Consider the following 115171-nt stretch of genomic DNA (forward strand, 5'->3'; position numbering starts at 1 on the left):
AGCTGTTCCTATTCGGCCATCTTGCTCCGCCCCTCAAAGTTACAAATTTTTAAATTTAAATTTAAATTTTTTTGAAATAGAGTTTTGCTCTGTCACCAAGGCTGGAGTGCAGTGACTCTATCATAGCTCACTGCAGCCTCCACTTCTCTGGCTTGAGTGATTCTTCCACTTCAGCCTCCTGAGTAGCTGGGACTACAGTTATGTGCCACTATGCCTGACTAATTTTTAAATTTTTTTGTAGAGATGGGGTCTCCTATGGTGCCCAGGCTCATCTGGAACTCCTGGGCTCAAGTGATCCTCCTGCTTTGGCCTTCCAAGGTTCTGGAATTACAGGCATGAGCCACTTTGCCCAGCCAAATTTACTAATCTTTTTAAAGAACCAGCTTTTGCCTTTGTTGATTAGCTCCATTGTGTTTCTGTTTTCAGTTATATTGATTTCTGCCGTTTATTATCTCTTTCTTTCTGTTTGCTTTGGGTTTATTTTGCTCTTTTTATTTCTGGGTGAAAAGTTAGATGATTTATTTGAAACCTTTCTTCTTTTATAATACACACATTTAATGCTGCAAATTTTTCTCTCATTACTACTGAAGGTGCACTCCTCAAATTTTGATATCTTTTTTTTTTCTTTTTTTTTTTTTTTTCCTTTTTGTGGAGAACAGGGTCTCGCTGTATTACCCAGGCAGGTCTCGAACTCCTGGGCTCAAGCTATCCTCCTGCCTCTGCCTCCCTGAGAGCTGGGATTACAGGCGTGAGCCCCCGCGCCCGGCCAAATTTTGATGTCTTGTGTTTTCATTTTTGTTCCGTTGAACATGTTTTCTCATTTTTCTTGAGACTTTCTTTTTGATATATGAATTATTTTGAAGAATGTTGTTTAACTTCTGTTTGGAGACTTTCCTGTTACTATTCTGTCATTGATTTTTGATCTAATTCCATTATAATCAGAGAATAGTTTTTTGTATTATCTCAATTTTAATTTTTTTTCAGGTTTGTTTTATAACTCGGATGTGGTCTATCTTGGTATGTGTTCAATGTGCACTAAAAAAATGTGTATTCTCCTGTTTTTGGTGAATTATTCCATAAATGTCAGTTAGATCCAGTTAATTGGTGATGTTCTGTTCTTCTATAGCAGTGGTTCTCAACTGAGAATGATTTTCCCCCACTTCCCCCAGGGGACATTTGTTAGTGTCTGGAGACCTTTTTGATAATCACAGCTTAGGAGGAGATGCTGCTGGCATCTGGTAGTTAGAAACAGAGATGCTGCTAAGCATCCTGCAATACACAGAACAGCCTTACCCCACAGCTCTCACCATAATTATCCAGTCCAAAATGGTAATATTCCTGAATTTTTTGTTTGCCCTATCAGTCAATTAAAGACAGAGAAGTATTGGAGATTCCAACTATAATTGCAGTTTTGTCTATTTCTCTTTTTAGTTTTGTCAGGTTTTGGTCCACGCATTTTGAAGCTTTGTTATTAGGTTCATATGCATTTAGGATTGTTACGTCTTCTTAGCGAACTGACCTTTTGTCATGTGTAATGTCCCTCTTTATCTCTCTCTTCTTTGCTGTGGATGGTTTGTTTGATATTAATATAGCTACTCCAGCTTTCTTTTGGTCAATGTTACATTGGTGTATCTTGTTTCATCCCTTTGCTGTTTTTTTTTTTTTGGTTGTCAAATGATCCTTCATTTAAATATTTTCCTTTGCAGTTGTTAACTAGCTGGACATTCCGCTATGCCATTGTCAATGTCATCTATGATGTCACGAGGGTGGTAGCCATCAATAGTGCAGTCCACCAGTTGGTGGACAGTCTCCAGGAGCTCTTGAAGGGTTCCAGAGAGTTCTCTAGCTAAATGTCAGTGCTGCATTGGGAAATGCTGACAATTGCAACAAAAATGATATTTCCACTCTGCTTACTTTTATTTATTCATTTTATTTTATTTTATTTTTTGCTGCTTTCTGTCTCAGAGTGATTCTTGGAGAACTTTGATGATAGTGCAGAGGCAGAATGTACCACCTCCATCTGAGCCTGCATGTTCTGAATGGTTCATTTCACTGGAATCCTTAGGGTCTTCCAGTAACTAGCTTTCTTGGCAATGTCATCACCAACATTTAGTTGGAGACAGATCCATGGAGTTGATCTCAGGGGTCAGGGCAGGCATGACACTGACTTCCCCACCAGTGTACCTCAGGTATACAACTTTGATCTTGGTGTGCTTGAACCTGAACGGCATGGAAGAGGCGGCTGGTGTTAGATGAAATCAGATGCTGCATGACAGAAGGAGGTTGCACTTTGTCTTCCTCTGAGCTGAAAGTCCAGAGTCCATACTTTTACTTTGAATCTACTTATATTTTTACATTTGAAGTGAATTTCTTGTTGACAGCATATATTTGGTTTGTGTTTTTTCTCCATTTTGACAAACTTTTTAATTAGTTTGTTTAGCCCACTTACATTTAATGTAATTACTGATATGTTCGAAGTCCACTATTCCATCATTTGTTTTGTTGTCCCCTAATTTTTTTTTGCTCCTCTCCTTTTCCTTTTCTGCCTTCTTTTGGAACTTTTTTTGTATCCCATTTGATCTATTGCATTTTGACTATATCTCTTTGTATATTTTTGGTTGCTCTAGAGATTACAATAGAAAAATTTAACTTTGCATAGTTTAGTTAGAATAAATACTTTTGCCACTTCAAGTAGAATGTAGAAACATTCCCACCATATTGGTCCCTTTAGCCTCAATTCTTTATATTGCAGTTGTCTTATATATTACTCTACATACATTGAATACCTCATCAGAAGATGTTATAACTACTTATTTTCAACTACAAACGTGTTTTTGTTTTCAACTACAAACATATTTTAAAGAACTCCAGGCCAGGCATAGGTGGCTCATGCCTATAATCCCAGTGCTTTGGGAGGCCAAGGCAGTGGGATCACTTGAGGCCAAGAGTTTGAAGTTGCAGTGATCTATAATAGGATTGTGCCACTGCACTCCAGTGGGGGTGACAGAGCGAGACCCTGTCTCTTAAAAAAAAGACCATTACATAGCAGAAAAATAGTCTATTATACTATGATAGTCTATTATATTAAGAACCTCTCACAGTAATGTAACTATAATTTATAAAAATCTATTGTATATTTCAAAATAGCTGGAAGAAGAAAAAATAGGACCTCGCCAACCAGGAGAAAATTTCCCATATCACTTCAGCCCTCTGTTTCTTCCTGCAGCTTCTCTCCTGGCCTCACATATCAGGAGACCTGAATTTCCCACTGCCTTGAGACAGGCTTGGGCCTTACTAAATTCAATACCGCTGGCTTCAAATTTTTTTTTTTTAAACTTTGCTTTTAATTAACATAATAATTGTACATATGTATGGAGGATGGTGTGATGTTTTGATACATGTATACATTCATTTTTTTTTTTTTTGAGATGGAGTCTTACTCTGTTACCCAGGCTAGAGTGCAGTGGCATGATCTCTGCTCCCTGCAGTCTCCACTTCCCAGGTCCAAGTGATTCTCCTGTCTCAGCCTCCCGAGTAGCTGGGATTACAGGCACCTGCCACCAAGTCTGGCTAATTTTTGTATTTTTAGTAGAGACGGGGTTTCACCATATTGACCAGGCTGGTCTTGAATTCCTGACCTCAGGTGATCTGCCTGCCTTGGCCCCCCCAAAGTGCTGGGATTACAGGTGTAAGCCACCATGCCTGGCTGATACATGTGTACATTCTGTGGTGACAAAATCAGGCTATTTCGCATGTCCATCTCATTTATTTACCATCTCTTTGTATGAGAACATTCAAAATTATTTTAGCTCTTTTAAAAATATACAATACAATATTGTTAACCATAGTTACCCTACTGTGCAGTGTAACAGCATAATTTATTCCTCCTGTCTAACTAACTTTGTACCCCTGGACCAATCTCTAACCCTTCTTGCCTGCTCCCTACTGTCTCCAGCCACTGGTAAGCACTATTCTACTCTTTACTACTATGTGATTAACTTTTTTTTTTTTTTAAGATTTCACATTAGTGAGATCATGCAGTATTTGTCCTTCTGTACCTGGCTTATTTCATTTTACAGAATGTCCAGGTTCATCCATGAACATAATTTATTTTTTTGTGGCTGCATAGTATTCCACTGTATGTGTGTGTGTGTGTGTGTGTGTGTGTGTGTGTATATATATATATATATATAGAGAGAGAGAGAGAGAGAGAGAGATCAGCTTTTTAAAAACCATTTATTTGTTGGATGCACACTTGGGTTGAATATTGAATATTGAATAATTGGCTATTGTGAATAGTGCTGTCATAAACATGAGAGTACAAATATCTCTTTGACATACTGGCTTCCTTTCCTTTAAATGAACATCCAGTAGTGGAATTGCTGTATCATATGGTAGTTCTATTTTTAATTTTTTTGAGGAACCTCCACACCGTTCTTCATAATGGCTGTACTAATTTACATTTGCACTAACAGTATATATTAGTTCCTCTTTCTCCACGTTCATGACAGCATTTGTTGTTTTTGTCTTTTAATGATAGCCATTGTAATTGGGGCGAGGTGATATCTCATTGTAGTTTTGATTTGCATTTCCCTGATGATTAGGGACATTGAGCACTTTTTCATATACATGTTAGCCATTTGTATGTCTTCTTTAGAGAAATGTCTGTTCAGGTATTTTGCCATTTTTTTTGTTGTTGTTGTTGAGACAGTCTCACTCTGTCACCCAGGCTGGAGTGCAGTGGCGTGTTCTCAGCTCATTGCAACCTCTGCCTCACAGGTTCAGGTGATTCTCCTGCCTCAGCCTCCTGAGTAGCTGGGATTACAGGCACCCGCCACCACGCCTGGCTAATTTTTGTATTTTTAGTAGAGACGAGGTTTCACCATGTTGGTCAGGCTGGTCTCAAACTCCTGACCTTGTGATCCACCCACCTCAGCCTTCCAAAGTGTTGGGATTACAGGCGTGAGCCACCGTGCCTGGCTGCCAATTTTTAAATCAGATTTTTTTTTTTTTGGCTGTTGGGTTGTTTGAGTTTCTTATATATTCTGGGTATTAACCACTGGTCAGATGCATAGTTTGCAGATATTTTCTTCCATTTTGTAGGTTGTCTCTTTAGTCTGTTAATTATTTCCTTTGCTCTGCAGAAGCTTGGCTTGGAATTATTAAAAGTGTGATTTCTACATATTAATCAATCACAAGACATGTCGAAGGGAATTTATTTTTCCTCTGGAGGCAGCAATAACAGGATTAACTACAAGCGTTCACAATTGACTCCATGTGGTTGTCCACATGTGCTGTCACAATGATTGCACCTGAAAAATCATCTAGGTCTTTGGAAAGAAGAGAGTGGAGGACTAACATTTATTGGGACACTCCCATTTCATATATATGCATACTTCTACTAATATAGCCCTGTGCAGCTCAGATGTGCTAGCCCTTGTTGTCTCAGAAAATCTCTCTCTCCCTCTCTCTCTCCCCCCACCTCTCTCCCTCTCCACACACGCCCCTCTCCACATGTTTCATTACTGAACAGTATGTATAATACATAAGTTTTCTCCTGACCTTTTAGCTAGTAGAGTGTGTGCTCAGCACATGAGCACTAACTAGGGTGACCTAACAATTTATCAGATAAACTAGAATACTTTTGAAAGCAAAAGGGGACCCTGTTACAAATGTCAAGACAGCTGGGCCTCATGAAGTGCATCATAAACAGCACTGCAGCTGGGAATGAACAACCATCAGTGGCTTGAACTGCAGCTTAGTGAAGACAGTGGCAACAGCCTTGACCTCAGAGGATTTGAAGAGAATCTATGTGCAATCCCCAGGAATGAAATAATTCAGCCATTCAGAACCTTGTCCCTAAGTAATAAAGGGTTTCTTTCAGCACAATCTCTTCTCATATTTACATTCACTCTGCAAGAGAGATATTATTATTCTTACACCAGAGATAAGGAAATGGAGGTTTAAAGAATGAATGCAAAATGTCCAAAATCCATACAACCAGAATTTGGTAGAGAAGACACTAGGACTTGGCCCTCTCTGATTCCAGACACCAACTTGGAAGCCATATAATGTCCTGGGCTGGATGCAGATTTTGGTGGCCACCGATCATCTTTCAAATTCCAGCTCTGGTTACCTTGGCTGACCTGTATGATCAGAGTACAATGTTGAATGTAGTAGCAAATGTGAATACAGTGCTTGCCATAGTCGCTGCTCTGTGCTAAATGCTTTCCCTATGCTATCCCATTTCATGCTTTGTACTAACCCCATCATGTATGTACTATTAAAAACCCCATTTTGCAAATGAGGGAAATAGTCTGAAAGAGGCTGGAAAAGTGCCCACTGCATGAAAGATACACAATAAACATATTTCCCTTCTGTCCTGACCACGGGGGTCAGAGCACAGTAGAGGTCTTGAACCATTCTGTGTTTTATGATATTGTTCTGGAAGGTCTTAGGAGGCGATCTCTTCCCTAATGAATGTGCCTGCTTTTCCAGTTTTTCCAAAGGCTCAAGGATTACTTACTATATAGTGCTTATTATTATTATTATTATTATTATTATTTTTGATTTGGCCAAAATCCCTCCCACTTTCTTGAAACCATTTTGCCCCATGCAGGGGTTGTGGTCATGCATAAGAAACAGCAGGTGGTGCCAGATGACAGATGGTGTGGGAGCGCGTTCCCCGGTAGGAGGGGGCGCGAGCGAGCAAGCAGGCAGGCAGCTGCCAGGAGCTCTTCCCTGCTCGCTCACGCCTGCTCTCAGAAGCTCCGATCCAGACGCACGCGAGGCGCTGTCCTTTCAGCACCACAAGCTCGGGCTGAGGAGGGAGGACTCCTGGCCGTCCTCCTCCTCTTCAAATTGGCTTGAATCTGCTCTGACCCCCCAAGAGTGCAGCACAGTAAGTAGGCATTTGTTTTTGCTATAACCACTCCCCAATATCTTCCAAAGCCTTTCACCCCCACAACAACCCTGTTTTGTCTAAACGTTCCATCAGCAGGATTGAGAGAAGAAATTCAGTTGTGTTGAGCTTCTGGAGGTGGGAGGGGAGCACCATTAGACTTCTAAGGGATCTGGAGATGAATAAATGTGATTTGTTTATTTGGTTGGCAATCCTGCAATATGGGAGCTGCTAACTTTCCGTGGAACCAAAAAAAATGGCCCTTCACTATTGAGGAAATGGAGGCATTCCATGGCTGAATAACAGGATCAGGTTCAAGCTAGCCTTTTTTTTTGTTTTTATTTTAGGAAATTGCACCTCATGTACAATCCACATATGATGTAACAGGGTACACACTGAGATATTGAATGTATTTATTGTGTTTTAGGGTATTACTGATTGAAAAACCAACATAATAGAATAGCAACCAGAGTGGTGAGGTGAAATTTATCATACTGCAGGGGGGATGGTATAATAGGACTTCATTTTGCACTAAGTATAATCTTTTTACTGGCATTGTGTGAACACTTTAGCTCTAAAAGTATATTTGTTTTACACTTATTTTTTGTGTGTGTAGGTTTAGGATTTTCCTTGAATTCCTTAAATTTGAGTGCTGTTGAACCCCATGGGAAGGTGGCATGTTTTGATGATTGAAGTTTTATTGGACAGTGAGAATCATGTCAGGAAATCTAGTGGAAGATCAATGACTGATCGCAGATTGAAAGGCCCTTGAGTGGAGCTTTTGAGGACAGTGCTGTTTTCTCTGTCGTCAGCCTCTCTTTCTGCCTCACCTCCTGCTGTAACCAGAATCCCACTGCTTGCCTTAGGTCTGGAAAGAAAGGCGTAAGGATGGTGAAGCTGAACAGTAACCCCAGCGAGAAGGGGACCAAGCCACCTTCAGTTGAGGATGGCTTCCAGACCGTTCCTCTCATCACTCCCTTGGAGGTTAATCACTTACAGCTGCCTGCTCCAGAAAAGGTAAAGCAGGTGCTCTTGCTCTCATTAGTCCCCAGGATCCCCCCATCTCAGGAAATAAAGCAGCAAAATAATCCACCCCCCAAACCCTTTCATCCCCTTATCTGCCAAATGTGCTCCCTTTCTTGTAAAATGTAGTTATTCCTTCCAGAGCCGAGACATCTCTCGTGTTATTTCAGATTTATGGTAAGTGTTTATTCATTTTTTGTTCATATCTGCATAAATGGGCAAGCAAATTGATCTTTCCTTGTTAAAGTTTTCTTACAGCTGGTGAATACTAATAAGCTTCTAGATGGTGACAGAAAATTCATCTTGATTATTTTGGGAAGGTCTTTCAAAAATTGACAGGTATAGATTTGAGGACAGAGGATTGGATTCACTCCAGCAAGCATTCAGTTTGCACCTGCTAAGACCCTGTCCCTATACTAGGAGTTGGTTATAAAAAGACAAAATTACAAAATCCTTTTCTAGTATGACAGTTTAATCTGCTTCATCCTGGTAAATGTTATACCTGAGCATTACAAAGATTGTGAGGGTGCACAGGTGGAAACAACTAAATTCTGTTGGGGTGGAGAGGGTTTGGGAATGGGGCTGAGAGGACAGGTTAGGCAAACTGCAGAGGAGAGCATTTGAATTAGGCTTGTAAAGGTGAGAAAAAATCTTCCTGGCAGACCATGGATTGGGCAAAGGAAGGCATTTTTAAGGCAAAGCATGGAGAGCTTTGGGAGAGCAGCATGACTGCAGGAGAGTGTCTTTTGGGGAGGCGTGGCTGGAAATGAGTGACTGGCTGATGGCACATCTCCTGACATGGGAGTAGTCCATGAAGAATGGAGGTGGGCATTCACACAAAGGTGGGGTGGGGGTTATGGACATGGAAGGGAGAAACAGTATCATTTAAGGTCCACCTGGGACAACCTGGGGTTTTATTATGTGAGCTTTTGTACACGGTAAGGGAGAGACTTGGAGGCCAACGATGGAGTTCCCTGACTGAAGAGCGAACAATGGATCATTCCATCTGTTTGATTCCCCATTGGCATCTGCAGGAGGGCATTGTGTGTCTTAACCAATTGGCTTCAACCAATCAACAGAAGAGGAGCCAAAGCTAGATAAAGGGGCTGCTGATTGGCCAGGGGTTGAATCGTTTGTTTTGAAAGTGCAGAGATTGTCAATAGGAGAACGTGCAAGGGTGGGGTGGCTGACAGAATTCTTAAGAGCCATCCTAAGGAACTGATAAAGCCTTTAAAGATAAATTCTGAACAGGTAACTAACACTAAAGAGATGAGAAGGGGCAGTATTAATAGAGTACCTGCTACATGTGTATCAGAGCTTCTTGGTTTTGAACTGCATATTAGAATCACCTGGGGAGATTTTGGAACTCCTGCTTTCTAGGCCACGCCTCAGAACAACTGTATCAGAGTCTCTGAGAGTGAGACCCAGGCATTAATATGAATGAAATCTCCCAGGTGGCTCCTGCATGCAGCCAAAGTTGAGGACCATTGTTTTAGATGCTCATTAACCCTGGGAGTCAGGGATTATTCAATCATATTTATAGATGAAAATTTGGTGAGTTATCTAAGCTCACAGAAGGAGTAAGTAGAAATGTTGGAGTTCGAACCCAGATATAAGTCGAAGTTAGTAGGAGAAGGGAGGGATATTCTCTTGGGGCTTTGTGAGGCCAACAGCTATAGCCTTGCAGATCTGCATGTCTCTAAGAGGTGTGCAAAGAAAAGGGATTGTGGTGAGGTCATCTCTCCCCTAGCCTTCTACATGCCTGCAGGTCATCTAGAGATTATCATGGTCTCTGTACACCGCCCCCCCACACACACACTTAGGCTCCCACCCACCTCCCAGGGCTTTATTCTTTCAATGAGAGAGGAGGCAGGTCTGATAACCACTGAGTATCCAGTCCAGGTGTACCAGAAACTGTCCCAAAACCTGAAAGATAATGCATTGTCTCTCATGGTGGGCCTGCAAGCATGCAAGGGGAAGTCAATTATCCTGAAAGATCCAGGGGACCCAGTTTGACACTCTGATTGTCACCACACAGTCTTTCACCAGGGCAGCCTCAGTTTCCTGTTTTGTGATATGGGGAGGATCACAGCTACCTCACAATGGTCAGAACAAAGTTAGATGTGGCCTCATATATAAAGTGCCTGGTAAAAAAACTATAAGAGTATAATGTCACTATTTTTCAGGTGCTTCCTAAATTCCTGATGCTAAGCTATATGCGTGCGCGTGCGCGCGCGTGCACAAACACACACACACACTTGCTCACTCATACATGCACGCAATTTTCTTTCTTCTTCTCAGGAGTTAATAAGCCCCAGTGAGGGAGTACCTACTTTGGTCTGAATTTTACAGAAACTCAGACACAGAGGGGTAAAGTAGCTCCCCACAGCAAACAGCTGGGAAAGCATCCTGGATGTAGAGCCCAGGCGATGCTGTTCCAGAACCTTCCACCTCAGCAGGATAAGAAGTGAGCTGGCCTGGGAGTCCCCATGTGTGGTCTGTGGCTCAAGCTCAGCCACTGACCCACAGTGCAGTCCATTCCCCTCTTTTAGGTCTGTCTTCTCTGAGTGGGGAATTGTATTATCAGTTTTCTGTGCTAATATTTAGATTTTAGAATCTTTACAAGAGTAATTACATTTTTTCCCCGATATGAGAACAGTAAATGTTAAAAGTAAATATTGCTGAAGAAGCCAAAGGTCCTCTAAATGCTTAGAATAGTGTCCAGATGACCAGCAAGGACTCTGAAGCCACCTCTTTAGGTGGGTTCAAATCCCACTCCAACTCTTACCAGCCTGCTTTGGCCAAGAACTTGGAGAGTAGTTTCTTAAGTTGCCTCAGCCTCAGTCTTCTAGTGCATAGAATAGGGATGCTAATTTTGGGACTCACCTCACAGGACTTTTGTAGAGGAGGCAGAATGAGCCCTGACACAGCTGTCATCCCTTTGGTTAGGCTCTGGTCAGATGGTGAGTATTTGAAGCTAAGATGGTTATCAGAAAGAAGGATAATTGACCCCAATGTCAGATCATGGCTTTTCTTTTTGAAAATGTAAAATACAGAGTGTGCTTGTAATACTGAAAGTCAGTATTCTAAGTGTCCTTTAGTAGTATGAAATCTGAATTTTGAGAGAACAGCGTCTGGAGGCTAGCTGGAGTCCTCTCGTGGAACATGTCTGAAGACTTGATCTGGGCTAAGGAGGGGACTATGCAGGGCATTCAGATTATTTCAGTTAATCTTCCCAGCAGCCTTGTAAGGTGGGTCTCAGTGTCCCCATTTCACTGATGAGGAAACTGAGGTTCAGGGCAATATAATGGCCTGCCTAAGCTTTACAGATGAAGAGTGGAAAGACTGGGATTGGAAGTGTACTTGATGTTCCAGCTTTTTTTCTGCATTGCACTGGCTTCAGTAAGAAGTCTCTCATTCTGGGAGAGTGCTTCCTCAAACTCTAGGCTCCCTCATCCGTGGCTGCACCTGCCTCTTAAGCCCTCCCCCTGGCAGGCTCCTGGACCTGGAAGGGACCTGGGCTGGTCCCCCAGACAGAACACCAGAGGCTCCAGTGCTCGCTCCCTGCCTGGTGCTGGAGAGCCTGATGTCTGCCTTGAGGAGGAGTGCCAGGCTCCTGAGTGGCCTCCTGCTTCTCTCTTTCATGGAACTCAGTCCTCCACATTGCCTCCAAGCCTTCCCAGGTCTGTAGCTGGGTCCCTCTCCCGTGGAAACCTTCCTCATCTCCTCACCCCACAAGATCTCCTCCTTGAATCCTGACCTTGCCACTCCAGCTCCTTCACCACCTGGCCTGCTGGCCTCCATTCTTTTCACTCCCATGTTGTGCCTCAAATGTCAGCGTGCCAGACCTACCTGGAGCAGCGGTGCTCCAGGGAGGTGGTTCTGTCTCCCTCGGGGACAGTTAGCAATGTCTGGAGACATTTTTCATTGTCATAACTAGAGGGAGGATTCTACTGGCATTTTATGGGTGGACACTGTGCTGCTAAATATCCTACAGTTTACAGGACACACCAGGCCTGCCCCTAGGAAGAATTATCCTGCCCCAAATGTCAACAGCGTCAAGACTGGGGAACCCTGCTCTAGACTCTCGCACACTCCCCAGGATGTTCCATGCCTTCTCCTTCATGAACATGCCATTCCTTTTGCCCAGAATGCCGTTATGGCTCCTTTGCTTGTGTGATGTCAGTATTCATCTTTCTAAACCCAATTCGGAAAGCAACTCTCCTGAATGCCTTCCTCGACCACCGATAAGTAGAGCTGTAGTTGTACTTATCACCCTGGGAGGTATTCATTTATTCATCATCCATCTATCTATCCATCCACCAATTCATCCATCCATCTCCCTATCTGTTCATCGTCCACCCATCCATCCATCCATCTCCCCATCCATTCATCATCCACCCATCCATCCATCCATCTCCCCATCCATTCATCATCCACCAATCCATCCATCCATCTCCCCATCTGTTCATCATCCACCCATCCAGCCAGCCAGCAAGTCTTATAGGGTCCCTCTTTGAGCCAGGCGCTGTGCTGGGCTATGGATACACAGCAATGAAAAGACAGCATTGGCCACTGCTTTCATGGAGCTTCCTGTCCAATGAAGAAGAGAGACTTCCAACAACCCATCATACAAATAAAAGCATATAGATGCAAATTGTAGGAAGGGCTATTAAAGAAAGAACAAGGTGTTGTAATGTAAGGAGAGATAAGACATATAGGGGACCTAGTTATAATGACAGGATGGTCAGGCAGCAGGCCTAACTGAGCCCTGAGGAGGGTGGAGGAACGATCAGGGGGCCACGTTGGCTGATGATGTCAAATGATGGGGAGAGACTTAAGAGATGAGGTGGAGTGGGCACCAGTTTATGTGGGCCCCGGTGTATTTTTTTTTTTTTCAAAAGCTATTTAAAGCAGGAGAGTCACAGGATCAGAGTTTGATTTTTGGAAGATTGCCCTCGTTGCTGTGAGCCACCCTGGGGACAAGGGACAAGGGACAGGCTCAGTCTCATGCCTGGTCTTTTGACCTCCTCTACCTCTTTCTGTTCAATCAGTCCTCCACACAGCACCAGATTAGTGTCCCCCAAACAGGGGTGACTGAGTTGTCTGAAGCACCCCCAATATGGGAGTAGAAGAAAGGAATGGGGGGTCTGAAACCAGCTAGAAGGCCACTGCTACATTCAGGGAGGAGAGGATAGTGGGGCAGTGGCAGTGGGGTGGGAAGGCTGGTGGTATTTAGACATGGTGCCAGGTTGGTTGGGAGGAGAATTTGCTTTCTCTGCTTCATTTGCCCACTAGACCTGAGGCCCCAGCTAGACCTGAGGCTGTGTCATCCTGGTAGCCTTCGGCCTGGCATGCAGTGGGCAATGGAAATTACTGGCTGATCCCCCTCTTGCCTAGCTTAAAACTGGACTCAGTTTCTCTACTTGGTAGCTGAAGAAGTAGACTCAAATCTAGGTGACTTTCTCTAGGCCGTGGGAGCAAGTTCCTGAGAAGCTGGAACATTAGTCTGCAGACATCAAATTTCAGGACATGCCTTTGGTGCTTTGCTGCCTTTGGTTCATCTAAGGAGCCACAATAACCTAGGTGTCCCCACAACCCCTGTGAGGTTGCTACCATGATCCCCATTATACAGGTGCAGAAACAGGCTGACAGGTGGAAGGCTGTCCTAGGGTGCACCAAAGGAAAACAGTGTAGCCAAGATCTGCATGCAGGTGTGCTGGGAAGGGTGGCAGGTCTGCAGAAAGCAAACCACAGACAGGCACAACCCACCTTGGCAGAGCCCCAGGTGAACCATAATCGGCAGGTCTGCTGCTGCGTTCTGGGCAAACACTTCTTTTCTTTCTATTGATTATTAAGTCTTTATGCATCTTGGAGGAGGTTGCTTACCTGCTGGTGGGAGGAGAGGAACACAGATATTTAGAAACTAATGACTAATGTATGGCATGTTTTAAATTTTTCATGGTAGGCCATATGCACTTTATAGTCCTAGAAACCTTGGTTCAAATCTCAGCTAAGCTATTTACTTATTACTGTGTAGCTTTAGGCACATTACTTAGCATCTCTGGGCTTTGAGTTTGTTCAGCCCTAAAACGGGTAATAATATCTACGTAAGAGGGTGCCAGTGAGGGAAGCAGTGTGACAGTTGTCTAATGGGCCCAGCTCAGTGCAAGGCATACTGAGGGAGCGCACAGATAGTTTCCTTTCTTTCACTGGGCATCTAGAATATGTCTCTTGAAGATGATAGCTTTAGAAGGAGACTGCAGAAGTGGAGCATGCTGAGAAGGATGGGGTTTCACAGATGGGTGTGGGGCGGTGTGGGGCCTGATGATGCTCTGCCGGGGAGGCCTGAAAGGGGACCTAAGGTCTGTGGGCCTTCTGGGCCTCTCCCTGGGCTTTCTGCAGGGTTTCTTTTTCTCCCCGAGACACAACATACGAGAAACGTAGCCTTTCCCCAGGGAAGAGCAGAAATGCACGTCCCTGCAGGCTCCAGGCCCTAGAGCCCCCTGGTTCTTCAGAGAATCTCAAGAGATGAATCTCAAATTGGGACAACATCTCTGACTAGGCAGATCCTGCAAATAGGTAATGACAATAAACATAACAAAAATGCCGTATAATTTAAAAACACAATTTTAAACAAAATATACTTTTTTTACCTACCGGATTGGCGCAAAAAAAAAAGGGATATTTCCTCATGTTGACAACACTGGGGCAAAGTTGTCCTCAATTCGCTCTTGTTGGTTATGTAATGTGATGCAGTGTTTTTCAGAGGGTATTTTGACATTGTCTGTAAAATGTAAACTGTGGATAGCATTGGACTGGTATACTTTTCACTGGTAGGAAGTTACCCTATGGGTATATATTTCAAGTATGCAAAGGCCACTATATATTGAAAAGAACTGGGAACAACTTGGACTGTTCCCTGAGAAGGGCCTGGTTAACTGAGCTCTGGCGCACGCATGTGGAAGCCTAAGCAGAGGTTTTGAGAATGAGGCTGATCTGCACGCGCCAGCGTGGAAGGATGTAACAGACACGCTGCTTCGTCCAAACAGCTTTAAAGAGAATGGTGTGGAGTGATCCCATTTGGGGAAACACACACAGTGTGAGCATGTTTTATTCTTGTAATTCGTAAGACAGTTTTGGAAGGACACACAGAAAACTGTTAAATGTTTGGGAAATGGGGATTGGAGTAGGTGCATTCCATTTGAAGAATTTGATTCTATACTTTTCATCTTTTTTTTTTTTTTAACCATAAGAATGCATCAAATTTTATTCATTGATTTTTAGAGACAAGGTCTCTCTCTGTCGTCCTGGAGCTGGAGTATAGTAGTGATGTGATCATACATAGCTCCCTGCAGTCTCGAACTCCTGGGCTCAAGCAATCCTCCTGCCTCAGTCCCCTAAGTAGCTGGGACTACAGGCACATGCTACCACACCCAGGCTGATTTTTAAATACTTTTTGTAGGTGGAGCCTTGTTGCCCAGGCTAATCTTAAACTCCTGGCCTCAACTGATCCTCCTGCCTTGGCCTCCCAAAGTGCTGGATTACAGATGGAAGCCACTGCACCTGGCCTTAGATTTTCTATGAAAAAAATTCACCTCCGTTTCACAGATGGCGAATGGTCTCAGGGAGTGGATGTAACTTGTTCACTTTCACACACAGGGAGATCACGGTGAAGCCAGTGCCTCTGTCTGTACAGGGAGGTGTCACAACAGCACAGTTTGAATTCAAATCCTACCTCCACCTACTTGCACTGTGACGCTGGGCAAGTTTATTCACCACTCTGACCCTCTGTTTCCTCATGACACTAATGTCTTCCTCTGAGGTTTGTTGTAAAGATAAAATGAGGAAAATACATAGCAAATGTTTATCATAGTGCCTAGCACATAATAGATGCTTAATGCAGTGGTGTAATTATTGTTGTTGTTCTTAACATTATCTGTTTAGTCCCAGAATCAGGTTCCCTGTTTCTGGAGGTCACAGGGCTACACCAGGCAGCAAGGAGAGGTGACATAGCCTGGGCCTCTGGACCGTGGAAGACCCAAGTGGCAGAGCTCTGGGCTCCACTGAAATTATTCCAGCCCAGGCAGCTTGCCTCTGTTCAGAGCAGAAGGAGCTGGAAGTCCCCCATAGAGGATCCCATGGAGAGTAGCTCGTCTCGCCCCATGCTATGCATTGCCATAGAAGTGGGGAGTTACAGACTTACTGAGGCAGATATTTCGTTTGAGACCAGCTTTTATACAGCCTCTGAGAAAGCAAAGGCCCAGCAAGAAAAACGAAGTTTATTCCATGGAAAGAGCTCTGGACCGAGAGTTGGCGTTCATACTAGAGACCTACTTCTGACCCAGTCTTACTGTGTGACCTGTGGCACATCCCTTTCCCACTCTGCGCCTCAGTCTCCCCATTTGTGAATTGATGGGGTTGGACAACACTGCCACTTAAGTCTTTTGAGCACTGACATTTTACCTTGTGTTTGGGGCCCAAAACCAACCTTCAAGGACCCAGGAGAAAACTCGAATCCAAAGAGGGAGTGTGGAGTGAGGAGCGATAGGTGCAAATGGGGGAAGCTCCCAACTAAGGCTGCAGGCCCCATCTGGGCAACTTCGCCTTCTCTCTTTAGAAATAGAAGTTATTTGTTCACTCATTCATTCCACAGTTTTTATAGCCTCCCTGTTATGTCCTGGTTCCCCAGGATCAGAGCTCAAGTGTTAGGTGGCACTTGGATCTGAGCTTGGGTTCAAGTCTGGGCTCTGCCTCCTAGTGGCCATGTGAGGTTATGAAGTCACTTCTGCTCTCTGGGACTCAGGCTTCTTATCTGTAAAATGGGAATGATTACCTTTACCTCATAGAATGAGAAGATTGGTTGAAATATAGGATGTAAAGTGTTTGGCACAGTGCCAGGCATGTAGTGGGCACCTTTACAAAAAACCTAAAACCATGATGAATACGAAAGAGTATGATATTCTTGAGTTTGAATCGAGCTCAACCCAAGGCCAGTCATTTGATCACAGGCAAGTGACTGAACTCTTGGAGCCTAAATTTCCTCATCTGAAAAATGGGAATAATAATAATGATTTTGAAGGAGAGAACTGAGGCCTGGAGAGAATGTTGTCAGGAGAATTATGAGAATTGAATGAGTCCACATCAGCAGGGCACCTGGCACGTGCTGGCTCATAGTGGGGACTCAGTGCCAGCCATTCATTGTCCTGGCTCTGAACCTGTCTCTTTGCTCCAGGGATGATGGGTATAGCTTAGATCTATTTTTGGACTGTGCAAGTCCAGCTCATAAAAATACAATCTTGCTCCTTGTCAGCACTTCTGCACTTTTATTTATTGTTCCTGCCAATCCTCGGACCTCTCCACGTGGGAACCTCTTCATTATTGATAATCCTGGGAAGTAGTATTTTAAATTTTTATGATCTATACTTTGCACCATCTGAACCACCATGCATTATCTGGCCTTGCCAGTGAAATGGGAATTATATCCAGACGAGGGGTCCTTTAGGGATGAATAATTTATCCCATTTTCACAATGCCAATTATGTTAAATTATGTTCTTCATATTAGCAGCTGACAGGACAATGGGGATCCAACATGTAAATATGGAAAGAATACAAAGTTATTGCTTTGCCCAAATCCACAATCGTATTTGAAAACCTGGAGTTTCATTTTTCCAAATATCTACAAAACCCCACTTTAAAGCATAAAAAGAGTAGGAGGAATTTTGCCTCTCCATTCTCCTCTTTTCTTCTCTCGTTTCTGCTGATAGACAAGGCACTCGGGGCTCTGTTTTGCTCCGTTTTCTTTTAACTGTGGGAAAAGGAAGAATGTCTAGAAGAGAGGCTTTCTTTGCAAATTTATTTTTCTCCTTTCTTGTTCTCTTTGCCTATGCAAGCTTATAACTCCAAGGTACAATTAATAACGATTGGCTAACATTTCTTATGCTTCCCCTTTCAGAGTACTAAAAAGATGTAACTGTGACTATATCGTTTATAGAAGGAAAATGTTTCTGGCTCTACTCCATAGGAACAAAACACCAAGCTTTATGAAAGTCCTGTAGCTGGCTGGTTGCAATGATGCAGTGACTTTGTAGGGTTGTATTTTCCCTGCTCTCTGCCGGTCCTTCACTGTGGCCAGAGGCCTCTCTTGTGCCTGAAATGCATACCTGCAAAGCCATTTTCTCATTTATAATCATTCCTCAGCTCTTCACTGCCCTCACATTAACCTTCAGGGTGCCTAGTATAGCATTCAGAGCCTCTATGTGCCTCTCTAGCTTCCTCCCTGTCACCTACTCACCTCAGCCATCCTGTTCCCTGGCCACTTAAAACTGCTTCTCTGTAGTTGCCTCAGGTGTTGGCCTCCTGGATGTCTTCTGAAGGTTTACTGGTATTGTCTCTCCCTCAATATAGAGGGACCTTTCCCCTGGGTCTGGAAACAAAGAAGCTGTCCAGGGCAAAGATCCAAAGAGAGATGACGATATCCTGTACTGGGGTAGAGGTCGTGCAACTGGATGAGGGAGTGGATTTAAGGGAAATTTTTGAGGAAGCTGGAGCTGGAATGGGTGGAATAATGGAATGAATTTTGAGACTAAAGAGGAGTCATGAGAGGTTTCTGTGTTGGTTTGGATAATGCTGCTGTTATCTTCTAAGTAGGGGATTACAGGGCATGAAGATGTTGAGAGTGAGGTGGCTGGGGCAGGAGGGTCAAGGGTGAATGTCCAGTAGGGTCATCTGAGTGTTGAGTGACATGTGAGTGGAAGTATAAATTTGGGAGTCATGAGGATAAACAGTGAACTTGATTAGCCAGGTGTGGTGGCACATGCCTCTAGTCCAAGCTACTCAGGAGACTGAGACAGGAGAATTGCTTGAACCCAAAATGTAGAGGTTGCAGTGAGCTGAGAGCATGCCACTGCACTCCAGCCTGGGCATCAGAGTGAGACTCTGTCTCAACAACAAAACAACAACAACAAAACCAACCAAACAAAAAACCAGTGAACTTGGAAGTGACGGGAGTAAGAACATGCAGAGGGGTCTTGTAGATGGAAAGAAGAGCGGTCATGAGCTGGCTTTGAGAAATCCCAACACTGAGAGGTCAACAGAAAGAGGAGGAGCCTGGAGTGGAGACTGAGAAGGTCTGATGGGTGAGCCAGCAAGAGAACCGAGAGAGAGGTTGCCATGGGACCAAGGGAGGAGAACCTTTCAAGGAGGAGAGAGAGAACAAGCTTGTCAAAAATGACTGAGAGTTTGAAGAAGATGAAGGCAGAGCACTGGCCGTTTGTTCCAGGCAAACAGGCCTTGACCTTTTGAAATGGAGATGGAGTTCCAAAGAGCTAACACTTCCTTGGGGTGAAGATAAAATATTGTGTAGCAGCCTGAGTTGCTTTTGGAGAAAATGTGGCTTAGCTAAAGAAAAGAGTAGATGACTGAGGACTCACATGGTGTCAGGCACCCGCCTGTCTCTTGGCCTGTATTTGAGTTTTGTGGTTTGAGGAGTGAGGACCTGAAACTAAAGGGACTGTTTTCATTAGAAAGTCACTCAGAGCCTAAGTAGAATTTCATAGGGATTCACGGCAAAGCAGGACATGGATTTGAAGAGAGGGTTATGGCCCCAACTCTGCCTAACTTCAGTACCCTCTAACCCTATGACTGGGCAAATGGTGAGTGGTATATTTTTATGATAAATATATGATACATATAAATTATTATACATATACTTGAAGTTGATGTAAATGACATCACACAGTATATAAAAACCTCTTGGTGTCTCATTTCTTTTGTTCAATGTAATGTCTATGAAATTCATCAATGCATATGTAATATAACTTTGAGATATTCCATTTTCTGAGTAAAACACAATTTATCCATTCTTCTGTTAGTGCACATTTGAGATGTTCCCAGTTTGGGGCTATCAGGAACAAAGCTGCTATGAATGTTCTTGTATATTTTGGTGGACCCATTGTGTTTTTGAGCTGACTTTTTGCTGACACTTAGGAAATCTATTGATTTTGGTTTACTTATTTAGTTTTGGCTACCTTACTAAATTCTAATCGCTTTTCAGTTCATTTTCTTGGGTTTTCCTGGAAGACATGTGTATCAGATAGAAAGCTTTCAGTTTCAAGTAACAGAAAACCCAGCCAAAATTGGATTAAGGCCCAAAGAGTAAGTATTTGCCCCATAACTGTGGATCCCAGAGTAGGTCTAACTTCAGTCATGGTGTAATCCCAGGGTAGGATGTCATCTGGACCCAGCTCCATTTCTCTGGGTTCCTCTTGGCTCTGCCCTTCTTTGTGTGCTGCCTTTGTTCTTCTCCTGGTTCCCATCAAGGTGGCAACAATTCCAGGACTCAAGACTTCACCACACCATCCAGACGAAGAGTCAGTCATGAAGACCTGCAAGGCTTCTTTCATCAAGACACTAGTCAATACTACCTCATAGCTCATTGGTCCACATTGGGTAACATGCCCATGTCTGAGTCAATCAAATTGTGTGATCAACAGGATGGTAGGCCCTGATGGGCTCAATTTCCCTAGGGACCATCACTGTTACTGAGGAAAGGATCAATCCCACTGAACCACATGGCTGCCACACAGTGAGGCAGGGGTGGATTCCTGAAAGTAATATCATAGAGCTTTTGGTTGAAGAAAGAGATGGATGCTAGAGAAGCAACCTCAAGCTATTTATTATTATGAGAATGAGAATGATATTGCCTGTAACAATTATTCATGGTCTTGTTCTGACAGTAATTTTTTTCAGTTCTGTCTCCTGCCTCAACATGTTGCTTAGAATATGGGGTCTTTTAAGTTTGCACAGAATGGAAATGGTTTTGAGCTTTTTCAAAAGCTCTGGGAAGGATGTTTATAAGAATAGAGAGGGAGAGAGAAAGACTAAGAAGCAAGTACTTCTTAATATTTTTAAAAAACTTTTACTGGTCTCGAGTTTGCATACAACATTTGATGTGAAGATGCTCAAGACCAGTTGGAGGACTGTGGATCTAGAAAGGAAGGGAGCAAGCCAAGAGATGATTGAGATAGACTTGGCAATGTGGGAAGGTGGACTAGTATTCTATCACTGTGTGACAAATTACCAAAAATTAAGTGGCTTAAAAACCACAAACTTATTATCTCACAGTTTTCATAGGTCAGAAGTCTAGCCATAGGCTAGCTGGATTCTCTGCACAGGGTCTCATGAGCCTGAAATCAAGGTGTTGGCAAGACTGCATTACCACTGACACTTGGGATCCTCTTTCAAGCTCATCGAGGCTGTCGGCAGATTTCAGTTCCTTGTGGTTGGAGGACTGAGGTCCTGGTTTTCTTGTTGGCTCCTGGTTGAGGGTTGCTCTCAGGTATTAGCTACATGGCTCTCTTTCAGCATGTCAGTTCAATTCTTCAAGGTCAGTGGAGAATCTGTTTCCAGTCTGTTATGCTGGAGTTTTACATAGCACAATGTAATCATGGGAGGGACTAGCCCATCATAACCACAGGTCCAGCCCACATTCTAAAGGGAGGAAATTATACAGCACATGAACACCATGGGGCAGGAATCTCTGGAGCCAAATTAGAATGCTGCCTACCACAAAAAGCAATTATTACCCCAAGGCTTGTGGCTCATGCTGACCAGGAAACACATGTATTATATATATGTTAATAGATGTGTTATATATGTATCACACACACATATGTGTATATACACACATACATAGGGAGATAAAATTAAAATTGTAAATCCAAGTTTGTGAATATTTCTAAAACTGTAGATTAAGAGAAATAATCAGACATCTAAATTTTCTTTACCACTTCATAACCTGACAGTTGATCTAGTGATGTACAAAATATTTCTAATAACTGAAATTTGTAGAATATCCTTTCAGTTCACAAAGCACCTGCATGTATGTTCTTTCATTTGGTCCATCCCAGGTTACTGTGAACTAGCCTAGGAGCTTTACCATTTGCTCTTTTGTTTCCATTAGCTTGCAGCTCTCACATTCGAATTGCAGTTCACATGCCAGCAAAGTGGGTCCTTGCAGATCTCATGCTATTTCACCCCTTGGTTTCTTTGACTCTGTGGTTCACTTTGCAGAGGCTGTCTTCCCTTGTCTTGTCCTCCCAGGAAACTTCTATTCCTCTTCCAAAACTCTTTTTTGTTTTTCTTTTTTTGAGGCAGAGTGTCGCTCTGTCTCCAGACTGTAGTGGCACGATCTCGGCTCACTGCAACCTCCGCCTCCCAGGTTCAAGTGATTCTCCTGCCTCAGCCTCCTGAGTAGCTGGGATTATAGGTGCGCGCCACCACGCCCAGCTCATTTTTTTTTTTTTATTTTTAGTAGAGATGGGGTTTCACTATGTTGGCCAGGATGGTCTCAATCTCTTGACCCTGTAATCCGCCCGCCTCAGCCGTCCAAAGTGCTGGGATTGCAGGCGTGAGCCACTGCGCCTGGCCCTCAAACTCTTTTTTTTTTAGTCAGGTCAGTTGGGGGCATTCTTGGATGGCCTTGTTCTTGAGAAGTCCTTGTGTTGCTCTTGATAGGCTAGGTAGCATGACCCTGCAGCCTGACAGGTGCAAGGCTCCACTCTACAGCTGCCTCAGACATCTATGGAAGAAAATGTATAGCACCCAGATGTTATTGGATTAATGTTCTGAATGTCTAACTTGTATCAACTCATTTATGCCTCCCAGCAATCCGACGAGGTGGACATGGTGATTTCCCCATTTTATAGTTAAGAAAATCAAGACACAGAAGGCTTCATCAACTCACCCAAGGTCACTAGCTAGTAAGTGCCGGAGCCAGGATTTGAACTCAGCCCACACTTGTACACTCTCCTACAATATTGACAATATCGGTATCTGCTTTCTAGTGTAGAATTAAGTAAGATAAGGCATGTCAAATGCTCACTGCCTGCTATATAGTAAATGCACAAAGTATGAGAATTATTTTTCTTATCTGTGTTACAAGAGCTTCTGTTTTCCTATTCTTTGGCCTAGGGGGTGGGAAGAAAACAAAAATAACAGAGTATCTTTCTGCCCCACCCCCTGTAAGCTCTCATCCATGTTTGGCTGCATTGCTTCCCTGTTTCAGGAAGCCAGGGGCTCTCTTCTTATTGTTTGGAGGAACAGACTGCAAAGAGGGTGGGATACAACAGCAGAATTTCTATCTGGAAATGGGTTCTAGAGGTAAGAGAGGGTGGGGTGCTAATGGGCTGGGGCCCAGGGCCTCCTTAACCAACGTAAGTCCAGCCATAGGTTAGCTGGGTTTAGGTACCACCTGGTAGATGTTTCATGTGTGGTAGTGCTGTCCCTATCCCTTCCTTTTTGAGCTGCATTGAGTCCATGGCATGCCTCACAGATGTTGAAGGACATTCTTCATAGAAGAATTCTTGCTCTAGTTAATACGCTTGACTGTTGTCTCCAGGGAAAGCTGGTGGGCGTTTTCAGTGAAAATTCTGTTAATTTAAGTCATACTGGGAAGTAGGAGTGATCATGGTTAGAAGATTACTTCATTTTAGCTGTATGACCCTGGACAAGTGACTTAGCATCTCTGAGCTTGAGTTTCCTTGTTAGGAGAATGGAAATAATAGAGATAGGTAGGTAAGGCATATGAAGTGCTTGATCTAGTTCCAGCACATAATAAATGGTTCAGAAACATTGCTCATTATCATCTCACTTAACTCTCAAAGCAACCTTACAAAATAGGGATATGATTAGAATTATTCTATTTCACAGGTGAGACCCTGAGGCTGAGACAGCTTCTGTGTTCCTCATGGCACTGCAACACTTGGCAATAGTTATTGATTATCTGTCAGGTTTCTTTTTCTTTCACTTTGCCTGCACAGTGGGATGGAGTTACATAAATGTCTTGTCAGGTTGACAGCATATCTTGATAGGATGTTAACCACCTCTGCAAAAATATTCAGACTTTAGAAAAATAAGATGATACAACAGATTCAACAGAACTTTATATTTTTCTTCTTACAAGTCCCCAGATCAAATTGGAATTAAGTGTGTGTGCAAAGGTTTGGAAACAGAATCTTCATCATAGCTTTCTATTTTATTTTATTTTATTTTATTTATTTTCATATATATTTGTTTAATTTTTGTGGGTACATAGTAGGTATATATATTTTCAGGGTACAGGAGATATTTTGATACAGGCATGCAATGTGAAGCACATCATGGAGATTGGGTGTTTATCCCCTCCATCCCCTCCATTTATCCTTTGAGTTACAAACAATCCCATAACTTGTTTATATAACCAAAACTGTGGAGGCAACCTAAATATATAACAATTAAAGTTTCATTAGATCAGTTGCAGTACACACATACAGTGAAATGTTATATTATACCAAAAGGCAAAATAAAATCATGTATTTGTTTACATTGGAAAATTGGAGAAAAATATAGCATTGTGTGATAAAAGCAGGTTATAAACTATAAAGTATGAATTCATCTCATAAAAATGTTTTCATAAATAGTAAATATATAACAATATGTACATATATAAGTCTATACAAATATCTAACAAGGTGTAATCAAAATTGTTACCTAGGGTTGTCTCTGTTAGAATGGGGAAGTATTATGAGTAATTTGAATTTTCTCTTATGTGTGTTTGAAGGGAGGTGTTCTTTATTTTTTTGATCTTTATGTCATGTATAATAAATTCTGGTTACTAAAAAAAAAAAAGGAAGGAAAATGTTTCAAGTCTCCATGCGTGCTAACACACTGATTGAATCTTTCAGGTGATTGTGAAGACAAGAACGGAATATCAGCCGGAACAGAAGAACAAAGGGAAGTTCCGGGTGCCGAAAATTGCTGAATTTACGGTCAGTTTCTTGATGGCATAATAGAAAGAGTAAAGGTGAGGCTGGCTCCAGCCAGCTCAGCACACCTCGTGCTTGGAGCAAGTACTGCTGTCGGTAGGGAAATGACGCAGGCTATTTCTGAAGGATTTCTTGAAGCCGTACAGTCTGGTCACTGAGTTTAATCAAATAACAAGAACTCTGCCTCTGAGGTCTGTCATATTCTTGTGTACTCTGGAATGTTCTGATAAATCTCATAATTGATAAATGCCTCTTTTATTCCTTCTCCTTTCTCCTGTTCCCTTCCTCCTGCTTTTTCGTCACAATCTCCAGGAAATGTGATAGAAATGCAGTAAGTAACTCACATTTTAGTCCTTGGTTGCAACAAATATGAGAAAAAAAAAATGGTGAGGAAAGAAAAGCTGGCTTCTTGGTGGTGAAACCCTAATGGTTGATTTCCTGTTTCTTGGTGGAGGGGTCGCGAGCAGCACTGGGGAATATGTTGCTAGCTGTGACGAATTGCGTGAAGGAGCCACAAAGCATTCTCTGTGAGGGTGAAAGAGGAACCCCAGGGAATGCCCTGAGGAAGTCACTTAGGAGCTGAGGTGGGTGGGGAAGCAGGTATGAAGCAGGTACAAGGTGCTGGCAGCTGAGGAAGGTGCAGCTTGTGCAAAGGCCCTGAGGCAGGAAGGAGGCTAACCTCAACCCTGAATAGAAACAGAAATAGAAACCCTGAATAGAAATAAGGACAGTGAGGCTGGGATCTAGGAGGGTGCGGGGAGCAGACACAGATGAGGCAGAAGTGGGCGGAGGACAGACAGTTCCAAGCATTGAAGGCTATATGAAGGCATTTAGGGTTTAATACTAAAAGCAACAGGAAGCCTTTGCAGGACTTCAGGAAGAGAAGGGACATGATTAAATTTGTGTTTTAGAAAAAGTATGCTGGCTTTTACATGGCTAATGGAGTGTAGTGGATGAAAGGGGATATGGGGGCACTATTAGGCTACTGCAGTCATTCAAGTGAAAAAACACAAAAAACAGTGGCAGATCAGATAAGGCTGGTGAGTGGGTGGAGAGATGCAGGCAGATCTGAAATATTTAGGAGGCAAACAATCAACCCTGGAGGCAGTAGAACAAGTGGTCCTGTGGCTGGACGATGCAGCAGCCTGGCTGGGCTTGAGCCTTGTTTCCACCTTGTCCTAGCTGTGTAGCCACAAGCAAGTCATCAAACCTCACTTATCAAATGGAGATAATAGTAGGGTTGCTATGAAGATGAAGTACAAAATACATGCAAAGAACTTGGATCTGTACAGAGTAAGTGCACAATTAATAGTAGCCTTTTTATGTCAGCTGTGACCGGGAGCTTTGAAAGTGAACATGACTCGTGGTTGGTTATCTGGGAATGGAAGTGTATGCGGGGAGAAACATGTGGGTTTGTCTGTCTTTGACTGTTTTTCTCCCCACTAAATGAATACTGAAGCAGCTGAGTATGTGGCCCAGGGGAGGAGTGTGGTCCCTCTGTGTGCATCCCCTGGAATGTGGAACTTCCCTAGATGCCACCCTCCTCTTGGAGAGCAGTGGCTGGTCTTACTTTTTTATTGTACTTTAAGTGTCTGCCACACAGCACAGGCCCAGGGAAAGTGGACCAAGACCCAGCTGCACACAAGTACTTGCAGGAATAAGCAGGTACCTACATGAATGAGCACAGAGCTTGCAGGAGAGGCCTGTGGTATCTTGGTGCCCCGGGCCACGGGGTCAAGTTGACCTGTTTTCCTGGCAAAAGATCACAAGAAATATTTCCAGGTGCACATGTAGGAATGTTTAATGCAGTACTATCTATAAAATTAAAGTATTGGAAACTAGACTTTCAACAACTTTCTTGTGATTTCATAAATGAGAACACATCCACATGATGAGCTACTTTACAGTTTCTTAAGAATTACCTTTTTTGTTTTCTCAGAGAGTGGTTTTCTCTAAATTATATGTTTATGAGATACTTTCATCTAATTTTTGCTTTTTTATGCTTTCCAAATTTTATGCAATGTGCACTTAATTATTTCAATAATCAGGCAAAAATGAGAATTGTTTTTTAAGTGTGTTTTTTTTAAAAAAAACCAGAGTGTTAAGAGTTTTTAATGAAATCCTTTATCCAGCAGTCATTTGAAATGATGGCTATGAAGTGCAATAATTTGGGCAAATACTTAAAGGGAGAATGTTGAGTGAGTAAAGCAGAGATTAAAATTGTATGCTTTCTAGGATTGGAGCTATGAAAAATTACAAATACAGAGGAACAACAACATGGAAATAAATGTATTAATATTAAAATGCTGTCTATGGCTATGTTATTAGCAGTGATGTAGGGCTATGGTTATTTTTTTGTCTTACTTGACAACTTTTGGTGATGTGGCTATTTTTTCATATCTCCGTGAGAGATTGATATAATCCCCTGTGGCTCTGAGAGGTGACACAACATGCTTACCCACCAGCAAGTGGCAGAGCCAGTGTGCAGAGCCAGGGTCTGGCGGCCTCTCTGCTCAGCCATGATGCCTGCAGTAGGTAACTGCTGGGTAGAACCGAAATGAGTCAGCTAAGAGAAAAAGGGGTGCTGGGTCGGGGACTAGGGCCTGTAGAAGTTCTCCACCCCCATGCAGTTTGACTTAATTAGTCCTGGGGGTCAGGAAAGAAGGGTTTTGTGGTTCAGGGGCAGCCCTCTGTCAGCCCTGACTGTCAGGCATGGGCAGAGGGAGACCTGCACTTGAAACAAAATGGGAGGAATGGAGCAGATTCTCTTGTGCTTATGTAAAGCTGCAAGCATTCATTAGCCTGGTTTTTTGCTTTCTTAAAGAGAGCTCCCTCTGAGCCCTGTGAAGGATGCACCTGCAGGTGCAGAGGTGGATGCAGGGAGGCTAGGGAGGAGGCGTGGAGGTAATTAAGAGTCTGAGGGTCTGAGCTGAGTCAGCAAGCTGGGGCTCAGGATCCAGGGAGGGGCTGTGATGGAGGTGGAATTTACAGCACTTGCTCCTGGTTGGAGGAAGGGCATTGAGGGACTCTTTGGGGTTTGGCTTGTCTACCGGCCACTGAGGTAGGGAGCTGGGGAGATGTTCTGAGTGTGAGGTGCCTGGAGTCCATGGGTGAGGAGGGGGAAAACAGGTGGTCTGACCACCCTTGGAACTAACAGGCTTGGAGCTCAGGATGGAGATTTCCACCAGAGAACCAGGGCTGGAGTCAGGGAATGTGCAATTAGAGAGCTTGGTGCTGTTACACAGTCACTGGGTCACCCTGCAGATATATTGCCCAGGGCTGAGGGAACCTTCGGAACAGCAAAGGTGCACCCCTTCTCATTCCAATCCCTTCATGGATCGGGGAGAGCTTGTGATTTGAATTTCAAAATTAACCTGGAGAAAGCAGTTCGTGGCAATTATACTGTGAGAGAGAAAAGAAGGGAGCAGGGTGGGGAGAGATGAATAGAGAAGATTCACTGAAAGAATTGCCTGGAATTTTTGTCATTTCTGAAACTAAGGAGGCCCTGCAGTCATTGTAAAGGGCCACAGACTTGAAATATTTTCATCAGGGTTATGTGAGAAAATGGGAACATGCAGACAGAAAAACCTTCCTTCTTTCTTAATCTGAGAGTGAGGGGTTCTCTAAAACTGATTTTGCTATGAAAGGTGCTGGTGCTGTGGAGGGTGTTTGTGTCATGGGATCCTGATGCTGTGGAAGGTGCTGGTGCCATGTTGGGGGTGCTGGTGTTATGGTGATCCTGGTGCTATGGAAGGTGCTGGTGCTGTGGAAGGTGCTGGTGCTATATAGGGTTCTGGTGTCATGGTGATCCTGGTGCTGTGGAAGGTGCTGGTGCTGTGGAAGGTGCTGGTGCTATATAGGGTTCTGGTGTCATGGTGATCCTGGTGCTGTGGAAGGTGCTGGTGCCATGTTGGGGGTGCTGGTGTTATGGTGATCCTGGTGCTGTGGAAGGTGCTGGTGCTATATAGGGTTCTGGTGTCATAGTGATCCTGGTGCTATGAAAGGTGCTGGTGCTATGGAGGGTGCTGGTGTTATGGTGATCCTGATGCTATGGAAGGTGCTGGTGCTGTGGAAGGTGCTGGTGTCATGGGAATCCTGGTGCTATGGAAGGTACTGGTGCTGTAGAAGGTGCTGGTGTCATGGGAATCCTGGTGCTATGGAAGATGCTGGTGCTGGTGTCATGGGGATCCTAGTGCTGTGGAAGGTGCTAGTACTATGGAGGATGCTGCTGTCTTGGTGATCCTGGTGCTATGGAGAGTGCTGGTGTCATGGTGATCCTGGAGCTGTGGAGAGTGCTGGTGTCATGGTGATCCTGGTGCTGTTTAAGGTGCTGGGGTCGTGGTGATTCTGGTGCTATGGAGGGTGCTGGTGCTGTGGAAGGTGTTGGTGCTATGGAGGTGATCCTGGTACTGTGGAGGATGCTGGTGTCATTGTGACCCTGGTACTGTGGAGGGTGCTGGTGTCATGGTGATCCTGGTGCTGTGAAGGGTGCTGGTGTCATGATGACTCTGGTGCTGCAGAGGGTGCTGGTGTCATGGTGACCCTGATGCTGTGGAGGGTGCTGTTGTCATGGTGACCCTGGTGCTGTGGAGGGTGCTGGTGTCATAGTGACCCTGGTGCTATGGAGGATGCTGGTGTCATGGTGACCCTGGTGCTGTGGAGGGTGCTGGTGTCATGGTGACCCTGGTGCTGTGGAGGGTGCTTGTGTAATGGTGATCCTGTTGTTATGGAGGGAGCTGGTGCCAAGGAGAGTGCTGGTGCTCTAAAAGTTTCTGGTGCTCTGAAGGTTGCTGGTGCTCTAAAGGTTACTGGTGCTCTGAAGGTTGCTGGTGCTATGGAAGGTGCTGGTGCTGAGGAGGGTACTGAGGCTATGGAAGGTGCTTATGTACCTAGCCATACTGCCAGGCCGGGTTGTTTCCAGGCTAGTCTGTGAGTTGGAGCTGAGTTTGGATTTGGAAGTCATTGGTGCTAAGTTGTGGAGAGGCACAGCTGTCCTCCAGGGGGACACCTGGGCTTGAGGCTAGGCTCACCTGGGCATCTTAGATCTTGGCTTTGCCGTGTCTTAGCTTCATGACCTTGGGAAAAATCTCTTCACTCCCAAGCTCCCAATTTTTCATTAATAAAACCAGACAATATTAATGAATAGTCTGTCTTTGGTGCACTCTAGGGGCTTAATAAATGACCATTTTCTTTCCTTCCTATTTATATCTTTTTTCTTCCTCTTGTATTTTTAGCTTCCTGTCTAATTAGCTGGATTTTGTTTGTTGGTTGGGCTCTGGGCCTCTCCTTGCAGGCTTTTCTCCCTGGGAATGTGACAGGGAGAACCTGGAGGAACATTTCAAGGGGTAGCCAGTTTGTTGTTCATTGAGTTCATCGTCAGGATTCATGGGTGGTCTCTGGCTTCCCACAGTGATTCCTGGAGGGAGGTGTTTGCTTGTTTGCTTGTCAGTAAGGGTAGGTTTTTTGTTTTTGAGACAGGGTCTTACTTTGTCACCAAGGCTGGAGTGCACTGGCATGATCATGGCTCATGGGAGCCTTGATCTCCCAGGCTCAAGTGATCCTCCCACCTTAGCCTCCTGAACAACTGCGACTACAGGCACATGCCGCCATGCTCGGCTAATTTAAAAAGGTTTGTCTTTTTTTTGGTAGAGATAGGATCTCACTTTGTTGCCCAGGCTGGTCTTGAACTCCTGGCCTCAAGGGATCCTCCTGCCTCGGCCTCCGAAAGTGCTGGGATTACAGGTGTGAGCCACCATGCCCAGTCTGTTCCTTTTTTTTGTGGGCTAATTTTTAGTACTTCAGTTATAAGATGAATAATAATAACCTTAAATATGCTTTTACATCTGCTTTTCAGCCTAACAACAATCTTGGGAAGTAGGTACTTTTATTATCCCCATTTTACAGATGAGGAAACTGATGCTCAGAGAAGTGGGTGATTTTCCCAAGGTTGCTTAGCCAGGAAATGTGAGAACAAAGCAAGAACCCTGCTCCGTGGCTCCATATCCCATTCTCTCTGCCACAACTTGATGTCACCCTGCCATTGTCCTGGCCAAGCTGTGGCTTTCCTGCCTTCTTTCCTTCCTTCTTGGTCTCCCTCCCTTTTCTTCTTTGTCGTTATTAATATTGGTTCTGATCTGGGCTCAATGCATGTTGCTGGGAGATACAAAGATGGATAAAATAAAACCCCTGCCCTGAAGGAGCTAACAAATGTGTGGATTAGACAAGAAACATTTTGTGCAGCTTCTCAGCTGTTCTCTTCCTGGAGTCAGCAACTCTGGGACCCCTTCCTGATCCTCTAGCTGGATTTGGGGCCTCCTCTGGGCTCTGTAGGGTCATGAGGCTTCCTTTCCCACTGTCCTCTGCCTGGCCTATCCCGCACCTGCAGCCCCCTCTAGCTTCTGATCCCTGGAGGTCAGGGAGGTGTCTGGTGCATCTCTGTGTTCCCAGTTCCCAGCACTGGCCTCTCATGGAGCAGGCTTTGGGTGTGTTGCATTGTGGGCCCTGTCTCTTGGGATGGTCTCAGGAGCGTCCCTGACCCCACACTCTGATCCAGCATTCAGAGAATCTGCCTCATTAGGCTCTGGCCAGGGCCAGCTCAGACTGGAGGGTGTGCAGTCACTTGGGAAGGATCCTGGGAATGCCTGAGGTCCAGACCTAGCGCACATCCAGTGGTCTTGCAGTGGGAGGGGCACCTTAGTCCAAAGGGGACCAGAGCTCATCTTTCTCTCATTAAAATGAGGTGGGGCCAAGAACTGGAAATGAGAGCGCCAGCCCTTTTTAAAGAACCAGTGGCTCATGCCCGTTATCCTAGCACTTCGGGAAGCCGAAGTGGGTGGATCACGAGGTCAGGAGATGGAGACCATCCTAGCCAATATGGTGAAACACCATCTCTACTAAAATACAAAAAATTAGCCTGGCATGGTGGTGCACACCTGTAGGTCCCAGCAGGTCCCAGCTACTTGGGAGGCTGAGGCAGGGGAACTGCTTGAACCCAGGAGGCAGAGGTTGCAGTGAGCCAAGATTGAGCCACTGCACTCCAGCCTGGCAACAGAGCAAGACTCAGTCACAACAAAAACAACAACAACAATAACAACAAAGAACCAGTATCAGTGGGCTATTATTAAAACAGACAGCAACAAGTAAAAGAAAAATAAAACCCCAGTTGAAGTTTCAGGCTGACATTAGAAGGTGTGGATTTTTTGCTGTTTCATCCATTCACCGATCCATTCCAATCTTTGGGCTCCTGCCTGTGACTAGCACTTTATGTGCACTACCCCACTGAATGGTCCCAGCACGCCAGGCTGGCAGGATTATTACCCCACGTGCACATGAGGAACACAGGCTTAGAGAGGTGGAGTGAGCTGTCTCAGATCCACACCCTGGAGGCTGTGCAGCTGGGCCACCTGCCCGGGTAGACAGGGTCAGGGAAGGTTGCTCAAAGGAGGCTGCAGCTAAGTGGAAGGGAATCCCCGGCTACACAGGAATGGCTCCCCAAGGATGCTGCTGAGCTCACTTACCTGCCAGTGGCTCCTTCTCCTTTCCTTTTATAATCTAGGGCCAAGAAATGGGGGCCTTGGCTCCCTGTCTCAATCCTCAACCCTGCTCACGTTCCCTCCAATACTAACAGGGGAAGAAGCAGGGAGAAACACAGAAACCAGCCTCCTCATTGTTGGCTGCCACATCTAGCAGCCATAGAGCCAGGCCCCTCTCCCTCTGGAAGTCTCTAGTGACTGTTCTTTCTTCTCTGTTCTCACTCCAACACTCTGGTTCAAACCATATCACCGCCTGTCCCAGTCCTCTCCCTGGTCCCTGGCCCCTTTCCTCAGCAGCCCCAGTCCTTTCTCCTCCCCTTCTAGAGCACATGCCCCACAGTGGCATTGCTGTGCCTCCATTGCTCACCTGCCTCTCCCATAGGCGCATCTACCTCCTGGAAGCACTGGCCCTTCCCTCAGGATCCTGTCCATTTGATGCCTCCCTGCCTTTGTCTGTGTCGTCCCTTCTAGCTGGATTGTCTTTCCTGCCCACCATGGGGCCATCTCACTATTCATCCCTCAACACCAAATGCATATGGCCTGGGCCTGTACAGTCTTGCTTGCACTGACATGCAAAGCCTGTCCTTTCTCCTTTGGGTTCCTGCACGTCCTATAGGACCCTCCATTCTAGTACCAGTTGAACAGAGTTGGCATCAGTGAGTTACCTACTATGTCTCCTGCTAATTGGACCAGGAGCTCTTTGAGGCAGGAATGGTGTCTTTTTTGTCTCTTTGCCCTAAGAAGCTAGCTGGCACCTGGCCAGGTGAAGCACTAAAAAATGCCCTTAATAAATGAATAAGACTGGGTGTGGTGGCTCACACCTGTAATCCTAGCACTTTGGGAGGCCAAGGTGGGAGAATTGCTTGAGCCCAGGAATTTGAGACCAGCCTGGGCAACATGGCAAAACCACATCTCTACAAAAAAGTGCAAAAAATTAACTGGATGTAGTGATGCATACCTGTGATCCCAGCTGCTCAGGAGGCTGAGGCAGGAGGATTATCTGAGCCTGGGAGGTTGAGGCTGCAGTGAGTCGAATTGTGCCACTGCACTCCAACCTGGGTAACAGAGTGAGACCGTTTCAAATGAATGAATGAATGAATGAGGAGGTGAATGAGCAAATGAAATAATCCTTATGGCTGACCAAGAAACTCCACATCGATCACATCAACAGCTCTGGTTGCCTCATTTCCAGTATCTTTATTTAAAATCAGGACCCTATCTTCTCTTCTGAACTCTTGCTGGCAACACATCCTCATAACTCTCTTTCTGATGCCACATTCCTAAGGAGGTGAGACATTTCTAGCTTCACCATTTGCTTCTACCAATTTTTCATCAAAACTCCAGGGCCTTCATTTCATGGGATTCTAATATTTGCTGACAGCAGCAAATGGAGATAAGCGATTTTACTTTATTATCTGTTGTCTTGGTTTTTATTGCTCCCTCTTTCTTTTTAATTTTGAGGAACATTTTTAGGCAAGTTATTAAAAACACTGCCTGCTGGGTTAGGAGCAGAGTCATTATTTGGCATGGAAAGAATTTGCACATGAGGACTTGGTGGAGAAAGGCTGCCAGAGTGTTTCGTGTTTATTATTTCACTTCTGGCCAGGGTTTTATTGAAAATCAGACTGAAGATGCTGGCCTACGTTTTTGTCCGGGTGCTTTCTCCTGGCTTTGTGAGTGTACTATTAGAGTGACCTTCAAAAATATATGCTGTTATTAATTGATAGTTGCAAAGCAATGGTGGCTTAATTTTTTAACAAAGCGTTCCTTTGGGAGAGAAAATACACATGGTGCTGCCTCAGGAGGAATGTGCGTAGGGTTTGATGAGAGACAGGGTGATTCAGTGACCACCCCATAGCAAAAGGATGGGCTTTTATTACCAGCTTTACATTCTCATTGATCCAAACAAACATCGGTAAGTAAATGCTGTAAGAAAGCAAGTCACTTGTTAACAAACATAGTGTAGGAGAAGACTTCTAGGGCATAGTGAGCACTCTTGTTTCCTATGGGACTCCTGCAGGGGTGGGCTGGAGTAACTCACACCCACTCCTGAGAGCTGATTCTCCCAAGTTTGCAAGCCACTTGTGAAGCTGTTGGAAGCTTGAAATCAATCATGGTGGGAGTATTTACATCACGGAAATCAGCAAAGGCTGCAGATCTCCTCCTTTCCCCCCAAGAGCTGGCTTCTCAGCGCACCACTGTGGAAAGGCAATATGGAAGAAATACACGGGTTAGGGGTTTGATCCCATGGGTTTGTGAACTACAACATGTCATTTCAGTTCTCTGAACCTGTGTTTCCCAATCTGCAAAATGGGCGGCTGATGGCTCCATCATAGACCTAGTGGGAGGCCTAAGGGAGGCAACGTAAGCTAACACAGTTGTTCCGCAGTGGCTCGATAAATGTGAGCTTCCTCTTGTAACTGCATGGTAGTTTCATTTCTGGAGAGGGGGGGTCTCTTGCTAGATGGATGCTGCTGCCTAGCTTGGGTTTCCAGTGGGAAGCTACGCCTGGTACCTGTGGGCCTCCATCCCAGGGGACGCTGCGCTAGCTCAGTTGCTCCTCTTGGCTTACCCTTTCCACTGTGCCAGCTCAGAGCTCTCCATCTCTGTCCCACCCCTTCACGAAATATGAGCAAAACCAGGTTAGTTCATCAGATGACTCTCCTGCTTGAGAAATCTGCAATGACTTCCTGCTTCCTGGGGGCTGCGGTGTAATGTCCTTAGCACGGCACTGCAGGCTCTTCCAAAGGTGGGCCTTGCTGCTGGTTCCTGTCCCTCTGCCACTGCCTTCCTGCACTCCCAGTGTTCTGGGGTCTCATAGCACTGCAAAACTGCCATGCCTTTTCACACTTCCAGCATTGCCCACGCAGTGTCCTCTGCCTCCATTGCTGTCCATGTTTTCTGCTTGAAGACCCTGCTTAGATTTCGTCTCCCCTGGAACTGGTCCTTGACTCCCCACTTTCACACCTGGAAGTCCTAGGGTCCCAGCATTACAACTTTTCCTTCTCTTCCTCCTCCTCACTGCTGAGATGGCACATCAGCTTTCCTAGAGTTCTGCTGCCTGGCTGGACTGCTGAAGGTGCCACTGAAGAGAGGGCTTCCTAAAGGTTTCTCAAATCCTTGGTTGGAGTAATAAAAGGAAGATACTCACACAAAGTAAAATAACATTTTAAAAATAATTGTTTGCAGTAATAAATAATAACAACTTTATTTTATTAAACTTCTATTATGTGCCGTGAGTCATTTCTCATTTTATCTTTATTGTAACTCATGAAATAGGCATATTTTTAATATACAGATGAGAAAGTTGGGAATCAGTATGCTTAGTTAAGCCACTCGGGGTCACACAGCCAATAAGGGGGCAGAGTCGGACTTTTCTGACCCAGAGGGGTATGTGCACTGACGTGTGGTTTTGTGTATGTGTGTGCATGCATACATGTGTATTCTTTTATCTATACCATCTTCCAAATTGGGAAACCCTGCACATTTGGGGAATTGGCTAAATTAAGCTAAACCGAAATGTGGTTGCAAGAATACTAAAATTTTGCTGCAGATCCCTGTTATCTGCTGAGTGTTAGGTTAATTTTGCGTTGGCTCTCTCGTCCTCTTTTTTCTCTTTCAATACACTGTTTGGCCGAGTCCTGAAATGCATTGAGCCAAAAGGGAAAGAGAGAAGCGACAATTTCCCAAGAAAGAGATGCCATTTTCCCCAGGGTCTGTCATGCCACCTGCTCCACACTCCCAGTCACAAGGCGGGAGGGTTCATCTCCTGGCTTCCTCACTCTCTGGGCCTCTGCTTCTGCAATGCATGATTCTATTAAATGTGATTCTTAAAACATTGATGACGTTTAAGCTCCTGGAACTGTCAGAAGAAGGCCATAATAAGATGACTGGATGTGCAGCTTTTCATGTTGCCACCAGGTTCTATAATTATAAGAAAACGAGTTGTTATAGCAACTGCCATGTAGGCCTCGCTTCCTCCTGGGGATGCTGAGCGCTCAGCTCTGTGATCCAAGTAACTGGGAGGGCATTTGGTTCTTTAAGGGGTTTCAACCCTCGCTTGGGTGATCATCGTTAATTCATTCTAATTCTCGACAACCTGGACCCAGTTTTACTTTGCAGTCTGACAGACCTTGTTTGATTGTTAGTTCTATAACACACTGGACTGTGTGTGACCTTGGGCAAGTCACCTTACCTCCATCAGCCTCAGTTTTTACTTCTGTAAAATGGGAGTGGCAGTGCCCACCACTTGAGAGAACCATTGTGATGATGGTGCTTGTGATGTGGCTAGAACAATGCCTGGCATGCAGTAGCTGCTAATCCAGATGGGACACATTCCTCTTAACTTCTTTGGGAGCAAATGAAAAATGAAAATGCTACAAGTAGAGAGGGTAGGTGTTCTCATAGTTTTTAAAAAAGTATTTTCGTCAATTTGGGTAGCACTTTTGGCTTGAAAACCAGGCTACTAAACAGAAATTCGAGGCTGAATCATATATAAGATATGAGACAGGGAAAAAAAGAGTGATGAAGAGAGAGAGAGAGAAAAAGCTAAATATGAATGAATATTTAGCTAATGAAACTGACTTGAATGAAAACTCCTCCAACTTTATTTTGTATTACATTTCTCTGAGGCTAAGAAAAAAAATTTCTAATTTCTGAAAGAATCTCCAAACTGAGTCAGGAAACCTGATTTCTGGTTTCAATTTTTGGGCCTCAGTTTTCCCATCTGTAAAATGGAGAAGTTGGGTGAGTTCATCCACAGGGGCCCTGGCACAGTGGTTCTCAGTCACAGGTAATTTTGTTTCTCAGGGGACACTTGGCAATACCTGGAGACAGTTTTGGTTGTCACAACTGGGGGTGGGGGTGCTATTGGCCTCTAGTGGGTAGAGACCAGGGACGCAGCTAAAAATCCTATGCTGCATAGGCCAACTCCTTACAACAAAGCAATGTCCAGCCACAAATACTGAGAAGCCTTGCTCTAGGATTTACCAGCATGTTCGCTGGACCTAAAACCAGAAATCACACCATAGTCACGCCACCAAGGATAAGTCAGATTTGTTTGGTATTTCAGTGTCTTATCCTAGCAATCTCCCGGAGATTGAAGCCTTAGAAAAATTAGAAGAGGTAAAGACAAAAAGACTTCTTAAGGTTGTAGGAAGCTTAATAAAAAATGAGATAGCCACAGGAAGTGCGGTACTGCACAACTGTAAACAGACCCAATATGATTGTTTCGTGCACAAAGCAAAATGTACTCAATGCAAGTTTAGGTCTATAAATAGCTTTATTTTTTTTTTGTACAGAGGAAGGTAAAAATAAATCTTGCAGATATTTCAACTGCCCTTCTCATTTCCAGCTCCTGTCTTCGGTTTTGACATGTCAAGCCATAATCAGAGCGTGTCTCTTCTAAAACTCACAGGCGATCACTTCCTTCCCCTGCTTCAAACCATTCTGGGGCTGCTCTTGGTCATTAGGGAAAAATATGAACTCCTGCGTCTGCTATACTTGGTCTCTTGAGCCCGTCTCTTGCTCATCTCTTCAATCTCTTCCCAACAAGCTAAATTACCTATGGAATTCTCAACACAGTGGACCCCGTTTCATCTTTATGCCTCCGGTTAGCTGTTCTTTCTACTCCGAATGCTCTTCTCTCCCCACAGTCTGGTGGCCACCTATTCATCTCATAAAACTGGCTGGAACATCACCTCCTTTCCTAGTAGCCCCACCTCTCTTCCCCATTTTCAGAAAGGACTGAGCATTTCCTTTGCTGGGACTTTACTTACTGGGCAGAATTGGTCATCTTTCCCTCCTTCATGTAGTTATTTCCTTACCTGCGCTTTTCTGGTCCTATGAAAGCCTGGGCTCTTGAGGACAGAAACTGCCCTGACTCAGTGTATAGCCCCTTATGCCTATACATTCTGGGGCCTCGAATACAGTAGGTGGTCAGTAACCTTTGTTTTAAAATAAGAATAACATACAAACGCACAACATTCCAACAGTACAGAAAAGCATTCACTGAGAAATTAAAGTCTCCCTTTCCTTCCTTCATAGTTCTCCCAAAAAATATCTGTTGTCTACATCTGTGCTGTCCAAATTGGAAGCCCCTAGCCCCGTGTAGCTACATACATTTAAATTGGTCAAAACAAAATACAATTTAAAGTTTAATTCTGTCACACTAGCCACATTTCAAGTACTTAGTAGCCACATGAGCCTAGTGACTACCATATTGGACAGCTCAAATTTAGAGAACATTTCCATCATTGCAGAAAGTTCTGTTAGTCCAGGAGCAGCTTCCTATGTTCCTATGATCTCATCCAGGACACTTCCTAAAGGTCTTATATGTACAGTGCACACACACACGCGCGCACACACACACACACACTTAAACAAACTTGACTTCCTCGTTCATCTGCTCAAATGTAACCATTTTCTACACATTCTCTTGTACCTTGCTTTTTTCTCTTAGTAATATATCTCAGAGTTCTTTCCACATCAGCACACTGAGATCCTTTTTATTCTTGTTAATGGCTGTAGACAGAGGATGTTTCATCATCTTTCTCAATTAGTTCACGATTGTTCTAGCTTCCAGCCTTCTGCTGCTGAAATCAAGCTGCAGTGAACTTCCTTCCAGTGAACTACACACACGCGCCTACAGTTTGAATGTTTGTGTTTTCCACCAAATTCCTGTGTTGAAATGCTAACCCCCAAGTTGATATTAGGTATTAGGCGGTGGGGCCTTTGGGAAGTGATTAGGTCACGGGGGTGGAGCTCTCATGAATGGGCTCAGTGCCCTTATAACAGGCCCCAGGAAGCTTGATCTACCCTTCCACCATGTGAGGACACAGATAGAAGGCACCATCTATGAAACAGAAAGTGGGCCCGTCCCAGATGCCAAATCTCCTGGTACCTTCCTCTTAGGTCTCTCAACTTTCAGAACTGTGAGAAAGAAACGTTTGTTGTTTTTAAACTATCCAGTCTATGATATTTTGTTATAGCAGCCCAAATGGACTAAGACACATACACACATGCGCACACACACCCCTTTCATATGTTCTGCAAGTGTACGTGGAGGGCATGAGAGTCTTCACTCTTAAAAACCTTGCCAGAGGGTATATACACCTTCCATTTTAATTAATAAATTTTGCCAAATTACCTTCCAAATATGTTCCACCAGTCTCTACTTCCCCACAGTACCTAAGCGTGAGCTGCTCCTCCCCATGTGCTGGCACCAGGTTTTAACCAACTCTAAGTCCTACCCATCTGATAGGTAGCAAATGGCCCCTCCTCTTGAAGTCTGCATGTCTCTCTCTCTCTCTTTTTTTTTTTTAAGATAGAGTCTCGCTCTGTTGCCCAGGCTGGAGTGCAGTGGTGCAATCTCAGCTCACTGCAATCTCCACCTCCTGGGCTCAAGCAATTCCTGCCTCAGCTTCCTGAGTAGCTGGGATTACAGACGCCAGCCACCGTGCCCAGCTAATTTTTGTATTTTTAGTAGAGACGGAGTTTCACCATGTTGGCCAGGCTGGTCTCGAACTCCTGAGCTTGTGATCAGCCCACCTCAACCTCCCAAAGTGCTGGGATTACAGGTGTGAGCCACCGTGCCCGGCTGTGCACATCTTTCATTATCAGTGAGCTTGAGCTTCTTTTTGGGTTCTTATTGCCTGTTTGATTATTGATTCTTTTCTGGAAAAATTTTTATCTGGCTGGATCATTTGTTCCTTTCTCCTAATTTGTGTTGCTATCTTCCAAAACCACAGACTTAGTTTTTCTCCCTTGTTTGGTATTTCCTCAGTCGTCCTTTGCCTTTTGGTTTTGTTTATGGTTTAACTGCTTTTTTCGTTCTACAATATTTCTAACTTTTGCTTTAACTCAGATTAATCAGGGACTCCAGAAGGCATGAGGGAAAATATTGATACATTTGACTCTAAAAATTAAGGCCATCTCCCACCCTAAATTTATGTTTTCTTCTGGTGCTTTTATGATTGTGTTTTATATGTTACAATTTTGATTCATCTGGAATTTGTCTGTGTGACGAGTGCGTTGGGAATCCAAGTTTATCTCTTTTTGAATGGTAGTTTGTCAGGTGTTCTAAGATCATTTATTAATCTTCTCCCTCTCTGACTTGACATACAGCCTTTTAAAAAAGATACTGCATTTCCATATGGGTTTCAGTCTGCTTCTGTTCTCTCTTCTTCTATTGATCGACACTCTTTTGTTATTGTATACCAAATTCTTCCAATTACAGTTTGTTATACATCTTTATAACTGTGTAAATTATTCTTTCATTCCTTTCACTCCTTAGAAACTCGTTACCCATTCTTGCATTTTGCTTTTGCAGGTAAATATATATATTTATATATGTTATATATATAACATTATATATAGCCCTATGTATAATTTAACCTTATATATAACTATATATATGTGGATATTTTACTACTGTTACCGTTTACTTGGATTACATAAATTTATGGATTTCAATTTGAGGAGATGCTACATCCTTAAAATAGTGAGATTTTCTTTCTTTCTCTTTCTTTCTCTCTCTTTCTTTCTTTCTGTCTTTCTTGTCTTTCTTGTCTTTCTTATCTTTCTATCTTTCTTTTTTCAGTCTTGTTCTGTCATCCAGGCTGGAATGCAGTCGTGTGATCTCGGCTCACTGCAACCTCTGCCTCCCAGGTTCAAGAGATTGTTGTGTCTCAGTCTCCTCAGTAGCTGGGATTACATGCACGCACCACCACACCTGGCTAATTTTTGTATTTTTTAGTAAAGATGGAGTTTTGCCATATTGACCAGGCTGGTTTTAAATTCCTGACCTGAGGTGATCTACCCACCTCGGCCTCCCAAAGTGCTAGGATTACAGACGTGAGCCACCACGCCTGGCCTAAAATATTGAGATTTCCTATCGAGAAACAAGATCGCATCTGTTGAAGACTTTCATCACTTTCAATTGAGCTTTAAGATCATTTTTGCAGTTCTTGTTAAATTTATTCCAAAGTATTTTACTTGTTTTTTTGTTGTTGTTGTTATTGATATTGTAAAAGAAATCTTTTCTTTCATTATTTTTTCTATTATTTATACTTAATAAAAATGATTTTGAATTTTGTATATTTATTTGCCACCAGTTACCAACTTCTCTTATTATTTCTAATAATTTGTTTAAAATTTTGATTCTTTGTATTTACAAAGAATATACAGTTGTTCCATCTGCCCGTAATTCTAATATTGCTTCTCTTTTTCTGATATTTAGTTTCTTATGTTATTTCCTCTTTGCAATTTCTGGACTCCTGATGTCATTTTCCTGTCTAATTGCAGTGGTCAGTACTTTCAGATTTGCTATTTCTAGTGTTTTAGCATTTACTTTTTGATGTTCCCCCCCGCTGCCCGCAAATGTCCTTTCTGCATTTATGGACATGGTGATATGGTTTGTCCTCTTTGACTCGGCATTATGGTAAATTATACTAATATATTTTTAGATATTAAGCCATTCTTACATGTCCTCATTTGGTCATGGTGTACCATGGAGTTCTGTTTGCTAATACATTACTGTATGTAAAACTTTTGCTTTATTAATATTGTGAGGTTGTGTTGAGTTTTACTTTTTGTGCTATCTTCATCAGGTCTTGTATTAATGTCATTCTGCCTCTGTAAAAAAAATGTACAAGCATTTTTTTAAAAAAAAATGTGTGGGCAGATCACGAGGTCAGGAGATCGAGACCCTTCTGGCTAACATGGTGAAACCCCGACTCTACTAAAAATAAAAAAAATTAGCCAGGTGTGGTGGTGGGCACCTGTAGTCCCAGCTACTTGGGAGGCCGAGGCAGGAGAATGCCATGAACCCAGAAGACAGAGCTTGCAGTGAGCCAAGATGGCGCCACTGCACTCCAGCCTGAGTGAGACTCTGACTCAAAAAAAAAGAGAATGTACATGCATTTTTTCTTTCTCCATGTCCTAGAAAATTGGACAGTAGAGAGATAATCTGTTTCTTTATATATATTTTTAAAAACAGAATTAACCCACAAAATCATCTTAGCATTTGGAAGGATGTGGGTAGTTTTCAGTAAATATGTGAAGAATTAATATACAAATAAATTTCATTTGTGCCCGGCCACCTGTCTGAAGCTTTGAAAGATTACATTTGGAAATGCACCCATTGCCATTCTCTCAATTATAACTCCCTTCAGCAATTTTTCTCAGAGTGGCCCCCGTCAGTCGATAAATGTTTACAGAGTAGCTTCCATGTCCCCAGCCTTGGGGTAGATGGTGTGGGTGATTCCTGGAAGTACAAGATGTGGCCTACAATTTAACGTTCCCAGGGTGCTGACGTACAGCTGAAGCTTCCATTTATGTGAATTTGATTCTAAAGCAAAATCATTTATCATTGAATATTAATGGAGCAATATTTGCAGATTACCCTTTAGGCTTACATTAGTCATCTTTGGATTTAGAGTTCAGTGGCTCACTCCAGGCTCTACACACTGAGCCAACACATTGTCTTCCCTTCCTACATCTGAGTCTGGCTTCCCTCTCTGCTGCCGGTCTGCAGAATAGAGCACATTGATTGCTCTGTGGGGTGTGGCTCTGCCACTGGCTTCCTGTGTGACTCACTTCTCTTCCGTGAGTTTGGGTCTTTTACCTGTGAGATGGAGACACTGATCTTATTTTGTCATACTTAGATAATATATGTAAAGCATCAAAACACAGTTGGCACCCAGAAAATCTGCGTTTACTTCCCTGTTTTGGTATCTCCCAAAATACCTAGCTGAGTACTGGGCTGTGAAGTACTATGGGGTATGGGACACTTGTTCAAGTCTAGATTATTTTAAGAACCCTTGACCAGTCTTCCTAATTCCAAAATCTACTCCTTCCAATCAATTTCCATCTAAGCTGCCAAAGTGATTTTAAAAGCTCCAATGGAACCATGTCCATGAATGCTGGATATTAAAGACCCACGAGCTCTCTAGTGCCCCCAGTAAACTCTTCAGTCTGAACATTGTGCTCCTTCCTCAGGCTGCCTCTGCTTACCATCCAAGACTTGTCTTTCACCGTCATGGGCCACCCCAACATCCACACCTTGGGGCAGGCTCCACCTGGATCCCCCTTTTACTCTCTCCTTCCAGGATGGCCCAGGAGCCCCACTCCCCCGTGCCATCTCCATCACATTACTTCTCACCTTGCCTTCTCTGAGTCTCTCCTGAGAGCAGACACCATGTATATGTCATCCCTGCATCCCCTGTGCCAGGCCCAGGGCTAGCGAAGGCCTAGGCATTCAGCTTGTGTCTATTGTCCAGTGAACAATTAGGCTTTGGCTTACATGGTAAAATATGAATGAGATTTTCTCCATTTTAGTTCTCTGGGGATCCCTGGGGGAAACTGTTCTTTATGACAGAAATGAGGCCAGGAAAATCAATTGCGTTTCTCGGCTGCAGGAGATGATGGAACAGCGTGACTTTCCTGAATATCCCAGGGCACAGCACTGTAACAGAGTGGCAAGAGGTGGACTGTGCTGGAGGCCTCTTTCATTCTTACGTGCATTTCAAGCTTCTCGCCATTCAGCTGCCCACTGCTCATGAAATTCAGGAGCTGGCGTGCTTGCAAAGCTTCCTTGCAAAGCTCCTTTCTTCGTTTTAGGTAATAATGAGCTGGTTGGGCAGCTGCTTGGTTGCCAATGACTTTGTAGTTAAACACCCACACTCCAAGATGCTGCCTTCAATAAGTGGAGGGAGAACAAAAGGCCACAAAAAAGACAGGAGAACGAACATTGATACAGCATCTTCTGGGTTCTAGGCAGAGTCTACTTCCTTGACCTGCATAACTGCCCTGTGATGGGGACATTATTGTAATCACTCCCTTTGTACAGAAGATAGAGAATGAGAGAGAAGTGACTTGTCCAAGGCCACTTGCATTAGATAAGGGCCATTTTTGCATCTTCTGAGCAATCAGTTTGTTTTTATCTTCTGGACTCTATGAGTATTATCACCGACCCATTTCCTATCGTTGGTCAGGTTTCTGGAAAACCTTGAGCTATATGTCTTGCCCGCCTGCTGCAAGTAGGGACACTGTTACCATACCTGCCTCCAACTTATGGCCATCCTTTTTCCTTCCATTTCCTCCATCACTATTTTCCTCATCTATAAAATGGGAATAACAATAATTGTACCTATCATAATATTGTTGTGGAGAAACCAAGCAAAGTGCTCAGGGTAGAATTGAGCACGGTGTGAGCGCTCAACATGGAGCCATTTCTGGAAAAAGACGGAAGTGTAATAAAGATAAGATAAGTGAAACAAGTTAGTTGGCATTTTTTACTTAGCATAGGTTTATCCAGCACCTACTGCAGCCAAGCCCTGGCCAGATGCAGGGGCTACCGAGATGAGTCCTCAGGGCCTCGGGCCTCAAGGAGCAAGTAGTTCAGTCAAAACCCAGGTCTGCCACAGGTAAATGTCAAACTGGCTTTCTCAGCTGGCTTGATGCGAGTTCCCTCCTTGGAAGAGCATTCCACACTCTCTGCATCTCCTGTCCTGCTTTATTTTCTGTGTCCAGGAAGGAACCCAGATCTGAAGCTCACCTCCAGCCATGTGGTTTATCCATAGCCTCTCAAGGAAGAGCTTTGCATAAAGGAAGACCCTCCCGGGCTGACGCCCCACCCTGGGTTGTAAGGCCCCACTCAGCCTGCCAGGGCTGCGGGGTCATGGTTGAATAATAAGCACACAAACAGGGGACTCAAATTGCAGCTGTGGCAGGCAGCTTGGCTGAGGGAAGATAATTTCATTAGGTTCTAGGCTCTTGCTCTAATGCTCTGTGGCGATGTCTCTGCGGCCTTGTCGGCTGGCTGTGCGTGCACTCCTGTGTCTACTGGATAATTTTCTTGTCTTTGTACAGTCAGAATGGTGGATAAGGCTGTGCATGTCCATCTTTATTGAAGCCAGGAAGAGTGGGTGAAAGGCAAGAGTCTGATTTCTGCCCTGATCAAACCATGGGAAAGTTAATTAAGGCTGTGACTCACCAGACCATCTTGATGAAATTAAGCAGCCCAGCCAGGCATCCGCCTATTTTAGTGGCAGGAAGTCAAATGGTTGGCTCTATTGGTGACTCCATAGGCGTGTATTTAAGTAATAATGACAGTAATATCCAGCATTTGTGGGAGCTTTACATCCAGCATCTTTGGAAGTCCACCCAATGGGATGCAGATAAGGAGACTGAGGCTCAGAGAGGTGGCATCGTGTACTGAAGGTAACACAGCCAGGAAATCATGGAGCAGAGATTAAATCCTAGTCTGATGGTAAAGCCTGTTCTCCTTCTCCCACCTCAGACTGGTTCCCTTTTAGGCGCCTGCATCCCAGGCTCTGAACAGCCAAAACTAAACTGCTATATCATCTGTATCCTGAACCCTTGCTAGCCCTTCATTTTCTTAATAACAAATTAAACTTTTCATCATGGCAGGAGTAAATAAGCTTCATGACTTCACTGCTCCAAACCCATTTGCCTGCACTTTGGGACAAATTTGTAGCTATAATCATTGCCTGTGGAAACAGCAAGGCTGTGCAACGACATCTTAATTTCCTGAGTTTCACTTCGTACAAAATGACCCTGGTGAGACTTGTGAGGGTTTTCTTGTTTGGATCATTTTTCCCAAGCGCTGGCGATTAACAAGTTCACGGATGAAAGCTCCACATCCCAGACCAGAGGAAGGCCTAGGTGTATTGAGCAAATGTCAGAAAGAAGAGGCTCGATCTGGTCTGGCTGTGTGAGGCTAGGAAGTCCTTTCACCTTGCCACAGTCAGATGGGGATTAATGACATCTTTGTCAAACCATTGTTGTTATTTTGGACTTAAACTAAAGCAATGCACACAAAGCCCAGCTCCTGGCTTGTAGGGATGCTCAATGAATATTAGTTCCTTCTCCTCTACATTCTCAAATCCCTCCATTGTGGTAGGCGGTGGCCTGTACTTATTTGGAGATTTTTTGTGGACGCATGTTTCAGACCCATTTAACCCCCTGCCCTGCCCTGTAAAGTAACTGGCCACAGGAGCCCATGGTGCCAGCTGGGAGCCAGCTCCCGGCTCAGCCCTGACAAGTCACACTCCTGGCCTCACCCTGGGCCTTGTTGAACAGATTGGGGTGATTGCTGGCTAACTGACCCTGGGCCAATCACTTTCTGGAAACTTATTTCCTCTAAAATAGGGATGAAAAGCCCAACCAGACAGCGTTGTTGAAAGGCTTAATGCAAGTAACAAAAGCACCATCCCCAATTTAAAAACTGGGAAATTCCATGTAATTTCATGATCTCTACCTTTCTTGAAAAATCAGGTCGGCCATGTTAGAATCTCATTCCCGTCCTTGGCAGTGATTGTCTGGAGCTGTGCAGCTGCTGTTCCCTGTCAATAAGGCAGTTTCCCTCTAGGTCCCGAGCATGCCACACCAGCCTCTTCACTCATTGGTGGTGTGTGCCTGCTCCCTGCTTGCACAGAGAAGGTTACCAGGCCAGGTTGGCTCCTTTCCTCTCAACAGGTCGGTGAGATCCAGGTAAACAGGTTTTCATCGATGACGCACTTGCTTTTGCTTTGTCGCCTTATAAAGGCACAACCTTGTGAGTTAAGGCCTCAGCTTCTCCATCCTGTAAGAGGTTCACTGTCAAAGGTCTTAATATCCTCTGGCCCATGTTGAATGATGGCTTGAACTTTTAAAATGAAAAACATTTCGGGAGCGCAGAGATTTATCTCCTACATCGGCAGGGCCCTCGGACCCTCGCTCTTCTTCCTAGCAATTACACCGCAGCACATTAATTTGGGAAATGAATTACTGCTTTGGAATATTCCAGTGTGAACTGTGCTTTTTCTCTTTCAAGGATTCCACAAGTATTTGTGAGTTTCTGGCTCTCCACCCAGGAATCACAGTTCTACACCCCTCCTTCTTCCCGTGGGGAGCTTTCCTCTCTGGGTTCTGAAAGAGACTCCTGAATTATTGCTCATATACAGTTGGAGGCCACAGATGTTTCATTTTCCTTTTACTTTCAAGAGGCAATTTACTTAGATTCATTGGGGCCCTGGAGAATGGGCTTCTTTAATGAGTTTTTGGGGGGCTTCCATGGGGAGCTGACCAAACATTATGATAATGTGATCTTTTTGGTTTGAGGATGGAGAGAAGCCGTGTATTCCACGCTTCAACAATCATACAGCCACTCCAGAGGCTGTGGAGTAAGTAGAAGGTACACATGGCCTTTGGGGTCACACCTGAATTCAAATCTTGGCTACTCCATTCATTAACTGAGTTTCCTTATAGGCAGGTGACTTAACTACTCTGGGTTTCATTTTCTTCATGTATAAAACAGGAAAAATGACAGGCTCTACCTTATAGAGTTGGTTTTAAAAATTACTAGTAAGAAATGAGGCTGAGCATGGTGGCTCATGCTTATAATCCCAGCACTTTGGGAGGCTGAGGTAGGAGGGTTACTTGAAGCCAAGAGCTTGAGAACAACCTGGGAAACATAGTGAGACTCCATCTCTACAAAAAATAATAAAAAAATTAGCTACTACAGGTACACGCCTGTAGTCCAAGCTACTTGGGAGGCTGAGGTGGGAGGATCGCTTGAGCCTGGGAGGTTGAGGCTGCAGTGAGCCGAGATCGCACCACTGCACTCCAGACTGGGTACCAGAAGGAAAACCTCCTTAAAAAAAAAAAAAAAAAAAAAATTGTTAATAAGAAATGAAGTTAAAATACCTACATCATGTTTAGTAAATTCTAATAAGCATCTTAAGCCTTCCCAGTGAAATCGTCTTGGATATGAGAGCACAGCCCACAGACAAAGCCAACTCCTTCTTTAGGGATCAGCCTCGATTGAGGGATTAGATAGAACAATGGGCAGTAAACAGACCTTCCACAGATGTTACCTCCCGAACCTGTCTTGCCATTTTAGGATTGTCATTTCTATCCAAGAGAGGATCTTTACAGGAATTGTTCCGATATATTGACTTAGATGCCATTTACCCAACACTCACTGTTTCAGACTGAATGAAGCCAGACAGGTGAGCTCCATGATCTTATTCCACCTTTCGGTGTTTTGGGGTATGAGAGAGTATTCTAATTTCCATTTTGTAAGTGAAGAAACTGAGGCTTAGAGATGTCACAAATCTTGCTCAAAGTCACACAGGTGGTAGTAGTGGGAGAAGCTGTAGGTAGAGAGTCCGTCTGCCCCCAGAAGCTACACTGGCTCCAGACCAGCTCTGGCCAGTAGCAAAGGCTGTTCAGTGTCATTCCAGTATTCCACAATACCCCAAGGAAACGATTTCTTTTCTTCTGATGAGGCCAAATAGACCAACAGAAACATCGTGGTCACCCTGGTTATCTCCTATTCTCAGATATGTGCATGAGTCTGATAAATCCAAAACAGGAGAATGAATTCATTCATATTGAATAAATGCAGTCTGTTTGGCATCAAAAAAACTCATTTGAAACATGGGAACTACGGGACAGGGAGAGGGAACAAGACTTTAGATCCTAAGGCGTGTTCCTTCTCCCAGATCCTTGGTCTCTGGGCACCTGCTCTATGCCAGGCGCTGGGCTTGGCATTTCTACACAAAGATTTCATTTCCTCCTTACATCGGTGCTTCAAGGTGGCCATTAGGATTCTCATTTCCAGACGAGACAGCTGAGCCCAGGAAATGTAATAAGAGACCCAGAAAGTAATGGGTGGGAATCTAAGCTTGGGTGTTTCTGGCTTCAGGCCAAAGCAGGTCAAGACCTGTTTTTGTCTTTATCAGGACAGAACAGATGGATACAAAGGTGAAGTCACAGTGAAACATACTTCCTGACCTGGGAACATGTGAGCTTCTAGGTATTATTTAAAGGTGAAATTGGCGAGCCCCTTGAAGGGGTCGAGTAGACGTGGGGTCAGTCATGACCCCCATCTGCAGACTGATACTGACAGGGATCAGGAAAGGGCTTTGGGTGCTGGAATCCCACCACTCTTGCCTTCTAAGGCTCACTGACGAGGAGGTCTATCTATAAGGAAAAGCCCCAAATGACAAAGAACTGTTGTATTCACCTGGCAAGCATCCCTAACCCCAAGGGGCAGCACCTCCGGTAAGCAAAGCTGGGGCTGAGGCTCAGGAAGGGGCCCTCAATGAATTTGCAGATTCCTGTCCTATTGTGCCCACCCTCACCCCAAAGAGAGGTCTCATCCTGCAGTGCAAGGAGGCAGTCCAAAGTGTACGCCACCACCAGAGGGAAACCCATGAGGTAGAAGATAGGAGAGAGTGTATTTTTTCCCCATGTTTAGTGTCAGGCTCATCGAAAGATAGCTGGGGTCAGGATGCCACAGGAAGGAGAGGAAGAGGGTCTTATTCTGCCTGCACAGAGGAGCCTGGCCCAAAAAAGATACCCCAGGCTTCTCTGTGCAGGAAGACTAAGACTCTTACCCTCATCCTGACCCATGAGGGAAGAAGGAAAGGAAGAGATTATGGGGATTTTGTTGTTAGCATGTTTGAGACAGTTCTTGCTTGATTTGTTGCCCAGGCTGGAGTAAACGACTCACTGTAGCCTTAAACTCCCTGGGCTCAAGTGATCCTCCCAGCTCAGCCTCCTGAGTAGCTGGGACTACAGGCGTGCACCACCACCCCCAGCTAATTTTTACTTTTTTCTTTTTTGTAGAAATGGGATTTTGCTATGTTGCCCAGGCTGGTCTTGAACTCCTGGTCCCGAGTAATACTCCTGCCTCGACCTCCCAAAGTGCTGGGATTATAGGCATGAACCACCACACCCAGCCAGGAAGAGATGTTAGTGGGGCCTGGGCTCTGGGAGGCAGGAAGAGAAAGGCTAAGGGCTGGAACCTGGTGCCTGCCTTTTAAGGCACACGTCCCTGGTAAAGCATAGCTAGTTGTGAGTTCAACTCTGAAAAGTAAGATACGGAATGCCTTCTCCTGCCTTCACATTGAGCACAGGGGCATCTCCCCAAGACCATCCCTATGTCCAATGATTCACCAGGAGAACGCACAGCGCTCAGCATATGGCTGTATGCATCTCTTACAGCAAAGGGATACACAGCAAAATAAGCAAAAGAAAAGAGAAAAAGAGCATGAGGCAGCATTGAGGGGAAACCAGGCACCTTCCAAGCATCCTCTCCCAGTGGAATCATGGAGTATGCACTTCACTCCCGCAGCAGTTTCAGAGGCGTGTGGGAAATGTCCGCCAGGGAAGCTGGTTAGAGACTGTCTCCAGGGTTTTCACGGGGGGCTGGTCACATAGGCACTCTTTGCTCAACACCCACCCAAGTTTCAGACTCCAGGTGTTCAACATAAGCCATGTTGTAAGTACAGGTTAGGCAGGCTGAGCCACTCCTATCAATTCTGGGAGTGGTGGGAACACTCTTAAAATCCAGCTTCCCAGACACCAGCCAAGGGGCCAGTCTTGCCTGCAGACCTTTCCAATCTGAGGCTGACTACGTGAACTAAAAACGCCCTCCAAGACTCCTCTTAGGTAGAGTGTGTCTGTGTGTCTGTGTGTATTTGTTTAGGGCAGCAGGGTGGGGAGGTAGAAGACAAGGTAGAGATTCCTTCCTCCTCATGGACAAAGTAGCAAATTAAACACAGGGGCAGAAATGCTATCTTCCCCAGCGTGGCTGACTGATGTCCAGAGGAGATACTGCTGGGTATGCTAGACTCTGGTATTAGCAGGCATTATTCTTATCCTTGCAAGAATTACAGGGAGACATGGAAGAGTTTATCTGGCAGGGAAGCCCCCACTGGCATGCCTAGCAGTGCCACACATTGAAATTTGGAGATGATTTTTAATTTTCCAAACCAACTTTGCTGATCTGATTCTTTCTTTTCTTCTTCCTTTCCCTTCTTCTTTTTTTTTTTCTTTTCATCAACTTTTCTGCCAAGAAAGGGGATTGAGGAATGGAAGTAGCTTAATGGAACTAGCTATTTGGGCTGCCGGGCTCATGTCTCCATGGAGATGGTAATGCAGGCTGTGTCTAGACAGAGGGTTGGCGGAGATGCAGCGAGACAGTTGTGCGCCTCTGACGGGAGCCGGGATCTCCACGGATGGCCCTCTGGGCTGAGGGGGAGGGTCTGGCTCTGCTCTGGGGCCTGTCTCTTGGAGTTGGCTGGAGCAAATAGATGTGAGTTCTTCCGAGTTCACCTGTGTGCCCTTTGTGCAGGCCCAGGCCAAGAGCTGGGTAGATGGCCACTGAGGCATAGGCCCTACTCTTGAGGAGCTCATGAACTGCTGGGGCAAGCTGACGTGTCACATGGCCGTGATGGCACATGTGATGTGTGACTGCAACCAGAGCTGATGGCCTTGGGAACCTGGGGGGACCTTGCTCATGGGGGAAGTCTGGGAAGGCTTCCTGGTGTGTGTGTGGAGCACCATCTAAGTGGGAGGCCATGGAAGGCTTGCTAGTAGCAGACAGCCTAGAACTTTCCAGAACTAGGACTGTTGTATGTATGTGTGTGTGTGTGTGTGTGTGTGTGTGTGTGTGTGTGTGTGTCTGGGGCAGGAACAACTGGTGAAGTGGGACCGGTAAGCAGGGGCCAGATGATAGAAATGGCACAGTGCCAAGGAAATAATACGTGTTTTGAATCCAGGCAAACCTGGCTTCTAGGTCTTGCTTCACTACTAATGGGCTGGATAATCCATTATTTAATCCACAATTTACCCAACATCTCCAATCAGTTTTGCCATCTGAAAACCAGGAATATCAACAGTCCTTTATGGAATCCTGGGTAGGATTTAGTGAGATGATACTTGTCAAGTGCTGAGTAGCTGACGATTTAAGGATGTGAGTTTTTTGCCTTCCTTTCTTCAGAAGCCAGACAAAGGATTTTGAACATTGTCTTACTCCAATGACAATCTCCAGGCTACTTGCATTCAAACCTCCTGTATTTGTGTGGAAAATGTTGATTTCTGGGTGTTATGGCAGAACAAGGAGATCAGAATCTATGTGTACTCAGTACTCTGCATCTTACCAGTCTCCTTAGATGGTTCTGATGCTTAGTCAAGTCATAGACCTGCTGTGCCAGGAGATGGGAAGTCAGGGGAGGGCTTTCAGCCCCAGCATGTAGTGTTCAGAAGAGCAGTTTAAGAAGATAGCTTTGGTGGCCTTCAGGGAGAATGGTTAGGGTCGGGGAGACAGGAAGGGTCAGAGAGGAAATGATCCATGTCAAAGGTACTTTTCTGCCCCGTTAATATCAATCATCCACAAAACCCTTGAAGGGTGAGGCCCTCGGGCCCTGGGGAAGCTCAAACACAGAGGGTATGGCCCTGCCCTTGAGGGGCTGTCAGTTGGTTGGGGAGGACAGATCACAGATGTAATACTGTGTAATACCCAGGCCACACAGGGTAATACCCAGTGGCTTCGTGCTGAGGAGATAGCCGAACCAAATTCATAAATGATGCATAATTATAAAAATAACAATGACAACAAGAAGCGTTAATTTGTTATGTGAGCATTTACGTGGCACTCTTTCCTTTGGCATTAGTCATCTTGATTATACCTCATGACAGTTTTTTGTGCATTAGCGTACATTGTATAAGTGGTAAGGTCAAGGCCTGTCTTGATTCTGAGGTGGCCCAGACTCGGCACGTGTGGATGCTGTATGTGATTATACAAAGTTGGAGGGGCCACAGTGTGTAAAATGGAGTGGAACAGAAGGAATCCAGATTTAAGCTGGGATCCATGTAGATGGGAACAGGAAGCAAGCCTGTAAAAACATATGAGGGACTGATGGCAGGATGACGATAGGTGTTTTTCCTTTTGGATTTTCAGTATTGTTCTTATAATAATGGTGCATTTATTAAAAATCTATTTTTAATAAAATGAACTGTAATGTCATTGTAGGTTTCTAGGCAGTCTACCATACGGTTGGCCAGCTGGGCTTCTGAGTGAGACAGGTCTGAGTTCTAATCCTCACCCTGCCCCTCACATATGTCAAGTCTCTCCGTCTATGTCTGATACAACATTGTACAGTGGGCGCATTGATAGCACCTGGAGTTGCAGGGCATGAAGTATTGTAATGCATGTGTGCATTCCGTGTATGCTAATTAACTAAAGACATTCCCGGGAAAGGCTGAGCATCTATTAGGATAGGCTAAGCCTATCCTGAGGGCTTTTATGCACGACCACACCCTGCCATCCAACAGCTATTGTGAGGCAGCCATCAGTGTCACCTACCTTTCAGAGAAGTAAGCTGAGGATTCCAAAGGGTAAGCAACTTTCCCAGGTTCATTGGTGAGCAGGTGGCGAGCTGGGCTTTCAGTCTAGACCTTCTGGCTTTGAAGGCTCTGCTTCATTCACTACTTGGTACTAGGGGAAGCTCTAGGAAAACCCAGGTGTCATCTGGGCAGAATTTACTGAGATTGCAACCCCTATGAACTTTCTGCTCAAGCCCCATTGTCAGCATCTTTGGGGCTCAGCCAGGAACAAGGTGCCAGGAGGCCTAATTCTGTCTCTGGAGGTTCCAGCTGCCACATACAGAAGGCAAATGTCTGTTTGGCAGCCCTGTTTTTATTTCCCCACAAAGTTTAATTTCCCTGATGTGAGTGGTTCTATTACTTTGAGGCTTCCAGGGTTTGCATTCTTCATAAAAAAGACTGGTTTATTGTGCACTGTGATGCCAAGATGTGGCAGTACCTGAGTGTTAATGAAGTTCATGTTTCCTGATATGGTGAGGGTCCTAGATCAGCATCCTGACTTGACAGTGGAAGGATTTTTGGTTTTCTCCACTGTCTTCCTAATTCCTGCGGTTTCTATCTGGGTGGTGACATACCTTACTAGAATAAGTTTACAGTATGCATTGCGCATGGTTTCTTGCTTCATTGCGCTGTTACAAGGAAATGTAGCCGCAGGACGGGAAAATATGTATCACAACATCAATTAAGGTATGGTTAGGGTTGAGGGCTTTAGAATGAGATACTCCAGAGGTCTAAGCAGACTATTCTCCTTCAGTAACCATGTGGCCTCAGACAAGTTACTAAACTTCCCTGTGCTTCAGTTTCTACAGCTGTAAAATGCAGGTAATAATTCAGCTTCCAGGGCTAAAATGAGGTTTAAAGGAGATCATACATAAAAATCACTTGCCAAATGCCTTGCTCATTATTGAATAGCCAATATGTGATTGATTGTTATTATCAGGTAAGCCCATAGGCTGAGCCAATAATGCCAGGCAATTTATAGGCACCATCTCATTTAATCTTCACAGCAATCCTATGGGGTGGGATTGATTTTTTTGGTCCCCATTTAACAGATGAAGAAAAGGGGGCTCAGAGAGATGAAGCATCTTACCCAAGGTCACACAGCTCATCAGAAGCAGAAGCAAGATTGACTCCTGTCACGATGTGGCCATAGTTACTGCAGAGAACTACCTAAATATTTTCCAGAATGCAGGGTCCAACTCTCCCAGCTGTCAGAGAGAAGCTTCTCATGTTTGAGGGGCACAGCAGGCAGACAAAGAGACCACTTCAGGATCAACTAAGAATTCTTCCAGTATCAGACAAACTATACTTCAGATGACCTTGAGAAAATTATGCAACCTCCCTTTGCCTTAGTCTCCTCATCTGAAAAATGAAGATACAATAGCAACTACCTCATAGGGCTGTCGTAAGGTTTACAAGAGCAAATCCATGTACAGTGCCAAGAACAGTGCCTGGCACAATTGGTGCCTAGTAAATGGAAGTGGGAAGTGTGTCCCAAGTGGGGCAGCAGACAGGTGAGGTTAATTACAGTGCCCTCGGAGAAGTGTCTTGAAGAGCTGTGATCAGACAGGGTAGGCTCAACATTGCCTGAGGACTTTTGGGGAAGACTTTGGGGAGGAGGAGATAGTTGAGCTGAGTCTAGGGTGAGCAGTGACTTGACAGGTTGGGGAGTGGGAACTGGCATTCTAGGCAGAGACCAGCAGCTGCAAGATCATGGGGGTGGGGAACACTGGGGTGCCTGGAGCTTGGAGGACCAGGGTTGGGGCTGAAAGGGGAGTGGAGGTTAAATCCGGAAGGGCCTTGTCTGCTCTGCCAAGGAGATGAACCCTCATCCTGTAGGTGTGGCAGCTCATTCATCAGGGAGGCAATGTGACCACGTTGGCTTGTTGGAGAGTCTAGGGTGGACCGGAATCCTAGAGGCTGGAGGCTGAGGAGCAGCACGGAGGCTGCTGCACCCAGGGGAGTGGTGATGGTGGTCTGGCCAGGGGGCGTATGATGAATACGGGAGGAGGGGGAGATAAATAAGCTATGTCAGAGGCAGAAGCTGGCAGAGCTGGTGTCTGACTGGGATGGCTCTGGGGGAGAGGTGGAGGCAGGGATTGCTGCAGAGTCAGGCCCCAGATGCGGTGGGCAGCGCTGCCTCCTGCCACAGCTGAGGCTGGTCATGAGTATGATGAAGTCAAGGTGCCCATGAGACACCTTGGTGCCTTTTCTGGACTTACGTCTTACCAACTGGGGAACCTTGGGCAAGTCGCTTCACCTCTCAGAGCCTCACTTTCTCCATCAGCAAAATGGGGATAATAATTCTACTTCATATGATTGTGATGATAGCATACACTGTGTTCCCAATAACTCTTAGCCTCTGTTATTATGATTACAACTCCTGCCACTGTGATTAGATGGAGGGAGGGTCGTGGGGCAGCGGTCACTGACTGTAGTCCTGGCACATCTTTGCCGGAGTCGCCAACTCCATGCTCTATTTTGAGTTCTTCCTCTCTTCTTTCTTGGATCTCACAAGCCTGAAGAGGAATCGTGGGTGCGTCTTCATGGGTGCCAACCCAAACCCTGATTCTCCTTAAGGTTAAGGTGCTTTTGTTGGGCACATGTGTCAGGTGGCGAGGTTGAGGAGAGGGAAGAGAACAGGAGACACACAGGTACTTCCGTGCACCACTCCATCTGCACACGGCATGGTTTGGGCCAGGTTGCATGACTGTCTGCTCGTGGATGTCTGGGGGGAGGCTGTGTGTGTGTGTATATGTGTATGTCTGTGTGTGTGTGTCCTTCTCAGTGTGTGTGTCTCTGTATGTGTATAACTGTGTGGTGTCTCTGTGTCTCTGTGTGTAACTGTGTGTGTGTCTCTGTGTTTGTCTCTGTGTGTGTGTGTCTGTGTGCGTGTTTCTCAGTATGTGTGTGTGTCTGTGTGTCTCTCTGTATGTAACTGTGTATCTCTTTGTGTGTGTTTGTCTCTGTGTGTGCGTATCTCTGTGTCTGTGTGTGTGTCTGTGTCTCTGTGTGTGTGTCTGTGTATCTGTGTGTGTACCTTTCTCTCTCTGTGTGTGTGTCTCTATGTGTCTCTCTGTGTGTGTCTGTGTGTGTATGTCTGTGTGTCTGTCTCTCTCTCTCTGTCTCTCTGGTCTTAACACTGCAGGTCAGGAAATGTGTCTGATCCGCACTTTGTATGAGTCACTGTGCTGGGCACAGAGAAAAGGGTGTGACTCTCTTGCTGTCCGAGGCCTTCCCAGTAGAAGGTGGCTGGGAGGCGTGAGGGGTGATGGGGATGCAGTGTGCTCCTGTGGAGGAGGAACTGAAGCAGGCCCCAGCTACAGAGCAGGGACGGATTGGGGTTCAGAGCTGGAGCTGAATGCTGAGATGTTCTCCTTGCTGAGGAAGGGCACATGGGGGCTCCAGGCCTGGCCCAAGGCCCAGAGAAGCAACTGCAGGAACTCTTAGGGTGCCAGGGCTGGAGGGGACAGTGTGAACCAGTGGGGAGAGGTACATGAGACTGGAGGGTGGCTGAGGGGGTGCAGGCTGAGCGGAGATGTTACCCCGACAGCACCAGGGCTGCCTCTCTGGGGAGCTTCTCTCTTGGGCAGGACAAGGGTGATATTGGCCTCCAAAGCCCTACAGGGTTGACCCCTGCCTTCCTTCCAGCCTCACCTCAGTGCTCTCTCCTCCTTGTCCCCTCTGTCACAGACAGACTGCTCCTTCCAGGCCCTCTGGAACCACGAGCTCCTCTTCGTTGTAGGATCTCTGGGCAGCCAGGAATGCTGCAGTGCTCTGGCCCGGGGTTGCCTGGAGCCCAGTCCCCTCTCGCTTCCAGGACCACCCCATCAAAGAGCAACCTTCGTGTGCTCTGTTCAGACCACATTCAGTGCTTGGTTTGTGGTTATTTCTTTGGTGATTTGCTCATTGAATGTCTGACTGTCCCGCCTGTGAACTGCTTGAGGCCATGATGGTGCACAGCATCCGGCTCACAGTAGGCCCTTTAATAGACTCGCACTGAGCGGACGGCAAGTGGCTGAGTGAGTAGATGAGGGTGGATGACGAGTGGCTGAGTGAGTGGTTGAGGGCGGACAACGAGTGGCTGAGTGAGTAGATGAGGGCGGATGATGAGTGGCTGAGTGAGTGGGTGAGGGGAGACGGGTGCAGAGAGAGTGTGATTCCGTGGTGAGGATTGTGCCTCTAATGAAACCCTCCAATCTAGTGCAGGAGAACTAGCGAGCTGTTTATTGTGAGGCTTAGGTTGTTACATTCAAGAGCTGAAACCAAGGGCTTTAGAACATCTCTGAGGATGGAGGTTATATAAACCGAGTCAATAAATATTGATGTGGAATCCGGCTTTCATGTTGAGGTGCTTTGTGGGGAAGTGGGAGTTCCTCTCCCCAGCCCTCTTAGGCTCGCCCGGCATGGCGGGAGCTTTGTTGCAGGGATCAGGCACGTGGGGCCCCTGAATTTCACAAATCCACCAGAAAGGGAGGCCGGGTTCAGTAGGATGCCTCGCAGAACTGAAACCTGCCTGTAGGAAATCTCGCCCTGGAACCAAATGAAGACTCTCCAGCTCCTGCCCCACCCCAACAACCACTGGCAACTCCGTCATCCAGAATCCAGAAAGCTCACCTGTGAAACTCTCCGGCCTGAGCCGACCCTTCCTCCTCTTGTCTCGCAGTGCTGCGCTCACCTCCTATGCCATCTTAGGCCATTGACTCCACCTCACTGCCCTGTCTGGCCTCAGCACCTGAGACACGCCCTACCACATCAGCCTTCCCACTGGCCTCCTTGCCTTCAGCCATCCCCCTGCAAACATGCCTTCTGTTGCCCCAGAGACATTACTCCAAAACATAATTCTGACCCTGTCACTTCCCTGCTTAGAACCGTCACTGGCTCCCTGTTGTCCTTAAGATCAAGTCCAAGTGTAATCTGTTCTTTGCCCCCTGCCCAGGCCCCCATGCTTCCCCATCACTCACACCCTTGGGCCAGTCATGCCAAGGCCTATGATGCTTCCAGAACAGCCCATGTGCTTTCCATGTTCTGTCCATGGCTGATGCCATTTCCTCTGCTCAGAGCCTTCTTCCCCCCCATCCTAATGTTCTTCCATGAAGTCACTTCTGATGTCACATCCCCCAGGAGGACATCCCTGATGCTCCCACCCCCAGGTTAGTTAGGTCCAGCAGCCCCCTGTGCTGATGGCCTGTCATGGTGTCGCCTCTGTGTTGCAAGTGTCTGCTCCCATCAGTCTATCTCTCCCTCCCCCTGTAGACTGTGAGGCCTCAAGGGAGAGCCTGTGCCTGATTCACCACAACGTGCTGTCTGACCTCACCAGACTCTTAGGGAATGATTGGCCTTCAGTTGCAGAAGTTACCAAAATTCAGGACAGGGAGGCAAACTCTCCTTCAGCTAAACCAGCCTCCATTCAGCCTAATTCTGGGGTCATGGAACATGTGGTGTGGGCTGGCGGAAGTTAGCCCTGCTTGGGCAGAATCCCGTGGGCTGAGCCGCACCCGTGGCAACCAGTCAGCGTTAGGCCCTTGACTCTGATAGTCATGGAGGACACTCGGCAAGTGTCAGCACACAGGACTGCTTGCATGTGGGGACCACCTGGGGGCCTCAAGAAATGCCGAGGCCTGGACTGCACCCCCAGAGATTCTGGTGTAATTGGTTTGAGGTGGGGCTGGAGCACCAGGATCATTTGAAACGTTTGAATCCCAGGGCATTCTAACATGTGCAGCTGCTTGAGAACCACTCACAGGTAGTCCTACTAGAGCAGTGCTGCTCTTCCTGGTTACACATGGTAATTACCTGGAGAGCCTTGTCCTGGACCCATGGAATCAGAACCCATGGGGGTGGTGACAACCTAGGCATCAGCATTTCTGAGCGCCTCAGCTGCTTCTAATTTGAAGCAGGGTTTGAAACCACTACCTCACAGGAACCTCCCTCCCTCCCTTTTCTTTTTCCAGAAGCATTTGCTGGAGGCCTGCTCTGTGCTAGTGCTCTCTGGCCCTGGTGGCGCTTTGGTGAATCAGCCCCTGCAGTTCCTATTTGGGATTTCTTAACTCAGGGGGCATTAGCAGTGGAGCAGCCCACCCTGTAAAGGGAACCTGTCCCACAGGCGGGCTTGCTGGGTCCTGCACCAGCTCCTAGCGCCCCTTTACTAACCCGCTGCTGACCAGGGGCCGCATCCAGCCCTGGCTGGGCATGTCCATACCCATGTTGGGAGGTCTTGCCCGGCTCCTGAGTCTCCCAAGAGGCCTGGGACTCTGCCTAGGCAAGATTGGGGGTTGCACATGGTCATTGGGATGGGAACCTTTCCAGCAGCTTCCTCAGACCCTGCATCATCAGGCTGGAGGCAATGGCAGGCTGGGGCTGAGGCTCTGAACTCCCTCCTGCGCACACACAAGCTCTGCAGCTGCACTGCAGTCCGTGAATGAGCCTGTGGCTATACGCAACTCTGTTGGCTGGGCCCAGGTGTGTTCTCTTTGAGGGGACAGGATGCCAACAGGATTTTAATGTCCCTTTAACAGAAAGGGTCACCACTTAGGAAATTGGCTCCCTGTCCCCAGGACAGAGCTGCAGGTGCCAGGCTGCTGCCTGAACTCTGGGCATTTATCTTAAAAAACTAAGAGAAAACTCATGTAACATAAACACAACGACTTTAAAGTGAGCAGTGCAGTGGCATTTAGTGTATTCATAATGTTGTGCAACCATCACCTCTGTCTAGTTTCAAAACGTTTTCATTACCCCAAAAGGAAACGCTATACCCCTTATCAGTCATTCCCCATCCCCCCAGACCCCCTAGCAGGCTCCAGTCTGCACCTGCTTCTGTGCATTTCCCCATTCTGGGTAGCTTGTCAGATGGAATCACATGACATGTGGCTGTTGGCATCTGGGTTCTTTGGCTCAGCGTCACGTTTGGAAGGGCCGTCTGCATCTGCAGCTGGTCCTTCATTCCCTTTCATGGCTGAATAACATTCCGTTGCATGGATAGACCACAATTTGTTTATTCATTCATCAGCGGATGGAAATTTGGGCTGTTTCTACCTTTTGGCTATTGGGAAATCTGGGCATTTAAAATTTTTTATATCTCTACTCCATGTAGACTTGATCATGTGTTCCTGGGTCCTCAGCATTTGTGAGTCCTGGTCTTGGCTGGCCCCCTTTCCTGTACTGTTCAAATAGGAGGTTCCTAGGGTGCGTATGTGTCTTCAGGGTATCTCTTGCTTTAAGTCCAACTTCTCTTGATTTCTCCATCTCGGCTCCACCTCTTGCCTGTGTGATAAGTGGACTGATCTCTGCACCATCTCACCCCATACTGTTATCACTGCAATCCAGGGCAGGAGGCTGATAAGCATGCAACGGGCTTCAACTGCTGGCTTGGGGTAATGGAGAGAATGGACAGCACATTGTGTCAACAGTAGCTTAAAAACAGTACTGTCCTAAAACTTCATACACACACTCATTAGGAATTGCTCATAGACAGTGTCTGCCCATGAGATGTGGACAGAATCCTCCCCACATCCATCTTCCTCTTTTCCTTTTCAAATTCCTCCTGTCCAGTATTTAAAACTGCCAACAAACAACTTCATATTTTTGGAGTAGTGTAGACTCCTGTCTCCTTCTTTCCTTATAAACATGCCCTGGGGTGGAAAAGAGATGGCATGGACACTCCCAAAGTTATTTTTATTCTTTTCCTGAATCAAAAAGAACATTTCCTCCATGAGAAGAATCCTGCCATATTTCTGGGCCAACTGACTGAAAGGGACACTGGCTTTAAAAAATAACACACACACAAATTCTGCTTGTAATATCAGATGCCGCAGTGTCATGGGGGCATCCCTGCCCCCTTGTACATAGGTGGTGGGATGGGGTCAGTGCAAGCCTAGAGATGCCTCTGACATTAACCAATGACTGATTTCAGATGAATCCTGATGGTGCCCCCACTTAGTTTGGTGTTGTATTGTTTTTTTAAAGGTTGCTTTCAGATAGTAGTTAGGAACTGGGTTTATGCTCTGAATGAGCTGGAGACCACTGCATGCTTTCGAGCAGAAAAGGGCCATGCTTTCTTTTATTTATTTATTTATTTATTTATTTAGATGGAGTCTCACTCTGTCACCCAGGCTGGAGTGCAGTGGCGCCATCTCAGCTCACTACAGCCTCCACCTTCCAGGTGCAAGCAATTCTCCTGCCTCAGCCTCCCGAGTAGCTGGGATTACAGGTGTGTGCTACCACGCCTGGCTAATTTTTGTATTTTTAGTAGAGACGGGGTTTCACCGTGTTGGGCAAGCTGGTCACGAACTCCTGACCTCAAGTGATCTTCCCACCTCGGCCTCCCAAAGTGCTGAGATTACAGGTGTGAGCCACTGCACCTGGCCCCTGCTTTGTTTTAGATTTTATAAGGCTCTCTCTGGTTGCTGTGTGCTGAATACACCCTAGAGGACAGGGAAGTCATCGCTAGTTAGAAGGCTGTTAGATGCTGCAGATGAGATGATGATCGCTTCCACTTGGTTGGACATGATGGAGGTGGTAAGAAGTGGTCAGGTTATGTGTGTCTTTGAAGGCAGAAATGATAGTTTCTTCTGGTAGATTGGATGTGGTGTGTGAGAAAAAGGGAGTCAAGGATGACTTCAGGATATTTGGCCTGAGTGTCTGCAAATGTGAAATTGACATATTCTGAGATGAAGAAGAATGCAGGCGGAGCAGGTTTGGGTTGGGAGGAGAGCAGGAATTTGGTTTGGGAATGTGTTGAAAGTGTGTTAGATGTCCAAGTAAAGGCGAAAGAAGCAGTTGATGTCCAAGGTTGGAATGCACCAGTGGTGGCGTGGGGTAGGGATGGAAAGCAGGAAGCACTGAAAGTGACGGCTTATTGATCAGCCCCCTTACATCCCACATAGTTATCAGAAAAAGTAAAATGAGGGGGAAATCGCATGTTAAATCAGAAAGGAGCGGTCGGGCGCAGTGGTTCATGCCTGTAATCCCAGTACTTTGGGAGGCCAAGTTTGGGAGGTGACTTTGGATCACCTGAGATCAGGAGTTCAAGACCAGCCTGGCCAGCATGGTGAAACCCTGTCTCTACTAAAAAATACAAAAATTAGCCAGGTGTGTTGGTGGATGCCTGTAATCCCAGTTACTTGGAAGCCTGAGGCAGGGAGAAGCGCTTGAACCCGGGAGGCAAAGGTTGCAGTGAGCTGAGATGGCGCCATCGCACTCCAGCTCTCCAGCCTGGGTGACAGAGTGAGACTCCATCTCACAACAACAAACAAACAAACAAAACAAAGCAAAACAAAACAAAACCAGAGCTTCAGAGATTATCCTGAAGAAGGCGTAAACAGGCCCAAAGAGCACAGGTGATTTGCCTAAGACTGCAAGTTAGTAACAAAGCCGAGACAGAACCAGTTCCTTGGACCTGTCCCCCTTTCTAGCACACCATGCTGCCTGCCAGTCCTGGACTCTGAAGGCTGCATGCACATACCGAAGGTGGGCAGACTGAGGCTGGATGACTCTCAATTTTGTGTTCCTCCAGGTCACCATCCTTGTCAGCCTGGCCCTAGCTTTCCTTGCGTGCATCGTGTTCCTGGTGGTTTACAAAGCCTTCACCTATGACCACAGCTGCCCAGAGGGATTCGTCTATAAGGTAAGAGGTGGTTGGGTAGCCCCAGGTTACTTTCAAGTTCAGTAAGAGAGTTAATCAATGTCTTCTCTTCACTGGTGTCCAAATTCTGGGTATGACAACCTCCTTACTGACTCTTTAAAATGGAATATGTGTTTGGCAAGGAGTTTCCAAGTTTTCCTGAGGGACTCAGTCTCCAATAGGCAGTAGAGTTCCTCCCCCAAGATGGTGCTCTCCAGGGTCAGGAGGTGGTCCAGCTTCTACGGCACATCAACAATGAGGGAAGCAGCTCGCTACCTCTTGACATGGACTCTTCCGTTTTGGAAAAGCTTGGCTTGGTGTGGGCCTTCGTGGCTCAATGGCTATTTGCTTACCCTTGCAGTGGCCCTCCAGAGGTGTGAAGGCAGGGCTGGTGCCTCTGAGGTTCTTTGAAGCTCTGTCTCCAAGTCTCCCCTTGACCCACACTCTGATTAAACTCCTCTGAGAGAACGGAACCTGCTGCATGACCTCCGGGAGTCTCCTTGCCCCTCTGAACCTCATTTTCTCCCCTGCAAAATGGGGGCTGATAATGCCTGTTCCCAGGATTTTTGGGAGGCCTTACGGAGAGAATTTAAGTAAAATCAGTTAACAAAGGGCCTATTAGATAATGCGCTCTCAACAAATGTTAGTTGCAATAAAGACAGAGTCTGTTTCAGAGTGAACACAGCTGATGCTATTAATATTTATAATTACCATTTGCTGAGTATCTCTAATACATCAGAACCTTTGCTGAATGTTTCCTTAAACATTATTTCAATTGGGCTGTACAACCATTCTGAGAAATATGGTTTCTTTGGCTCCCATTTCACACATGAGGAATTAAACGTAGAGAGTGTTTAGTTAAGAGGGTTTTCCAAGACATCACAATAATTCTGTTTTGATGTGGGGAGATCAAATAGGAAGTGTGCCAGCCTGCAAATGTGTATCCTTCGGTTCTGCACCGCCTGGATTACACTCCAATCTGACCGCCTCTAGCTGGTTGACTCACCTATCGCCTGGTTGCCTCTCTGGGCCATTGCTCACAGCCAATGACTATTTATTTCCTCCATTATATACTTACATCTCTTTTCTCTTATATCAAAAGTCTTGGCTCCTAACAGCGTTCATGTAATGATGTATTTGCCTTATCCTACAATATGTATAGCAATATATATAGTCACAAAATAGCACCAATATTACTACTAAGAGGTAATGAACCGGGAGACTACTGAACGATCTTGGAGGTTTCTCTGCAGCTCCATGTGTCCTTGGAATACACTCCCACCAAGGGTGTAATCTGACCTCCTAAACTTCCATGGAGGAGGTTCAGATCTGGCTTCCTAGACTACACTCCAAGGGGTCAGAAGCTGAGGTTCTGAGACCATCTTGACCAACATGGAGAAACCCCATCTCTACCAAAAAATACAAAATTAGCCAAGTGTGGTGGCACATGCCTGTAATCCCAGCTACTTGGGAGGCTGAGGTAGGAGAATTGCTTCAACCCGGGAGGTAGAGGTTGCAGTAAGCCAAGGTCATGCCATTGCACTCCAGCCTGGGGGACAGAGCAAGACTCTGTCTCAAAAAAAAAAAGAAGCTGAGGTTCGGGAAGACTCAAAACAATGGGAACAGTAGGGGACAGTTGAATAAACTGTGACACATCCACACGGCGAATGTCACTACAACTGGGAAAATAAGGAAGGAAGGCCTACATACATGGACAAAGAATGCTCCTTAAGATAGTAGGGATGAATGATGGAAGGAAGGTCCTGCCTGTGTGTAGGCAAAGGGGAGGTGAGCGCTACTTGCTTATTGTTTTGGAACGAAATTCAGGAAGGATAAATTTTAAAAATTAATAAAAATGGTTCATCCTGAGGAAGGGATGGACACAAGGCTTCTTCGGATCTATCTTCTTAAATATTTGTCCTTGAAATATGTAAATGTTTGACATATCTAAAAATAAATAAATGAGAAAAAGCAAGAGGTTCGTTGTTTAAAGAACCTAGCTCTATATCAAGTTAAGGACATAAACGTGCAAAGAAAAGAAATATTTCAACCGGTTGTAGATGACAGCATGTTCACCTCCCACCCTTGGTGGAGTGTATTCTAAGGACACATGGAGCTGCAGGGAAACCTCCAAGTTTGTCCAGTAGTCCGCAGGTTCATTACCTCTTAGTAGTAATATTAGTGCTGTTTTGTGACTGTTCTATATTTATTGTAGGATAATGCAAATACATCATTACATGAATGTTGTTAGGAACCAAGACTTTTTTTTCTTTTTCTTTTCTTGAGATGGAATTTCGCTTCGTCACCCAGGCTGGAGTGCAGTGGCACCATCTCAGCTCACTGCAACCTCTGCCTCCTGGGTTCAAGCGATTCTCCTGCCTCAGCCTCCTGAGTAGCTGGGATTATAGGCATGCACCACCATGCCCAGCTAATTTTTGTATTTTTAGTAGTGATGGGGTTTCACTCTGTTGGTCAGGCTGGTCTTGAACTCCTGACCTTGTGATCTGCCCACCTCGGCCTCCCAAAGTGCTGGAATTACAGGCGTGAGCCACCGCACCCGGCAAGACTTTTGATGTAAGAGAAAGAAGATGCAAGTGTGAAATGGAGGAAATAAATAGTCATTGGCCATGAACAACACCCCAGAGAGGCAACCAGAGGATAAGTGAATCAGCCAGCTAGAGGGAGTCTGTGGGGTTCCCTAGAGCGTCCACTAGAGCCGGACAGTCAGTGCGCAGAGAAGGCTGGCCTTGAATCAGTGTCAATATCAGGTTCGGGTCGTCTGGCTTCTTCTAAGTGGAGCTTTGGTGTTTGTGCTGGTGCTGGTGTTGGGAAGGCTGCTGCATGCCAGGCCCAGGTCGGGAGCTGTCACCTGCCCTCTGGCCCACAGCCCAGTGCAGCTGCGCCCCAATCAGGGTGGCTGTGTTGGTAGGCAGGCTGGAAGCAGTTTGCTGAATGACCCCTGACTCTGTCTCTTTCTTCCCCAGCACAAACGCTGTATCCCAGCCTCCCTGGATGCGTACTACTCCTCCCAGGACCCCAATTCCAGAAGCCGCTTCTACACAGTCATCAGCCACTACAGTGTGGCCAAGCAGAGCACTGCCCGGGCCATCGGGCCGTGGCTGTCGGCAGCCGCTGTCATCCATGAGCCCAAGCCGCCCAAGACCCAGGGCCACTAGAGGCCTGCCCCAGCCAGAATGGGGGGCGGGGTGGAGAGGAGGACCCCCATTGGCTAAGCCAAGCTCCAGTTACAAGACAACACTGTACTCCTGGGATATGGGGGCGGGGGCGGGGCAGGGCAGGGTGGGGGGAGGAGCGCACCGAAAACATGGTGTGTGCTGGAGTTGTCTGAACCGATATTTCTTTTCGTTCCTTGGTATTGTTGATTCGTCCCCGAGTCAGGCTCATGTACAAAGGCATGTTTCGTGTTGATTGTTCCCATGTAAGATATTTTTAAAGCCACTGCTTATTCTTTGTTAGGAAGATGTAACAGCAGAAAAGGAAAGAAACAAAGAACATGAACAAAAAGCATTAAACTGGCTCCATCGGAAGACGTTGAAGGGCAGTGAAGAGCACAGACTCTGTGGGCTTCTTAGATAAGAAAACGTGGCTTCAGTGGGGGGTTCGGGGGTGCAGAATATGTGAGTGACACAGACTGGGACTCTTCGGTTAGCCTGTGGTCTGCAGGGTAGGAACGCAGGAAATGAGGAATGGCCAAGCTGGAGAGAAGAACTGATTTTGGCATTACTAAGCCCAGAATGCACATAACCCATAGTGAAATGTACTGTCCTCTGGTGCATTTTGCAAGATGAGCACAAACTTTCTGGGCCTCCATACTAGGACCTGGGCAGACCCGCATGACCTGGGCTCTGAATGCTCACCCTGCGACGGTGGGTTCTGCATCAGCAAATGCTGAGAAGTGGGCAGATTTTCTTTGTCTTTTGCTTGCATTTTCTAGATCCACACCTGGATACTGCCCATGTTGATGAGACAGCAGCGAGGGGAGAGGGAGGGAAGGAAGGTGCGGCTGCAAGAAGGAAGGCACGGGACAGGCATGTGACACTAGGCCACCAGCCATAAGCACAGGCACCGACTTTTCAGTTCTTGTTTGTTGTTTCCCAAAGTGCTGCTAAAAATAGCAACAACAATAGGATTCCAACCAGGAGCCTCAGGTGACAGCCAGGAAGAGATCTGAAGATCCCGCCGCCACAATGCCAAATCCTTTCTAAAGGAAGCTGAAAAATGGGACTGTCTTTTGCCCACTTTGTTGTGTTAAAAGGGGACATTTGTCCAAACTCCCCAACTGAGTTCTAGAAGCTCCTGACAAGGAGCAGCATCCAGCCTTGACCAGGCCTCCCAGTTCCCTGGAATCAGGCATTCCCCTGCCTCTCCTAAACGTTTCAGGGAGGCCAGTTCTGCAGGGTCAGCTTCAGGACCCACAGGGCCAGAACCGGCTGGGAGAGTTGGTTATTTGAGATGTGGTACTGCTTCCTCACGAGTCTCCGACAGGTCACGTAAAGGGTGTTTTTTTGTGGCTTGCTGTGTTGCTGAAATCATCATATGCAACAGCTGGGTACTAAGACTAGCATAGCTCAAACTATCCTGCCAAACGCTCTCATCTGATTTTTCCTCCCTTCTCCCCCAACCTCCCATCACCCTGAGTCACCTGTAAATTCATTTGTCATCCAAAGCGGAATAACAAATTGTCCCTAGCAAAACCGCTGAACGCTTTATAATTTTGTGGTGTATTTTTGTCAGTAGGTAGCAGAGGCTGAAGTATTTTTTGGTGTAATTCTTGAAATTTTCTGACAGGAAACAAATAAAGATAGATGTGTCTGAGAGTCTTGACCTTCCTTTGCAATGTTCTTTTATCTGCCGCTCAGTGAGCCTGATGGGGAAGATGCGGGGCGTGGGGGTCCCAGAGGGCAGGGTGAGCCCTACAGTGTCCTATTGGGCTGGGGCTAGGATTGGACTGTAGGGCAATGTCCATCCTCAGGTCACTGGGGCCTAAGATGGTGTTGGGGTCCTAAGGAAGGACCGAGAGGTGTACCCAGCTGCTTATCTGCCAGCTCAATGTCCTTCATGCAGTGGATGCCTACTGGGCGGCTTCTAGGGCCAGGCTGTGCTGGGCATGGGGAATGGGAATACAGCAACGGATGGCACAGAATCACTGCCCTGAAGTCTGGCGATGGAGTCAGATATGAAAATAAAGGTGTGGTAATGCCCTTGACTTAATGCAACTGGTGGTTAGCCACAACTGAGGAGGAAGATGTTGAGGATCCCTTTTTAAATTGCTCATTTTGGGCTTAGCATGACCTTGGCAGGTAGGGGACATTGACCCCATTAGACAGATGAAGACATGGAGGCTCAGAGGGGAAAAAGAGACTGTATTAGGGCTGTAGCAGAGCAGTGGGGGTCCAAACCCAGGCTTGCGGGACTCCTTTGCATCCCCACACTACTTCTGTCCCATGTTAGACCCTGAGCAACACTGTCTAGTGCTTTTCCAGAAAGTCAAGTTGCAGCTCTAAGAGTGAATGAGCTGATTCTCAGCCGGAACTCGGTATCAGTGGTGACTGTGAAGAAAAGCCAACCCCGAAATGCCCTGTGCTCCATGCCGAGTACTAAATGCCTTATGTGTCTTCGTTCCTACAACCCTCCTACCAGTTCTGTGAAGTAGGTGCTCCCACCTTCAACACCACTGCCATCCGCTTCGTCATCATCATCCCCGTTTGGGGACGAAGAACTGGAGGAACTGAGCTGCGAAGCAGCTTGCTCGAGGTCACGTAGTCAGCAGCAGAGCTGTGATTGAAGCCCACACCTTTTTGGTGCCAGAGTCTTAAGCACTGTGCCATGCTGCAGTGACCATGCATCTTTGCATCTTGCTTTATAGGTTATAGTTTGTGCTCACACATCTCCTCTAACGTGGATGGCAGGCCATCTGAAGAGACCAGGATTGACTTTGGGCAGAGTTGGAAGCTGAGGCTCCAAGCGGGTTGCTATGCTAGGGGTTGGGGCTGAACATGCACGGCGGTTGGGAGAGAGAAGGGAGACGACACAGCACCTCCTGGCTGGGGCTGCACAGGCTGCTGAGCACAGGGCCTCAGACAGCCCTGCCCACTCCTATACAGCCTCTGGTTTCCAGCCCGGCTTTGGGAGATGGCGAGTGGGAGAGTGCAGGGATCGGCACTGGCATCCCACCCACAAAGCCTGGCTGAGCCACATAGCCAGCACAGAAACACCCAACGTTTCTTTCAATTACACAGAATCAGTGAAAGGCTTAATGAACATATGTACAAACACTCTGTCATAAGTGGATTTGCCACTCCAGTGCCTCAAAAAGTAAGAAAGCTATCACTTCTCTGGAATGAACAGCCTATGGGTGAATGAGTAGAAACGAGGGAGAAAGAGAGGGCCAGAAGATGGGTGCAGATATTTCTGTTTTAGGAGTAACTCTGGGGCCAAGTGCTATCCTTATCGGAATATAGTGCTATCCTCTGTAGGAATACACGACGATGCCTAACTCTTCCCATGAATGTATCCAAGGAGTGTGGCATCAGTTAGAAGAGTTTAACCCAAGTGGGTTTGGTTAGGGACATCTCTGAATTTTGCAGGATGGGGTGTTACAGAGCCCTGCTGGTCAGGGGAGCAAGGCAATGATCCTAAAAACAGCACCTTGGTTTGTAGATTAAGCTCTGTTTGTGTATTTTGCATGCTTTTTAATCTACTGACCAACACTGGAACCTCCCCAGATCGTCCCCCAGATAAGACAGGATGAAGGTTGTGCAGAGAGGGTGACTGGGCTGGGCCTGCATGTGGCAAGAAATTCTGAGGCAGGAGGGCATGTCTGTGTGGGTGTCAGCCTGGGTTCTGGGAGAACCTGGTCTTGGAACTGGGCCTTGAAGGACGGGTTGCACTATGACAGGAAGAATTTGAAAGGGTGGAGGAGAGACAGGAGAATTCGGGAGGGAAAGCCCAGGGCTTCTGCTCATAAGGCTGCTGGGATGCCTCCCCCAAGCCAATGCCAGAGGCAAAGATTCAAGTCCGTGCCCCGGGCTCGCAGTCCAGGCTAGGAGAGAGGAGGAGCGAGATGAAAGAGCAGCCCATAGCTGCATACTGGGGAGAAACAGTGATGGTGCCCGGAGGCATCCCAGCGGTCGATCGGATCAGAAGGTATTTAGGGAGATACACATTTTTTTCTGGAAAATTGAAAGGCCACCTGTCAGAACTGCTGTTGGTCAATTTATCTTCCCTCAACTCCTGCGATGTGCTCTAATCCAAATGGGAGTCATGTGGAAGAAGAAGAACTTGATCCCCAATAATTTTTCCAAGAAGCACACAATACCATCTCTTTAAAAAATAGCACTCCTGAACAGTGGAGAGAAAAGGACTGGCTTCCACGGCAACGGCAACGCGGTTTCCCATAGCTCTGACTCAGTCTAGCAGAGCAGGCTGTTTATCTGAGTCTGTCCTTTTGTCAGAAATGACCTGTTTCTGAAAACACAGATCTAGAGTTCACTTAGTCAAAGCTGCCCCCAAAGATGGTTGCGCCTCCCTCTCTGGACACTCCCCAGTCCTCTCTCTCCTCACTGTCTCCTCTCTTTCTCTTAATCTTTCTCTTTTTCTGTCTCTGCCTCACTGTCTCCTTCCGAGGGAATGTTGTCTAGAGGCTGTGGACTGAGCTTACGTAATTTATTTTTCAATTGCAGGCCCTTGGTGAGAGCCTTGCTGGGTTTGGGCACAGGTGTTGGGGGTGTGGCTGGTGGCACAAGGAGAGGTCAGACCCTGGAGGAGAGCAGGCGACCCTGGGACCCAGTGCGACTCCTGCACCTGCCTCTGCTAGTTCCCTTCCTCTCTTTACACTGCAGTTCCTCATCTTTAAATGGGAATAAGAATTGTTCCTACCTCAAATTGTGAGAACTCCGTGACATAGTGTTTAAAGATTTACCTAGAGCAGGAACTCGGCAAATTGTAGCTACTGTGGATCAATCTCTCTGCCTCAGTTTCCTTACCTGTAAATTGGAATTACTTGTAAATACCACCCCTTCCCTGCCCTCCACCAATAGGGTTGCTGTGGGTTAAAATAAGGTACTGGCCTTGAAATGACTACAACAGAGAAACGGATTACCTCCTGCCCACCTTCAGAAAGCTCCCAGGCCCTGTCCCTTTCCTCCCAGGGCAGCCTTATGTCATCTACAACATGTGCCCCAACACAAAGCCACAGGCTGCCCCCATTTTCTTCATGTCGACTCACAGTTCTCAGTTGCTGCATTTAGTTATACAAGTACATCATCTTAAAAAAAATTTCATTGAATCTTAAGTTCCGGGGTCCAGGTACAGGATGTGCAGGTTTGTTACATAGGTAAATGTGTGTCGTGGTGACTTGCTGCACCTGTCGACCCATCACTTAGGTATTAAGTCCAGCACACATTAGCTATTTATCCTGATGCTCTCCCTCCCCCGACCCCATTCCCCGACAGGCCCCAGTGTGTGTTGTTCCCCTCCCTGTGTCCATGTGGTTCTCTTTGTGCAGCTCCCACTTATAAGTAGGAACATGCCATGTTTGGTTTTCTGTTCCTGTGTTAGTTTGCTGAGAATGATGGCTTCCAGTTCCATCCATGTCCCTGCAAAGGACATGATCTCATTCCTTTTTATGGCTGCATAGTATTCCATGGTGTATATATATCACATTTTCTGTACCCTGTCTATCATTGATGGGCACAAATACATCATTTTTAAAGATTACAAATAAAGTGTTGCTTTGAGGTCTCTGTCACATTTTCCAAAACCATTTTGATTAAATTATTTACATGAACTCAAAATAAGCAATAAATAAATAAATAATAAAATAAAATAAGAAAACAAGATTACAGACTTTATTCAAATCTCACCAGTCTTTCCACTAAAATCCTTTCTCTGTTTCAGGATCTGATCCAAGCCCCTGGATTGCATTCAGTTGTCTCCTCAGTCCTTTCAGATTTGTGACAATTCCTGCCTTACCTAGTCTCTCACAACCTTGACACCTTGGATGTGCTGATCAGGTACTTTGTAGCCTATCTCTCAATTTTGTCTGATGTTTTTCCATGATCACACTGAAGATATGGATTTTGGAGGAAAAATTGCCAGAGGTGCCCTTCTTAGAGCATCATATCACGAGTACAAGATATTGATATGTCTTATTACTGGCAAAGTTAACCATGATCCTTTGGTTTAGGTGGCATTTGCCAGGTTTCTCTATTACAAGTTATATTTTTTTCTTTGTAATTAGTAAAAATTTGAGGGAAGTTCCTTTGAGGACAATGCAAAATATTCTGTTTCTTCTTTCACACATGAATGTTAGTGTTTATCAATGGGTCTTACCTGCAGCAGTTACTGTTACAGTGTTCTAATAGTACTTTTCTATCTCTCCCATTTCTTGTACATTTATTAACTGGAATTCCCCGCTAAGGAAGAGTTGTCCCATCTCCACATTTATTTATTCAATCATTTATTTATATTAGTGTAGACTCATAAATATTTCTTTATTCTTTGGATTAAAATCCAATACAATTTTTATTTTGTTGCTCAAATTGTTTCTAATTTTTTCATTGAGGGCTCTTTCAGCTTAGCTCATGTGTCTTTTTGACACATCCCTTTTTTTTTTAATAGTTCCTAATTTTCTGGCACCACAAGATACTCCAGGCTTATCTTATATTTTCCCCTTTTCAGTGCTGGGATCGATTGTGTCTCCAGGGAGCCCTGGTTCCTTTGATGAGGGAATGACATTTAGAAACCCAGTTCTGGATGTTAGCTGTGCTCACTGCTGCAGGGGTGCCATTGCTTCCACGCTTTCTTGCTATACAGAGCTAGGAAGTTATGGATGTATACTAGCCTGTGTATACATCTGTCTATTTGTCTGTCTGCTATCTATCTATCTGTTATCTCTCTCTCTCTCTCTCTCTCTGTCACACAAACATGAGTATTCTAATCCCTCTTACTCCAATGAAAAACCATAGGGATTTTTTCTAGGATTCCCTCTTCACTTGCTTGTAATTTCTTGCTCTGACAGTGGGAAATATGTCTCTATTATTTACAATATATTTACTTATTCATTCATCTCTAGTGTACATGTGAAGTCACTTCAGATACTTTTTTTGGCATTTAAAATTTCTGACATTGTTAGAGACGCTTTCTGAGTCACTAACATTGTGTTCGAGAGTATAGCATCTTCGTGTTTCATTGTAAGGATTCATATATAAAGTCACTTCATGTTTTCTGAAGGCTAACATTTTTGGAAGGCGCAATGTGTTGTATTGTGTTTAAGTGGAGTTTCCCAAGGCCTCACCACTTAGAGTAACAATGAGGTCTTATTAACAGTAATCTCTTAAACATCATAGATACCTACTCCCATCTGCTCATGCAGGATCCTGTCCCCCTTGTAAAGATCTCACTCATCAGCCCACTACAGATATTTCTGGGAGCTCCCAGGTGGACTCTCACATGTGCCCAAGAACAGGTGTGTACCTGCTGGACTTGGCTGCTCTGCTGAGCTCCATGGATGCCCCAGATGTTCTCAGGCTCTGTTAGACAGCTCCTCAGATGCCCTGGAGTTCCTGCAGTTTCCAGTTGCCTCAGGATCCAGTGGAGTAAGTGAAGATGACATTCTTATTTTATTTATTCTATTTTATTTAATTTATTTTTTTTTTTTTAGAAACAGGGTCTTGCTGTGTCACCCAGGCTGGAATGCAGTGGCATGATTTTAGCTCATTGCAACCTTGAACTCCTGGGCTCAGGAGATCCTTCCACCTCAGCCAGAGGTACTCTTTTTCTTTTGAACTTCATTCCATTATCAGGGGCCCACTGCAAGACTGCTTTTGCTTCCAGTATCCAACAGAGTTTTAACCAAAATGGTTCTTTGTTCTTTCCATTTTATCCACAGCACCCCTACCTTTGCCCTACTCCACGTGGGACCCATGCATGACTCCACGGGGGCTGCACTGAAGGCAAATCTGAGTAACAGCTGTCACGCTTGACACACACTATACCTGTTCCTACCACCACCCATGGCAGGCTCTGCAAACCAGCCGCATCACCCTTTCCCACTGAGCCCTGCCGCAGCCAAGTAATCTTTCCTGCACAGCTCTCTGTGCTCCCTCCGCTACTCAATTTGATGCTGATAGTGACAGAGATTTCTGGCTCTTTCGAGTGTTTCATGACCCCTGTTCATAGCATGCAGCTGTTTCTGGGAAGGCCATGACTGGTAGGGGATTTTCTTTCTCAGCCCCTCTTGCTTCAAGCTTGATGACACGCTAGGAATCACCACTCAAATGTGAGTGGAAGTGAGGTATGTCAATTCTAGGATGTCATTTTTAAGCAACTGGTAGGTGCTTGTCTATTCTGTCTTCTACACCAACCCTCCCTATCCTGTAATATCTGGAAGCTGAGGCTTCTTAGGCCTTAGGGGATGATGGAGCTATAGGCTGGAAGGAGCCTGGATTCCTGAATCTCTGGGTGGACGAGAGCCACACAAAGCTGCACACGTTGGGCTGTTGCCTGAGTAAAATATAACTTTTACAGTATCATTCGTGGAATTTTGAGTTTTATTTTTTACAGTGGAATTGCCCTGACCAATACACAAATGAAACCCATTTTCCCTCTGGACACCATACCTGGTTTAAGATTGGTTATAACTATGGCTGGGCTCATGATGCTCAACCTGGTTCTCCTGTAGGTGAGCTCTCTCCAGAAGTGCCTTGGCCTCCAAGCTTTCTCATCCATCAAATACGTTCCAGTTCATACTTCAGGACTCAGTTCAAGCATCACTTTTTCCAGGAAGTCTTCCCTGATCTTCCCAAACTAGGTAGCATCCTACATTGTAGTTTCCTCGAATCCTGTATATCCCTCTTTCACAGAACTACCACAACCTATTTTTATCTTCCAATTACTTGTCTGTGAATTGCTGGATGGATGTTTGAATCAATAGACGAAAAAATAATCTCTATGCCAAAAACTCCAAAATGTCTGTCTCCAGCTCTGATTTTTCTGTTGAGATTCATACCCATAGACACCTCTTCCTGCTGGCTATTCTAATTATCCTTTCAGGCACGTCCAACTTAACATGTCCCCTAAAACCTTCATCATATCTCCCCCTAATATGGTCCATTTCCTGTGTTCCTTAAATTGGATGATGACTTTACCAACCACTTGGGTTTCCAGACAGGAACCCTAAGTGTCATGATTATTTCATTGAATAGATGAAGAAATGGATGCTCAGAGAGGTTACCTGCGGAGAGTGTTGAACCTGATTTGCAGCCCAGTGCCAGGCACATGCCCCTGCACCTTGGCATGGGGCCCCTTTGTGTCCCTCTTGCCCTCGTCCAGCCTCCTTGCAGTCCTCTCCCAGCCTCAGTCTCCTCCAGGACTACAGCATCACCGACATCTCCACCGGCTGGCTTTCCCCCCTGCCGCTTTAAATAAACACATCTGATTAGGAGGATGTGCCTTCCAATGTTGATAATTTATTCCCTTCTGTGCAAATTGTCCAACTAATTAAAAAGGATAAAAAACAACACAATTTAGACCAGTGAGCTCTTGAGAGAGAAAATGAAGATGCTATCAGCAAATTGGTAGCATGTAGGGAATCCCAGGTCGCGAGTCAGACAGATACTGGGTCTGAATCCCAGCTCCACTGCTTTCTGGCTGTGAGACCATGGGCATGTCATATCACCCTTCCAGCTTCACTTTCTTCATCTGCAAAATGAGGATAAGAATCCCAAGATGCTTCCTTGCAACCCTCTGAAAGGACCAACCCTGTGGATACCTAGATCTTCACAGGGTAGCTGTGAAGATCATTTGAGAAAGGATCCAGGTGTCTTTGAAACTCTTAAGATGCAGTAGAAGTAGAGGAAGAATATTCCTTTACATTTGATTGCACAAAAACAAACAAGTGGCCCAGGTATCTTCCTGAGGACACAAGAGTATGTGGTCACCCTGCTAGAAACTCACAGAATCATGATGTGACTCAGGGGTGTCTAAATCTCTTATGGATTGATTGTGCCCCCCCACAAAAGATACACTCCAGCCTTCACCCCTCAGTTCCTCAAAATGTGACTTTATTTGGAGGTAGGGTCTTGACAGACATACTCAAGTTCAAATGAGGCCACTGGGGAGGGCTCTGATCCACTCTGATGGGTGTTCTTATGAAATGGGGAATTTGGATGCAGAGACGAAGACACAGGGTAGATGCCCTGTGAAGACAGAGGAGTGGGGTGATGCATCTACAAGCCAGGGCCCCCAAGATTGCCAGGAAACCACCAGAAGCTGGGCAGGGCGGGAGAGGCGAGGCGTGGAACAGATTCTTCCTTGCAGTCCTCAGGAGGAACCAACCCTACTGACACCTTCATTTCATACTTCCAGCCTCCGGAACTGCGAGACAATTAGTTTCTGGGTGAAATACATTTTAAGCCACCATTTGTGGTACTTTCTATACAGACTCCAAACACTGTACCCTCCCTCCCTCCTTTCCTTCCTTCCTTCCTGCCTTCCTTCCTTCCTTCCTTCCTTCCTCCCTCCCTCCCTTCTTCCTGCCTTCCTTCCTTCCTTCCGTCCCTCCCTCCCTCCTTCCTTCCTTCTCTCGCTCTCTTTCTTCTTTCTTTTTTTTTTAGAGTCTTGCTCTGTCATCCAGGCTGGAGTGCAGTGGTGCCATCTCAGCTCACTGCAGCCTCTGACCCCCAGGTTCCAGCGATTCTCCTGCCTCAGCCTCCTGGATACCTGGGATTAAAGATGCACGCCACCACGCCTGGCTAATTTTTGTATTTTTAGTAGAGATGGAGTTTCACCATGTTGGCCAGGCTGATCTCGAACTCCTGACCTCAGATGATCCTCCCACCTCAGACTCCCGAAGTGCTGGGATTACAGGTGTAAGCCACCACGCCCGGCCTGTGCCCTTTCTCTAAACTGCACATGATGACTGTTTACTGTGTAGTCATTACAATAAAATAAATACAAAGTTGAGCAGATCTATTCAATTCAGCATCCACTGACCTCCAACCACATGCAGGGCCTCTAGGAATGGAGAAGCCAGCCATGACCAAAATGCAGACCCCCACCTTCAAGGCAATAGTGACAGATGCCAAACAGTTCAAAAATGGTGTCCTTTCATTCTTATAAATGTCCCACAGTCATTTAGGCAGTGCCCATACTGCTTGGATCAGATGGTGGGGACATAAAAGATTGGAAGGCCTGGCCCTGCCCTTAGGAAGCTCCCAAGTGAACACTGCTGCGGCTGGACATAGGGTTACAAAAAGCTTGGGGAGGACCATATTAAGGAGGTATACCACAGCCTCTAATGCTGGGGGTTTTGCAGTGTGGTGACAGAGAGGACAGTCCACAGACAATAATAACATCATCATGCTGACAGTCACATCCACAACAGCAACCCAACCATTAGCCAGCCAGGAGCAAAATAAGAGGAGAGAAACTTTGTTTGGACTCGATGAGCTGGAAAGCAACCTTTCTTTCTTACATATTTGTTGGTAGCTCTCAAACTCCTCTTTTGTAATCATGAGAGTGAGATAAAATAGCATCAGCAATTTGAGCTGGAAATCAGCAAAGGTAGTTGACATTTAATTGCATTTGGAACAAAAAACAGAGGAACATCTTTTAAAGTCATTATTGTATTTTTTTCCAGCATGAGAAGTGGTGCTTTTAATTAGTTGTTCTTTGACCCTTTTCTCAGTAACCCAGATGAAAGCTGGTCAAGCTGGGCTCAAGCCAACCCGAAATTCATTTGCATCCTCTGCCACATTCCTTAAGTAAGTGGAGAGGGTGACTGCTGGTGTAGACAGACACCTTCTCATTGGAGAGAGCACTGCCCCCCAAGTGAAGAAGGCAAAGGGGCTTCAGATTCTGCATCATTGAAAAGCAACAAGCAGTACTTTCTGCCTGAGTTTTGACCTGCAATCCCTTCCTGCAGCTGTGGGAAGAAAGCTTCTTTCAGCTGAGGCCTGGAAAATACGTACAGCTGAGAAGCACACCATGTGATTCTGTGGTGCCCTGAAATGCCTATCTTTCATCCAGGCCCATCAGACAGCTTTATTGTGGCTGATCGAACTCTTTGCAAATGAATTTCCTTTCCTGAAAGCAAAGGGACAGCTTCATTACACACCCCTCCTCCCACTCAAAGAGATGGAGAGAATTCATTTCACCAGATTTCCTCCTGAGAAGAGCACTGTATTTATTTGGAAGAAATGCTTTGAGAAGCCAGTTGGATGAAGGGGGATAAGCTCGGGCAGTGTTCTTAAAACAGTTTTATTCAATGTCCCCTAAAACAGCAATAATTTTGAAAACTATGTTTTCCTTTACCACGTTTTTAGGATGATATGTAAAGTTTTTAAATCACACATTTAAACAGTTGTAAACGATATAACTTACGATTTATTGCATTTAAATATGGGCTTTAAATATAGTTTCTTTGAAACCTTGAAGCAGCACATTTAACTCTCTCAGTTTCAAAAAATGTCTACCATGTAGCGCAAATGGCAAGGCTGTCTATTTAAACCATCAGCCAAATCAAACCGTCTGCTGGAAAACACCTGACCTCATTGCCGAGTTCAAATACATTCCACCTTGAGACAAGTATCCCATTTCCAAATTCTAAGTTAGACAAACAGACGGACAGACAGAGATAGATAGATGGTTGAATAAAGTCGGCCAGGAGCCCCGCAAACAGTTTGCTTCAGTATTCCTCACTCACTGTTTTTGCTTTGTGGTGGAGCTGTCCATTCTCAAATCCTTCCCCCTTTTTGGGCCTGGAGAACTTGCCCCCTGTAGCAAAGCACTGTCGTAATAATGAGAAACAGTTCTCACTTTTGCTAAGTGGGAGAAGGGTGACTGGGAAGCAGAGGCGGGGTGAGAAAGAAGTGCAGGCAGGCCTTGGAAATGGCCAGAGGCCCTGTATTGGAAGCCAGGCTTTTGGAAGCTGAAGATCTGAAAACTGATTCCCTACAACAAACCTAAGTGTTTGTGTGCCATCCTGGGGTCTGCTCCACCGAGCTGATGATTCTCAGGTACACAAGCGGAAAGGGGAATGAGGAAAGCTTGCTAAAAGGTTCACAGATTCACTGAGAGGGCTGGAACCCACCCCCAGGCTCAGCTTCCTGAGCCTAAATCCGTGCTGCAGAGGGGCCTGCTAAGGAGGCCAGTGTTCCCTGCAACAGCTGCCGGGTGAGAGAACAGAGAAACAGCATTGAAATAGTCTCATCTCCCAGCCCAGATGGTTCCCCTCTGGTGTAAATAGGTCAAGCCTTTTTAGAGTTAATAAAATAATACAGTGATGTGGATATTAAAATATTCTACATTTATAGGTCTTTTTTTTGTCCCAATAAATTATCATCTAAATTAAGAATGGTCTTTTCTCTCTAAACTCTGTCTGGTGTCTTGGTAGTAATTTGGGATTATTTGGAGCACACAGAGAAAAAAAATCATGCTGTGTTATCAACTTATTGAAAAGAAGAGCGATGTCTTTGTGACTTCGGAGATACCTGTCAAGCTTCTGTCATCCTTCTCCAGAATATTGCAAAAGCTTCCCAGCCAGTCACCCACCTGGCTGAGAACCTTTTTCCAAGTCTGTCTTCCTTAGAGGGCACCAGAGTGATCTTCCTTTTTAAAAATCTTAGGAAATTGTTGGTGGGAGTGTAGAATGATACAACTATTTTGGAAAACGCTTCTGGAAGTTTGTACCTATATATATGAACCAAACATATACTTACCCTATGACCAAGCATTTGCACTCCCAAGAAATAGGAAAGCACAGCCAGGCGCGGTGGCTCACGCCTGTAATCCCAGCACTTTGGGAGGCCGAGACGGGCGGATCAGGAGGAGTCAGGGGATAGAGACCATCCTGGCTAACATGGTGAAACCCCGTCCCTACTAAAAATACAAAAAACTTAGCCAGCCAGGATTACTGGTGGGCGCCTGTAATCCCAGCTATTCGGGAGGCTAAGGCAGGAGAATGGCGTGAACCCAGGAGGTGGAGATTGCAGTAAGCAGAGATCGCATCACTGCACTCCAGCCTGGGCGACAGAGCAAGACTCTGTCTCAAAAAAAAAAAAAAAAAAAAGAAAGAAAGAAAGAAATAGGGAAGCACATGTCTGCACAAAGACTTGTATAAGAATATCCATAGCAGTGTTTCCACACTAGCCAAAACAGTGGAAGCAACCCAGGCCTCCATCAGTGGGAGGATGGGTAAAGGAAGTGTGATACATCCATATAATGGAATAGTACTCAGCAACAGAAGGAACGAGCCCTTGATTACGTAATAACCATGGATGATTCACAAACACATTCTGCTGAGTGAAAGAATCCTTACTCCAAAGAATACATACTGTCTCATTCCATTTACACGAAGTTTTGTAACAGCCAAACTAGAATGATAGGAATTAGGACAATGGCTGCTTCTGAGGGTAGATGGGTGAGAGGAATTAACTGGGCAGGTTCTAGGATGATGGAAATGTTCTGTATCTTGAGAGGTGTGTGTGTTTTACAGGGATATCATTTGTCAAAGACTTGTGCATTTCACTGTATTAAATTTCACCCCAAACTACAAAAGGAACTGTAAACAAATATTGAACACTGGTTAATGAGATGCATGCTGAAATGTTTAAGAGGAAGTGTGTCAATGCCTGCAACTTAATTTGAAATGCATAAAAATGACAAGAGAGAAATGGATGGAGGGGATGAATAGATGGAAAGATATGTGATAAAGGAAATGCAGCCAAATCTTAATGATATGTTGGTGGTAGGTGCATGGCTGTTCACAGCACTACTCTTTTAAAGTAAGCCTGTCTTATTTAAAAAATTGTTTTGAAAAATTTCAATAGCTTTTAGAGTACAAGTGGTTTTTGATTACCTGGATGAGCTGTGTAGTGGTTTAAGTCTGATGTGTATATATATATATACACACACACACACACATACACATATATATACACATATTATACATATATGTGTGTGTGTGTGTGTGTGTGTGTATTTTGAGACGGAATTTTACTCTTGTTGCCCAGGCTGGAGTGCAGTGGCGGGATCTCGGCTCGCCGCAACCTCCACCTCCCGAGTTCAAGCAATTCTCCTGCCTCAGCCTCACAGGTAGCTGCTATTACAGTCATGTGCCACCACGCCTGGCTAATTTTGTATTTTTAGTAGAAACAGGGTTTCTCCATGTTGGTTCAGGCTGGTCTTGAACTCCTGACCGCAGGTGATCTGCCTGTCTTGGCCTCCCAAAGTACTGGAATTACAGGCGTGAGCCACCAGGCCCAGCCAAGCCTGAGATTTTAGTGCACCCATCACCCAAGTAGTTTACATGGTACCCAATATGTAGTTTTCATCCCTCACCTTTCTTTCATCTTCCCTCCTCTTGAGTCTCCAAAGTCCATTATACCAGTCTGTATGCTTCTGCGTACCCATGGCTTAGCTTCCATTTATAAGTGAGAACATACCATATGTAGTTTTTCATTCCTGAGTTACTTCACTTAGAATAATGGCCTTCAGCTCATCTAAGTTGCTGCAAAAGACATTATTTTGTTTTTACAGATGAGCGTATTCTGTGGTGTATATATCTCATATTTTCTTTATCCACTTATTGGTTGATGGGCACTGAGGTTGGTTCCATGTCTTTGCAATTGTGAATAGTGCTGCAATAAACATATGTGTGCAGGTGTCTTTTTGATATAATGACTTACTTTTCTTTGGATAGATACCCAGTAGTGGTATTGCTGCAGGGAATGGTAAATCTACTTTTAGTTCTTTAAGAGATCTCCATACTGTTTCCATAGAGGTTTTACTAATTTACATTCCCACCTGCAGTGTGTAAGCATTCCATTTTCACTACATCCATACCAACATCTGTTGTTTTTTTACTTTTTAATAACGACTATTCTTGCTGAGTAAGGTGGTATCTCACTGTGGCTTTGATATGAATTTCCTTAATCATTAGTGATGTTGAGCATTTTCTCATATGTTTGTTGGTCATTTGTATATCTTCTTTTGAGAAATGTCTACTCATGTCATTTTCCCACTTCTTGATGGGATTATTGTTTTTTCTTGCTGATTTATTTGAGTTCCTTGTAGATTCTGGATATTAGTCCTTCATCAGATGCACAGTTTGCCAATATTTTCTTCCATTCTGTAGACTGTTTCTTTAGTCTGATGATATTTTTTTGCTGTACAGAAGTATTTTAGTTTAATTAGGCCCCCTTTATTTATTTTTGTTTTTGGGGTCTTTGTCATAAATTCTTTGCCTAGGCTAATGTCCAGAAGAGTTTTTCCTTGTTTTCCCTCTAGAATTTTTATGATTTCAGCTCTTAGATTTAAGCCTTTGATCCATCTTGAGTTGATTTTTGTATAAGGTGAGAGATGGGGATCCAGCTTTATTCTTCTACATGGGGCTATCTAGTTTTCCCAGCACCATTTATTAAATAGAGTGTCTTTTCCCCAATTTATGTTTTTGTTTGCTTTGATAAAGATCAGTTGGCTGTAAGTATTTGGCTTTATTTCTGGGTTGTCTATTCTGTCCCATTGGTCTATGTGCTGACTTTTATACCAGTACCATGCTGTTTTGGTAATTATAGCCTTGTGGTATAATTTGAAGTTGTGTAATGTGATGCCTCCAGATTTGTTCTTTTTTCTTAGGATTGCTCTGGCTATTTGGCCCTTTTTTTGGGGTCCATATGAATTTTAAGATTGTTCTTCCTAATTAGGTGAAAAATGATGCTGGTATTTTGAAAGGAATTGCATTGAATCTGTAGATTGCTTTGGGTAGTATGGTCATTTTCATGACATTGATTCTTCAGTCCAAGAGCCTGGGACATGTTTCTATTTGTTTGTGTTATCTACGGTTTCTTTCAGCAGTGTTTTGTAGTTCTCCTGGTAGAGATCTTTCACTTCCTTGGTTAAGTGTATTCCAAGGTAGTTTATTTTTTTGGCAGCTGTTGAAAGGGGATTAAGTTCTTGATTTGATCCTCAGCTTGGTTGTTGTTGGTGTATAGAAGTGTTACTAATTCACGAACATTGATTTTGTAACCTAAGACTTTACTGTATGTGTTTATCAAATCGATGAGTCTTTACAGGTACTCTTAAGGGTTTTCTAGGCATAAGATCATATCATTGGTGAACAGCAATAGTTTGACTTCTTCTTTTCCAATTTGGATGCCTTTTATTTCCTTCTCTTGCCTAATTGTGCTGGGTAGGACTTCCAGTACTATGTTGAATAGATGTGGCCAAAGTGGGGATCTTTGTTTTGCTCCAGTTCCCAGGGAGAATACTTTCAACTCTTCTCCATTTAGTATGATTTTGGCTGTGGGTTTGCCACATATGGCTTTTATTATTTTGAGGTATATCCCTTCCATGCCTCGTTTGTTTGGTCTGTCTCAAACACCACTTGATAGCACTATGAATTTAGCATTATGCCTGCTGTGAGCTACTTATCAGGTATTTTGCTCACTGGGTTTTCATACTGATCCTATGAGGTATGCATCATCCTGGGTTACAGATGAGAAAACACTGGTTCAGAGAGGCTCAAATAACATGTGCAAGTTCACATCATTGTTCAGACTTAAGTATGGATTAGAATCCAGGAATTCCACCTCTGGTACACAACTTTGATAATCTCACCAAGATCAAAGGCTGCCCTTTTAGAGGTCAGTAGTTATTTAAAATCTTGGGAAGTAAGGTTGAACAAACCATCAAGTGTCGGCTAGTCTCTAGTGATAGACGTGACAGAGGTTGGTTGACTTTGGCGCTGTATATTTGACTCTCTTACATGGCCCCAACTGTTTTTCCTTTGAGCATTTTGATTTTTGAGACAAAGACTATTACGGGTTGAAGCCTCCCCAAATTCATATGGTCAAGGCCTAACCCCTAGTATCTTTGAATGTGACCTTATTTGGAGATAGGAACTGTAAAAATGATGAAGTTAAGTGTGGGCCCTAATCCAATATGACTGACGCTCTTCTAAAAGGAGGAGATTTGAACACTGAGATAGACACGCACATAGGGAGAATACCACAGAGACATGAGGACAGAGATGGGATGATGTATCTACAAGTCAAGAAATTCAGAAGATTGATGGCAAACCGGCAGAAGCTAGAGGAGACGCATGGAGCAGATTCTTTCTCAGCCAGCAGAAGAAGCCAATCCCATTAACATCTTGATCATGAACTTCTAGGCTCCAGAATGTCTGACAATCCATTTCTGTTGTATAAGCCATCCAGCGTGTAGCACTTTGTTAAGGCAGCCTTAGGAAATCATGCAACACCAATGTAATTCTTAGTCCTAGGACATTTTATGCTGCGATTTGTTTAGACACCCATCTCCCATACACACACACACACACACACATACACACACACACTTAAGTATGTTTAGCTAATTTCTTCAATATGACATGCCTTGGAAATATGTCCCCAGAGAAATGTGACTTTGATAACATAATGAAGGCCAGAAGAAGACAGGACTTAATTTATACAAATCTATTTTCCAGGTGACCTTGCAGGAATTATCTATATGCCATGTACTGCCATAGAGATGCTGGGAGTGAAAGTGAGACTGTTCAGTAAAACCATTAAGTTTTCACTGAGTTACGCTAACATCACTACATCTGCGGAAAAAGTAGCTCACGCTCATTTAAAAGAGTGAAGACTCAAGGTGAATAGGATTTTTCCCACTTAAAGGGAAAGAATAGGGCAACTTCTCTTCCTCTGTCTCTCTTCCTTTTCTCCCTCATGTGAGCTCCTGTAACACGTCCTATAGCATGTGTGCTAGCTGCTAGTGACAATGTGCAGCAGACATGGTTCACAGAAGATTCATGCATGTCTTCCATGGGGTAGAATTGATGCAGAAAGCAGTGGTTGAGCTTTGAACTACATTTCCCACCTCTTCCTAGATGGGCTCATATGACTGAATTCTGGCCAATGGAGTATGGGAGGGAATGTAGGCCATTTTCCCAGCAGCCTGATTCTTCGTGATAAATCAGAAAACTTGGTCGATTTAACTGCAGATACCTTACTTTGTTGTGACGTGTTTTTGGTTGTGGTGACCAGAAACCTTTTAGTAGGTTAAACAGAAGGGAAATAAAAAGGCTGTCGGGGGAGAAATGAGGGGACTTGTTAGAACACTAGCTTTTAAAGGCACCCCTGAGATAGGGAGATGCTCTTAGGAGGTTGGGGAAAAAGCTTTAAGTAATATTGAGTCACACAAACAAAAGGATACACTTCTTCCAAATCTTTATACATTTTGATACATTAAAGAGACAGTATCAATTTAGATCTACTTTATATTAGTACATTTCTCTGTGTCTCCTTCTTCAATGAGTAATGGTACCTAGCTAATATTTACATTGTTTTAGTTATATTTACTTTTGTCATTACCTGTGGGTATAACAGATGCTACTAATTTTCTGTTTACAGCCTTGATATGCAGTTTCTTCTTTAAATAAAAAGTGTTAAGCAGACATCTGTTCAATTTAAAGAAGAGTATTAAGTAAGTGGTTGGTGCGGTGTGAGGATATGGCTCAGATAGGGGTGGTATTCGAATGCACAAATATTACCTTTTGGAAAGGTGGTTGAGAAATACAGGCCAGGAAGACGCTGCACTGTTTCCAGGAGCAGGGCCTTAGGGACCAGAGAATGGAAAGAGGGTTCAGGAAACCCTCCACTTCTGTTCTATCTCCGTTTCTCTTCACACACCTACTGTATTTTGGTGTTCTCTGCAGACCAGCTTTATCACAGTAGAAAATGGTCATTAATAGCTCCCAAATTCTATAGCCACTCGGGGCATGATCGACTTGCTCTGATTCTCAATTTCACGTTCCATAGAAATGGGGTCCTTGTCCCAGTGGGGTCAGGGGCCCATCTGTGCACACTTATATCCATGAAGGCAGGATGACATTGGAGGCAGATGACTGTCTCTGCTACAGTCATGTATTTAGGACCAGGAGTAAGTTTGCAGAGAAACAGAGATCCTGACAAGCCAGAGAGAAAAAAGTGGATGATTTTCACATTAAAACAGAAGACTCTCAATAAAAAACCCATCATGTTAATTGATAAATGACAGACTGAGTAAAGGTATTTGCAGTATCTCATATCAACAAATTACTGATACTTCTGATATATATAAAACCCTTACAAATCAATTAAGAAAGAAAAGAACTCAATAAGACATTAGGCAAAGAAGATGGACTGTTCCTTCACAGAAAGGAGAATCCAGTTGGCTAAACAATATGTGAAGAGAGGCCCAAACTCACTAGTAATGAGAGAGACAAAAATGCAAACAGCAATGAGATAATCCATTTATATCTATGAGTTTGACAAACATTAGTAGGTGAATAATGCCAAGTGCTGGTGGGGATGTGGGGAGACGAGAGCTCTCCTGCTCTGAAGCTGGAATATAATTTGGCAGAGTCCTTCTAGAAGGTGACCTGTAACAGTTAGCAAAATTAAGCACACCTGTGCCCTATGTCCCAGTTAGCACATTCCTAGGCATACAGTCCAGATCAGTTATTTCCAATGTCTGCAAAGGAAGATGTATGAGGGTAGTTGTTGCTAGGCTCTGTGTGGAAGTGGAGGAGAGCATTGAAGGCAACCTGGGTGTCTGTCGTTAGGGGCAAGAACAAGTACAATGTGGTGGATACACACTGTGTGGGATACTATGCAAGAGCCAGCAACCACAAATCAGGTGTACGCACAGCTGCGTGGAAAGGTCTCCATGCAACACAACTGGGAAGCAAGTAGGAAATCCAATGAAATTAACCCCATGGCACAATGTGTCTAAATTAAATGCATCACACACAAAGCGATATTACCTATTTCATTAGAATCAATGCATATTTAAAGCTGTGTATGAGACATAGTAGGCTGGGTACTAAGAGAGTTCAGTCTAACAAAGAATCAGGGAAGAACAGGTGCGGTGGCTCATGCCTGTAATCCCAGCACTTTGGGAGGCCAGTGTGGGCAGATCACCTGAGGTCAGGAGTTTGAGACCAGCCTGGTCAACATGTTGAAACCCCGTCTTTACTAAAAACACAAAAATTAGCCAGGTGTGGTGGCAGACGCCTGTAGCCCCAACTACTTTGGAGGCTGAGGCAGAAGAGTTGCTTAAACCCAGGAGGTGGAGGTTGCAATGAGCTGAGATTACACCACTGCACTCCAGCATGGTCAACAGAGCAAGATTCCATCTCAAAAAAAAAAAAAAAAAAAAAAAAAAAAAGAATCAGGGAGGAAGGAGAAAAATTTAAAATAAAGAAACAGGGTGTCTAGGCAGACACTTGGAAGATGTCTGATCACAAGTCTAGGCAGTAGAGACAGGAGTGGACTGGAACAGAGAACCCAGTTAGGGCCCACTAGAAAAGTCTGGGTGAAAAACAGATAAGAGGCTCACGTCTGTAATCCCAGCACTTTGGGAGGCTGAGGTGGGCAGATCGCTTGCGCTCAGGAGTTTGAGACCAGCCTGGGCAACATGATGAGATCCTGTACCTACAAAAATACACAAAAAATTAGGCAAGCATGGTGGTGTATGCCTGTAGTCATTGCTACTCAGGAGGCTGAGGTGGGAGGAGAGGATCATATGAGCCTGGGAGGTGGAGGTTGCAGTGAGCCGAGATCACACCACTGCATTCCAGCCTGGGTGACAGAGTGAGACCTGTCTCAAAACAAACAAACAAACAAAAAAAGAAAAAAGATAAGACTTGAACTAAGTCTGGAAATAACGTGATTCCAACAGATTTAAGGGACACATGGGAGGAGGCAGAAATGATGGGACGAGTGGGGGATTGAATGTGGAGGGTGAAGGAGAGGAATGCATCTAGAATACTTCTTGTGTTTCTGCACACCTAAGTGGACTGTGCTGGTATTGCCAGGACGGGGAAGCCACGAGGAGCACCAGATTTGGCGTGAAAATAATGAGCTTCTTTTTGATTGTCCATACAGAATAAAATTACTGGTGTGTCCGTGATGAAGTATGTGAATGTTTTACTACAAATAAACATTTGGGCAACACATCTGAGCAGGTTCCCTAGTATTACACAAGCTGCCATGCTAAATTAACCTTTACAAAATGGCTAGGATGACTTAATGAAATGAATTTCTGGACCCAAGAAGAAAGTAAATAATATTTACATTTCAGTGAAGGTCAGAATTCGGGCCACCCCAGACTGAATAAAAGGTTTACATTTGAAGTTTGAACCGAAATATGGCAGTTTATTTTTAAATCTCTAAGTTATAAACTGGGATTTGTGTAAATAATTTGATTCCCTGTGGACTCCAAATTGTGATGAATATCAATACTTTAGGGCTTTCATAATGCAATGCCAGAGTTTATTGAAGAAAATAAATACTCATGACAGCAACAAAGATTTCCTCTCCCAAACTCTCAATTCACGTAGCAGTTGGCCACTGCAAGGCCTGAGGGCTGGGAAAGTATCTATTTGCCCTACACAAAGGCTCAGACAGGAGTAAGACTCATCTTGAGATGTTATACTGAACTCCATAAGGTCTCACTGGAGGTTTGAGCAGAAGAGACTGAACATGAGATGAAAGGTGGGGCAGGGCACTGAACTCACCCCCAAAAAGCCTGGGTTCCAGTTCTGCCACAGACTCATTGGGGGACCTTGGGGGAGTCACCTCTGGGTACCTCCCTCAGGTTCTTCTGTTGCTTCATTGATAAAATAAGCCTGTCCAATGATAAGACCTCTGAGTTTTTTCCCTATTTGATTCCAATACTCTGCTCTGTCCCAACCTCTGTTTTCTGCAACCGTGTTCTAAAACAGACAGGCTCACCCATGTGCCATTCTTCACCAAAGACGTTTCCACTCCCGATCGCTACGGACCCCTCATCATTATGTCCTTCATCTTTTCCTCTTTAAATATAATAAAACTTTTTATTTAAAAAGTTTTAAGTAAATCTCTCTGGTCCATTTTTTAAAAGTGTGAGGTAAATGGTAGTTGATGTGCTCAATGATATGGCTGAGATAACGGTAGCGTTCGAAGGCACTGATACTACCTTTTGGTCTGATAGTTGGGAAGCAGATCAGGAAGATGCCGGGCTGTCCCAAGGAGCCTTACTTGCACTCTGCAGGCAGCGCGTACAGGGCTGGGCCTCCCTTTCTAAGTGAAGGAAGCGGCGCTCAGAGAGAAAGCAACTCCCAAGACTGCACAGGTAAGACTTAGTGTGACCAGCTGTCTCAGCTTGCCTAGGACTGTCCCAGTTTGAACACTGGAAATACCACATCCCATGAAACCCCTCCCTCAGTTTGGGACCACTGAGCATCGTAGGAAAGTGCAGTTTCAGGGGTTTTACAGTCCTTGAGTAAAGATCATTGATTCATAAGAATCGGCAGGAAGGTGGCAGCTGTTTGGATTCAGGCAACAAACCCCACCAGGTACTGTTTTGAGAAGGCCTTAAAGGCGAATGCTTGTGCTTAGAATATGTCAGAAGCAACTCTCATAGGTCTTTAACTTTTCTTCCCAGCCAGCATCAAGGCTGTATCTTTTGGCCTACAGATTTCTGCTAATTTGGGTCAAAAGCAACTCTGATATTAGACACACGTGTCACAGGTTGAATTGTGTCCCCCCAACCCTGGCAAAAAAGATTTGCTGAGGTCCTAATCCCGGGCACCTGTGAATATCATCTTATTGGCAAGAGGGTCTTTATGCATGATGAAGTTAAAATGAAGTCATTAGGATGGCCCTAATCCAAAAGGGCTAGTGTCCTTCTAAGAAGGGGAAAATGCCACAGGAAGCCAGACCCAGGAGGGGAGAACTCCAGGTGAGAATGGGGGGCGAGGATTGAAGTGTGGCAGCTGCAAGTCACTGAACGACTAAAGCTTGTTAGCAAGTAGCCAGGAGCTGGAAGAGACCAGGAAGAAACTTTCTCTGCAGATTTCAGAAGGATTTCCTGCAGCCCTGCAGGCACCTTGATTTCCGACTTTTAGCCTCTAGTGCTGTGAGGCAATACGTTCTTGTTGTTTTAAGCCACTCGGTCACAGCAGTCTTAGAAACCCATGCAGTACTCAACTGAACAGCCACATGGGAGAGTGGTCTTTCTAACATACCACGTCTGACTACGTCACTCCCCAAAGCAGAACGTCTCGTGGCTCCTCCTGCATTTGGGATAAAACTCAAATATCTTTTCTCTCCAACATTCTCTCCTGCCTTGTTTTCTATGTGAACTGTGCTCCAGCCACACTTATCTTCTTTCTCCTCTTTGATCTTGCCAAGTGGGTTCCCATCTTAGGGAGGGTCTTGAAAGATTTCCTTGTGGGAAGCCTTCAGCTGAGTTTTTTATGCACTGCCCCGGGGTCACTGCACCTGCCATTGACAACCTTCAAAACTCTTTGTCCCCAGCTGGCTTCTCCTCACCCTCAAGGAGTTAGTTCGGATGTCACTTCTCAAGGGCCTTTGCTGTGTACACCATCCAGGCCACTCTTCCTGAATCACTCACCGCCCTGCCACCCTGTTTCATTTCTATCATGGCACTTATTGCTAGCACATATCATCTGTCACGTTCATTTATTTGTCTATGTGCCTATTGCTTGTCTTCCCTCACTAGGGTATAAGGTGCATAAAGGCAAGAATTTTGTCTGCTTGGGTTATTACAATGTCTCCAGTGATCAGAACTGGGTCTGGCAGCCAGGAGAGCCTAATGCAGGTACGCCAAATAAATGGAGAATCACATATAGCAGGTAGAGCATTGTGCTAGGCCTCGTTTAAGTGCTTTAAATATGCTAAAGTTTTTCTAGATCTTGTTTGCAATTGCATGAGAAACACAGAGAGGTTTAGTGACTTGGCCAAGGTCCCACAGCTGCTAAGCGGCAGAGTTAAGATTTGAATTGAGAGCCAGCACTGCTAACTGCCATGCCACCATGCCATGCTACCTCTTGGTGGAAGGAAAGAAAGCTGTCACAGTCATTGTGTCCTTTCAGAATTCTTGCCAACTCTTCTCACATGCTTACTCAGGGTTTCCTCCAGCTGCTGGGTGTACCTCAGCCGCAGCCTCCTCCCACTGCCTCCCAGGTATTATTATTGCTTATCTAGGTTTCCATCTCTCTTACTACACTGTATGTTCCTTTACACCTGCTGCTGTCTGCTTTCCCTGTACTCCATGGGGTGTGTCTGCAAAGTCCTATCAATGATCACTTCCCACCTTGCCTGTGTATTTCTCATCCTCCCAGGTCCTGGATGTGCCAAGTTCTCTCTTGCCTCTGGGCTGTTGCACATGCATTGCCTTTGCCTGGAATGCTTTTCCCCTCTCCTCTTCCTGGTTCAGCCCCCTTGCCATTTGAGGTACATCGCCTCCTCCAGGAAGGGTCTCTGGATTGCCTGGTTGAGTTGAGTGCCCTTGCCATGGGTACTCACAGCCTGTTAATAGTTCTGCCATCATGGCAGCCATGTGAGTAGGGGCCACTGTCTGTTTACCCAGCTGCCTCGCTCACTATGCTGCAGCCACATGGAGGCGGCAATCACATCTTGGTTATCTATCTCCCACATTCAGGACCTAGAAGAGAGTGGATGCTAAGTAAGGGCTAGGTATAGAATACTGTATCTTTTTATTTTTATTTTTTAGACAGAGTCTCGCTCTGTCTCCAGGCTGGAGTGCAGTGGCATGATCTCGGCTCACTGCAGCCCTTACCTCCCAGGTTCAAGTGATTCTCCTGCCTCAGGCTCCCAAGTAGCTGGGACTACAGGTGTGTGCCACCACACCCAGCTAATTTTTGTATTTTTTAGTAGAGACGAGATCTCACCATGTTGACCAGGATGGTCTCAATCTCTTGACTTTGTGATCCACCCGCCTCAGCCTCCCAAAGTGCTGGGATTACAGGTGTGAGCCACCGCGCCAGGCCAATGGCACATGTTTTCATTTTTACTCTTGGTCAACATCTATTGGGTATCTATAATGTGCCAGGTATCATTCTCATGCTTTCTATGTGTGAACTCACTAATCCGTAAAACAACCCAATAAGGCAGGTGCCATTATTATTCTCAATTTACAGACTCAGAAACCAAGGCATGATGGGGGGCATCATGCCACTTGCTCAAGGACACTCCATAAGAAGCTGAGTTGACTTTCAAACCCTGACAGTTGGACTCCAGAGCCCACTCTCTCAGCTACTAAACTGTATCTGCAAAGGTATAACAAGCTCTCTGAGGCCCAGCCTCAAGTCCCCCACCCCTGTGGGGCAGAGACGGCCCTATGGCTGTTTTGGCTATTTCCACTCTGGGGTGAGGACAGGACAGGGGGATGGAGATCATCACACCCACCTCCTTGGCCTGTGCGTTCCAAACTCCTGCTCTAGTTATGCCAAGAGGGTAGGTGTGAGGGTAAGGCTCCTTCTCAGCTCACATCTATGCTTTTAAAAAGCACTACCTCTCAGGATGCTTGGGGAGGAGGATGTGCACCCTGTCTTGCACCTAGCTGTCCTAAATTTGCTAAATCCCAAGATCTCATCAAAAATAACTATTCATTTATTATTTACCCATCCATCCATATTCCATTCATCAATTCATTAATCATATATATCCATCCACCCATTATCCATCCATTCACCCATCATCCATCCATCTATCCATCCATTTTCTATCCATCCATCATCCATCCATTCACCCATCATTCACCCACCCATCCATCCATCCATCCATCCATCCTTCATCCATCCATCCATTCATCATCCATCCATTATCCATCCATCCATCCATTAATCATCCATCAATCTATCATCCATCCATCCATCCATTAATTATCTATCAAGTCATCATCCATCCATCCATCCATTAATCATCTATCAAGCCATCATCCATCCATCCATTCATCATCCATTTTCCATCCATCAATCCATCCATTCATCGTCCATCCATCCATCTATCCATCTCTTACGTATTAAGTCCTCATTCTTTACCAACGATTATTCAGAGAACTTCACAGACCTCATCTCACCTAATCCTCACAGCAACCAGTTAGGTATTGTTAACTCCATTTGCAGGTACAGAAACAGGGGTTTAGGGGCTGAGCACCTTGCCCATGGTAGGTAGCAGGGCTGGGATTCCAAACCAGGTCTGCGTGACATTAGAACCTCTAGTGAACAGGCTACCGAGAACAAGAATGAACTAACCAGTTACTGAGACTGGTTGTTGAGAAAGGAATGCCTGGAGAGGCAGCACCACCCTATGCAGCTACTCATTTGCTCAGCTGGGATGATTCCTAGTCATTCATTCATTCATCACACATCAAGGAGAATCTAGAGTGTTTTAAGAACTCTGCTAAGATGTGTTTGCCAGGAAGGTGATGAGATACTGACCATGAGGTTCCCTGAATGGAGTGATGCAGAGGATACCTCTGAAAGGCCTTGTGCCCCCTCTGCAGAGTTCTGGCAAACTCTCTCCAGCTTTGCCTAAGCATTCTCTTCTATCTGGAATGTTCTCTTCCCTCTCTGCCTTCCCCCAGCCTACTGAGCCTCTTATAATTTCAGTTACTTAATTTGCTCACACGCTTATGCAGGTCTTTGTTCAATACATGTTTATTGAGCACCTATGTTGTGTCAATCACTCATTCAGGTTTTGAGGATACAGTGATGAATAAGGCAGGCAGGGTCTCTGCCCCAGGGAGCTCACATTCTAGTGAAGGAGATCCACACGAACAAGATTAGGAAACAGACCAACTATTGTCCTGGGAAGTAATGGAGATGGGGAGAAGGGGCTTTACTTTTGGTGGAGGTGTGAGAGGGTGATTGGAGAAGAAAGGGAGTTGGCCATTTGAAAAACCAAGGGCAGAGTGTCTTCAAGACAGGGAACAGCAGGCTCAGAGGCCCTTAAAAGCAAGGAGCTGGGAGAACTGTGGTAGCTGCAGGATGCAGAATTGTTGACCCTCACCCACCCTAAAGAGAATTAATCAGCTTTCCATCTGTGTTCCTGTAGCATTGTGCTTCCTTCTGCTTGAACTCCATCATATGGTTATTATGGATTCATGTTTTTGTCTCCCCCGTGGAACTTGGAGTGCTTCTAGGTCAGGGACCATCTGTAATGTGTGGCTAATAACAGTGAAAGCCTTACAAACCTTACAAGGTCGTTGGGAAGATTAAAGGTGATAATCTAGGAAAGGTCTTTAGTACAATTTCTGAAACTGTAAATGCTCCATAAAGTCTAATAATTATTATTGAGAGTAACCTAGTGCCCTCCCAGCCCAGGGGCCAATACATAGTAAGGATTGAGTCCTGTTTCCAGTGTGCAGGAAGGAGGGAAACAGGTGAGCTCATCCAAGAGCAAGGCCATCAGGACTGTCGATGGGTCACCACCAACTGGCTGGGGGTTGTGCTTCCAGGAAAGGGCGCCTGCTATGGCTCCCAGCCCACAGACAGCGCAAGAAACACGGCCTTGGCTGGGCGCGGTGGCTCAAGCCTGTAATCCCAGCACTTTGGAAGGCTGAGACGTGCGGATCACGAGGTCAGGAGATCAAGACCATCCTGGCTAACACGGTGAAAGCCCGTCTCTACTAAAAAATACAAAAAACTAGCCGGGCGAGGTGGCGGGCACCTGTAGTCCCAGCTACTCAGGAGGCTGAGGCAGGAGAATGGCGTAAACCCGGGAGGCGGAGCTTGCAGTGAGCTGAGATCTGGCCACTGCACTCCAGCCCGGGCGACAGAGCAAGACTTCGTCTCAAAAAAAAAAAAAAAAAAAAGAAAAGAAAAAAAAAGAAACACGGCCTCATTTTCTATAACTTACATGACTTCTACTTCTAGCCTCCACGTTAGGGTGGTGGACAGTTTCTCCTAGGTTGACATCTAAGATCTAGAGGTCTCAAATATTACACACACCTTGAGGATCTGGCTTCTCTGGTTTTTGGTAACATCCACTCAAGACTCGGGATCCCAGTCCACTGGCCCTTGATTATCTGCCAACATGGGCCATTTGTCCATTCAATAAAAACTCTTTGATCACATCTGAAGCATCAAGTGCTATCCTAGATGTTCGAGATTCAGACATGAAAGAAACAGACAAAATCATGCTCTTGGAGCTACATTCTGATAGGGGTGAAGGTGGAGGATAGAAAATAATCCAGTAAACATCTGTCAGGTGACAAGAGTTACAGAGATCTGAGTGTGGAGAGTGAATGAGTGGGGGCGATGATGGACAGGATTCGAAGGTGGTATTTAAGCCAAGACCTGAAAGAATTGAAGGAGTGAGTCCCGGGTCTGCCTAGGAGCACTCCAGGGCACGTGCAAAGACCCCAGTGTGAGCTCCGTATGTTGGAGGGACAGCCTGGAGGGCGGGGTGGCTGGAACTAAGTGAGCAAGGGGGACATCACTGGGAAACAAGGCCCAAGGGGTGGGCAGGTAGGGCCTTGTAGGTCACAGAAAGGATTGGCCTTTTGGGCTCAGTGAGACCAGGGGGATGCTGGGGGATTCTGAGCAGAGGAGGAGTGACATGACCTAACCTATGTTTTGAAAGGATCACTCTGGCTGCTATGGGAAGAAACAGCTGTAACAGGGTGAGGGTGGGAGTAAGTTAGGAGGCTGCTGTGGCAATTCAGGGGAGAGGTGGTAGCTAGGTCCAGGGTAGAAGGATGGCGTGAAACATAAAAGTAGAAAGAGCAACACTAGTGGGGCATCTCCCTTGTACTTAGGTTTTGAAGGACCAGCCCAGTATCTGCTGATTCTTCAGAGAGAATGGGTCAAGGCTGCCCTCTCAGATGTGCGGGCTCTGCTGGGTGCTGGCTGGGTGCTTGAATGTCGTTTCATCGCTTCTGCAGCCCCTGGCCACCAGCACATCTGTGTGAGCCTGTCTGGGGCCTTGTTTCCAAGACATACAATGCATTTTGGCTTTTGTGGTTTCTTTCAGCCTCCTTGTACTCCTGTGAGGTCTCTGCCCTGGGATCCCACAAACCTCTTGAAGATATTTATCTCTTCCTGGGGCTGTCTGGAGCAGAGACCAAAGCACTTTCTCTAAGACTCCCCTGAAGTGTCTTGATTCTCCTCTGATATCTTCTTGCTCCAAGTCTGGAGAAATCTGCTTGGACTTGAGGGGTGGCAAGCTATAAAGGAGGGGAAGGCCTCCCTTGTAGAGCCTCATGTTTTCTCCTAAATGTTTTGTGTGCTGTAAGGGGTTTCCCTCTGCTAAGAATTCAGGTTTTTCCATTTTCTCTGCTTTAAGCTCCGGAACAGTCCTGAGGGGGAGGGGTAAGGGAGGACAGAGAGCAGGGAAAGTAACACGGGTGTAGAACACCAGTTGTAATTTGCAAAGATTATCCTACCCTCAAAGCAAAAGGAGCAGTTTGTTTTGGATCCAAAACGCAAAAATATGCATTTCAAAAACGGCTTTATTGGGGTGCTCTTCATAAAGAATTGCACATAGTTAATGTGTATGATTTCATGAGTTTGGACATCTTCGAACACCTGTGATCCCATCCCCACAGTCAAGGTGACTGACATAGTCAGCCCCACCCAAAGTTTTCATGTGTAGCTTTGTTTTTCTTTGCTTTTCTTGTTTTGTGGTAAGAACACTTCACATGAGATCTACCCTCTTAACAAAATCGGAAGGGCCCTATATCGTATTGCTAACTAGAGGCACAACGTTGCACAGCAGAGCTCTAGAACTTGTTCATCTTGTGCAACTGAACCTTTTTACCCATTTAACAACTCTCCATTTTCCACTGCCCCCACCCCCTGGCAACCGCTATGGTATTCTCTACTTCTATGAGTTTGTCTATTTTAGATATACATATAAGTGGAATTATAAAGTATTCCATTATATGGAGTTATAAAGTATTTAGATAGAGATATAAGTGGAATTATAAATTATAAAGTCTTTCTGTGTCTGGCTTATTTCGCTTAACATAATGTCCTCCAGATTCATCCATGTTGTTGCAAATGGCAGGATTTCCTTCCTTTTTATGGCTGCGTAATATTTCACGGTGTGTTTATACCACATCCTTCTTATCCTTCCTCAGATGCTCACCCTGCTCATTTCTGCCTCAAGGACTTTGTCCTTGTCATTCCCTTTACCAGGCACGTGGCCCCAGCTGGGTGCAAATGGAGTCTTCCTATGTGCCTAGCTGGGGAGAGAGATGGCTTTGGTGAGCAAGCAGCTTGTCTTCTCCACGGTGGCTCTGTGCCAGCCCACCCTCATGACAATTGAGGTCTGCAGGGTTGGAATGGCCCTGTTTTGTGGGTGTATGTGCCTAGCTGGGGAGAGAGATGGCTTTGGTGAGCAAGCAGCTTGTCTTCTCCATGGTGGCTCTGTGCCAGCCCACTTTTGTCAGTTGAGGTCTGCAGGGTTGGAATGGCCCTGTTTTGTGGGCTTAATGTTGGGATACAGTATGAAACTGTTCCACCTTTCTGCACCAGTTACAACATGATTTGTCAGTCTTCTCAACAAACTTTGATGAAATAACCATTAGGTATAATGCGCTATACTTGGAAACGAAGATACAAATAAAAAGTTGTCATTAGAGCGAAAAAGATTACATTCATCCATCGACTGCATTTTGTAAACATTTATTGAGTCCCCATATTGTGCTCAATGGTCACAGCCCCTGCCACATGAAAAGCCCACGTGGGCCATATTTCATGATGGATGTGACAGACTTGGTCTTCACTTATTAGTGTGATCCTGTGTGAATAGTGTCACCTCTGACTCTCAGTTTTCTCATCTGTGAAATGGGAATGGTGATAAATTATGATTCAACAATCTTGCACAGAAGGTGCCTGGAGGAACAGCCCTTTCTTGGGTTTTAATATCTGAGCTCTTTCTTCCCTCCCCACTCCATCTCCCTGCTCCTGGCCACCTTTTTTTTTTTTTTTTTAACAGAGACAGGTTTCACTCTGTGGTTCAGGCTGAAGAGAAGTTGCACAAACACAGATTGCTGTAATTTTGAATTTCTGGGCTCAAGTGAACTTCCCACCTCAGTCTCCCAAATAGCTGGGAATAAAGCCAGGTGTCATTGCACCTGGCTAATTTTTAAATTATTTCAGAAATGAGGTCTCTCTATGTTGCCCAGGATGGTTTCAAACTCTTGGCCTCAAGCAGTCCTCCCACTCAGCCTCCTGAGTTGCTGGGATTGCAGGCGTGAGCCACTGTGGACAGCTTTCTCTTTTTCCTTTTAAGAGCTCAGACTATCTGTTCAGAAATTCTCACTTTTGAAGCCAAGGTTTGCCAACAATTGGTGCCAAAAAAAAAAAAAAAGAGAGAGAGAGAAAATAGGTCAGAGTTTAGGCCTCTGCAATCTCACTTTACATGAACAAAAAGGAAAATAGTGCCTGAATCCAGGAATGGGGAAGGATTAAACAAATTTTTAATGTGAAGATAATTAGCAAGGAAGAAAAAGGGCAACTTGTTCTCTTTACTATTGACATTTAGACAAGACCGAGCTTGGCAACAAGAAAGGAAGAATTTCATGGAGGCCGAGCTCTGAGGCAGCATGGTTTTCTCCCCTGCTACTTTCCTCTCTTCCCTTTCTTCCGACACTTGTCCCCTTGAGTTTTCTGGGAGGTAGGTGGTATAATGTAAGGGATTTGGGTTTTGATGTCTGAAGGAACCAGATTTGATCTGGGAGGTAGGTGGTATAGTGTAAGGAACTTGGGTTTTGATGTCTGAAGGAACCGGATTTGATTCTTGGCTCTCCCCTTTCCTACATGTGAAAACTTGGATGGATTTTTCAACTTCTCTGAGCCTCAGTTTCTTCATCTGTAAAATGAGGGTAGGAACGCCCCACTCATGGACTGAGTGGGCAGTGCATGGGCACCACCTGGCACATAGTAGATATCTACACGTGATCGTTTCTTCCCCTCCCATTTTTCCTTAGGAATCTAGGCCTGTGCTAATATCATACAGTCAAATTTTTCATTTAAATTTTTCTTAGGTCTTCTTTCTCATGATTTCATTCTCACCTTGACTCCAGAAGCTCATTCCTGCCTCCTCATTTCCAGGTCTCGTTAGCTTCCTTCCCAGGCCTAGTTCAGGACACTCTACCCCTCTCCTGCCCTACTCCCACCCTGATCTCCTGCCTGCATTCTCTTTTCCTCTCTCCTCCCCACTGCCCCAAAGTGATCTTCCCAACTGTAAATCTGACCTCACCACACTCCTGCTCAGAAGCTCTCAGAACTTCCCACTGCTCTTGAGATGAGGGCCACTCATCCTGACCTTGCATTTCAGGGCCAGCCCTTGCTCAGCAGATTCCCAGTAAACCCCATGCTCCAGCCACAAGGAATGATGTGTCCAATTGCAAACACATCTCCTTGTTTGACCCCCTGGCTCTTTACATGCACAATGTCCTCCCCCACCTGGCTAACTCCTGCTCATCTCTCAAAACCCAACTCGAGTCTCTCCCGAGGGAAGCCTTCTTGGCCACTGCTGAGACAGAGGTCCTCCCTCATCTTGTTTTGTCTCTATTTTTTCTTATTCAACTGCTGTCATGGCATTAATCTTACTGAATTCCTATCGCCTGTGTGCTTGTCGGTTGTTCTACACCATACAGAAGTTGTCTGGGTGCAGAGGCTGCACCTTGTTATAATTTATTTATAAATTCATTCTACAGGCATGTATTCAGGATCTCCTTTGCCAGGCCCCCGGCTGGCACTGACAACTCAGTGGAGAACAAGACAGACAAGGTCTCTGCTTGGAAGGGACTCACACTCTAGCAGGACAGTACAGATAGGCAAACAAATAGGTGAATGAGATACTATCCATTGGTGATGAGTGCTATGGAAAGAAGGAAATCAGCAGGGAGAGAATGCTGGGGGTGTGTGCTGGGTGCACGTTGGGTGGTCTGAGGAGGTCTCTCTGTATCTGTCATAGAAGACACTAGAATACCTGTCAACAGAAAGGAGGAGGGGAAGGACTGATGGGTGTACTTCCTTCTCTTTGATGCATGTGGCCCTATGACTGGTAGCAAGGTCATAAGTGAGTGCCGCTGGGCTTATGTTTTCCAGAATGACCATTCTCAGATTGGATTCAAGTCTTAACAAAGCTGACAAATGCTTCTCTTTCTCACCAAAACCACTGCAATTACCCTACGGGTGGAGAGACCTGGTGAGTAGGTGCCAGAGAAGAGCAAATGTGGGTTCAATATCAGGGGAAGCTCCGGAACAATGAGTGCCATGTGACATCCTCAATAACAGTAATTATGACAAAAATAACCCTCGCCTTCCCTTTTGCTGCTTTGCCTTTTGCTGTTTCTAAAGTGTATTAGTAGCCAATGCCGTATTTGAGTCTCTGCAGCACTGTGAGATCACGAGCCCTGTCTGTAGGAAGGGCATCTGGAACCCACGGAGTGCAGTGGCTTTCTGGGGTTACACAGCTGAACCTAATATCCAACCCCAGGTTCTCATTCCCAAATCTAGGTTCTGGAAAGGGCTGTCTTGGGAAGTAGTAAGCTCCATCAGCAGATAGGTGAGGAGAGGCTGAGCATCCTGCCTCCTCGGCAAGGAGACAGAGGAGACTGGGGGGTGGGAGGGAGGATGTGGGGCTCTGCTGTCCCCTCTCAGGTTCTGGACTTCTCATTGTAAGACCATGGGAACAAGACATTTTTAGGTGCATGGGAGGCCTTTCATTTCTTCATTTCCTTGACATCAGCAAGAAAGCCCCACCTTCTTCTCATTGAGAGCTCTGCAAGCCTGCTTGCCAGGTTCGAGGGTGTGTGAAAGCTGGCCCATGCTTTGCTGCGTGAACTTCAAAATCTAACGTGCTGAGCCTCACATGGGTGCCTGAACCTTTCCCCCATGTTCTGTTGTCCCCACACTGATAAGACCTAGGACAAAGGGCTATAAAAATTATGGAGTTTTCTGGCTGGGCGCGGTCGCTCACACCTGTAATCGCAGCACTTTGGGAGACTGAGGTGGGCAGATCACAAGGTCAAGAGATCGAGACCATCCTGGCCAACATGGTGAAACCCCGTCGCTACTTAAAATACAAAAATCAGCCGGGAGTGGTGGCAGGCACGTGTAGTCCCAGCTACTCAGGAGGCTGAGGCAGGAGAATTGCTTGAACCCGGGAGGCAGAGGTTGCAGTGAGCCGAGATTGCACCACTGCACTCCAGCCTGGTGACAGAGCGAGGCTCCGTCTCAAACAAACAAACAAGATGATGGGGTTTTCGATAACCATTTGAAGGGTCACTGTTTGGTTTCCAGGCTCAGACAGCTACCGGTAGGGGGTCTCCTGGGTGGGGAAGTGAAGTTGGAATTAGCCAAACAGGCAAGCGTCTTCCAGGAAAGTGTCTGCAGCAGCGCTCTGCATTGGAAGGGCTTTCTTGTGCCACGGGCCTTTGTGACACCTCGGGGAGGGGAGCACCAGAGGACCCGGAGATGACTTTAAGTTGCTTCATTCTCTCCAGGGCCTTTGGCCTTGCTCAGTTCTGGAGGCCTCAGCATGGAAATGGGGCCTCAGCTGGAGAGCAGGCTGAGGAGTTTGCTCCCCACAGCAAAACAGGGCCACCGGCTTCTGAAAGCCCCAGGAGGTTCCGAGTCCCTGGAGTGCAGGCAGGAGGGTGTTCAAAAGGTGTGGTCTCTCCAAAAACCAGTGCCTTTGACTTCAGAGCTGGCATTCAGTTCCTGCCACAGTCAACACTTGCTTTTCTGGAAGTCCCCGAGGTTGGAGGTAAGAACAAGGTCTGCCCTCGAAGTTCTTCTTAGCAGTGGCTTTGAGGTCAGACAGAGCAGGTTTGGGTCCTGGCTCTGTGGCTTACTCACTGCGGGACCCTGGACATAGGCCTCTGTCCTTTGCACTCCAATTCCCTCATCTGTCACTGGACCCAATATTCATACATGGGAGGATTTATATATGCAAGACACGTAGAGGAAGAGCTTGGTATGTGATCACGGCTACCTATTTTGTTATGATTGTTGTTATTGTTATTAAGGCAAGCACCACTCTCTTGGCAAAGGCTAGGAACCATTAGGCTAAAATTCTTTCTCGAAGAAGTAATGGACTTGGCTTGGTGGCTCACGCCTGTAACTTCAGCACTTTGGGAGGACGAGACAGGTGGATCACCTGAGGTCAGAAGTTCGAGACCAGTCTAGCTAACATCGTGAAACCCTGTGTCTACTAAAAACATAAAAATTAGCCGGGTGTGGTAGTGCATGCCTGTAATCCTGGCTACTCGGGAGGCTGAGGCAGGAGACTCGCTGGAACCCTGGAGGTAGTGGCTGCAGTGAGCAGAGATGGTGCCAAGCACTATGGCCTGGGCAACAGAGCGAGACTCCATCTCAACGAAAAAAAAAGAGAGAGAGAGAGAGAGAAGAAATAATGGCAATGGCTTTCAGCAATCACAGCATCAGTATCTAGGCTTCTGGTGGCAGATGCAATAAGCTGGTAACACTTTTTTGAGTAAAGGACCAGCCTCTTGAATTCGGCTTTATTTGGAGTCTTTGGAAACAAATAATAAATCCTTTATAAGAAATAATAGTAAACAAAATGAAGGCTGATATTTTTTGAAAGTTTAATACACGCCGGGCACTGTGCTAAGTATTTCCCAGTTACTAATTCTTTTAATCTTTTGAACACCAGTATACATATGTTCTTATGAACTCTGTTTTACAGGTGAGGAAATGGAGGCATGGTGAGGTGAAGTGATGTGCTCTAGGATACTGTTTAGTCATCTGCTGCTGTGTATTAAATTTACTGCAACTTAGCAACTTACAACAACAAACACTTATTATCTCCTAGTTTCTGCGGGTCAGGAATTGGAGAATGGAATCGCTGGGTGGCTCTGGGCCAGGGGCTGTCATGAGGCTGTTGTCAGGATGTTGGCTGGTGCTGCAGGCATCTGGAGGCTTGGTGGAGCTGAAGACCTGCATCCAGGATGGCTCACTCACACGGCTCCTGGCAAGAGGCCTCAGGGCTTTGCTGTCTGTCCACGGGACCCTCCTCTTGGGCTTGCTTGAGCATCCTCAAGACATGGCAGCTGTCTTTCCCCAGAGTGAGTGATCCAAGACAGACAGCAAAGTCAAAGTTTCTGACCTAGTCTTGGGAGTCACATGCCATCATTTCCACTTTTTTCTGTTTGTTAGAAGTGGATCACTAAATCCAGCAGACACCCAAAGGAAGGAGAACTAAGTTTTAAGTTTTGAAGGAAGTGTTAAAGAATGCATGGACACATTTTAAAACCACTGTAGTCATGGACCTAGTAAGACTCCTTGCTAGGATTCAAATCTAAGTCATCTTGGTCCAGAAGGCTGGGGTCCTCCTGCTGCCTCCACAGGCCACCTTACACCCTCAGGAGTGACGTGACATTGTTGGTCAGTCTCAGGTGTAAACAGGCACCACCTGAGGGCGACTGGAGCATCCAGAATCAGGGATGAGTTGCACCTGACCTAGAACTTAGGATGTGTTTTTACTGGAAAACTGGTGGGTTAGAGAGGGGCCTCAGTGGCTAAGGTTATCAGGTGTCTTCTGCTTACTTGTTTTCAGGGAACACTGAGGAGCACAGTCACTCAGAGTGTCAGGAGTGAAGGGTGGGGTGGTCTCAGTGTGTGTGTGTGTGTGTGTGTGTGTGTATTGTAGGCAGCAGGCATAGAGACTGTGCAGGACCTTGAAGGCTTTGGTAAGGAGTATGGGTTTCAAACTGTGGGCAGGTGGAGCCATCACAGGGAATGATGAGGTCAGATGCAACCTTTAGACAGAGCTGCAGGGTGGAGAGGGATGGGCAGCTGAGTCTGCGCACCAGGTGGTGGGTGCAGGTCCAGGACACCATGGCCAGGTCTGGTCCTGAGAATGGAGAGGAGGCCTGTGGAGAAGACTGTTGGTGGGATTTGGCATCAAATTGGCCTTGAGGTAGATGAGGAAGAGAAGCATCCAGGATGACACCTGCTTCATCAGGTGCGAGTCATGGGTAGCTGCTGGTGCCCTTGTGAGAAGAGGACTTAGAAGGAGATGAGCTGGATGGGGGAGGATGAAGAGCACAGCTTTGAGGCCCTTGAGTGAGCTGCCTGGAGTTCATTCATGGGAGAGGACCATGAGCATTTGACTATTTGTGTCTTGAGCTCAGTAGAGTCAGGGCTGGGGAGCAAGGCTGGGGAGGCATTGGTACCACTGTGGACTAGGGAACTGAGCATGGTCTGTGGGGAAAGAAAGACTGGAACTTTAAATCTTTTCTAAGTCTCATCTTTCTCAGCTGTAAGTTGGGGATAAACATTATTCTGAAAACCATGAATGTACAATGTATGCAGAGGGCTATAGCATACCACTCAGATCCACTCTAAGTCCCCTCCTCATACCTGAAGGCCCAGATAATTGGGAGGGATGTGGGTCTCCCTAGGGAAGCAGAGGAAGCTAGAATTGGGGGGCTTCCCTCCAGAGTTAGATTCTGGGTGTATTTGATTCTTGCCAAAAGCAAGGCCCTGCTCCCACCAGTTCCCAAAGCCTGGCTGTGACTCATTTCTTCTGCCTTTGTTTTGACTGGTGCCTGATGCAGCCTGGCTCTGCAATGATGCAGATGCTGATGCTGTTGCTAGGCAACCGAGCTACAGCACGAATCCTAAGAGGCCTCTGTTCCGCTCACCCCCAATCCAGGGCTGCTGACAGTGGTTGACTTGGAACTGGCTGGAAAAATTGGAGAGGTTCTTATGAGAGTCCATGGGTATGTTAGAGCAAGGAGTGCATATGTGTGTGATGGGAAGAGAAAGGCAGCAACGATAACAACTTCCACTTACTGGGAGGCTTGTTCCGTGCCAGTCACTGCATGGGTTAACACATTTCATTTTGTATAACATATAACAGCCTCAGGATGCATGTTCTAAACTCTTCCCATTTTATGGACAAGAAACCAGGACTTAGAGATGAAAGGGGGCTTATCCACGTCCACTTAAACATGAAGTGGTAAGGCTGAGAGGGAAACCTAGGCCTGTCTGATTCCAGGGCTCTGGAGAGCATGAGGAATTCGGCTTTGATTTCTTCCCTGCTCCATCCATTGTCCACTGCAACACGTTCTCTGCAACACAACCAGGGATTTGTTTGGAAAGCATGAAGCACATCATACTGTGCTCCAGCCACGGCCCACCCTCGGGCATCACACTCCTTCATCTCCATACCCTCACTCCTTCTTTGCCATTTCTCCTTCCTTTTCTCTGAGTGTCATGATCTTCTTGCCTCAGAGCAGGTGACTTCCTCACCTTGACCTTGGTTGTTCCTCCCCCTCCTTCAGGTTTCAGCTCAGAACTCCCTCATCCCCACAGCCTACCCTCCTACCCTGAAGCTGTGGGGTCTTTCTGCTCCCAGGACTCCATCCACCAGCCTCTGCAATTCACAGGGCTCTCCTCTATCAGGTGCTGAGGTTCTAGTCTTGCTCACCCCTTTATCCACCCCAACACCTGGCCCAGGACCCGGCACACAGGAGAGGGGAGAGGCCATTTAGTACTTTTTGAATGAATGAGGATCTGAAAAGTGAGTGTTAGAATTCATGAAGTGAGCCTTCTGGGGTCTTTGATCTTACACTGATTTGGGAGGAAGCAGGTGATGAATATTTCTCTGTCTCTACTCCAGGCCAGACATTTAGCTGCGGATCTAGTGCATGTTATCAAACAAGCACTCTGGTCTTGCAAACAGCCCAATCTGCAGGTGAGGAACCTGAGGCTCAGAGACGGGAAGTGACTTGCCCCAGGTGGCACAGCTTGTGATCATGGTGCCAGGATCCAAGCCTGAGTCCATCTGGTGCCATGGCTCTGCTAGGAAGCCCCAGGTCTCTTTGAAGGGCAGTTACAATAAGAGCCCTGACATATTCACATTTCCACGGTGTTCGCAGATACCTTCAGTTTGGAGACAACACCTGCCAGAGAATGAAAAAGCCAACCAGATGAGAGCATGGGTGCAGGGGTGTGTGGAGAACCGTGGGGGAGAGGAGTTATGGGAAAAGCAGGTAGAGCGAGCTGTAGCCCTGCCCAGCATGGGTCTGGCCTCTGCCCAGGACACCAGGAGCCTCTTCCTTCCTGCACCATGCTCAGCAGGACCACCGACCCCAAACCAAGCCCCAACCAAAATACATTGCTCCTTCATAGGTCAGGGAACTGGCACCACTGCCTTCACCTCTGCACCCTCAGCAGGCTGGCCACTCTAACCCTGCACCCCGAGGAGATGGGCAGGGTGTCCCTGGGCTGAGAGGGGCTGTGGACCCCTGGACTGCAGTGGCTCTTCTCAGGAAGAGGGGCAGGAGACACTTGAAGAAGGAAGTCAGAGAGCTCTAAACACAGAGTGGAGGGTGGGCAGGGAGGGCAGGGGCAGGCATTGGGGCAGGGCAGGGCAGCTCAGGGGCAGCTCAGGGGCAGGCAGGGACAGGCAGGGGCAGGCAGGGGAGACCACTTCTCCCTCTCCAGGGCAGCAACAGAGCAACTTCCTCCACCCATGACCTCTGCAGTCTCATGTTCTTTTCACAAAAGTGAGGCTTATGACTTCCACATTACGAAGGACCTGGGGTCTCATTCATTCATTTCTTCATTCATCCAACAGGTTTTATTGAGCACCAGTTCAGCACTAGGCATCTCCACTGGGATGCGTAACTGGTATTGGAACCTCCCCAACCTCTTCCTCTCTCAGTCTTCCCATCTCTCTGGGTAACTCCCTGCCCAGCCTTGAGGGCAGCCCTTCGCTATTCTCTTCCACATCTTACACTTCCGTGCCTTCCTACTTCCTCCACTTCTGACATGTGGACAGACTAGATTCACTTCTTCCCAACTCTAATATCCCCTCCCTGGTCTCAGTGGCCCTTCTGTGCCAGGGTGTGGGCATTAGTCTCCTGGTTAGCTCCCTGATCCCCTTCTCCCCTTTATAAATCACACATTGGATCATGTCCAGCTCCTGATGGAAATTTTCCGTGGCTTCCCGGAGGACCTTGAAGGACGTGCTCTTCCTACCCAATACTGCTTGCCTGAGATGAATTGCCCTCTGCCCACCTCTCTCCACCCTCGTACCTGTCCCAGGCCCTTTGTTTTTCTGTCCTTTGTGTTCCCCATCTTTGCATGGCCGACATTCATGTCACTCATGTCAGCTCATGTCACTGTCTATGTGGGGGTCATCCCTCTCTTAGTCACTCTCTGTCACATCACCCTATTTTATTAATTGGTAACATTTATTTTCCTGTTTATTATTTCCCCTCCCCATGATAGTGTAATCTCTATGAAAGCAGGAATTAGTCCTGTTCATAGCACCTGGAACAATGCCAGGCACTGTGCGGGCAGGGCTGATACACTGCAAACTCCAGGGGGCACAATTCATACCAAAGTCTGTATGAAGGATGCTCTGGAATAGTATAGTGCACAACTTGTGTAGCTGTACATGGCAGACCTGAGGATAAAGTCGTGAGCAAGATAGAAACAGTTCCTGATTTCACAGAAGTTTCAAGGGCTTAGCTCAACAATTTGAGCCTTTTGTAAGAGTAAGTGCCAGATACTGTCACACAATTCACATTTATTTTTCATTCACATTTTTCCTAACAAAAGCCACTATTTTACAGATTATAAAATTTTACATTTTAGAGAACATGAAACTGAGGCTCGAAGAAGTAAAGTGATCTGCCTTAAGCTTACCCACCCGATAAGGGGCAGAGCCAGGACACAGACACACTTCAATCTGGAAGCAAAGTCTAGGTCCTCAGAAACACACGATGCGGAGGGTCCCTGTCCTGTGGAGCTCTCTGTCTTCTTGGGACAAGGACCTAGTATTTATTGTGCACTTAGCATGTGCCTATCATGATGACAAACAGTTATGTGTATTTTTTCTTCTCACGTTTAAAATTTCACATCAACTGGGGATAGAGACTCAAAGAGGAAAAGAGGCTTCTCCAGAGTCACACATGTGAAGAGTCAGAGCCTGGGAGGGGGACCCTAAATCGTCTGAGTCTCAAGTTCTTTCATGGCACTTCATGGCACCGACCAGGAATGATGGTAGATAAATGTGGCAGCTGCTGTAATTGAGGAGTGAACTGGATGCTGAGGAAGGGAGAGGAGAATGTTTTGCTCTGTTCAGAGAGGGACAAGAGTCACCAAGAATGGCCTGGAAGCAGAAGCAGGAAGATTTCCCCAGCAAGCCAGGGCATCTCAGAGGGTGGGCCTGGAGAGCAGAACTCCATGCTTGGGGCCATCATCAGAAGTGGCCCTGGGGTCATAACCCAGGCCTCCTGACCCTTTCCCTAGCCCAGAACCCTGGATGATTTTGACTTTCTTCTGTCCCAATGGAGACATTCCCTAGACGTCGGATAGAATTGAAAGGGAGGGTGATTTTCCAGCAACCTGAGCCCTGTTGAACTTAGACACACTGAAAATTGCTGGTGAACTAAAAGAAATGCAAAAATGGACCCAGTTTTTCTAGATACTTCCATCATCTAAATAAAGATCCCTGAAATGTCAGTGGCTTGAGACAAAGGGGTTACTTGGAAGACTCGGCCTCCAAAGGTCTTAACTGCATGTCAAGATTGCTATCCTGAGAGATTGTAGGTTTGGTGCTGGGATTTCTCCCCTAATGAGATTTTTAATCACCCCTCCACAGACACCCCAGCTGCCTTCCTCCATCCCTCTCAGCAAATGGCACCATCTTCCCCCTTTTGCTTTTAACCTGGAGCTGGGAGTATTCACGTCTCTCTCATCCAGCATATTCCCCGCATCCACCTAATCACCAAGTTCTGTTAATTCTGTCTCCCCATAAATCCCAGACCTGTGTATGGCCCTCCACTTCCCAGGTGTGCCTACCCACAAGGTTTTTTCCAGCATGTGATGCAGCTGACACACAGCTAGTTGTAATTCCAGGAGGGTGCTTCTGTAAGGGAGCTGTGGGTGTGAGGAGGAGAGAACCACTAGTTCTTTCTGGACTGGGACAAAAGGATGACATTGGAGCTGAGCCTAGAAGGCTGGCTGAGGAGGTGGTCACAAAGCCTACAAAAGAACTGCTGACCAAGAGCCTCAGGAAGTTCCGGAACGTGCTCCAGGGCTCTGGAAGGGCAATTTTCCAACGGACATTTTAGTGTTCAGTTCTACAAACAGAACAGACCCCATCCCAAGTGCCATCTACCCCAACTCAATGCCTTTGCCCTGGGCAGGCAGAGATGGCACAGTCTGAATAAGGCTTGACAAAGGGGAAATGGGGATGAGGGATGCTCCAACTTTTCCATCTGTACAGTGGATGGAATCACTCTCCTTATCAGATCTGAGAGAGGGTTAAGTAGGGTGACGGTTGACTGCAACCTGCCACGGGAGAGGACAGGGAGGGGACAGAGCTAGAACTCAGGCCCAGGGTGTGTGCATAGCAGGCTCTCCTTACTGTGGAGGGTGGGCTTGGGAGCCTGACTGCCGGGACTCGAGTCCCCTCCACCATTGACTAGCGGGGCTCTGGAGTGAATTGATTATCCTGATGTGTCCCACCATTTGCCAAGACATATTCAGCAAATTATCAAATGTATTCGTCACCCTAGAGAAAGCAGATGAGTTTGCTCATAGTCAGGGGCTGACTATGTCCAGTGCTGAGGGCATCAAAGCTATCTCAGCACACACCTCATCCAACAGGAGCACCTTGCGGGGAAGCATAACATAGCGTCAGCGAGCCTCAATTTTCTTATCTGTGTAATGGAGGCGATGATAAAAACAGAACTATTCTAGAGTTGTGGTGGGGATAAAATGAGAACATCGGGCCTGGCATGGTGACTCACTCCTGTAATCCCAGCACTTCGGGAGGCCAAGGCGGATGAATCACGAGGTCAGGAGTTTGAGACCAGCCTGACCAACATGGTGAAACCCCATCTCTATTAAAAATACAAAAATTAGCCGGGCGTGGTGACACACACCTATCCCAGCTACTCAGGAGGCTGAGGCAGGAGAATCGTTTGCACCCAGGAGGCAGAGGTTGCAGTGAGCAGAGATCGCACCACTGCACTCCAGCCTGGGTGACAGAGCAAGACTCTGTCTCAAAAAAGAAAAAAGAGAGAGAGAGAAAGTCTATGCCAAGTGCTTCCTCCATAAGAATAACTCAATGCACATTCACTATTCTTGTCTATTCTCTCCCCTTGCTTTGCTACTGAAACCAGTCCGTTTCCTGCCCTGCTCTGCCTTCAGTCAGCTGCTGATGACTCCCAAGAGTGCCCTCACTGAATGACCCAGCCTCTCTCTGTTTCAGGGAATGACAAAAGGTGATTTCTGGTTCATGCATCCATGTCTGGCAAGTCTGACAGATTCTAAGCCCAGTCAACTCCAGGGGCCGTCACCAAGTTGCATTTCTGGTCTGGCCAAGCTGAGGCATAGCTCTTGACCATGGTGGTTACACCAAGCATGGAGGGAGATACACACGTGCACCCACATACACGTGTGTACACACACACACGGGAATGGGAGAGGGAAATACACACATGCTTACATACGGTGGGGACAGAGAAAAGTGAGATTAGCCAGGGGCGGTGGCTCATGCCTATAATCCCAGCACATTGGGAGGCCGAGGCGGCTGGATCACCTGAGGTTGGAAGTTCAAGACCAGCCTGACCAACATGGAGAAACCTTGTCTCTACTAAAAATACAAAAATTAGCCAGGCATGGTGGCACATGCCTGTAATCCCAGCTACTTGAGAGGCTGAGGCAGGAGAATCGCTTGAACCTGGGAGGCGGAGGTTGCAGTGAGCTGAGATCGCACCATTGCACTCCAGCCTGGGCAACAAGAGTGAAACTCCATCTCAAAAAAAAAAAAAAAAAAGGAAAAGTGAAATTATTTACTAAGTGGTAGACTCTGTACATGATCTTACCTGATTCTTACAATAATCATATGGGGTTGCTACTATTATTAACACTGTTTTAATAACAGATGTGGAAGCTGAAACTGTGCTAGGGAAAGCTACTTGGCTTTAATCACACAGGTGCCAAGAGACAAACAGGGTTCACACCCACATCTGTGTGGCTTCTGAATTGCATGGTTATCCATTCATCTATCCATATGTCCATCCATCCATCCACCCTTCCATCCATCCATCCATCCTCCATTCATCCAACATTAACCAAAGCCATGCCAGTGCCCATAAACCCTTGGTGAAGGGGCCTCTGTTTCTCTCTCACCTCCTTCACTCACCCCTTTCCTCCTTGGGCTAAAGCTGCCCAGCGTCCTTCCGGTTCCTCCAAGGAGTCCCTCAATTCCCTGTCTCAGAGACTTCATCTAGGCTGTACTGTCTGCCAGAAGTACACTTCACCTGGCTGATACTTTCTCCTATTTCAGGTTCCAGCTTCTGTGTCCACTCTCAGAGAGGGCACCCCAATTACCCTTTCTAAAGTAGGTTCTTTCTCATTATTTCTATCTCCGAATCAGGTTAACTTTCTTCCCAGCTATTGTCATAGCAGAAATTACGTTTAATAATTTAATATTCAGTAATAACAATATGAATGAACACTTATTGAGTGTTTGCTGTGTGTCAGACACTGTTCTGTTGCTCCATGAAGACTTCATAACAACCCGATGGTTATTATCATCTCCATTTTATAGAGGAAGAAATGAGGCTCTGAGAGCTTACCTTTATTCATTTGTTTACGTGATTATTATTCTACTTTCCAGCTATACTGTAATCTTCATGAAGGCACAGCTGTTGACTAGCCCACAATAGTGCAGATCACGTATTTGTTGAGAGAATGAATTCCAGACTCTGTGGGAGAGTTGGAGAAAATGAGACATGACAGGCTTAGGAAGAGAGACAAATGGTTTCAGAACCACACAGCAGTATGGTAAAAGGAACCTGCATAATATATCAGTGGAGTCCAGAGAGGGAAAGATTCACGATGTTGGGAGGATCTTGGAGGGCTTTACAGAAGGCACAAAATTTGAGCTGGATTACAAAAAAAACCTTTAGTGAGTTATAATTTATGTATAATACATTGCATCCATTAAAAAATGTAAAATTCAATGAGTTTTGACAGAAGTATACAGCCATGAATGTACATACAGTAACAGTAACCTGTTTTAGTACACAGTTCTGCAAATTTTAGCAAATGCATATAATTATATAATGCTGCTAAGATTATCAAGATAGACAATCAAAATGTAGAACAGTTCCATTAATCACTCCTCAAATTCCTCCATCCTTCTTATAGTCAATCTGTGTCCCACCCTCAGCCCTTGGAAACTATGAATGTATTTTCTATCCTTACAGGTTTTGTATTTTCCAGGATACCATGTAAATGGAATTATACAGTATATAGCCTTATGAGTCTAGCTCCATTCAGTTAGCATTATGAATTTAAGATTCATTCATGCTGTGGAATCTCAACCATCTATCAATAGTTAGCTGTTTTTTATTTCTGAGTAATATTTCACTGTGTGGACATCTCAGAGTTTGTTCATTCACTCACCAGTTGAAGAATGTTTAGGGTTGTCGGGAGGCAGAGGTTGCAGTGAGCCGAGATCATGCCATTGCACTCCAGCCTGGGCAACAAGAGCGAAACTCTGTCTCAAAATAGATAAATAAAATAAAATAAAATAAAATGAAATTAAAAATTTAAAAAAGCATATTTAGGGTTGTATCTAGATTTTGTTGATTGCAAATAAAGCCACTAAGACATTTACACACACTTCATTTCACTTATGTAAATAGCTAGAAATAAATTGGCTGGGTCCTGTGATGAGTGTATGTTTCACTTTATAGGAAGCTACCAACCTATTTTCACAGCGACTGTGCCATTTCACATTCTTATAGTAGTGTATAAGAGTTCCAGTTGTTCCCCATCCACACCAATATTTAGTATTATTGTAAGTTCACAAAATTTTTAATGTTATTCATTCTAATAGGTGTGTGGTGGTATCTCATTTTGGCTTTAATTTGCATTTCCCTTATGTAAATTCTTGTATGCTTTTTCTTGGATTATTTGTTTTCTTATTATTGAATTTTGAGAGTTGTTTAGATATTCTGAATACAAGTTCCTCATCAGATATGTGATTTGCAAATAATTTCTTCCAGTCTGTGGCTTGTCTTTTAATTCTTTTAATAGTTTTAAAGAGTAGTAGAAGTATCTATCTTCAAATATTATGTTGCTCAATATTAAATTGTTTGTAGTAGAAGGACCTTACTACAGTATACTGCCAATTCTTCTCTTCCATCCTTTGTGCTACTGTTGCTGTAAATTTTACTTTTATACATATTATAAACACGCAATATATTGCTACTCTTGTTGCTCTAGTCAGTTGTCATTTGAGGCAGGTAAAAATTTTTAAAAAACCTGATTTTTATATTTAACTTTGTTTCTACTTTCAGTGTTTTTTTGTTTTGTTTTGCTGCAGCTCCAAGTTTCTGTCTGGTATCGTATTTCTTCTGCCTGGTGAAGTTCTTTTAATTCTCTTTTGGTAATGTAAGTCACCCAGCTGTGAGTTCTCTCTCCTTTTGTTTGTCTGAAAACCCTTATTTCTCTTTCATTTTTGAAAAACATATTTGCTGGGTATAAAATTCTGTATTGACAGCATTTTTATTTCAGCTCTTTTTAACACCACTCCATTATCTTCTGGATTGCATGGTTTCTTTCTTTTTTTCTCTTTTTCTAACAAGGGTAGTTGATAAGATATCTTCTTTGCATATAACTTAACATCTTTTTTTTAAACAATTTATTTTTTATTATACTTTAAGGCTCCAAATAAAGGGCTGGAGGAAGATCTACCAAGCAAATGGAAAACAAAACCAAACAAAAAGCAGGCGTTGCAATCCTAGTCTCTGATAAAACAGACTTTGAAACAACAAAGACCAAAAGAGACAAAGAAGGTCATTACATCATGGTAAAGGGGTCAATTCAACAAGAAGAACTAACTTTCCTAAATATATATGCACCCAATACAGGAGCACCCAGATTAATAAAGCAGGTCCTTAGAGACTTAAACAGAGACTTAGACTCCCACACAATAATAATGGGAGATTTTAACACCCCACTGTCAACATTAGACAGACCAACAAGACAGAAAGTTAACAAGGATATCCGGGAATTGAACTCAGTTCTGCACCAAGTGGACCTAATAGACATCTACAGAACTCTCTATCTCAAATCAACAGAATATACATTCTTCTCAGCATCACATCACACTTACTCCAAAATTGACCACATAGTTGGAAGTAAAGCACTCCTCAGCAAATGTAAAAGAACAGAAATTATAACAAAGCATCTCTCAGACTACAGTGCAATCAAACTAGAACTCAGGATTAAGAAACTCAATCAAAACCGCTCAACTACATGGAAACTGAGCAACCTGCTCCTGAATGACTACTGGGTACATAACGAAATGAAGGCAGAGATAAAGATGTTCTTTGAAACCAATGAGAGCAAAGATACAACATACCAGAATCTCTGGGACACAGCTAAAGCAGTGTGTAGACGGAAATTTATAGCACTAAATGCCCACAAGAGAAAGCAGGAAAGGTCTAAAATGGACACCCTAACATCACAATTAAAAGAACTAGAGAAGCAAGAGCAAACACATTCAAAAGCTAGCAGAAGGCAAGAAATAACTAAGATTAGAGCAGAACTGAAGGAGATAGAGACACAAAAAACCCTCCAAAAAAATATGAATCCAGGAGCTGGTTTTTTGAAAAGATCAACAAAATTGATAGACTGCTAGCAAGACTAATAAAGAAGAAAAGAGAGAAGAATCAAATAGATGCAATAAAAAATGATAAAGGGGATATCACCACTGACCCCACAGAAATACAAACTACCATCAGAGAATACTATAAACACCTCTACACAAATAAACTAGAAAACCTAGAAGAAATAGATAAATTCCTGGACACATACTCTCCCGAGACTAAACCAGGAAGAAGTTGAATCCCTGAATAGACCAATAGCAGGCTCTGAAATTGAGGCAATAATTTATAGCCTACCAACCAAAAAAAGTCCAGGACCAGACGGATACACAACCGAATTCTACCAGAGGTACAAGGAGAAGCTGGCACTATTCCTTCTGAAAATTTTCCAATCAATAGAAAAAGAGGGAATCCTCCTTAACTCATTTTATGAGGCCAGCATCATCCTGATACCAAAGCCTGGTAGAGACACAACAAAAAAAGAGAATTTTAGACCAATATCCGTGATGAACATTGATGCAAAAATCCTCAATAAAATACTGGCAAACAGAATCCAGCAGCACATCAAAAAGCTTATCCACCATGATCAAGTGGGCTTC

At 45.4% G+C, this 115171-nt stretch overlaps 1 protein-coding gene across 7 annotated transcripts; it reads left to right on the top strand.

Annotated features, from left to right (window-relative positions):
* Positions 1-6661: 6661 nt before the first annotated feature.
* LOC105515862 (neuron-specific protein family member 2) lies at positions 6662-67910 on the top strand. 7 transcript variants are annotated; one of them, XM_011947819.1, is made up of 6 exons: positions 6723-6901; positions 7768-7918; positions 24651-24734; positions 26321-26396; positions 62958-63068; positions 66050-67910. In XM_011947819.1, the coding sequence occupies exons 5-6, from the start codon at positions 63034-63036 to the stop codon at positions 66492-66494; spliced, it is 480 nt and encodes a 159-aa protein (XP_011803209.1). In that variant the 5' UTR covers positions 6723-6901; positions 7768-7918; positions 24651-24734; positions 26321-26396; positions 62958-63033; the 3' UTR covers positions 66495-67910. The 7 variants fall into 7 exon arrangements, with proteins under 7 accessions (XP_011803205.1, XP_011803209.1, XP_011803207.1 ...); XM_011947815.1 differs by lacking the exon at positions 26321-26396 and having other exon boundaries at positions 6662-6901; XM_011947817.1 differs by lacking the exon at positions 26321-26396 and having other exon boundaries at positions 6758-6905.
* The last annotated feature ends 47261 nt before the right edge of the window (positions 67911-115171 follow it).

This window comes from Colobus angolensis, unplaced genomic scaffold, assembly GCF_000951035.1.
Source record: "Colobus angolensis palliatus isolate OR3802 unplaced genomic scaffold, Cang.pa_1.0 Scaffold27, whole genome shotgun sequence".
NCBI classification, from domain to species: Eukaryota; Metazoa; Chordata; class Mammalia; order Primates; family Cercopithecidae; genus Colobus; species Colobus angolensis.

Bases quoted from the DNA above. Each gene is read 5' to 3' on its own strand.
- LOC105515862 (XM_011947815.1), top strand. From the start codon at position 7,790: ATGGTGAAGCTGAACAGTAACCCCAGCGAGAAGGGGACCAAGCCACCT. The intron at 24,735-62,957 runs GTCAGTTTCTTG...GTGTTCCTCCAG, and splicing joins CGAAAATTGCTGAATTTACG to GTCACCATCCTTGTCAGCCT. The intron at 63,069-66,049 runs GTAAGAGGTGGT...TTTCTTCCCCAG, and splicing joins CAGAGGGATTCGTCTATAAG to CACAAACGCTGTATCCCAGC.